At 48.7% G+C, this 121896-nt stretch overlaps 1 protein-coding gene across 2 annotated transcripts; it reads right to left on the bottom strand.

Annotated features, from left to right (window-relative positions):
• Nucleotides 1-251: 251 nt before the first annotated feature.
• nemp2 (nuclear envelope integral membrane protein 2) lies at nucleotides 252-87918 on the bottom strand. Of its 2 annotated transcripts, none has more exons than XM_038789148.1 (9): nucleotides 87734-87918; nucleotides 54819-54922; nucleotides 47281-47503; nucleotides 33323-33395; nucleotides 32798-32888; nucleotides 27451-27553; nucleotides 26526-26751; nucleotides 7819-7980; nucleotides 252-2126 (listed from the first exon to the last, which is right to left on the bottom strand). In XM_038789148.1, exons 1-9 carry the CDS (start codon nucleotides 87828-87830, stop codon nucleotides 1931-1933), a joined length of 1275 nt encoding a protein of 424 aa, XP_038645076.1. In that variant the 5' UTR covers nucleotides 87831-87918; the 3' UTR covers nucleotides 252-1930. The 2 variants fall into 2 exon arrangements, with proteins under 2 accessions (XP_038645076.1, XP_038645077.1); XM_038789149.1 differs by lacking the exon at nucleotides 87734-87918 and adding an exon at nucleotides 87339-87676.
• Between the last annotated feature and the right edge of the window lie 33978 nt (nucleotides 87919-121896).

Genomic DNA, 121896 nt, shown 5'->3' with positions numbered 1-121896 from the left:
GATCGACTAACTGTAGTCTTAGTTTGAAATATGAAAAACAATTGTGGTTTTTTTTAATAAACAGTATATCAATTGGGAGTGAAATCCTTAGATTCTAAGGATGGAGACAGCTGATTAAAATCTAAACTTAAAATGTGCTTGAAGGAACCCAACAGTGACTCAAATATTTGTTTCTCCCATATGTATCAACTTACTCATGAAATGACTTTCAAATGGTTTACATTTAGGTAATAATAACCTATATTTAGGAATGCAATCATGAGCTTTTATTTTACAGGATGAAAAATCAGGTGGAAGGTGAACTTCCCAAAGAGGGAATAAAATGGGCCAATTGTCAGCAGAGCATCTGCCCCAAATGGACTGCAATTTCCACTTTTAACTTTGCATTTGAGTTTAAGCTGATTTCTTGAGGAATTCCTGATCAAAAAGTACAAGATTATTTTTTTTGCTAGTTTCCACCCTTCCCACCAAAAAGAAAAGTTCAAACATGCTTAAATGCGCACAATCATAAAATAGTTTTCTATGCACAATTCTCCACTGCAGACATCCAGTCAACATAAGACAAGGTGCCTGTCCACAGGGGGAGGATCAAAAATGGGAAAGTAAGTTAGCTCTGCCTACAAGAAAGTACATTTAAAGAATATAATCCTGATTTAAGACTCGTAAAATGCCCTGTTTAGTACAATTTTATTCAGAGCACTGTGACCTAGACCAAGTCCCATCTCAAATTGATTTTCTTATAAATCTTCATAAAAACAGACCTTTTTACAAACCTGAGTTGGACATAGAATTAAACACAGTAACATTATACTGCTCAATTGAAATCTACTTCACTAAAATGTGCGCACTGAAATCAGTTACATGATTAATGCTGTATGTTTAAATACAATAATTATCTCACATATTAATCTAATCTGCTTTGTTTTCGCAATTTAAAAAATGTCTATCCTGGACAAAGAAACAATATTTATATTACAACGTCGCGTTCCCATAAATATCGCAATTAACCTAACCTGCAGTTTCCACCTCAGTTCCACAATACTTGCCTTCGAGATTTGTCATGTGGAGCTGCTTGCTACACAAACGGAGGACAGGATGGTCTGAACTGCTGATTATAACCAACCCATCAATACAGCCCTGCAATTAACTGGCTGGGGGTTGGCAATATCAACATCAAATGCCTAGTTTTCCTTGTTTCCTCATTTTCCAAGATTAAAAAGACAAAGTTCTCATTAAATGGAAGGAAGCCAACTGGGCATTGTAAAAAGACTACAATGTCTGAGACTTAAGTCTGCAGCCATCTATATTAAAGATGGTCGTCTTTGTGCTTGTGATGTAGATGGCCTCATTTTGTCTCAGCTGCAACTGAAAGTCTTTCAATAATCAATTGTAGTGCCGTCAAAGATTAAATTGCCCTGAATCAGATTTTTCATGTTAACATTCATCTATTCCTTTCAGCAAACCATCTAAAGAATAGGTCACTACTCCAGAATGTGGCTGGACTGAGATCTAGGTTTCTTACTTCTTTAGCTACTTTATCATAGACTCACAAATCACAATGAACTACTTAATCAGGAATAGGAACAAAAATCTCGGTACTAAAGCTTACAAAAATTGCTAAACCTAAACCTGGGAACAGCGCTAGAATTTTTGTTCTTCTAATCACTGGACAAGTCATCAACTAAAAATTACTCACTAGCATTATATTCATGTAGTGCAAACTTTGCTTTAAAAAAGTCAAAAGTCAAAGTGTCTGATGCATACATTATGCAGCACAATTCAATAGATCCTTGGTCTCCTTTTGTGCATCAGAGATAACCGGTCAGCAACACAGTACTCAGGCATTTCTGGCACTGTATTTTGTCACGTTAGTCAGTTCCTATTCATAACAACAGCTCAGAATATGCAGCGAGATGTGAGTGAGGCAAGATTAATTCATTATTGCATAAACTTCATGTTCTTCACCTGCAGCCATCACTTCACCATTCTCCAAGACTAAACCATTATTCTCCTCTGGGATGAAGAGTTGAGCTTCCAAAAAGGAACCTCCAATTCCATATTGTTGATCGTGGTTCTGCACTTCCTCTTGTGTAAGATGATTTGCTCCTAGGATGAAGTCTGCAAGTCTGCAAATTTGAATGAGAAGATTAACAGATTAACTGATCAGATACATAGCAGATTACTGCAAATTAGAATTTGAGGGCCGTAAATTTAAGCTCAGCTTTCACTCTGTACTACTTCTGTAGGCAACGGTAGCAAAGACGATAACAGCTATCTGGTTCCTCCAAATCCCCAGTGAACTATAGATCAATACTAGTAATTGATGTGGTGAATTTTGTGGCAGAAATGGCCCTTCCCTATGGATTGATTTTACCAGAGGCGAGAGGCAAGAGAAAGGCGGCCTGAAATTACAAAAATAAACAAAAATAACATGCAATATTTTGCATGATTTATCTCATTTTTTGTACCAATCATCAACATGCAGGGGCAGCACGGTAGCATTGTGGATAGCATAATCGCTTCACAGCTCCAGGGTCCCAGGTTCGATTCCGGCTTGGGTCACTGTCTGTGCGGAGTCTGCACATCCTCCCCGTGTGTGCGTGGGTTTCCTCCTGGTGCTCCGGTTTCCTCCCACAGTCCAAAGATGTGCTGGTTAGGTGGATTGGCCATGATAAATTGTCCTTAGTGTCCAAAATTGCCCTTAGTGTTGGGTGGGGTTACTGGGTTATGGGGATAGGGTGGGGGTGTTGACCTTGGGTAGGGTGCTCTTTCCAAGAGCTGGTGCAGACTCGATGGGCCGAATGGCCTCCTTCTGCACTGTAAATTCTATGAAACATACATAACAATTTTGCTTTTTACCAATTATTTTGTCATTGAAAACAATGTGTTCCATTCACACAGAAATGACACATTTTAGATAGAGGATCTGGATCGGCGCAGGCTTGGAGGGCTGAAGGGCCTGTTCCTGTGCTGTAATTTTTCTTTGTTCTTTGTTCTAGATACTGTAATTATCTTTAAGTTTCAAATAAATGGATAACTATTAGAACAGAACTGTGAGTTGCATTCAAATTCATGCCTTACAGTGAATCTGATGCCCATGTCCGGGGCAAAGAATAGCAAATGTGCATGCCTCGGCAAATATCTGGCTGCTCTGAATGTGCAAGTATTACCAGAACAATAAATCATCTTAAAGGATTGCTACCAGTTATACAAAATTACATCCTCAAGTTTAAAATCCTTTCAGAAACTATAATAAAAGAATTTGCATTTACTATGAAAACTCCTGCTTTTGTCATCAGCATAACTCAGTGTTTCACAGGTAAACAAATAGTTTTGATGTGTCGCCATATCTTTGTAGGTAAATGTGTACACAGTTAGCTTCTTACATACTCAAATTACATGAATGACCAGTTGGTCTGTTTTTTGTACTTTCGGCTGAGATATAAATGCTGACCAGAAGAATGCAATGCTTTTCTTTGGCAGAATGCCATGAAACCTTTTACAGCCACTTGAACGGACAAAACTCCAGTTTAATAATCATCCAAAAGAACATAGCACTCGCTCCCTTTTAACACCACGTTATTTTTTATCTTGTTTATCTTGTCCCTCTTGTGCTGAATACATCAGCTGCATGGAGAGCTCATTTCAACTGTACCAAACACCCTTTGGTATCTCAGCCATGTATGTGCCCATCCTTCAAGTATGAGCCCCAATGAAAGCTGACAAACTATTGAGAAACATGGGCCATCACAATCAAGCCCAATCTGTCTCCAGTAGATGCCTCAAAAGTAGCAATCTCTGGATTGCTTCCAGCGTCACATGCTAGCAATTATAGAAATAGGAAGTTAGTGCTGCTGAATGCATGGCCGGAAAGATGGTGCAGGACTTTCCTTGGATCAAATTTTGGGGAAGGTGGGACCTGCACAAATTGGACATATTGTACCTCAACAAATCCGGGACCAATATCTTGGTGGGGACATCTGTCAGTGCTGTTGGGGAGGGTTTGAAATAGTTTGGCAGGGGCTGGGAACCTGAGCATAGATTCAGAAGCGATACAAAACTGGATAATAGAAGGCAAAATATTAAGCAAGCAGAGAAAGTCGAGAGGACAAAGGTTGGAAAATAATAATAAAGTTGTTTGGTGATGTTTGTTATATACTGTAGTGCAAGGAGTCTGCTGAATAAGGCAGATGAACGGAGGACACAGATAGACACTTGGAAGTATAATATCATAACCACTACTAAAATGTGGCTTAAAGAAGGGTGAGAATGGCAGCTCAATGCTCCTGGTTGCAAAGATGGAATAGAGGGAAATCTAAAAATTAGGGGTGGGGGTGGTCACAGTATTGGTTCAAGAAACAATCACAGCTGCAAGGAGGGAGGATAAGTTAAAAGGAGCATCAAATGAAACTATTTGGGTTGAACTGAGAAACAAGAAAGCAGTGATCACTTTTAGCCACAGATACCAAGGGGAAAGAGTGCTAATGGCAGTCCCCAGAGAGAACAAAAGATGTGAAAGGTCAAACAGCAGGGAAACAGAGGGCAGCACGGTAGCATGGTGGTTAGCATAAATGCTTCACAGCTCCAGGGTCCCAGGTTCGATTCCCGGCTGGGTCACTGTCTGTGTGGAGTCTGCACGTCCTCCCCGTGTGTGCGTGGGTTTCCTCCGGGTGCTCCGGTTTCCTCCCACAGTCCAAAGATGTGCGGGTTAGGTAGATTGGCCGTGCTAAATTGCCCGTAGTGTCCTAAAAAGTAAGGTTAAGGGGGGGTTGTTGGGTTACGGGTATAGGGTGGATATGTGGGTTTGAGTAGGGTGATCATTGCTCTGCACAACATCGAGGGCTGAAGGGCCTGTTCTGTGCTGTACTGTTCTATTCTATGAAACTTCTGGAAATATACGATAGACCCTAAAACAATCATGTGGAATTAGAAGGGCAAATATGTCAATAGATTGCTGAGAAGTACAGAAACAAAAGGGCAGTCACAATAGGGTGGGATTATGAGCTTCTTAATATTAACTGATAATGTCAGTGTGAAAGGTATAGAGAGTACAGAATTCTTAAATATATTCCCGAGAACTTTTTTTTAGCCCGAATGTAACAAGGCCCAACAAAAAAAGGGTCAGTTCTGGACTTTGTTTTAGAGAATGAATATTAGGCAGGTGGGAGGGGTATCATTAGAGTATTTTTCAGCAGTGATCATAATTCAATTAAATTATAAAATTGTTATGGAAAATGATAAAGATAGACCAAGAGTAAAAGTTTTAAATTGGGGGAACGGTCAATATTTCTAACCGGAAATTTGATTTGGTAAAAGTGGATTACACTTGATTTCCTGGCGAAGGGGCAGAGGGTGGTCAGTCTCAGCAGCAACCTGGGGGGGGGGGTTCGGGGCTGGTTAAGGGGGCTTGTTTTTGCGACGGTGCGCTTGTTATTTTCTTCTTTCTTGTATTGTTGTTTGTTATTATTTATTATTCTGTTTGGGGGGGGGTTCTTTTCTTGTTTCGGTGTAGAACCACACCTTGTCTACTTTAACTGTGGGGAGAAAATTTGTTGTTGAAAAACTTGAATAAAAATTATTTTTTTTTAAAGTGGATTAGAAACAGTTACTTGATGTCGTCTACATAGAATTTAGCAAGGCTTTTGACAAGATCCCACATGATAGACTGATCAGAAAATTAAAAGCTCTTGGGATTCAAGGGAAAATGGTATGTTGGATCCCAAAATTAACTTGAGGCAGGAAGCAAAGATTTTAGTCAATGGTTGCTTTTGTGACTGACAGGCAGTTTTGCAGGATTCAGTATTGGGTCTCTTCCTATCCGTGGCATGTATCAATGTAGTGGGTATGATTAAAAATTTTGCAGATAATACAAAAATTGACTAGGTGATCGATAGTGAGAAGGAAAGCTGTAGATTGCAGGAAAGGTATGGAAAGGCTGGTCAGATGGGCTATAAAGTGGCAACTGAAATTCAATCCAGGGTAAGGAAGTCATTCATTTGGGAAAAACAAACAAGTGATGACAAGGGAATGCACAATAAATGGTAGGAATCTGAGACCCTTAAAATGTGTGTCTACATATTCCTGAAGATAAGGTGGTTAAGAATGCACATGAGATTCTGTTGTGCATTGGCACAGGGTTAGAACAGGAGATTATGCTACAACTGTAAAAAGCACGAGTTAGATGCTTGGATAAAGAGGGTTCTGGATGTCCTCGTATACAAATCACAGAAAGTCAGTATGTAGGTGCAGGAGGTAATAAAGGAAGGCAAATGGATTAGAATATAAAAGTAGGGAAGTACTGTTGCAACTGTATAGTGCATTGGTAAGACCGCATATGGAGTACTGTGCACAGTTTTGGCCCCCTTACTTGAGGGAGGATGTAAATGCATTAGAAGCGGTTCAGAGAATGTTCATTAGATTGATTCCAGGGATGAAAGACTTGTCTTAAGAAGAGATATTGGGCAATTTAAGTCTATGCACCCTGGAGTTTAGAAGAATGAGAGCAGATCTAATTGAGGTATCTAAGATCATAAAGGAATTGACAGGGTAGACTTGTTTCCTCTTGTTGGACATTCTAGAATGAGAGGTCATAGTTTTAGGTGAAGGGGTGGCAGGTTTTAAACAGAAATGAGGAATTACTTCACTCAATGGTTTTTGAATCTGTAGAATTCCCCACCCAAGAGTTCAGTGAACACCAGAACTTTAAGGAGAAGATAAGATAGGTTTTTAATTAGTACCGGGATGAAAGGTTATGGGGAGCAGGTAGGAAGGTGGAGATGAGGCTGAGATGAGGTCCTCCATGATTGCATTGAATGGCAGATCAGGCTTGAAGGGCTGAATTGGCTCCTCTTGCTCCTTGGTCTTATGTTCGACCACAGTTAGAGTACTGCTGGACACTGCATTCCAGGAAGAATGTGATCATACAAAGAGAGAGCACGGAAACAATTTGCAAGGATATTGCCAGCATTGGAGAATTTTAGTTAAGAGAAAAATTCAATAGACTGTTATCTTTGGAACTTGTGGAGGCTGAGGGGAGATTCAATTGAGACGTATAATTTTATGAGGTATCTAGATGGTGCACATTAAGGAAGGACACATTTCTCAACAAGGGAAAACATCCACTCCTAGTCAACCCTGTCAATCACCTTTAGCATCTTATATACCTTATATATCTCCTCTCATTCTTCCAAACTCCAGGGTGTATAGACCTAAACTGCCCAATGTCGCTTCATAAGACAAGTAATTCATCCCTGGAATCAATCTAGTGAACCTTCTCTGAACTGTCTCTCAGAGAGATTAATAACCAGAGGGCATATCTTTAAAGTAAATGGCAGAAGCATTAGAGGGGAGTTGTGGAGTACTTTTCCATCAGAGGGTGGTGCAGGTCGCAAACTTGCTGCCTATGGTAGAGGCAGAAACGGACCATATTTTAAAAAACATTTTGGATATGCATGTGACGTGTCATGACAAGCTGTTTGTCAGCTGACTGTCACACACACCCTTCCCCCCATCACTGGATAGTAACAGGGAACGAGAATCCTTCCCAACATTCCTTTCCTGATAGCCCCTTCCCCCACAAAGGTGTACTGAAGCCCATTCGAGCATGCCTGTAGCTTATTTAAGCAGCATACATCCAAAATCAAACTTGAGGTTTATTAGTCTGTATAGATTAGCTATTCACTCATTAATCAGCAGGGAGCTCCCTTTACAATTTTAGCAACGACCTGTGCAAGTGAATACCCATCTGACTGTAGATTAAAATGGATAACTAAGGAAACGGATTAGTTTATACAGGAACAGTGATATGGTACTACCTACTTCTTTGGAGAACTGACTTTTGAGACTATTTCCCATGTCGGAAAATCCTGACTCTTGCAGTATCTGCGCAGTTCCTCAAGAGACTTCATAGTTGCCATATCAGTTTGTTCCTTGTACTCATCTTCAGTAAGGAAGCGAACATGTGGCTTTTTAATCAATTTCCTGTATTAAAAAAAGCATTTTTAACGGCGAGAAGCATGACCCTTTTGCTCAGTAAACATCGACTGTAATGTACAGGAACAGAATGTATTTGATGGTTTCTTCCATTAAATTACCTCCTTATCCTCTTGCAATCTTGTTATGAACATTCCCTCTGACACACTGTAGCTCTATCCTCCTCTAAAGTTCACATCAGTGATAATGTGCAATTCTGGTGCTGGCTAATATGTAAGAAAATAGGTTGTACATCCTTCACCCATTTTTCCCAAAATAAGTTTTGCCCAGGATCCTGGCTAAAAATTCACAGAAATAATTCAGAGTTCCAGTATTAGGATTCAGATCTAGTGGCGCAGAGCTTCTAATATAGCTTTCACTGTTGAGCAAACAAAATGTTTTGCGTGTTTTCTTATTGCAATGTCACAACACACCATTTTATTTAATCACAAAGAATGCAAACATGTACTTGCAAAGGGAATTTCAAAATGGAACATAAGATTTAAATTTTTTTATTACTTTCTAAACATAGGAAATTTAGTTGCAGTATCAAAATATTTGACTGGGATGTTAAACAAATAAAAAATTCAATTTTTATGTACAGTTGTCACTTCAACGGAACCTGCAAAGGCAGATCTTACAAATTGTTCACTTGATTTTGCTGCTGTTCATTAGCAATGGGCCATATGAGAACTTTGAAGAGTCAGAGAGAATGTTCTGTGGACGGAATTTAGTCATCCCAACAAGTGTCCCAATGGTGGCCCAGGAAGGGGCACTCGCAGTGGTAACATCATGCAGGCTGGAATTACATCAATGGGAAAGAGCACCTCCCACTGTTCCTGGGTAACTGAGCGGAGGACGTGCAGGGCGACATCGCTGAACCATGGGGCCATGCATTATCTACACTAAACCATGTGGCTGAATCTGGGGCTCAGGGTGATGATCCTGTGGTTCCTATCAAACTCTTAAACACCATTGCTGCTGGCTTGTAGATACTGCAGGCATGTCTGGGTGCTACTTAAAAATGGCACCTAGACCTCCAATCCTGCCAGGTGATGGCATGTTTGGAGATTCTCGTGCTTGAACAAGGAGGCCTGGATGGAGTTTGCAGCAGAGGCTAGCTGCTGTAGGGTCCACAGGCACATCAATAGGGTCAGCAACTCTTCCAGCGTGAATATGTCATTGTTGTTAGAACAGTGTTGCTCCCAAAAGGGAAAGAAGCAATGTGTTGCAGTGTGGGGAGGGACTTAGGTAAGTGGGCAAACGAAGGGCAAGGCGCAGGAGCAGATGCATCCCAATGTTTGAATGCCTGTGGGCCAAAATTAGCAGGCTTATTCTTCCATCGTAGTACAAATGCTGCTCACCAATGTTTACAGATGCACCATAGAAAGCATCCTATCTGGCTGCATCGCAGCCTGGTATGGCAACTGCTTAGCCCAAGACGGTAAGAAACTACAGAGAGTTGTGAACACAGCCCAGTCCATCATGTGAACCCACCTCCCATCCATTGTCACTGTCTACACATCCCGCTGCCTTGGGAAAGCGGGCAGCATAATCAAAGACCCCTCCCACCTGGGTTACTCACTCTTCCAACTTCTTCCATCTGGCAGGAGATACAAAAGTCTAAGAACACGCACTAACAGGTTCAAAAACTTCTTCCCCACTGTTTACAGACTCCTGAATGAACCTCTATGGACTCTTCACACTCTCTACTGAGTAGTACTGAGGGCAGCACGGTGGCGCAGTGGGTAGCATTGCTGCCTCACGGCGCTGAGGTCCCAGGTTCGATCCCCGTTCGATGAGGTCCCAGGTTCGATGCACATTCTCCCTGTGTTTGTGTGGGTTTCCCCCCACAACTCAAAGATGTGCAGGCTAGGTGGATTGGCCATGCTAAATTGCCTCTTAATTGGAAAAAATGAATTGGGTACACTAAATTTTTTAAAAAGTGCTGCACTCCGTATACTTTACCCCGATGCCTGTCTATGTATTTACATTGTGTATTTATGATGTACTGTGTTTTTTTTTCTCATGTATGGAATGATCTGTCTGGACTGTACGCAGAACAATACTTTTCACTGTACCTTGGTACACTTGAGAATAAAACTAATCCAAATCAAAGTGCATTAGATTGGAAGTGTGGATGAGTTATTCAGGAGGCCTATTACCTGTCAAACAACTATATTCTGATGAGCAAGTCAGTTGTCCATTGAGTGGAGGCTCATTTTAACCTTCTGTCTGCTGGGAAAAATGGCACATAATACCAAATTATGTGCAAAAAGGGGTGGAGCAATGCATACATTGAGACATTTACATCTGTAAAGAGATGGCGCAATTGGCTGGAGTGTAGGGCAGCCAGGCACTTGTGAATCAGAGGTGCAGGGAAGAGTGAGGAGGCTTGAACTTGGTGTCTACCACTGAGCAGAAAGAGTCAAGCACTGGAGAGATGAGAAGGAGGATTGTGTTGTGAACACAATTCTTTGTGCTCTCACACAGGTCCTTCCAGCTCCATCATCTGTGATCCTGCAAATGACATCTAAGGAGGAGTGTCGAAGCCTGATGGTGTACTGTCACATCTTTAAGTTGCACCCTCTACCATGCAGATGCCATCACCTCAGTAGGTATGCGACTGTGGTCAAAATTCAGGTCACAAATCTGCTCAGCACACAGACATTTTACAGTAGTTAATGGAGGCAGTGTCAACTGAGGGACTTGGCAGTTTGAGGACATTTAGAGACCAGGCCTATGCTGAACCACAGGCTGATGACATGCCTCTCATGACAGCCAGACTGAACTTGCTGTAGATGCAGCGACAGGAAGGGGAACATCTGGCAGAGCTGCCAGAGGTACTCTTTAGACAGGCTGGGTGATGGCGGAGCTCATCTGGGTCACGGGTTCTGACATGTCTCAGGTGGACACGTGCTTGGCTACCTCCTTGGTTGGTGACTGCCATGGAGAGTCCAGGTTCAGCAACTATTCAGTGGCTGCCGATTATGTGGCCTGCAAGCCATCACTCTGACCATGGACTGTACACAGCAAGAGGGAGAATGAGATGCAGGGATTTGTCTCCAGGTGCCCCTGTTCCTCCATTGGTCCAGGAGGTGCCATTTCTGAACAAGAGGGAGGAGAAAAGTCAGCCTGCCTCTTTTGGGGACCCTCCAAAAGTGAGCAGTTGCTCCTCAGCCAGTGATCCCACGCCAAATAAAGATGCACCTGCACCTGTGCAGGAGCCACTCAGCATGCCGGGATCCCTTGGGTCTCGGCCAACCAAAGAATGTAGCCTCCATCCACCTCAGTTACAGGTGTCAATGTCACATCACGTTGTTGTAACAGTGAGCATAAAATAAGAGGATGTAGGTGAACAAGCGTTGACAGCTGTTCAAACTTTAGATTGCATCAATGTTCGGGTGTGATTAAATAGCTTTGTTCACTTTATTCGTGTGAAGTGGATGGTCTTGTTGTCGGGACCTGATTAACGGTACGATGCTTGCAGAATAAGTAGCAAATCTATATGGGTGAAGGCAATGGCAAGGATGGAGTGGCTTATTGAGAACAGTGTGCTGCTGCTTGCAGTTGGAGATACAAAGGTCCTCGAGCTGATGGTTTCTCAACATGCCTGATGGAATCTATTGAGAATGAGGGACTCACAATTATCTGTTGTGCAGCAGATAACTCTAATCCTGGAGAATTTGAGGCATTGAGTTCCGTGAGAGCAGTTCAGGTAGCGGAACCTCGTTTTTAATAGTCTGATGATTGTCTCTGTTGCCTCATGAAACCAGGGAATTCAATGTAACATCCCTTGGCTGGACTTCGCAGCTTCCTGACCAGTGTCATCAACTAAGTCATGAGGGGAAAGCCCTGTCACCAAAATATTATGCCTACAGTGGGCTGAAATACCTGTGGCATCTGGGAATAGCAAAGAATGCATGCACCATGAGAGCTCTCTGAGAACTGAGCACAGGCCTGGAGGTCTCCCGTGGTCTCACACCAATTCCACATTAATAGAGAAGAACCCTTTTTCAACTGGTAAAGGTTACAGGGACTCGGGGAGCTCTGGTTGCCCGAAATGCACAGTCAATAACCCCTGCCTCTACTGGAAGCTCCCAATGGCCCCAAAGCCTACAGATCTCTGGATCTGTTCTCAATCGTACATGGTTGGAAGGCTGGAGTACAACCTTTCCATCTGGTTGCAAATGGAGGCCTTTAAGTGGGCGGCACGGTGGCAAGCACTGCTGCTTCACAGCACCAGGGACACCGGTTCAATTCCTGCCTCGGCTGACTATTTGGAGTTTGAACTTTCTCCCAGTGTCTGCGTGGGTTCCCTCTGGGTGCTCCGGTTTCCTCCCACAATGAAAAGAAGTGTAGGTTAGGTGGATTAGCCATGATAAATTGCCCCTTGGTGTCCACGGATGTGCAAGTTAGGTTATGGGTTTAGGACAGGGGACTGGACATGGGTAGAGTTCTCATTAGGTGCAGACTCGATGGGCAGATTGTACCTCTGCACGGTAGGCATTCAATGATTCTAAGTGGGCAATTAATGTTCAACTTGGGGCTTCAACTTGCCACTGTTGGTATTAACCCAGGATGACCATGCTAGGAAGACAAGAAGCACACCTTGTCCTCGTTGCTTATGGGGTCTGGGGTAGCGGGGCGGAATCCTCTTTTAAAGGTGCAGTGCCTGATTTAGGGCCCAGGAGCTATACCACGGAGAGCCACGCCCCTACATTTGTTGCTAGCCCCCTGTGCAACCCCCCCCCCCCCCCCCAAAAAAACCATCACTCATCTGGGATACAGCGATGATCCTAAGCCTGGGGCCATACTGGTAGCAGGCACCACCTGCCCAGTAGCATTGCCATTCAATAGAGCTGTTTCTTCCATAAAAGAGACATTGCAGAGCTCTCGCTGGTGCTCCAGCCAGCAGCCAAGAACCCCATCACCTCCACAAGACGCTTCTTCACTTTTGCATTGTCAAGATTGTTTTTCTGCACACCTTCACACCAGAAGTGGCAAGTACAGAAGTAAAGTACTGCTTTTGCTGGAAATCTGAACTAAAAACAGAAAATGCTGGAAATATTTGTGAGGCTGGGCTGCATCTGTGGGTGGAGGAACAAAACTAACGTTTTGGGTCAATTATCTTCTAGCTCAGTACGCTAGACAGCTGGTTTGTGATGCAGAACAAGGCCAGCAGCGTGGGTTCAATTCCCGTACCAGCTGAGAATTCGGAAGTCTCCCTCTGTGTACCCGAACAGGCGCCGGAGTGTGGCGACTAGGGGATTTTCACAGTAACTTCATTGTAGTGTTAATGTAAGCCTACTTGTGACAATAAAAATATTATATCAGAATTGAAGAACACCAAACTGACCATTTGGGGAACAAGCATTGGTCACAATCAGCTGGAGAGTGCTAATTATTAAACTTTCTTAAGACAGCAGGGTAATGGATGGGGATGCAATTCAAGTGGGTATGTTTAAAACAGTAATGAAGTCAAACAATAAAAGGTAACCCAGATTAATGTGATTCATCCTAAACGGCATACAAGTGCCTGTCTGCAGTATATAATCAATCTCGACTGCATGAATCATAGACACGGTGCGTCTTCACTTTGCCAATCTTTCGACATTTAGTTGAAATCTCTGGAAGGCATCATCAGCTTTAAAGAGTTTATTTTTTCTCAGGCTGCCCAGACTTGCCATGAAGCACTGCTCATGTTAAATTTATTTCATTGGTGATCCTTCCCTCACTTTGGACTTGACTGCATCACTGCCCCATCTACAGGAAATCCCTCTTCATACCTCCTCACCAGTAACTTGAGGACATCACTCTAAATCAGGGTTTTTCAAACTCAGGGTCGCGACCCACGGGCAGGTGTCACGTGAGAGTACCTTTAAGAAATGGGTGTTTATAGATGGTATGTATATAAATATCTGTAGTGAGTGTACCTTTAAGAAATGAGTGTTTACTACTGCATTTCTGTCAGAGAGTGGGTGGAGCTGGGCTGTAGGTCAGCTTTTTACTTTCGCTTTAGGCCGCTTGCTGCAGCGTGTGTTTAGATTCGTTTTCAGTTTTGGAGCTGAAGCCTGTACTGTTGTTCTCTCTGCCATGAAAAGACTATTTCTTGATCATTTGGTGACTTCAGAATTATAAATGTTCTCAGTAGTGAATGTAAACCTAATGTGCTTCTGTTAAAAGGTGTTCCTTTGGTCTTCTCGATGTTGTTTGGGAAGTTATTAAGGATTACTTAGTGTTCTATTCTTTGGGGGTTGTATTTGAATTAATGGTTGCTAAGATGTTCACTGTATGTTTTAAAAAGGTTAATTTGAGTTCATAGAATAAACATAGTTTTGGTCAAAAAAATACTTTTCCATTTCTGCTGTACCACACCTGTAGAGTGGGCCATGTGCTCCCCATACCACAATCTATTAAAAGTTGTGGGTCAGGTGAACTCCATGATACACTTTGGGGTTCTCTAAACCCTGGCCCATAACACAGGTGTCGGGAATGTCACGGAGCGATCAGTTGTGACTTTCCCGATTGCAGGAAGACCCAATGGCCGCGACTGGCTTTTTAAGAATGTCAGCCAAGGATAGTCCCCGATTGGCTGTGGCGTTCGAGGGGGGCTGGGCGGCGCGAGGCTAGGCTATGTGCTGGTCACTGTGCATCGAGGAGTGTGGACAGAGGCTGATGGGCGTCCACGTGGGCACGCAATGCGAAAGGTGGTAGCCTCAGCTTGGAGTTCCACTCTGGTGCTCGTCCTCTGCGTGCTGCTCAGCTCATCCCCCGCCACCGATCTGCAGTATGCGACCTGGGGGTACGTGGTCAAGCTGTTCCAACGTCCGGCAAAACGGCTGCTTCCACTCCCATGACATGAAGTACTGATCAGGAAGTGGTCAGCAGTCTGTGACTGGGGTGGATGCTACTGGACAGCGAGAGGGAAGTCAAGCCAGGTTTGACTGCAAGGAATGCCAATCAAATGAGGCCAGTCAAGACGGCTGACACATGTCAATACTGGAAGAAACCTAGGCAGTTGTCACTCTCTGGAAACCAGGAAGTAAGTTCTTTTGGTGAGAATGGAGAAGGAAGTGACTTGGATAGTGCAATGCAGTGGAATCAGCAAGAAATATTGTGATATTGTATGTGTTTGACAAGTTACTTCATCTCGTCTAAAGTCATAGTTTGTAAAGTAAAAACAAGATTATAATTTTTTCTACACGTGTTTAAATTTCTAAAGGAATGGGAATATATTTAAAACAAAGTTTGTGTGTAAATGTTAGGTTACACATCATGTTCAAATGAAATTGTTTTAATTTTCAGTAGTAAATAGTCAAAAAAATTGGAAAAATCAAGTATTGGAAATAAAGTTTCACGGTTAAAAAAAAGTATGTACGTCTGTGCCTTGGGCGCAAAGTCATAGAGGGGAGATTCTTCCATTTTGTATCTGCCAGTAAGCAAGCAACAGGACTGTGTGAAGAACTGAAGATGGATTCTTTTGCAATAAGGAAGAGAGGGCCAGAGTCACAAACAGGCCAGGATCTTACAACTGAATTTGCTGGTGAGAGCTTCACAGGAGAGTCCACGGTAGGACAAAGCAGTGCTGCTGTGAGCTGTATATAGAGCCCAGGGCCCTGGTAAACAACTCATTAAGAAGAAACTTAAATTGGGAACAAAGCAGTGTAAAGATGGTTCCTTGAGGTATGGCTTTAATTGTGCCAATGTAAATCAGGATGCAAAGCCCATGTGTATTATATGCAGGGAAGTACTGACAAACAAAAGTTTAAAACCCTCAAATCTTCAAAGGCATTTGAAGACTTGGAGGACAAACCTCTTGATTTTTTTCAAAGGATGCAGCGAGAAAATCGTCAGCTGAAGTCCTTAGCAGAAATGTAACATTGAATATTGAAGCAAGTGAGACCGTGAGGACCAAGCAGGCTCACCTGTCCCATGAAAGGTAAGCAATAATAGTGTGTTGCAATCGTTGGCCAACGTGGGTCACTAAAGTCGGCTGACATGGGTCGTGATCTTGGGCCCTGAAGATCAGTCAGTTGGCAATAGTGGGTCCTTGGAAAAAAGTTCGGAAAACGCTGCTCTAAATTGTGTGTTTGCGCTGGAAGTCTCATGAAATTCATCTTATTGCTTGAAACATTCAAAAATAATGTGGACAGTGCAAAAATTGAATGAGCTTTAGACAGTTTAGTTCTGCAACATGAAATATTTGTGCAGAGGAGAACCATATATCAGCTTGCACCTCGTGACCACTGAGTATTGGCCCAGATTTCTTGGTCAGCAGTGATGCTAGGCTGATCAATGCTGACTGCAAAGATCTCTGTACCCGTACCATTTTGCATTCTTCCAGCTGGAACTACAGGTTCCCATTGCATCAGCAATGCTGCCATACATGGGGAACACTGGCAAGGGGTGCAGTGAAGAAAACTTGTTCCCCTTTTACAACATCAGCTGCTGTAGTCAGTGAAGTTTTCAAAGGTCTGAAAGATTTTCCAGTGGGCAATGAACGCCGGTGAGCAAGGAGCATGGCTGGTAGGGTCAGGTGGCTGACGTTCAGTTGACACGGAGTTGGGGTGGCGGGGACCAGTCGGCTCAGCGTGGGGGGGATGGGGGATGTGAGGGTGGAGGATGATAGTTGGGTTGGGGTGATTATTTGGTTTGGGGGCTGATTAGTTGGGTGGGGGATTGGGAGGGGTTATTAGTTGTGTCGGTTTCATTATTTGACATGGGGGGGGGGGGTGGGGGGGGAATTACTTGGGTCTTTGGGCTTGATGGGTTGAGTTCACCGAATGACCCCCATCGGAATTTTAACTTTCTGGACAATTACAGCTCATGTGCACACACCACAACTTTCTCAGGATTCCTAGACATAGGAAATAAGACCAGGAGGAGGTCACTCAGCCCTTCAAGCCCGTTCCGCCTTTCATTATGATCATGGCTGATCATCCACCTCAATAGCCTAATCCTGTTTCCCCCCACCCATATCCTTGATCACCTTTGCCCAAGTGCTATATCTAATTGTTTCTTGAAACCCTCACTACTTTCTGTGGTAATGAATTCCACAGGTTCACCACTCTCTGGGTGAAGAAATTTCTCCTCGCCCTCGCCTCTAGGCACAATAACGACGTCATTTCAGTGCCCCATAGAGGAGAAGGTGGTGTTGTGGTAATGTCACTGGACTAGTAATTCAGGGGCCCAGAATAATGTTCTGGGAGACATGGGTTCAAATTCCGACACAGCAGCCGATTTGTTGTAGCTGTACTGGAATTTTAAAAACGCTAGTCTTGGTGATGGTGTCCATGAAACCACTGTTGGTTGTCCCACAGACCAGTCACACCTGACGTAGTCATACTCACAGTATCATACTTTACAGACAATGCCCCAGACATGACCATCAGACAGGACAGCCAGCTAACGGATGAAATCGGATTAGTACTGATGCACGAGTGCTCCATGTTGAGAGCCACGTGGAAGAAGCACAGAGGAGGCAATAGCACAGAATATACTCTGGGTGGGGAATTTTAATATGCATCACAAAGAGTGGCTCGGCAGCTTCACTGGGACTTGTCCAACTCAGTCAGTAAAGATTATAGCTGCTAGATTGAGTTGGCAGCACTTGGTAAGGGAACTAGCAAGAGGGGAAAACCGAATGGTCTCATACTCAGCAATCTACCGGGTGTCACATATGCATTTGTCCACGATAGCATTGGTAAGAGTTCAAGACTTCCTGGAGACATCCACGATCAAAGCACTGGCACATGATTGAGTTTGTCATCATCCGATCTGGAGACCAAGAGGATGCCCTCATTACCAAAGCGATGACAAGTGCTGATGCCTGCTAGACAGATCACTGCCTCATTTGCTCCTCTACGTCTATCGAAGCAACGGAAGATGAAGAAACAGCTCTGAAAAAAGATCAATATCGAGCAACTTCTAGTGAAACATGCTAGTGAACTTCCAACAATATCTTCTCCATAATCCACAAAGTGTCCATTCTAATGGAGTGGAGGAAAACTGGAAAGAGCCAAGACCACCATCATCTCAAGCTGTGAAGAAACCATCACGATAAGTACACGAAACAACAAAACTGGTTTGACAGGAACAACCGCACCATCGAAGACTGCCTGGCAAAACAACATAACCAGCAATGCAAAGAGGAGAGCTCACCAACTAGTCATGGCGGATGTACAAAGAAGAGCTATAGAAATCAAGAACCAATGATGGACTGAGAAAGCTAAGGAGTTCCAACTCCTCGCTGAAAAGCATGATACCCAGGGCTTTTTCAGTGCCACCAAGGCAATATATGGACTCAATAACCTGGGCTAATGGTAAGATTCTTGGTAGTGTGGACGAGCAGAGAGATATCGGTGTCCATGTCCATAGATCCCTGAAAGTTGCCACCCAGGTTGAGAGGGTTGTTAAGAAGGCGTATGGTGTGTTAGCTTTTATTGGTAGAGGAATTGAGTTTCGGAGCCATGAGGTCTTGTTGCAGTTGTACAAAACACTCGTGCGGCCGCATTTGGAGTATTGTGCGCAGTTCTGGTCGCCACATTATAGGAAGGATGTGGAAGCATTGGAAAGGGTACAGAGGAGATTTACAAGAATGTTGCCTGGTATGGAGGGAAGATCTTATGAGGAAAGGCTGAAGGACTTGAGGCTGTTTTCGTTAGAGAGAAGAAGGTTAAGAGGTGACTTAATTGAGGCATACAAGATGATTCCTCGGATGGTGATGTCCAGCACGAGGGGACATAGCTTTAAATTGAGGGGAGATAGATATAGGACAGATGTCAGAGGTAGGTTCTTTACTCAGAGAGTAGTAAGGGCGTGGAATGCCCTGCCTGCAACAGTAGTGGACTCGCCAACACTAAACGCATTCAAATGGTCATTGGATAGGCATATGGACGATAAAGGAATAGTATAGAGGGACTTTAGAGGGGTTTCACAGGACGGCGCAACATCGTGGGCCGAAGGGCCTGTACTGCGCTGTAATGTTCTATGTTCTAGGCCTCAAACCAAGGCGGATGGAAGCCTCTTGATAGACAGAGACCAGATCAACCTTCGATGGAGAGAACACTTCAAAGAACTCTTAAACTGTTATACAACTATAGATGAGTGAGTGGGTGTTTGAGAAAATCCCCCAATTCCCCATCAAAGATGATCTTGGACTCACACAGAGCGTGGATGAAGTCGAAGCAACCATTAAACACATGAAGAACGGAAAAGCCGCGGAGGTGAATGTGATGCCAATGGAGTTTTCAAACATGGAGGAGAAGAGATCACCTACCATATTCATCCGCTGTTGCTGAAAATTTGGAACAGAGAAGCAATTTCTGCCAAACTCAGGGATGCCGTCATTGCCACCACCTTCAAGAAAGGAGGCAAAGCAGACTATGGGAACTACCAAGGAATCCTCGTTCTTTCCATTACCAGAAGATCATCGCTCGAATCCTTGCTGACCACCTTCTCCCCGTTTCTGAAGAAATCCTTGCAGAAAGCCAGCGTGACTTCCGACAAAACAGTGGAACAGCGGATATGATTTTCACTGCTCGGCAACTTCAAGAAGAAATACCAGTAGCACCATCAACCACTCAACAGGCCCTACATCGATCTGACCAAGGCTTTTGACTCAGTCAATCGGGAAAGTGCTATGGAATTCTCAGTCAAAGACTGGCTGTCCAGAGAAAATCCATCAACATCCTCCAACTCATAGATATCATAGAATTTACAGTGCAGAAGGAGGCCATTCGGCCCATCGAGTCTGCACCGGCTCTTGGAAAGAGCACCCTACCCAAGGTCAACACCCCCACCCTATCCCCATAACCCAGTAACCCCACCCAACACTAAGGGCAATTTTGGACACTAAGGGCAATTTATCATGGCCAATCCACCTAACCTGCACATCTTTGGACTATGGGAGGAAACCAGAGCACCCGGAGGAAACCCACGCACACACGGGGAGGATGTGCAGACTCCGCACAGACAGTGACCCAAGCCGGAATCAAACCTGGGACCCTGGAGCTGTGAAGCCATTGTGCTATCCACAATGCTACCGTGCTGCGCATGACATGGTGTCAGCGACAGGCCACACTGACAGAAATGAGACAGAAACTTTGGAGGTAAAGACTGGAGTCAAGCAGCGATGCGTCATCATCCCCAACCTTTTCCCCATCTTCACCACCATGCTTCATCTTGTCAAGAGCAAGTTTCCCCAGAGGTGTGGACATCGTCTACAGGATGGATGAAAAACTTTTCAACCTCAACTGGCTGAAATCCAAGAACAAAAGTGACACTGACATCACTTGTGGAACTTCAGTATGCTGATAACATCGCCATCTCCACTCTCTCAGGAGAAAATCACCAAGCCACACTGGACACCTTGGCAGAAGCGTATCGCACAATCGGTCTCAGTCTCACCTTCAAGAAGACTCAAGTCCCCTAACCCAGGGAAAGATCCGGGGCGTGATTTTCCGACCACCCGGCCGGGTGGGAGAATCATCGGGGGTCGGCGTGAATCCCGCCCCCGTGTCCTCCTAATTTTCCCGCCCCACAAACTGGCCTGGCGTGAGTCACACCGCCCGCCTCAGAGAATGGCAGGGTCCGGGGGGACTCGATGGGCGCCGGGGCTGCCCGAAATCTCCGACCCACGATGGGCCGAAGTCCCGCCCGTCTGTTGCCGGTCCCGCCGGCGTAAATTGGAGTAGGTCCTTTACCGGCGGGACCTGGCGGCGCGGGTGGGATCTGGCCCCGGGAGGTGCCCCACAGTGGCCTGGCCTGCGAACGGGGCCCACGGATCCGCGGGCGGGCCTGTGCCGTGAGGGCACTCTATCCTTCCACACCGGAGGGTGTGGTCCTCCGCCATTCCCGGTGCAGAAGCGAATCCCTCTGCGCATGCGCGGAGATGACACCAGCACGCACTGGCACTCCTGCGCATGCGCCGACTTGCGCCTGCTGGTGGAGGCCCTTCGGCGCCGGTTGGCGTGACGCCAAGCCCCTTTCCCGCCGGCCGGTGGGGCGCCAACCACTCGGGGGCGAGCCTAGCCCCTGAAGGTGCGGAGGATTCCGCACCTTTGAGACGGCCCGACGCCGGAGTGGTTCACGCCACTCCAAACCCCCAGGACCCCCCGCCCCGCCGGGTAGGGGTGAATCCCGCCCCCGGTCTCTCCCTCCATCAAGATCAATGGAGAAACCCTCCCACACGTGGAACATTTCCCATACTTAGGGAGCCACCTCTCCTTGAAGGCTACATCGATGTGGAGATCCAACATTCTATCCAATCCGCGAGCGCCTCCTTTGGAAGCCAAAGAGTATTTGACGACCATGGTATCCATGTTGACACCAAGACGTGTACAAGGTGGTTGTGCTCCCAACTCTTCTGTATGGCTCAGGAACCTGGACTAGATACAGACAACATCTCAAGGCCCCTGCGAGGTACCATCAACACTGTCCGAAGCGGATTTTATGCATCAACTGGAAGGGCAAGTGTACTAACAGTGTCCTTGAAGGTGACTAGAGCACAAGCATAGAGGCCACAATCATTCAAAACCAACTCCGTTTGGCCGGCCATATGCTTAGGATGTCAGTGTTCTGACTATCAAAGCAAATTTTCTTTTTCTTTTCCCAGCACAAGGACGACTTCTGGACAAGAGGACAAAGTGAGCACTTCAAAGATACCCTGAAGGCTTACCTCAAGAAATACAACGTAGGGCAGCAATGGCAGAAAGAGCGAGGGGATGAGTACAAGAACCCAGCACAGATTGGGTACAAATGGAGGATGCCTCCTGTAAAAGAACGACCTTCCGGCCCCGGCCACAGCAGCACTCACATCCCACTCTACAAAATACACAACAAGTCCAGTGGTAGCGGCCAGGCTGAGAATGTGGACGCAGCTGAGACAACACTTTGGGATAACTGAAATGTCCCCATCTGCGGCAATTACAGATTCGCCCCAGCCATGCTAGATACCACCTTTAAAAGATGGAGGTGGGACGGGGGCAAACTGACGGTCGGGTACTCCTCCGTAGGGCACAGACTGGCGACACTGGACAAACTGACGAGGATGTGGAAATTAGCAAAAGGACAGGAAATGAGACATCTCCAAATAAAACACTTCCTCCGCAAAGAGACAGTAGGGTACCCCTGTGGGCCCCAGAACCCACACTATTAGAGGACCTGATAGGCACAAGCAGCAAGAAGTGGGGAAGGGGGGGGGGGGGCTATGTGGGAAAATGACGAGACCAGACAAAAATGGGAGACCGAACTGGGGACAGAGGTAGGGTGGGGACTCTGGAGCGAAGCAATGAGTAGGGCTAACTCCATCTCCTCTTATGCAAGGCTAAGCCTAATGCAGCTCAAAGTGATGCACAGAGCGCACCTGACCAGAATCAGAATGAGCAGGTTCTTCCTGGAGGCGGAGGATAAATGTGAACGGTATTAGACCAACCACACCCACATGTTCTGGGCTTGTCCCAAATTTGCTGGGTTCTGGACAGCCTTCTCAGAGGCAATGTCCGAGGTTATGGGGGTGAGGGTGAAGCCATGCCCGATAGTGGCAATCTTAGGGGTATCGGAGCAGCCAGGACTACACATGGGGAAGGGGGCTAAGGCCCTTGCTTTCGCTTCCCTAATCGCACGCCGGGGAATCCTGCTCGGCTGGCGACCGGCAGCACCACTCACAGCTGCAGACTGGCTCGCTGACCTTTCGGAGTTTCTCCACTTGGATAATATTAAGTATGCCATACGAGGGTCGGACGAAGGCTTCTTGGATACTTGGGGGCAGTTTGTCGGCCTGTTCCAAAACCCGTTTTAAGGCCAGCAACGAGGAATAAGATAAGAACAAAAAACCAAGATAGATGAGGAACCAAAGGACTGCGCAACCCAGGGTGGGAGGGGGGTCTTTCTGTCCAATAAAGTACGCGGGTAAGAAAAATGTGATGTATATTTACAATTGTTTATAAATATGAGAAATGCTAATAAAAAGATTTCCAAAAAAATCTCAACGAGTTTTCTCCCAGGGATGGGAGGTCCCTGTTTTCCACTCCCAAAGCAAAAATTCAGCCCTTTCAGCATGAAAGCTCAGTTACAACAGTACCGAGCTCTGGTTAGACCCCACTTGCACTACTCAGTGATGGGCAGTGCACCTCAGGAAAGTTATATTGGCCTTGGAAGAGAAACGCAGATTCATCAGAATGTTTCCAATGCTAAGAAGATTAATTTGGAAGGACTGGTTGTATAGATGAGGCTGGGAGAAATCTTTCTGTGACACGTTTCCCAGCACCCACCCCCCCCAACCCGCAAAAATAGGTTAGAGCAATGGTGTTAAGGGTTAAGGAATCAAGGCTGGTAGATAGAGTCAAGATATATATCAGTCATAATCTAACTGAATGTGGAACTGAATCAATGAGTGGGATGACCCACTTTTGATTCTATGAAAGATGTCCTGCAATTGCACATTCTGGCCCATTATATTTTAAAACAATTCACTGTAAACAGTGACCCTTATTACGATGCTTTGACTAAATCTTCAGATTGCCTAATTCTTCAAGTCATTCACTGCAGGGTTTTGTGGAGGGTTTTAGCACAATTTTCATTTTGCCATTTAGGAATGCATCAACTGCAGCAATGAAATGGGAGTACAGCAGGGTCTCTTTTCACCTTAAATGGGAACAAATTTAAAAGTAAATATATTTGCACCCTCTCGTTATAAAGCGGGCGAGACATGCATTTGGCCTTGTGAAATATGCTGACTATGTACTCAAAAACGGCCACTTTTTACTCTGAACAACGAGATGAAAACCTCATTGTTGACAAGGAGGGAATTTGGTTTTCAGATGAGCAAATCAGAAAAGGGGTGAGGAGGTAAGTTATAAAATACTTCTGGAAATATTTTTTTTAAAAAGCTAATTTTGTAAAACACTTGTTTTTATTTTTCAATATTTTAAGTAATGTTCGATTTAATGATTAGAAACTTACCTTGGGGTATATTCATGCCATAAATTTAGCATTTGTACAGACTTGGTATATTGCAAATCTAGAATTCTAGCCAATATGGAACGTCTCTATGGCAAAATAGAATAAGATGCCCTCTTGCCTGGACTCACATTAGATTTTGGTTTTAGGAGGTGTCCATATATATTTTATTTGTGTAGTTTTTCCAGATGTAATGATTGGTGTTCCACAGGAGTCTATGTTGAGGCGGCTCTTATTTACCATAGATAAGGAAACAAGAACATTTACTGATAAAACCAAATTGGAGCATTTGGCAATTTATGACAAGAATTGTGAATGATGTGGAGATGCCGACATTGGACTGGGGTGAGCATGTGAATTGCGCTTTCACGTATCTGATCGTCAGTCCAGAAGTAAAACACTCGAACACGTCAGTAACGAATATTCGTTTATTTACGGCCGGGACAAATCTCTAAGCAGTCGGGTAACCACCTTCGAGAAGTGCCAAAATCCCAGAATAAGGACGGTATCTTTATACATCTTACAGCTTAGGGGTGGTCCCTTTAAATTCCTAGATACACCTATGATTTGGCAAGGATCCAGAACATGTACATATATGGAATTATCCTTCGAGGTCGGGAGGTTATTTTTGACATAATCATTAGCACAAGTCACTATCAATATTAATACAAAGGTTTTTGTATCCCATGGCCATATGGCTCAACTCACTCCAAAGACAGTCCCTCTTACATTTCAATGTTTATTTGTTCCAACTGGTCAAACGAGCTTAATTATGTTATCTCTGCAATAAAGTAACGGTTCCCATTCATTCCATTCTTTGCCTTTTTGACCTCTCTGCTTTTACAGATACGGGTCGGGTCAGAACATTAATTAGTACCAAAGTCACACTCCCTATATTCCATCCCATAACCTTCTGACATCTTTGCTTTTACAGATACCGGTCAGACACACTCCCTTTATTTCATCCCTTGACCTGTTGACATCTCTTTCACAGAGCTTTTCAGAACTGTTATATTAACCCTATCAGCGAAGTTCCAAATGAAATCCACTTCTACAAGCACAGTAAGAAGTCTTACACACCAGGTTAAAGTCCAACAGGTTTGTTTCAAACACTAGCTTTCTGAGCACTGCTCCTTCCTCGGGTGAATGAAGAGGTATGTTCCAGAAACATCTATATAGACAAAGTCAAAGATGCCAGACAATGCTTAGGATGAAAGCATTTGCAGGTAATTAAATCTTTACAGATGCAGAGTTAGGGGTAACCCCAGGTTAAATGGTGTGAATGGTCTCAAGCCAGGACAGTTGGTAGGATTTCACAAGCCCAGGCCAGATGGTGGGACATGAATGTAATGCGACATGAATCCCAGGTCCCGGTTGAGGCCGCACTCATGTGTGCGGAACTTGGCTATAAGTCTCTGCTCGGCAATTCTGCGTTGTCGCGCGTCCTGAATTGGGGAGCAGTTCAGAGCCCCGAATTGTCTCTTTTTGCTTCGGACTGCCACATTAAGTGCCACATAATAGGGCAGTGGTAAGTCTTCCCCAGGATCAAATACCTCGGGGATAGGGTCAAGTCTTACCTGGGATCAAAGACCTCGGGTGTAGAAGTCTGACCCACTGAGAACTGCCGGCAGCTCTTCATTGCTCAGCTGCACCACTGGGAGATGCTGACTACTGCCGGTACATTATCCGCCTGAAGGCTAGAATCTACAATGGACCCAGGCACAGGTGAGTGATGGAGGGATCGGAGATTGCGGGGGGGGGTGGGAGAGAAAGCGACCACAAGGGCAGGGGGTCGCTCTCAGAGGACTCCCTCTTCCCGATGTCAGGTCTTTCAATCATTTGCTGAGTGCCATTGAATGAAGGACCACCCACCCATATCCCCGCATCCCGGGATTCCAACCCTGACAGAGTTTGCTCGTCGGACTCCCCAAATGGCAAGCCCTTGCCTATTCTGGGTGAATACCAACAGTAGCAGGATGAGGTCCTTAAGTGGACATTAATTGCTCACTTAAGGACCTCAATTGGCAGTGGGGCAGGAAAGCTGTCCACAGGCCTTGCCACTATGGACTTATCAGTGGTGGAAAAACAGCAGGGCTCCCACCTGCCACCCTCCCAACTGATTAAATGCCCCTCTGCCACCAAATTCCACCCGTTGTCAGATTTGTGGTGGAGATATACGAATATAGAGTATTGCAATCAAAGTAATTGATGCAGTGCCTTCATGAGGACACCATTACGCTTGGTCTAGTTGCATGCTAGCACACACTGAAAAGGTTCACACGTGAATAATAGTTACTTGCGCAAGATACTGGATGAACCCTCCACCTGTACAATAATTCTTCATTTCAGTGTGGCAATGCCTTCAAGGAGGAGAAGGTAATATGTTGCAGGAAAGTAAAATAAGGGTTTCCTTTTTAAGTGCATCACATGAAAGTACCATTTGATGTGCAATTAAAAAAATAAAATGACAAAAAAATTCTTCAAGCATACTTTTACCATTTTATGTACAAACTATAGTACTCAGTAGTTTTTTTCCACATGTGCAATAAAAACAAGCCACTAAAAACATAAGACATTAAAATAATACTAACCTGAAAATGAATTGGATCAAATTAACTGGGTGGTGAAGTTTGTTTGCACATAACAGAATGGCAATAGCAGTATAAGCACACTGACTGCATGTAACACCACAGTATATCAACACCAACGCTGCCAACTGTAAGGTCCATGTGAGCAGATTTATACTACGTTCATTTGACAATGGCCCATGCCTATGGCAAATGGCATAACTAAGGCAACCAACCACAAAAAGGTAACCTGTTGGTAAAGACAAAATATTAGAAGCTGGAAGACCATCTAATCAGGTTTTACACTTCATGGGTGGGATTGTTCATCTTCCCAACCGCATGTTTTTCAGCAGCAGGAGGCGGCATGCCATTCGCTGTTGATGGGAATTCCCATTGAAGTCACCTCACGCTGCCGGAGAATTCTGGCTCACAGATGTATCAGCAAAGTGGTTGACTTTAAATGCCCTCTGCAATGGTCTAGCAAGCCACTCAGTTCAAGGGCAATTAGGGATGGGCAACAAATGCTGGCTCAGCCAACAATGCCCATGAATGAATAAATAAAAACGTTAGCACAACAAAGGAGTTAATAGAATATACTGCTGAAAAAGAGGCAGTCTGTTGAAACTTTTTAATCGGGGCAAAGGAAAGAATGTAAAATTTCACAGGGAGCAATAATTTATACTTCATGGAGAAAGGGTGCTGTTGGCTGGCAAGTTGAATCGATTGTCAACAGTATTGTCATGGCGAATGAACCAAGGAACTATTATACCGCACCCATCTATTTACTTTAATAAAGGAGTACGGCCTGGACATGTTCTTTTTGTTTAAAAGGGCCAGTTCCGATGTCTTTCCCCCCTCCGCCCCGCCCAAGTAATACTCCAGTTCTGTACTACCAAGTGCCTATTTAACAGAGGTTATATGATAATAAAAAAATTACAATTGTGCTTACCAATTAAATATTTCCTAACTTGGGATAGGTTGACAACACTTAAATATATCAGGAAGACGGAGGCCGACCAACTTGGAATCTGTAGCAACAAGAATGTTCTTTTCTACAAAAAAGCAACATTGTATTTTATATTATATAGACAATAAACGCCAATGTGTCGTTGTCCATTTCTGTATCTACCTCCCTCATACATTCTCTTTTATCTCAATCCCATACACAACACACAGCACAGAATGAAACAATTTCAAGATTAGAAATAAACAGGGCACTTATGGCATATTACCATATTTTACAGTTAATATTTTCTTTGCAAAATGGGAAAAAGTACCTGCTCCAGGAATTCCTTTTTAAAAGAAATAAATTTAGAGTACCCAATCCTCTTTTTTTCCATCAATTAAGGGACAATTTAGTATGGCCAACCCACCTATACTGCACATTTTCTTGGGTTGTGGAGGTCAAACCCATACAGACACGGGGTGAATGTGCAAACTCCACACAGACAGTGACCCGGATCGAGCCCGGGTCCTCGGCGTCATGAGGCAGCAGTGCTAACCACTGTGCAACTGCGCTGCCCTTGCTCCAGGAATTCCTAACCAGTTTTCTCAATATAAGAAAGTCAACACTCGTTCTTTATTGCCATCCCTCAGATTCTCTCCCCTCCATGCTATATTAAAGACCCTCCAGAATGCAGTGTGGCACTGAGATTCCAACTTTCACATCTCTGAAATTTTCCTCTATGTATTTTTTTAAAAATTGGTCTCTTTTCTATGTCTCTTAAAACTCTCGAACACCTTAACTAAAAGAAAACATGTACAAATAGAAAATCATTGCAGAAACGAATAACGTACAAGTATCAAATCACATGTCAGAGTTACTCCCATCTAGTTTTGAACTGTAGATTTGGGCAGCACGGCAGCATAGTGATGGGCAGCATGGTAGCATAGTGGTTAGCACAATTGCTTCACAGCTCCAGGGTCCCAAGTTCGATTTCCAGCTTGGGTCACTGTCTGTGCGGTGTCTGCACATTCTCTACGTGTGTGCGTGGGTTCCCTCCGGGTGCTCCGGTTTCCTCCCACAATCCAAAGATGTGCAGGTTAGGTGGTTTGGTCATGCTAAATTGCCCTTAGTGTCCATAATTGCCCTTAGTGTTGGGTGGGGTTACTGGGTTATGGGGATAGAGTGGGGGTGTGGCCTTGGGTCGGGTGCTCTTTCCAAGAGACTCGATGGGCCGAATGGCCACCTTCTGCACTGTAAATTCTATGATTACTCTGAATAATCGCTTAGTCTCTGATACATATTAAGGAAAATTCTGTTTGAATAAACCATTACTTTTCTAAAATTATGATAATCTCTTCAGAATATCAGCTTCAATTTGCAAAAAAAAAAGCAAGGAAGTGCAAGTGAAACCTCTGGCGGATTTCTTTCAACCAGTTCTGTGAGCACTTTTTTCAAACACTGCCTGATGATATTTTAATTTCATGAAGACAGCAGATTGGTCAAGCAGAAAACATCACATGAAAATAGCACCAGCAGTACGGTGATTGATAGGAAAATATTCAAAGCACGAGTCAAAACCCTAAACTGAAAACGCTTTTTGGTCGAGTGAAGAAACTAATTGGCACACTGTACAAGGTGTTTGTTTTAATAAAGCTGGCTTTAATTCATTAAAAGTTTGTGAATTTTTGCTTTTCTTGGAAATGCAATATCCAACCTATCGATCTTCAGCTAAATAGAGAATCAATAAAATGGGGTGGGTTAGGGAAGATGCAATTACTCCAATACTGATAGTTTAATTCATGGAGAACGCATGGAGAACGCTAACACGTCACAAAATTGTCTCAGAAATGTCTGTCCTCCTTCACAGTCTAGGAATTTCAGATATATGTGTATTAAAAAAATTGTTATGATCACATAAAAATGCAAATTTATTTCTGTAGCAGTGAGATAGCATGGGAACATAAAATGTGCTATCAGTTAATGTCACATGAGAGGAAACTCTCTGTCACCCACGATATAACCCCCATTTCAATGTACCAACACACAATTGTGCTTCCTTACATTAAACTTAAATGCATAGTAAGTGTGCTCATTTTGGGGGAGTCCAGATTAAGCGGCCATAACCTTAAATTAGAGACATGCAATTCAGGAGTGAAATCAGATAGCACATCTTCATAGAATCTTCAAATATTTACAGCACAGAAGGAGGCCATTCAGCCTTCCATATCTGTGTTGGCTCTGCAAGAGAGAAATCTGACACTCTTCCACCAGAAAACTGTTGATGCCAGGTCAATTGAAAAGTACAAAATTGTGATTGATAGATTTTTGGTTGTCAAGGGTACTTTTGGTTTATGGGGTAACGGCAGGCAGAGTTAAGAAACAGATCAGCTGACCAATTGAATGGGAAAACAGGATCGAGGGGCTGAACGTTTGATTGTTTTTTCCTGAGTCACCACGTCCTTCAGTCAGTGAGAGGTTATCAGGGCCACAGCACGCAGCAAGACCGGATCATGTGTTCTGGCACAGAAAGTGGATGTGTGACAGAAGTTGAACAGATGAGAAGATTGTATGATTTTGAGCTAAGATGCAATGGCCTGACATAGTGTTACAGCAGAAGATGCCTGTGTCCAAGTTGAAGATTGAGGTACAAAACAAGGATCGAAAAGAGAGGGAGTAAAAACAAAGAGATTTTAAGAAAATGGAATGGAAAATAATGAACCATTAACCGTGTTGGTAGTTTGAAAATCATTAGTGTTAGTGTGACTATCATTTTGCAGTTTTAATTTGTAGTTTGAATTAATATGTTCTTAGCTGAAACGGTTGGAAACCATTTTAATAAAAACTAAATAAATGTGACTGGAAGCCAGCCAGATTAGTTAAGTAGACAGCCTTAATTGTGAGATACGTAATTCATTAATAGATATGTTAGAAAGGTTGGAAATGTAATTTGGAACACAAACGCTTACGACTTCAGTAATTATAAGCATATTATTAACACTTGATGGTGAGGGAAAAGATTAATGTTTGTTTCTCAGGCCACAGAATAAAGAGATAATGAATGTTAATCATGACTAGGAGAAGAAATGAATAGGCCCCTGTCTAAGGGACTGCAACTGCAGAGGACAGACAGCTATATTGACCAATTATTGGTCGAGACCCAAGCCTGACTTGAGATAAGAAATATAGGGTGCGACCGAATGGCCTTGTTGTGCTCGACTTGGTGACACGAGGAGGCCGTTAAATCTCGCGAGAGGCCTGTCCTGAGATTTGTGATGCTCGGGGCACCTCACGAGATCTTGCTAGACGTCACAATCTGGATCTCATCCTCACTGGCCGAGATCCAGAATTACATATTTAAGAAGTGAGCAGATAAGCTCACTTGAATAAGTCACCGCCTAATGCTCTGGAGGCTCTGGAGCAAATGGCAGCACCTGGGAGACCTCACCATGGTGCCGTTTAGCACTGGTCCACACAAACGTGGACTGAGTACAAGGCACGTGGACTGAGTACAAGGCACCTGCGGAGGTCTCCCAGGCCATCAAAGGCCCCCAGGTGGTAGGGTTCTGGTTAGGGTGGTGCCCTGGCACTCCTGCTACCACCCGGACACCTGGCACTGCCAGTGTGGCACTCCGACACTGCCACCCTAGCACTACCAGGTTTGCAGGGGCACTTCCAGGCTGACAGGCCAGCAGTGCCAAGGTGCCTGGTATCAAGTGGGGGGGGGGGGGGGGAGGAGGAGAGAAGAAGTGGGTATCCTGCCCTTATGCGATGGGAGCTCAAGGTCCCCCTAGAAGTTGGAGCATTGAGGGGTTTCCAGAGACCACGGTGGAGAGTTCAAGGAAGGTTGAGAGAATCGGGACAGCATTTAAAAATGGTGAGAAAACGAGGTAAGCGTGGCCTCGGTGGGCCATTCCTTGCCCAGACCAAAAGAAAAAGTCCCATTTGATAGCAGGGTCATTCTCGCTGCCAAAACGGGACTCTTTCCCGTTAAATCAAGTCCAAATTTTGAGGAGTAAGGTGTTAAAACTGAGACGATGTGTATAATTCGCTAAAAGCCAATGTGCTAACTCTCATTTCATTATTGACAAGTTATAGACCAATTGTCTATTTTTCCCACATAAATTGGCTACGGTGGGCTTTCAATATTTTGAAAGGTTTTTAAAAAAGGGTTCCGAGAAGCCATTTCGGAGTAAGGATGGGCAGAAACTGAGGCAGAGAGATGTGAAGAGAATTTTAAAGAGAAAGATGTGAGTAGCGAGGGGGAGCATTGGTCTAAAGGGCGCCATGGTGAGGTCTCCTAGGAGTGGCCATTCGTTCCAGAGTCTCAGATACATTGGGCGGCAACATATTTGGGCTCACTTAGAATATGTGAATCTGGATCTCGCCCAGCGAGGATGAGATCCAGATCGCGACGTCTCACGCGATCCAATTAGATCTCACGAGGCATCCCGAGCATCACAAATCTCACGAGGCCTCTCGCAAGATTTAACGGCCTCGCCGTGTCACCGATTCGGGTGCGACAAGATCATTCAATTGCACCCTATATCTCTCATCTTGAAGTAGGCTTAGGTCTCGACCAATAATTGGTCATCCGTAGTTGTGGTCCCTTAGACCACTGGGAGAGAGAGATGTTCACGAGAGGCAGAGAAGAGGAGGTGGAGATGAAGAGATGTTTATAAACAGATGCTCAGAGCTGTTTTTGATGTTGACACTTTACGATCTGGTCTGAGATGTCTGCTCAATTGTTAAAGTTAAGCTCTGTCCTCTTACTGTCAATTACTGTTAAATGCTGTTGATTGATAGTTTGCTCTTTACCCGACTTGTTACCCTTTCACTGATTAATAAACTTTTTGAATTCATCATTTCAAGAATTCTTTCTTGCTATATGGTTAAATCACTAGAATCTGTTGTGATTTGTGATTGGAGGATTGTTGCAAACAAGTGAACCCCATAAATCTTACTTGCAACTAAATCCTACTTATAAATCGATATTTAGAAACATAGAAAAATAGGAGCAGGAGTAGGCCAATCAGCCCTTCGAGCCTGCTCCGCCATTCAGTATGACCATATAGCCGTGCTCTCCCCATACCTCTTGGCACCTTAAGAGTCTACCAATGTTTGGATATTAAGGGAACAGAGGAATATTGGGATAGAGCAGGAAAGTGGAGTTGATGAGGCGGATCAGCCATGATCATGTTGAATAATGGAGCAGGCTTGTGGCCTAGTCCTACTACTATTTCCTATTTATTCCAGTGAGAAAATAAGAGAGAATGACAAGAGGACAAACATTTAAGGAAATCAACTGATGTGGTTTAAATATGTGGTACTTAAAAATAAAAGTATTCCTTACTTGCAATAGCCTTCTACAGACCAAAAGGATAAGGACTAATATCGCAAAGATTCCCAGCGTAATTCCTGCACAATAATAAAATGTTTCACTCCTGCAAGAGGGAGATCACTTGTGATCATTATGAAAAGATATACAGAGATATGCAACCACAACAATTTGTAAAAAATAATCATTTCCCAAGAAACGTATTCAGCCACCTGACTACATATGCATCTACTACAATATTTCAGTGCTCAAAAATAACCAAATATTTGTATCCATCAAAACGCTAGGGGAGATATTGGTGAGCAATGTGACAAATTAAATCCCTAATTTAAAAAGACAGCGTTTCTATTGAGCTTCCTTTTCAGTCACTTTTTTGATATTTACAAAATGAGTAAGAACTTGTTGGTTTAGTCCTTAGGTGGATATTGATAGGGGGTCCATTTGATTAGAATAATTTAAAACCTAATGGCTCGATTAAACTATGTCGACCATACGATTACATGCAGATTACACACATATTGAGCAATTAGTGTACAGTACCTGCTAATGCGCCGTGCAAAAAGGAACAGGATAATTCCAGCCCCAAATAGAAAAATCAACTTTGGTTCAAATGCTGCAAGAAATACATATTTAATTAGATTTTAATTGTTTTTAAGTTTACACAGTTGAATTTCTCCCCTGAAACATCAATGCACCTGACTCCAGCACTCAATTGTTGTGGAGCTAGCAACATGATTTTCCTTCTTAAAAGTTGTGTTGCCCTTTTTTCCTTGAAGAATGTCTGAGGATTTTACAAGAGAGGGTAAGAAAGAATGGAGAGGGTCAAGTGGGAACCGAAGAGGTGGCCAAATGGAAAAATGCAGGTACACACTCAGTAACTGCAGCAGCAGAGCACTATTCAAATATTGTTGAATATTTGTTGTCCAGACATGGTGTGTGAAAATCACTCAAGTTATAAGTGGAAACAAAACTGAAAAGAATCCAGAGAAATCCATGTGTTTGTTGTAAAATAATCCACACTAGATACTTGGGCGCGATTTAACACGCCTGAAACAGAGTCCTGTTTTGGGCACATATAGCCAGGTGTTTCTCGGCACCTGCAGCACCAGGAAACATCGCACTAACGGGGCTTGGATATTTTTCTTTTAATCTCGGTTGGGAACTCCCCGCCAGGGCCACATTTACCTCATTCCCAGCACTGACAAGCTCAATTCGTCAGTGCAGGAAGACGACCAGCGGGTTGGGGGGGGGGGGGGGGGGTTAAATGCCGGCCCGATCGTTCGACTCCCCCTACCGCTTCTGATCCTCCACTGCAGCCTCTGGCCAACAACCCCCGCCCCACTGCAACCTATCTCTTAAGGGGTACTCGAGACTCCCTCACCCCACCTCTTAAGCGAAGGGCACCTCTGGGCCTGATCACCTGCACAGGCAACCTGGTACCTGGGCTTTGGCAGCCTGGCCCCACCTTGGCAGTGCCCCTGCCAGCCATGAAGGGTGGCACTGCCAGGGTGCCAGCTGGTGGTAGGAGTGCCAGGGTACCCTGTCCGGAGCCCGCCTACCCAAGTATCCCCAATGCTCTGGGAGACCCCCCAGATGCCCCACAGATGCCCACGTTTGTGTGGACCAGTGCTAAACAGTATTATAGAAACATAGGAAATAGAAGCAGGAGGAGACCATTCGGCCCTTTGAGCCTGCTTCACCATTCATCATGATCAGCACTGATCATCAAGTTCAATACCCTGATCCCACCTTCCTCCCTTATCACTTGACCCCTTGAGCCCCAAGAGCTATATATAATTCCTTCTTGAAATTACACGTTTTGGCCTTAACTACTTTCTGTGGTAGTGAATTCCAGATTCACCACACGGCAAAGAATTCTCTCCTCACTTCAGTCCTATAAGGTTTACCCCTGATCCTCAAACTATGACTCTTAGTTCTGGACTGCCCCACCATCAGAAACATTCTTTCTGAATCTACCGTATAAATCCTGTTAGAATTTTGTAAGTTTCTACTCTCACTCTTCTAAACTCCAATGAATATAATCTTCACCGACTTAGTTTTTCCTCATATGACAGACCCGCCATCCCAGGAATCAGCCTGGTAAACCTTCACTGCACTCCCTCCATTCCAAGAACATCCTTTCTCAGATAAGGACACCAAAATTGCACACAATACTCCAGTGTGGCCTCACCGATGCCCTATACAATTACAGTAAAACATCCTATACTCAAATCCCCTCGCTATGAAGGCCAATAGCATTTGCCTTCTTTACTGCCTGCTGTACCTGTGCGCTTACTTTCAGTAACTGATACACAAAGACATGAAGGTCTCGCTGAGTATCCACGTCTCTCAATTTATACCCATTCAAATAATGATCTTCCTTCCTATCTTTGCTACTGAAGCAGTTAACTTCACAATTATCCACATTATACTGCATCTGCCATGCACCTGCCCACTCACTCAGCCTGTCCAAATGCTGCTGAAGCAGCTCTGTATCCTCCTCACAGCTCACCCTTCCACCCAATTTTGTATCACGTGTAAATTTGGAGATAATACATTTAGTTCCCTCGTCCAAATCATTAGTATATAATGTGAACAGTTGGGGTCCTAGCACAGATCGCTGTGGTATCCCAATAGTCACTGCCTGCCAATCATTTGCCTGCCATTTATTCCAACGTTTTGCTTCCTGTTTGCTAACCAGCTTTCTATCCATCGCAAAACACTACCCGTAATCCCATGTACAATAACTTTACATATTAATGTGTTATGTGAGACCTTGTTGAAAGCCATCTGAAAGTCTTAATAAACCATATCCACCGGTTCTTCCTGGTCAACTCTATTAGTTACATCGTCAAAGAATTCTAGTAGATTTGTCAAGCATGATTTTCATTTCCTAAATCCACGCTGACTTTGTCTGATTGCACTATTTTCGAAATGCTGTGCTATGAAATCCTTGATAATGGACTCCAGCAACTTCCCTACTCCCGACATTAGGCTCTGTTATAACCTGCCTGCTTACCACTGGCTGGGAACTAATGGCAATCCCACAATCCTCTGGGAGTATGAGCTTCTTCAATGAGGGGGCGGAGAAACCCGTAGCAGATTCCCTGCATAAATAAAGCTGGCCAGTTTCCCGCTGGCCCAGGACCCCGGGAGGAGCCTGAGCAGATCCCGCCCATCGATGATCCCGGTGGTGGGATCAAGGCAGAACCCGGAGTTGGTTGGTGGGCCCGTGTTGCCTGCTGCACTCAGTGTGGTGGAGGATTCAGGCCCGGAGACTGACTGTCCAAAGGCTGTCAGCTGCCCAGTGTCGGGAACGCAGGGTGCACGAGATGCTCTAGCGGGGTGCGGGTCTCACTTGTGCCGAACACTATGTCGCCTCTCACCTCCTCTGAGGAACTCCCAAAATCAGGCACATCATAATTGAAGGTTCTTTTGTTTCTCTGCTTCTGTAGATAGTTCAGGCAGTGCCCTATTGGGCCCCCCCTTCACCAACACTCCGACTCCCTCCCCACCACCCTCCTTTCCCCTCTCTCCCTACCTCCCCCCTTCCTTTCCCTTCTGTTGGTAGAGGCGAGGGTATCTGGTCTCTCCAGCGCAAAGTTTAGTGCTTGTACCATTTGATTTTTGTAGAAACATGTTGTGAACTGTTTTGATAATCAGAGTATCCACCCCCCTCCTGAATATTGGTACTGAGGGGAGAATATCCTGCTTCTCCAACACAAAATATGAGTGTTTGTACGGTTTGGAGAGGACACCAGGAGAATCCCTTGCAGAGTTTCTATCCAGGCGATGCAGGATTGCGGAGTACCGTGACTATGGTGAGACCTTGTCAGAAATGTTACGCACCCATTTGGTTTGCAGTATTAACAATGCGGCCACCCAGAGAAAGTTGTTAGCCGAGCCAACATTGACTTTTCAACAGGCCATTCAAATAGTATTGTCCTGAAAGAGAGCAGAACAGGGAGTGCAGGAGCTACAGGGAATGGAGGTGCATGCCTTGGAGCACAACCCCTTCCGTCCAAAAGCGACTCCCCGCACCCCTGCGATACCTTGGGCAAGGTGACGTCCAGATCAATGCCAGTGGCGGTCGGACATTCCTCCCCGAAGGGGGCCTCCTCCAGAACCAATGGATGAGGAGCCGTGTCTGTGTCGGACTTGTAGGCGCCGACCCCGTCGCGGACGCTGGCCCTGGGGGCGCCAGAGGCACCGTTGTTCCAACAGAAACTGGGGCCAGCCCAGGGCCACACCTTCCACTTGGATGAACCTGCGGCGACTACTTCCGAGGACGTGGAGACGGAGGATGACTGCCTGCAGCTGCATTGTGTGGTAGCTCCCCGTGTGGCCCCCATTAAGGTGACAGTACGGGTCAATGGTCAACCGCTTGAGATGGAGTTGGACACTGGTGCAGCGGTCTCAGTGATCGCCCAGAGGACATTCGACCGCATCAAGCAGGGTATACAGACCCTTACATTAACCGACACACAGGCCAGGTTGGCGACCTACATGGGGGAACCATTGGACATTTCAGAAACTATGATGACCCCTGTTGTTGATGGACACCAGGAGGGGCGTTTCCCACTTATCGTGGTGCGCGGCTATGGGCCCAGCCTGTTGGGTCGGGGCTGGTTGCGCCATTTGTGGCTGCAGTGGCAGCACATCCTCCAAACAGTTTCTGGAGGGTTGACGGAGGTACTAGGACGATACCCAGATGTATTCCAGCCCGGTTTGGGAAAAATAAAAGGGGCCACAGCCTGTATCCAAGTCGAACCAGGAGCCACGCCGCGCTATTTCAGGGTGCACCCGGTGCCTTACCCTTGCTCGAAAAGGTAGAAGGGGAGCTCACTTGTTTGGAGACTTTGGGAATTATCAGGCCCGTCCGTTTCGCTGACCGGGCAGCACCAATTGTACCTGTAATGAAGCCAGATGCCACAGTTTGCTTTTGCGGCGACTATAAACTTACAGTGAATACGGCTTCCCGACTCGACAGATACCCAATGCCTCGCATAGAGGATCTCTACGCGAAGCTTGCAGGCGGACTCTCGTTCACGAAATTAGATACGAGTCACGCCTACCTACAGTTGGAGCTGGATCCTGCCTCCCGGCCATATGTAACTGTTAATACACACCGGGACCTGTATGAATATACACGGTTGCCATTTGGGGTATCCTCTGCCTGCACTATTTTTCAACGCTTCATGGAGGTCATCTTGAGGTTTACCGCGTGCCGCTGTCTACTTAGATGACGTTTTGATTACAGGGACGTCGGAGCAGGAACATTTGGATAATTTGGAGGCTGTCCTTAGACACTTTGAGGCTGGAGTCCGTTTATGTCGTACGAAGTGCGTTTTTCAGGCGAAGTAAGTCGTCTACCTGGGTCACCGGGTGGTCGCAGAGAAGGTGCGCGCAATTCAACAGGCCCCCGCCCCAACTGACACTTTGCAGCTTCGTTCTTTTCTCGACCTCATAGACTATCATGGGAAGTTCTTCCCCAATCTGCCACCTAATCTGTTGCACCTTCTGCTAAAGAAGAATCACACCTGGGTTCGGGGTCAGCCGCAAGAAACCGCTTTCCGGTGGGTAAAACAACAATTGTCGTTGTCTGGGTTACTAACCCACTATGACCCTGGAAAGCCTTTGCTCATCACATATGATGCATTCCCGTATGGTATTGGGGCCATCCTGTCCCACAAGATGAAGAACGGGGCCGAGCGGCCGATAGCTTTCGTCTCCTGCACATTGACTGCAGCGGAAAAGAAGTATGCGCAGATCGAGCAGGAGGGCCTGCCGGTGGTCTTTGCGGTGAAATGTTTCCACCAGTACGTGTCTGGTCACCACTTCACTATCATGACTGATCATAAGCCTCTGCTGGGACTTTTCCAAGAGGATAATCCAATACCACCCATTGCTTCCACACGGATCCAGCGCTGGGCTTTGTTGCTCGCTGTCTACGAGTATTCTCTGGAGCACAAACCAGGAACCCAGATAGCGAATGCCGACGCACTGAACCAATTGCCTTTATCGACCGACCCCATGTCGACCCCCAGGACCGGTGAGGTGTTTGCAACCCTAACTTTTATCGATTCCTTGCCTGTCACGGCATCACAGATCCGTGAGTGGAGCCCGTCCTGTCAACGGTTCGGCACATAGTCCTGTATGGTGGGCAGCATAGACAGCTCAGAATTTAGCATGGAAGATGGTATCCTCTTGAAAATGAAATGAAATGAAAATCGCTTGTCACAAGTAGGCTTCAAATGAAGTTACTGTGAAAAGCCCCTAATCGCCACATTCCGGCGCCTGTTCGGGGAGGCCGATACGGGAATTGAACCGTGCTGCTGGCCTGCCTTGGTCTGCTTTCAAAGCCAGCGATTTAGCCCTGTGCTCTTGTGGGGGACGCGTGTGATTGTCCTGGATAAAGGACAGGAGCTGATACTAAAGGGACTTGCACAATGGGCATCCGGGTGCGACCAAAATATAAAATGTTGGCCCAGAATTATGTCTGGTGGCCAGGCCTCGACACAGACATTGAGAAGGTGGCCCAAAACTGCTCCATTTGCCAGGAGCATCAGAAGCTTCTACCGGCCGCGCCCCTACATCACTGGGAATGGCCAGGGCGGCCTTGGGCGCGCTTGCATGCTGATTTCGCAGCCCTTTTTAAGGATCCATGTTCCTTCAGGTAATCGATGCCCAGTCTAAATGGTTAGAGGTGCATAAGATGGTAAGCACAACGTCCTGCGCAACAATCAAGAAGATACATTTGTCTTTCAGTACACATGGCACCGCCGACATGCTGGTCACGGACAACGGCACTTCATTCACAAGTGAGGAGTTTGCGACGTTCATGAAGATGAATGGCATCCGCACTGCTCCATACCACCCAGCTTCCAATGGGTTGGTGGAGCGCGCAGTGCAGACATTCAAACGAGGCCTAAAGAAGCAGTTTTCCGGGTCTATTGACACGAGACTGGCTCATTTTTTGTTTTCATATAGGACCACCTCCCATGCGGTGACTGGGGTAGCTCCTGCAGAACTTCTAATGGGCCGGAGACTTCGTACCTGCCTTAGTGTGGTTTGCCCAGACATTGGCGCAAAAGTTCACCGCACTCAAGAACGGCAGGGACATGATTTTCACGGCATCGGCCGATTCGGCAGTTTGCGCCCGGTGACCCAGTGTTTGTTCGAAATTTTGCTGGTGGTGCCCAGTGGGTCCCTGCCATTATCTTTCGCTGAACGGGCCCTATCTCTTACCAGGTGCAAGCGCAGGAGCGCCTCCAGTGCAAGCATGTAGACCACGTTCGGTCCAGAAGACCATCTCTTCCAAAGATTCCCCACCCCCGGAGCTCATTTCTGCAGCCACAGAGACCAGACACAGTGGAGAGTATTCCTCACAATCTTCCTCTGGTGCCGCACTCAGAGCCTGCACAGGTCATTGCAGAACCGCGTGGAGATAGAGACGCCGAGATGACGGAGGCAGCAGACGCCAACTCAGAGATGGAGACACAGGACGCCTCAGAGGGGGAGTCCTCAAGCCCACAGGCTGTGGACGTTCATCGTGGAAGTGCCATTCTCCGTCTCATTACACGCCGCCCGATCCAGCACCTTGTGCAAATGGTGTCCGACCTGCGGCAAAACGGGTCCAACGCCCTCCTTCGCCAGGGTCTTCGGTGGATTCCTTGGATTTTGTGGTGAGGAATGTTATAACCTGCCTGCTTACCACTGGCTGGGAACTAATGGCAATCCCACAATCCTTTGGGAGTATGAGCTTCCCTAATGAGGGGGTGCGGAGAAATCATTCGCAGATTCCCTGAATAAATAAAGCTGGCCAGTTTGGAAGCAGCTAGAGACGAGTGAGCAGCAAGGGAGTTGCTGCTGCTGTTGTATATATATGTTATTGCAAATAAATGTTATTTCTTTCTATCCTTCAACTCAAGCTGGATTCTTCGTGGCCTTCACAGGCTCACTATTCTATAGTTCCCCATTTTCTCTCTAACTACGTTTTTGAATGGCACGGTTACATTCGCTACCCTCCAATCTGTAGGAACCATTCCAGAGTCCAAAGAATTTTGGAAAATGACCACCAATAGATCTACTACTTCTAGGGCCACTTCCGTAAGTACTCTGGGATGAAGATAATCAGGTCCTGGAGATTTGTCCGCTTTCAATCCCATTAATTTCCCCAAAACAATTTCTTTACTAATACTAATTTCCTTCAGCTTCTCACTAAAACTTCTGTTTCTCAGAACCTCCAGTACATTATTCATGTCTTTCTTTGTGAAGACAGAAGCAAAGCACGAATTTAGTTCCTCAGCCATTTCTTTGTTCCCTGTTATGAATTCCCTCGCTTTTAACTGCAAGGGGCCTACATCGGTTTTCATCAATCTTTTTCTCTTAACATACCTATAGAAAATTTTATAGTCAGTTTTTATGTTTCCCCCCGCAGTTTACTTTCAAATTGTATTTTCCCAGGGCAGCACGTTGGCGCAGTGGTTAACACTGCGGCCACACGGTATCGAGGTCCCAGGTTCGATCCCGGCTCTGGGTCACTGTCTGTGTGGAGTTTGCACATTCTCCCCGTGTTTGTGTGGGTTTCTCCCCCACAACCCAAAAGATGTGCAGGGTAGGTGGATTGGCCACACTAAATTGCCCCTTAATTGGAAAAAAAAATAATTGGGTACTCTAAATTTATTTATTTATTTTTGTTAAAGTGTATTTCCCTCTTCTTAATCAATCCCTTGGTCTGCCTTTGCTGAATCACTGTTCCCAATCATCAGGTCAATTGCCTTTTCTAGCTAATTTGTGTGCCACTTCTTATGAATCTAATACTATCACAAATTTCCCTTGTGAGCCATGGTTTGGCCACAGTTCCCTTCCTATTCTTGTGCCAAATAGGAATAAATAATTTTTGGGGTTCACCTGTTCATCCCTTGAATGCCTGCATTGCCAGTCTGCTGTTCTTTCTTTCAGGAATGTTTCCCAGACTGACATAGCCAGCTCATGCCTCATACCATCATAGTTACCTTTATTGAGGTTCAGGACCCTGGTCTCAGAATCAACTACCTCACTATTCACCTTGATAAAAGAATTCTACCATATTATGGTCACTCATCCCCAAGGTCTCTCACAACTAGATTGCCAACTAATCCTGTCTCATTGCACAACACCCAGTCCGAGATGGCCTGTTCCCTTGTTGGTTCCTCAACATACTGGGCCAGAAAACCATCCCATATGCACTCCAGAAATTCCTCCTCTATTGTACTGTGACTAATTTGAGTCACCCAATCAGTCACCCATAATCACAGATGTTCTTTTATCACAAACATCTCTGATTTCCTGTCTAATGATATTCCAAACATTACCACTGCAGTTTGGTGGTCTGTATACCCCCCATGAATGTTTTTTGCCCCTTGATGTTTCTTAACTCCACCCAGACAGATTCCATAACATCTGTATAAATATCATTCCGCAATATTGTATCAATGTCTTCTTTAATCATCAATGCATCTCCACCACCTTTTCCTTTCGGTCTGTCCTTCCGCAAAACTGAAGAGCCCTCAAAGTTTAGTTGCCATCCTTGGTCACCCTGGAGCCATGTCTCCGTAATCCCAACTATATCATATTCCTTTACATCTATTTGTGCAGCTAATCCATCCATTTTATTTTGAATGCTCCACGTGTTAAAATACAAAACCTTAAGGCTTTTACCATTCCATGTTGCATCCCTACTATTTTTTAAAAGTAAATTTAAATACCCAATTATTTTCTTTCCCCTATTAAGGGGCAATTTAGGGTGACCAATCCACCTAACCTGCACATCTTTAGGTTGTGGGGGTGAAACATGGGGAGAATGTGCAAACTCCACACAGACAGTGACCCAGGGCCAGGATTCAAACCCAGGTCCTCAGCGCCGCAGTCCCAGTGCTGATCCTGTGCCACTGTGCTGCCCCTCCTATTTTTTAAAATAATAATAATAATCTTTATTAGTGTCACAAGTAGGCTTACATTAACACTGCAATGAAGTTACTGTGAAAAGCCCCCAGTCGCCAAACTATGGCACCTGTTCATGTTTGCTGAGGGAGAATTCAGAATGTCCAATTCACCCAACAAGCACGTCTTTCAGTTCTTGTGGAAACCGGAGCACCCGGAGGAAACCCACGCAGACATAGGGAGAACGTGCAGACTCCGCAGACAGTGACCCAAACCAGGAATTGAACCTTGGTCCCTGGTGCTGCGAAGCAACAATACTAACCACTGTGCTACAGTGCAGCCCAGTGTCATATCTGATACAGACCCTTGATTTCTCTGCCTATCACTTTTCATTCTTCTTTCTGTCTTTTTTTCTTGTTTTTGATTCCCCTGCTCTGAATCCTTGGCATTGGTACCGACGTGCACCACAACCACTGGTTGTTCACCTTCCCCCTCCAGAATGTCCCGCAACTGCTCCGAGACATCCTTGACCCTCGCATCAGGGAGGCAACATACCATCCTGGTGTCTCATTTGTTGCAGCAGAAATGCCTATCTATTCCCCTTACAACCTTTACATGCTATCCCATCTGTGACATCATTCAAAAGCACACTTATTAGTTTTCACATGTATGCTGATGACACCAAACTTTACCTCACCAGCACCTTTCCCAACTCCTCAGCTGTTGCTATGTCATCAGACACCTACCACAGGATGAGCAGAAATGTTCACCAATTAAATATTGAGACGCCTGTAAGCCTTTGGTCCCTGTTCAAACTCAGTTTCCTCGCTGACCCCCTCCCTCTCCCTGGTCTTCACCTTAAATTAAACCAAATAGTTTGCAACCATGGTATTATATCTGACCCAGAGATGATCTTCTGACCACATATTTGTGTCATCATTAAAACTGCCTATTTCTACCTCCATCGCATTGCCCAGCCTCGCTCCCTTCATTTGCTGTTGAAACTGTCTTAGTTCCATCCAAGCAGATACCATACATTGCTCTTCCAATTGGAGATCCTCCTTTACTGGTGCATTCATCCCTTATTATTAGCACAACTCCGCCTCATAGATCATAGAACAGTACAGCACAGAACAGGCCCTTCGGCCCTCGATATTGTGCCGAGCAACGATCACCCTACTCAAACCCACTTATCCACCCTATACCCGTAACCCAACAAACCCCCCTTAACCTTACTTTTAGGATACTACGGGCAATTTAGCATAGCCAATCCACCTAACCCGCACATCTTTGGACTGTGGGAGGAAACCGGAACACCCGGAGGAAACCCACGCACACACGGGGAGGACGTGCAGACTCCGCACAGACAGTGACCCAGCCGGGAATCGAACCTGGGACCCTGGAGCTGTGAAGCATTTATGCTAACCACCATGCTACCATGCTGCCCTCCTTTCCTTCCTTGTGTCCTTCCTGAAAATCCTAAAGCAGGGAGTTTTAAATGGGTTTGATGAAGATTTTGGGAGTTTTCTTTTGAAGATGTTACTAAAAGAAAATTCATAAAGTGTTGATGGACATAGTATATTCAGAAGCCTTTTGATAAAGTTTCCCACAGGAGGTTGATTAGCAGAATAAAAGAACATGGGATAGGAGGCAACATACTGTCATGGATTAAGGATTGGCTAACTGGCAGAAAACAGAGCAGGAATAAACGGGTCATTCTCATGTTGGCAGGCTGTGGCTTGAGGGGTACCACAAGGCTCAGTACTTAGGCCCAGCTGTTCACAATATATATCAATTGGTTTGGTGTGGGGACCAAATATATTTTGAAAGTTCACGGATGATGCAACACAGGCAGAAATGTGTGTTGTGAGGAAGATATAAAGCGGCTACAGGGGGATTTGGACAGACTTAGTGAGTGGGCAAGGACATGGCAGATGGAATATAATGTGGAAAATGTGAGGTAATCCACTTTGGTAAGAGGAACAGGTGTGCAGAGTGTAATGATATGTATATGGTTAGGTTAGTGAAGGGTTAATAATTACATCTCTGTGTAAATCAAACGTTACTAATTCTCTGCAATTAAGACAACCTTTCAGGGAATTCTGGGAGAAGTGGAGAAGAATAGCATGAGAAGAAGCATGGTGAAAGCACAAGAAGAAGCTTAGAGTAGATAAAGATAGCATGAGGTTAGATCATGGTGTAGTTAGTGACTAGATATAATATTGAGTAGTTTAAGACAGATTCAACATCATTTAATTATTATGTGTAGAGTGCCTGAACTTCATTTAATTAGTAGTGTAATAGTAAATTACTTTTGTTTCAATCTTTTGATTGGTATATTCTTTGTCAACACTACATCGGGTCATTCTGAAAGGACAAAGAATACAACATATTAACAATCATGGTAATATAACATGTTACCAGGCGTTGAAACATAAGAGTATTTCCTAAATGGTAAGAAATTAGAAAGTGTAGATGGATAAAGGGACCCAGGTGTCTTTGTCCATAAGTCACTCATGGAATCAAGTTTTTACATCATGGAAAGAGGCCCTTCATTGCATCGTGTCCGTGATGGCCATCAAGCAGCTATTCTAATCTAATTTTACAGCACTTGGCTCATAGCTTTGTATGTTATGCTATTTTAAATGCTCATCTAAATACTTCTTAAATAGTGTGAATGTTCTCACCTCTACCACCCTTTCAGGCAGTGAAATATTAGCCTTTATCACAAGAGGATTTGACTACAGGAGTAATGAGGTCTTGCTTCAATTCTGTAGGAGCTTGGTTAGTCCGTACCAGGAATACAATGTGCAGTTTTAATCTCCTTACTTCAGAAAGGATATTATTGCCATTTGAGGGAGTGCAATGAAGGTTCACCAAACTGGTTCTGGCGATGGTGGGACTGACTTATGAAGAGAGATTGGGGAAATTGGGCCTGTATTCGCCAGAGTTTTGAAGATTGAGAGGTGATCTCACTGAAACCAACAAAACACTTAAAGGAATAGACAAGGTAGATGAAGGTAAGGTGCTTCCCTTGGCTGAGTAGTCTAAAACCAGGGGCACAATTTCACTTCGGACCGAGATGAAAATAAATACCTTTATACAGAAGGTTATGAATGTTTGGAATTCTCTATCCCAGAGGGCTGTGGAAGCTCAGTCACTGAGTATGGTTAAGGTAGAGATTCATAGATTTCTGATTAACAATAACATGAAGGGTTATGGGGATAGTGTGTGTAAAAGGCATTGAAGTGTTCAATCAGCCATGGTCCTATTAAAATGGCGGAGCAGGTTCAACAGGCTCAATGGCCTACTCTTGTTCCTATGTTACCTTAGAATTGACCATTCCAATGCACTTTCGGGCTGGTCTCCCACATTCTACCCTCCGTAAAGCTGAGGTCATCCAAGTCTCTGCTGCCTATGTCTCAACTCGCACTAAGTCCCATTCACCTATCACCCTTGTGCTTGTGGACCCACATTTAAGCAACCACTTGGTTTTCAAATTCTCATCCTTGTTTTCATATCTCTTAATTGCTGCCTCCACCTCCCCATCTCTGCAGTTCCGTGGTTCCACAATCTTCTGGAATATTTGTGCTCCTCTACTTCCATCCACTTGAGCATCTCCAATTTTTTTTTTTTTTGTTTGAATTTTTAAAATGTATCCAAGTCAATTTTTCCAATCAAGAGGCAAATTAGCATGGCCAATCCACCTACCCTGTACATCTTTGGGTTGTGGGGGTGAAACCCACGCAGAGATCAGGAGGATGTGCAAACACCACACGGACAGTGACCCAGGGTCGGGATTGAACCTGGGGCCTTGGCGCCATGAGGCAGCAGTGCTAACCACTGTGCCACCGTGCTGCCTACACATGTCCAGTATTAGTGCCTATACCTTCAACTGCTCTGGAACCTTTCTACTTCACATTTGTTCTTTAAGACTATGCTTAAAATCTCTGACCAAGCGTTTTGGTCAACTGACCTAATATCTCCTTATGTGGCTGAGTGTCAATTTATTTTCCCTATGTATTCATGGGAAATCAAGCAGGAGAAAAAAGGCTCTCACCAGTGGTAGGGATAAAGATGAAGACAGAACAGTAAAAATGTTCAGAACTACAACCACTACCAAATTCAATGCAACAACAAGAAATGAAGAACCCTGCAATTTTAAATCATGGATACAGCTTTAAACAATATCACAAATCATAGAATCCCTGCAATGCAGAAGGAGGACATTCAGCCCATCAAGTCTGCACCGACCCTATCTCGGCCCAATCCCCTGCCTTATCTCTGTAACCCTGTAACCCCATCTAACCTTCAGACACTAAGGGGCAATTTAGCACGGCCAATTCCCTAAGTGCACATCTTTGCACTGTGGGAAGAAACCGGAGCATCCAGAGGAAATCCACGCAGTCACCCGAGATCAGAATCGAACCTGGGTCTCTGAGAGGCAGCAGTTCTAACCACTGTGTCACCGTATCGGCCCAGCAAATCCTAGAACAGAATCAATAACAACATAGAAGTCATGTATGCAACATTAAAAATAAAATGGTTAAGTAGCAAGCAACCTTCAAACTTACGCCGTTTTGTTACAGTAATCATGTACTCCGTATAAGGCACCACGGGTTTCACTTTGAAAAAGGTTTTACGATCATAGCACTCGATGCTTATGAAGAACTCAGAAGCTATTGATTTTGAAGGTGATCTAACTTGATGGTACAAGTGTATCACAGTTTGTCTATCAAAACGATTTTCTTCTGAAGGATAAGTAAGCTCCAATAACGCAGAACTGTTTATCTTCACCTAGAAGAAAAAAAATATTAGCTATAAAGACATACCTTGATTTTTATATTAACCGTCACAGGCTGAACAACCTTGTAATTCTTGCACAGTACAGACTGAAAAATAATCAAATATAACCAATACCATATGGTGTTCTAAGGTGAACAAAAAAAAAGTGATTAGCCATTTCCAGCCTTGACTTTTCAGAATTTAATTGCAGTTTTGACTAATTTCAAAGAAAAATAAGTTTTGCTTTTAGTCATTTCTATGTTTGAACCAAAATTAGCAATCAGAAAGAATGATGCAACTTGTATAGCACCTCTCACATCCTTAGAACTTCCCAGGGTTTAATACCCAACAATATACTTTTGAAGTGCAGGTCTTGCTGTTATATAGGAAACCAGAACACCGAACAGGTGCACAGGAATCAATAGCTAGTTAAACTATTTTGGCAAAGATGGCCAAGTGCAAATGTTAGTCTGGAGAACTCCTTTGTTCTTCTGATGGGAAGTTGCCTGTGCTAAGAGTCAAAAACTTCTTATAAAATGCAATGAACATAAGGAATACGCTGGCGAGTGACAGATGGTGGTTTGGGGAAAATCAGTTGAATAATTGAAGTAAAAGTTGAGGACGTGGTATTAAATTTTGTAAATGGCCAGATAATCTTTTCCATGTCATATGCTTGGCCACACTGCAAATTCAGGCAGTTTCGCTTTTTCCATTAGTGCATGTGAATCCTCTGCCTTTCAATTTGAGAATCTCAAATTCAAGGAAGACAGATTTTAATGAGCACCACTTTCAGAAATCTACATTACAGGCTGAAAAGTCCATTCTTTCCAAACATACATCATGGACCATAATCTGCCTCTCCATACCCACTTACCTGCACCAAATTTCTCTGTGCCTGTCTTGTCCAACCTTCCTGACTCAGGCCGGGCGAGATCCAGGCAGTTCAGCGAGTCCTGGGCTGGGCATCAAAGTCTAACAGAGTTGGAGTGAAGGAAGACATGCCCCCTTTTATACTCCACTGGACACTATAAAAAGAGGTACGTTTAAAAGGTCTGAATGAAAATGACAGGCGACAGGCTGGGGGTGGGGGGGGGGGGGGGGGGGGGGGGAAGAGTCTCTAAGTTGTCAACGAGTGTGGGGAGGGCGCAGGAGTATGGTGTTGAGATAGAGGATCAGCCATGATCATATTGAATGATTATATTAGCTCAAAGGCTGAATGGCTTAATCTTATCTTCCATGTTTCTATGAAACTGGATATGATTTGTGGGGCGGGAGGGGGCGGAAATCTGATGATGGAGGCATTCGGTTGGTGGCTTAGGACATGGGGGGGGGGTAGCGGTTTAGGATACTGGGAGCAAGGATAGGTCGGGTCTTGGGGCAGGGGTTTCAAGCCAATCAGGGGGCTGTGTGAAGCTCTGTGTGGGTGGGGAGAATTCCATGGGGTGGGTACAGAATAACAATAATCCTTATTAGTGTCACAAGTAGGCTGCCATTAACACTGCAATGAAATCACTGTGAAAAGCCCCTAGTTGCCACACTCCGGCGCCTGTTCGGGTACACTGAGGGAGAATTCAGAATGTCCAATTCACCTAACAGCATGTCTTTCGGGACTTGTGGGATGAAACTGGAGCACCCGGAGGAAACCCACACAGACACAGGGAGAATGTGCAGACTCCGCACAATGATCCAAGCCAGGAATCGAACCTGGGTCCCTGGCGCTGTGAAGCAACAGCACTAACCACTGTGCTACCATGAGTACAATGAATACCATGAGAGGATGGTCAGTAACGGGGTGGTGGAATTCCCTGAGGGAAGGGGGGAGTTTAGTGTGTGGGGAGAGCCCCTTGCAGGGTTTGGTCTGGGTATTTAAAATAATTACGCACAAGTTAGAAGAGGTTTTATTTCTTCCAATTCTTTTGTGTAACTATTAGTATACCCTAGCGGAACCATATGAAGTGAATGATTTTAGCTGTTTTTTTTGGATGGTTCCCAGCACAGTGCAATTGCCCTGGGGAAGTTAGCCCTTCAGTGCAACCGCCGTGTAAACGTTTACCTGGGTACCGCAGAGAGGAATTCCCCAGTGCATCTTTGCGATACCCCCAAATCCGACGCTGGGGAGCAACAACAACAAAACTTAGTCCTCAGAAATGAAGGCCAGGATTTTGAGCTACAGAAACAAAAATCAATGGAGGCATTGGGGTTTGTAAAACTACATGGGGTGGCATTGGGTCAGGCTCTCCAATGTCATCACTCTGTGTCCAAACTTTATGAGTGTTGGGTGGCAGATAACTTGGGGATGCTGCTCGAGATTTTGAAATAAGCAAATTAAAGATATTCAAGTTTATGAGGCAACAGGCCACGATTTTCTGGGCCCCTCAGTAAGCACATGAGGGGCATAGGGCATGGAGCCAGCCATAGTAGCTTTTAATGTTCAGCAAAAGCTGGCAGCTGTTGTTGTTGCAGCACTCGGCAGTCATCCAGCGAGGATTTTATCATTATTCCTTTGAAAGAGGTTGGGCAGCCATTTATTTCGAGCCAAAGCCTCCCCTTGGTGGGATCATGCTTCAGGCATGGGCCTCACTAGAGAGGGACACAAGGGTGATCTCTCTATCCCAGCCTTAAATAACAGATCAACAAACCTCTGGGGCTGCATGGTGGCACAGTGGTTAGCACTGCTGCCTCACAGCACCAGGGACCCAGGTTTGATTTCAACCTTGGGCAACTGTTCTGTGTGGAGTTTGCACGCTCTCCCAGTGTCTATGCGGGTTTCCTCCAGATGCTCTGGTTTTCCCCACAGTCCGGTTAGGTGGATTGGCCATGCTAAATTGCCCCTTAGTTTCCAAAGGTTAGGTGGGGTTACGGGGATAGGGCACGGGAATGGGCCTACGTAGGGCGCTCCTTTGGAGGGTCGCTGCAGCCTCGATGGGCCAAATCGGCCTCTTTCTTTACTGGAGGGATTTTATGATTTAAGAATTCCAAAGATTCACAACCCATTGAAGTAATTTCTCCTCATCTCAGTCCTAAAGGATTGGCCTCTTAGCTAGTCCAATTTACTCAGCCTCCCATCATAGGATAACCCCCTCATCCCAGGGGATGTCACTGTATCACCCCCAATGCAAGTATATCCTTTCTTAAATATGGAGACTAAAACTGCACAAAATATTCCAGATGTGGTCTTACCAAATCCCTGTACAACTGGAGCAGATCTTATTCTTGCACTTCCTTCCCCTCCTTTCACAATGCTAGATCACCCAATTTCTTTCACAAATCTAATGTTCTGGACTCAGCATTCTATTTAGTTTGTCAATTGCTATTCCACTCCACAGTGATATGACATGTTAAATACGAACATTAAATTCCAGCATTATTCACAGTACATGACCCAGTATTAGAAAGAGGAATTAAATAGTGATGTGGGTAAGCAATACTATCAAAAAATATTGATGTCTGCAAGATATATCCGAATGCTGTCACAACTACGTAAAAGGCATTTCCTCAAATAAACACCAACTTGCCATTTGTCTTCATAATTGCTTGTTGTACCTGCATTTATGCATTCCTCTATGAACACATCCAAGTCTCTCTGAACATCAACATTTACAAGTTTCACACCTTTTTTGAAATAATGGTTTTCTATTCTTATGACCAAAGAGAATAACCTCCCAGTTCCCTACATTATACCCTATCTGGTGTTGATCTATTCTTGCCACATCACTGTACCTCAAACAAAACCTCTTCAACTTGAATTTTATCAAAAGTATTTTGGCTCCATCAAAAAAACAGATCAAATGGTGTCATTCAGCCCATTCAACATCACTTTCCACAATGCCCTCCTTCCACATTGCTTGATCACCCAATTTCTTTCACAAATCTAATATTCTGGGCTCAGCATTCTATTTAGTTTGTCAATTGCTATTCTACTCTACAGTGACATGACATATTAAATACGAGCACACCAACACTCCCAAATCTCTCTTCCAGCACTATTCACAGTACATGACCCTATATTAGAAAGAGGAATTATTAAATAGTGATGTGGGTAAGCAATACTATCAAAAAATATTGATGTCTGCCAGTTATATCCGAATGCTGTCACAACCACGTAAAAGGCATTTCCTCAAAGTGGTCTGTGAATGAAGAAATGCGTTTGTCCGTAGCCCTTTTAATTTGCAAGTGATTCAATTTAAAAATAACCCAGCAGTCCAGCTTCATTCTTAATCAAGAAAGAGACTGTTTTAATACAAAACTGCTGCTGAAAGTTACTTTGTCACTGCTCTTTAAGTTATTGACTAAAATACAGATAAAGTTTAAAATACTGATAAAGATTAACGATACTTCTAAAGATGAGATTTCAAATCAGTTTCTGTAAGATATCATTGTGGGTCTGTGCAGTTGAAGGGTTGGTTCGCTGCAGTGACATGTCGTATTCAGCAGCTACAATGGCTTTTGTAGTCAATTAACTGGCCTTTGCCTTTTCAGGTGGTCCCAGCAAGTACAACGACTTTGGAGAGCAACGGATAGTCCCTTTTCTTTCCTGGTTCTGCCAGAATGACACCAGAAGGCTGTCGTCCAAATGATTTCAGAACAAAATCTCTATGACTCTAACTCCCTTTGGCTCCCAATGGCAAAGAGAACCCCTGCCCTGACATGCTGTTCACAGTTAGTTCAGCCGAGATCTGTGGGGCTTGAACCAAATTCCTGAGAGATTCTGGGTTCTCTGCACACCACCACACAAAATTACTCCTTACAGCCTCCTTTGTACAGTTCAAAAACACAAAAAATGCTGATGTTTATTTAGATGAGTAATAATAATCATTATTGTCGCAAGTAGGCTTACATTAACACTGCAATGAAGTTACAATGAAAAGCCCCTAGTCGCCACCCTCCGGCGTCTGTTCGGGTACACAGAGGGAGAATTCACAATGTCTAAATTACCTAACAGCATGTCTTTCGGGACTAGTGGGAGGAAACCAGAGCACCCGGAGGAAACCCACGTAGACACAGGGAGAACGTGCAGACTCCACACAGACAGTGACCCAGCTGTGAATCGGACCTGGGACCCTGGCGCTGTGAAGCCATTGTGCTACCCATTGTGCTACCATGCTGCCCGGTCATTATTCCATTAAGCAAATCAGTTATTTAAATTACAGTCCAGTCCTTCAAAGGAGCCCTGATTTTCCACACCATTGGAAGATTCAACTGTGTGGTCCAGGGCATTCTTAATTAACGTGATTCTCTTGGTGACTGCATCATAGGATTTACAGTGCAGGAGGAGGCCATTCGGCCCATCGAGTCTGCACCGGCCCCTCATATGTCCGGGACGAGGATGAGCAGGTTTTTGGGGGTGAGGACAGGTGCATCAGGTGTTCGGGGAGCCCAGCGAACCATGCCCATATGTTTTGGGCATGCCCAGCACTGGAGGAATTCTGGAAGGGGGTAGCAAGGACGGTGTCGAGGGTGGTAGGATCCATGGTCAAACCAGGCTGGGGACTCGCGATATTTGGGATTGGGGTGGAGCCGGGAGTGCAGGAGGCGAAAGAGGCCGGTGTTTTGGCCTTTGCGTCCCTAGTAGCCCGGCGGAGGATCTTGTTGCAATGGAAAGATGCGAGACCCCCAAGCGTGGAGACCTGGATCAATGACATGGCGGGATTCATTAAGCTGGAGAAGGTCAAATTCGCCCCGAGGGGGTCGGTACAGGGATTCTTTAGGCGGTGGCAGCCTTTCCTCGCCTTTCTGGCTCAACGATAAGGAACTAAGTCAGCAGCAGCAACCGGGGGGCGGGGGGGTGTTTATGTTAATTTAATTATTGTTAATTTATTTTGTTGTTTATTGGGTTTGGGGGGGTGGGGGGTTCGTTATATACGTTGTTACGGGTGCCGGAGGGTGTTTATTATTGTTATTATTATTATTGTTCAGTTGCAATACATTTTTCAAAAAATTTCAATAAAAATTATTATTATTTTTTTAAAAAAAAGAGTCTGCACCGGCCCATGGAAAGAGCACCCTACTTAAGCCCACACATCTCCATCCTATCTCCGTAACCCAGTAACCCCACCAAACCTTTTTGAACACCAAGGGCAATTTATCATGGCCAATCCACCTAACTTGCATGTCTTTGGACTGACTCCAAGATAACACAGCTCAACAATGTTTAAGCAAGCAACTGTGAAGGAAGACTGCTATGGCCTGCATCTGTTAAAACTTAACTTTTTTTTAAAAGCAGGAATACACTAAACAATTCCCCTTTTAAATCTATAATATCACAACTGCACGGTCAGAAAATTGCATCTGCCACTGAACAAGGGCTGGGGAGGGACTGAATGGATTTCAACAAAACAATAGGGTATGGCCCAAGGAAGAACTGATTTGTTTTTTGGCAAAGATGTGCATCCGGATCCTGGAATTTAAAAAAAAAAAATTTAGTGTACCCAATTCATTTTTTCCAATTAAGGGGCAATTTAATGTGCCCAATCCATCCTGCACATCTTTGGGTTGTGGGGGCGAAACCCACACAAACACGGGGAGAATGTGCAAACATCACATGGACAGTGACCCAGATCCGGGGTCGAACCTGGGACCTCGGCACAGTGAGGCAGCAATGCTAACCACTGCTCCACCTTGCTGCCCCTGGGATCCTGGATTTTAAAAAAATCATCTGTTAACATTGCAAAAAAGGGACTGGGATTCTCTGTTCGGGAGTCTGGGTGCACTATCCAGTGGAGAATAAGAACTTGTCTACATAGGCGCTATGAGCTCCCCCAACGCGCCATTATGGCACTTCGAAAAAAAATGTTTAACTAAATCAGATTTCCCGTGCCATTCCATGGCACGCCAGGATCCGCACTGCAACTGAGGCAAGCAGGATCGAATCTCTCAGACGGGTCCTGCAACTCATAGATCCGAGCGCCATTCTTAAAGGGAGCTCCAATCTCTAATAGCTGCTGCAGTTCCCCTACCCCGGATCGCAGGCAGGGGACCACCCTACCCTAATCACTGGCAAGACCCCACCCGCAGAACCCATTGCTGAAATGTCCAGCAAACTACTCGGTTGTTTTTGGAAAAGGTGGCTTTCTACCATCTTCTCAAGGGCATTTAGGGATGAGCAATAACTGTTTGCCTTGAAGAAAAGGAAAAAATTATGAGGAGAACTTTTAGAAATGCAGTCACTGTCTCCTAACTGTTGGTCTGCTTTTCTGGTGAATCTTTGTATGTTATTAATTCTAAAACTCACATAAACAAAAGATACAAAATTTTCCTTACCTCAAGATAAGACAATCACTGTTTTTTCATAATATAAAGCTTATGTGAATCATACACCATGTGTTACCTTGACTGCTGACCAATAGTCCACGAATTCAGGTTTTTGAGAGAATTGATAAATAAACAGTTTTGTTGTTGTTTCATGGTATACTTCTCCTTCATGTAACATTCCTGAAATAAACATTACAGAAGCTTCAAACAAGTGTTCAAAAAGAATCAAAAATGAGTGGCAGACTGTTTTTTTCTACAATAAAACCCATATAAAATCTAATATTAAAAGGATAAGAGAATTGAAGACAATCTCACCAATTAAGAGCGCAATTTAACAGCAAAGTTTCCAAGTGTAATTTCAGGTGGTTTTGACTGGGTGTTTCTCCCAAGCTCCGTCGCGAATTCCCCACCGCTATCTAACCGTAATGAAACCTTTTGGTTAGGTCGCACCCCATGTCTGGTAGTGAGCGGGGGCTGCAGGGTGTTTCCCAACAGCCAACCCAGCGAGGCCGCCACCGGTGTCTAACGTTAATTGGGGCACTTAATGATGCCTCATGCACTTCCTGCTGGAAAGGACCGTCCTGGCGGCTGATTCACCTGGACCAAACTCAGCAGCTCCCCACTAACAAGGGGGTGCAGCTCTTACACCAATCCCGCAGAGCAAATCCCCGAAAGCCATGCCACCGTGCAGACTGCCCCACATATCGGTGATGTCGACCTGGCCTGACTGTTGGGACGTTGTGGAGTCCAGGTGGATACCCTGTTCCCAAGGGAGTCAGAGGATCAGCTACAGGGCAGCAATGGCAGCAGCCATTAGCAGGTGGGCAAAGGTAGTGGACAGGCTTCCAGGGCACAATCTGGTGAACACCACACAGTTGCTGATCAGATGGAGGAACATTAGGACCCAGCTGGGTGCCAGTTGAATGTCAAGCTTCTGGACCAGGTTAATCCGGAGCTGATGTAGACGCTAAGGTACGGCCGTGAGAGTCAGAGGGGGATGTCAGCGACACTCCAGTAGGTCCATAGCCAATTGGAAGAGTCCCAGAGACTACAGGCACAAGAGATGGCGCCGACTATGCTTGGCACCAAGGCCAATATTGCGAGGGTGGCGACCGCGGAAAGCCTGGAGCACGACATCAGCAGCACAAGTGGTGGCATCCCTAGACGTTGCTCAGTCAGTGACGGACATAGTGGAGGGCCTCAACAGCATGTCTGGTCGCTGGGGAACGGGTCCCTGACGGAGATGGACCTTGCTGAGGCCCTATGGAGCATGTCCCAGTCTCAGGTGGACATTGCCAAGGTGCTCCAGACCATGTCCCAGTCGCTGGGGACTGTGTCCCAGTAACACGTGGACCTTGCTGGGTCACTGCTGAGCATGTCCCAGTCTCAGGTGGGCATTGCCGAGGCACTCCAGGGTATGCCCCAGTCACTGAGGAATGTGTCCCAGAAACAGGTGGACATTAGTGAGACACTGCAGAGCATGGCCAGTCACAGAGGGGCATCAACACCATGGTGCAGACAATGGGGAGCCACCAGGGCTGGCTGAGCCAGGTGATGCAGGGGCCTCTGGAGCTCAATCCAGCTGCACCTCTGTCCTAAGGTGACCTCCAGGGTCCCTCGGGCACCAGCCGTGTGGAGGGAGCGCTGGAGGCCTGCTCAGAGTCCTCCCACTCTCCTGTCACCGGCTTGGGGGGTCAGCTGGCACAGTGAGCCATATGCCACCGACAAGTCGGCTGGGTGCCTCTAGCCCCAGGACCGCCAATGGATGACCGCCAGGGGCAAAGGCCACAGGGTGTGGTAAGCAGCAGGCTGGAGCAGAGAAACCTCAGGGGCAACTTGATCAAGGCGTACAAGATTATGAAGGGCATGGACAGGAACAGCTGTTCCCTTCATTGAAGAGTCAGTTACAAGGGAAGACAAGTTCAGAGCGATGAACAGGAGGTTTAGAAAGGATTTGAAGGAAAACCTTATTATCCAGAAGAGGGCAACGGTCTGGAATGCACGGCCTGGGAAGGTGGTAGAGGTGGGTTGCCTCACATCCTTTAAAAAGTACCCGGATGAGCACTGGGCATGTCATAACATTCAAGGCTATGGGCCAAGTGCTGGTAGGCAGGTCAGGTTCTTTCATGCGCCGGTGCAGACCCAATGGGCCGAAGGGCCTATTCTACACTATTATTCTGTGATTCTGCTTCCACCTCTCCTGGGACACACCTCGACATACGGCAGAGCATGGAAGGCGAAGAAGATGGAGGATCACTGAGAGGGCACTGGGGCACGTTGGGAGGGCTGCACCATCGGTAGCTAAGGACAGTCACAAGGGCCATTAAAATATTACATTTAAACACATTACACCAGAGACATGTGAAGCCTCTGTCACATTATTCTGCAGTGCTGACATAGGCCCATCACCCTGAAGTGATGTAACACAGACCCTGGGAGAGTCAAACAAGGTGATTGGGGAGGGTAGAGCAGACAAAGAAGTTTGGGGGGAGTGGGGAGGAGGTGGTGCGAAATGAATGTTAAAGCTACGTCTTATGAGAAGTAAGCGAGGATGAGGACCTTCTTGGCCCTCCGTGCATGTCGGACCCTTGCTGTCGCTTGTCCCCTATCTTCCATCCGCTCCCGTGGGTCCTCCTGGGCTCATCCTTCAGCCCCTCCTGCTGCTATTCATCCTCCTCCTCTGATGAGGCCGCATGTTCCTACCCCTTCACCTCAGCACGTTGCCCAGTGATAGCAGGGGCCCCTAGGCACCAGATCCCCCAGATCTCTGCCGGGAACAGCACTCGGTCTTGCTCAGGTGTCCCCCCACCGACCGCCTGGCCGTGGATATATTCCCAGTGCTGCGGCCCAGCTCTCGAGTGTTTGATTGTTGGCTGTTACCCCTGCACTGTTGGTGCCTCCAGTGTTCAGGCACAGATTCCAGGCCTCAGAGTCTGATTGGGATGCTGGACAATACCACCCGCGTGTGACATGGCACGCCTACCCCCAGGAATCCACTTGAGAGCTGCTAAGTGCTCACATCACTAACATTGCCAATTCCCTATTAGCAAAACCCTTCAGTTGTGCGGCCAGAGGTCGCCACAGTCGGTGGCGGTTAAAGTGGCCTGCACCATATTATCACAGACGGGGCTCTGTCCTGGAGGTATTCAGTGGGACGGACAGGTAGAAGCTGAGGTTGGCCCGAGTATAGGTATACACAATCTGGGGGTTGGCATGTCAGAACCATGAGCACTGAACCTTTGTTCCCTTCAACCCATGCCGCCGCGACCCCCCAAACGTTAGTGCACACACACCCCCCCCCCCCAACCTCCCGGGGCTCCCACACCAGCTCCTCCTCCTCTCCCTCTTCCCCCCCCCCCCCCCCCCTCTCCCGCCCAAGCACTAGGACAGCAGTCTCAGCACCCCAGGGATGACTGCCTGTTTTCCAAGATGGCTACTCACCTCCTCCCATCTCCACAGCAGCCATTTCGCTTGCTACACATTTTTAAATAGGTGTGCTAAAGGTCGCCTGCATGACCACTCGCTGGGGAGCCAGTTAGATCATGGAAGGCTGTTAGATAGGTTCCAGTTAATGAGACGGAGATTGGCCTTAATTGTTGATTATTGGTTTCTCGCTATGCCGTGGTGGGATCCGGATCTCCCCAACAGGAGCGGGCTGCAATCGACGCCCTGCGCAGATCCCGATTTCAGCCCCATCCACCAAGTAACCGGCTTGCTCAGAATCTCACACGGCGCTGGGTGGCTGTTAAATCGCACCCAGAGTTATCTTTTTGGGCACTGGGAAGTTTTTCTCTGGGCTAACCCACATTTCAAATTTTCATCACTGGGGAGATGAACTCGCTGGCCAGTCTGGCTCCTCGGACCACCATTTTGAAAGGGCGCCTTTATCTCCAAGTGAGCTTGGGGGCACTCGCACCCATGGGCAATTTCACCCCCACACACATATTACCCCAAACCCCTCCAGTGATGACACCCTGCTATGGGTTTATTGAGGGCCCTCCATTTTCAGGCCTTCCCATGCCCCCTTTTGGGACCCCACTCGAAACGTCCGGGGCACCTTCATACCGGACCTTCAACCCCCACCCCACCCATTATACACCCTCTCATCCCTCTTTTCATGGGCATGGCTCCCTCAGGTCCTGATCCTTGGCAGTGCCACCCTGGCGCTGAGAGTTATGTGGATAGCCAGCCTGGCAGTGCCACCCAGAGACTTTGGCAGTGCCAAGAGCAGAGCCAAGGTGCCCAGGTGCCGGGGGGGGGAGCCGGTGTGCCACCCTGCCCTGACCCTGACCACCCGGGGGCCTCCAATGGCCTGGGAGACCCTCCAAGTGCCATTCCGCCTGATCCTCATTTGGACAGACCAGTGCTATAAGCCGCTGGGCTGGGGTTTCCTTGGGGAGGCTGATAGATGCCGGGAGCGGGTTAGATCTGGCATCAGCATGGCTAAGTGGGTTCTTAAACCCACTTAACTGTGCGAGACTGGATCGCGAAATGTCACGGATCTGGTTAGATCAAACGAGGCGTAATCGTTGTCGGGAATCCTGGGGTAGGTCTCTCCTGGCATTTACCGGCTGCATCTCGCTCCGATACTGTCGGGACGCGGCCAGTAGATTGACCCTAAATTTATGACAGGGCTGATCCTTTACTCGATATCTAATAATATGCATTGGATTACTTCAATTAAGCTATAAAAATATTTTTCTAAATTGCAATAGATTATCAAATACTGTACACTTTTTTCCCCAATTACTGCATCATTGTACTGTAATTTATATTCAGCAGGATCAATTTCCTCCCATTTCTATAAGGCCAATAAAGGCCATTTGGAAAAGGAAGACTGGTCTTCTGCACGTGTTTGAAAACAATTTGATTCGAGGCTCAGTTGGGAGTTCTCTCACTCGAGACTGACGAGGTTGTGGGTTCATGCCCCACCTCAAGACTTGAGCACACAACAACCTAGGCTGACACTCTGCTGTGAGACTGCTGCACTGTCAACCATGCCTCTTTGGATGAGATGTTAAACTGAAGCCAGGTTTGCAATAGCAGGTAGAAGTAAAAGATCCATGGCACAATTGGAGGAAGAACAGGGAGTTGTTCCCAGCGTCCTGGTCAATAATCATCTCTCAGCCTGCACACCACTGAGAAGCCAGCGATCCCACCAGTACCCAAAACAGAAAACCAATTCGCAAGTGGGATCACAGGGAACTCCAGCACCACCAATCAAGTTATTTTGGACTGCCTGGCAATCACCCATTTCCTTCATGCTCCTAACCTGCGGTGAGACCAACTCGCTGAACGTGCTACCATGTAGGTCTCAGCCATTCGAATGTGCCACAGTGACTCCAGGTGCCGCTTCCCACCTGTTGCAGGACATGCATTCCACACGTTGAAACTGCCCTGCCATGTCTTTTCTTCACTTCCTTTACATTAACTTTATTTTACTTTGGGGAGGCAGGATGGCACAGTGGTTAGCACTGCTGCATCACGGCACCAAGGGCCCAGGTTCGATCCTGGCCCCAGGTCATTGTCTGTGTGGAGTTTGCACATTCTCCCAGTGTCTGTGTGGGTCTCACCCCCACAATCCAAAGTTGTGCAGGGTAGGTGGATTGGCCACACTAAATTGGAAAAACAGAATTAGGTACTCTAAATTTAATTTAAAAGGACAAGTTTATTTTACTTTGCTTTACTTATATTACTTTACTTTATTGGCCCCATATTCCCCCCCCCCCCCCCCCCCCCCCCCCCCCGCTCCGCTTAGTGCTTTGTACTCAAATCCTTTACCTACTTCTTCAACGGAAATGCATTATGGTAGTCGCTCTGCAAAGTTCCAGGTTCAAGGACTAGATAGCCAAGAAGGCGTGTTCATAACGTGACCAAATAGGTTGAGTGTCAACCTGCAAATCCTTCCAACACATACCAATGGCAGACAACAAGAGCAGGAGAGATTATTGGGCAGTAATGGAATGGAATGGAGTATCTACCATCACCATTCATAGATCCAGACTACTTCATGCATGTAAAAATGCATGTTGCCAGAGCAACTCAGAGGATAACAGTTGTGAGATAACAGCCACTTGAAGTCCAGTCAGTTGAAGTTACGCAATCTTTATTATGAGCGCGCAAGGGAAAGATTCAAAGCTGCAAATTCTCCCAAAACAGCAGTTACAATAACACACATATACACACACTCCAGATTTAGCTGGTCATAGACTCAAGCATGTTTTGTCTCATGTGCTCCTCATAAACATGCACTATCATATTCTAGCAGACAAGCAGGCTAGAAAAACAGCTTGGGCTTATCAGCTGCAGTAACTTCATCTCTGTACACATACAGATAAGCAGCAGATGCTCAGGTCAAGGGTTGTTATGGGAAAATGCAGCAGCGAGACAGCTTTCATGAACATAACTCACTTTATAACATGTTAACCCTTTATTCCCCACATCACCAATCCCCCACCCAAAGGGAAAGAGCTTTCTTCCCACTTGTCTTTAAACTAGGAGTCCATAAACAGCACATTTAGATATAGAATCATAGTCATAACAGTACATAAGGAAGGCCATTCAACCCATGGAGTCCATGCCGGCCCTCTGCAGAACAATCCAATCATTCCCACTCCCCCACCCCCTTATCCCTGCAAGTTTATTTTCCTCACGCAACTATCCAATTTCCTTTTGAAATCAATCATCACTGCTTCATCACCCACACTGACAACATGTTCCACATCATTACTACTCTCTGTATAAAATAGTTCTTCCTCTTACACCCCCTGCAACGTTTTTCCAAAACATCACTTAATAAGAACAAATGTTGTCTACCTTATCTAAACTTGTAATAATCCTGCACATCTCGGTCAGTCCTACACTCAACTTCCTTTGCTCCAGGGCAGCAGGGTGGCGCAGTGGTTAGCACCGCTGCCTACGACGCTAAGGACCCAGGTTTGATTCCGGCCCCGGGTCACGGTGTGGAGTTTGCACATTCTCCCAGTGGGTCACCCCCACAACCCAAAGATATGCAGGTTAGGTGGATTGCCACACTAAATTGCCCCTTAAAGTTGGAAAAATTGGTTACTCTAAAAAAAATTTTAAAACATCCTTTGCTCCAAGGAGAACAATCCCAGCTTCCCCAAACTACCCTCACAACTAAAATGCCTAATCTCCGGAAACATTCTGATAATTCTCCTCTATCCCCACTCAAGGATCCTCACGTCCTTCATGAAATGCGGTGACCAGATGTACACATCTCCTGGCCTAGCTAGTGATACCCATATTCCGTGAAGGAATAAAAGAAACTCATACAATACCTACCTCTATTTATGTATCCCATAATCACAAATGCTTTGCTACCTTCCCTCTCCATATGCCCTGCCACATTTAAAAGCACTATGGACAAAAGGCCCCCGCCTCAATCTGAAGAAATTGGCAATAAAAGGGTGCAGTCGAGATTCAGCAGGGGTGGAGCCACCTTTTCAATATGGTGACTTGATCCATCGACCCAGTGCTCTCTGAGACACTCTCGGAGGTGCTGAAAATGATAACTGCCAACATTATCCGAGTAATAAATCAGGGACTCGGCTTGTTGACACAAAATCTAAATGTTCATGAGGCCAAAATGCAGAATACTAATAAAAGGCTTGATGAATCGGAGGAAAGAATCCTGAACATAGAAAATATTACTTCTTCGTATTCAATCCTTGGAAAACCAGCTTTGATCCTGCAAGATTTGGAGAACAGAGGTCAGAGGAAGAATATCCACGTTGCCGGTCTGCCAGAGGGAGTGGAGGGTAAGGCTCCTAATAATTTATTTGAGAACTGGCTGCCATGTTTTCTTAAGCTGGATGTGAAAGCTGGGCATTTCAAATTGGAAAAGGTGCACCACATCCTGTTTTTGAGGCCAAAGGACAATTAACGTTCTACGCCTATAATCATTCGCTTCCACGATTTAAAAGATCGACAAAAGGTCCTGGAGACGGCGAGGCGTGGAGGGGCCTGGCTCTATGAGGGAGTGAGGATTTCCTTTTTCTAGGACTTCCAGCAGCGACGCAGCTGAAGCATCGAGGCTTCAATGAAGTTCGACGCCAACTCAAGACAGCTGGAGTGGAGTATGTTATGCATTGTCCTGTGACTCTGAAAGTGATATCCGTCTTTCAATAATCCGATTGCTACCTTGGCCTTTTGTCAATCCATGAAGGGCAAGGAATTGGACTAAATCTGCAGCTCGGAAAATTAAAAAGTTTTAACCCGGACTTCCTCCCTATTATTGTGTTATTGCTCTGATTTTATTGTCATATACCCTGCTTAATGGGTGGTAATATTTAAGCACTGTAACTAATGTCTTCTTCTTATCGAGTGCTTTGGGCACTATTAATTAGTTATTCATAGTAGTTGTGCCATATGCTAATTATATAATAAGAGCTCTTATTATCCACATCCTAATCATGGCAGAACCAAGTGGCACCACTGCCGAGAGGTGGGTTGTGGGTACAGGTCTTCATGGGTAGGCCATTTGATACCCATTCCCTTGTCAGCGAGGTTGTATCAGATGTTAATGACAGTATGGTAGTAGGTTTAGTCATACCAGTCCTCACTTTTGCTGAGAAATGTCTCTTTAGAACCGAGGTCATGATTCATTTGCATTTTTGTTATAATGGGGTCTCTACGTTGTTGACTATTCTGCATTGGTAAAGAACGGTCTTTTATTCGTGAATGGAGCATGGTAGGGATATTCTGGTGTAAATTGGAGTTGGGGGAAGGATGTTATGTCGCACGGCTGAATGTGGCACGAGAATCCTATCCTACTTTTCTTCCGATGGTCTATGCAATGGCAGTAAACAATTTTAAACTTTGCTCATAGAATGTGTGGGGAATTAATCATCCTATTAAAAAGGAAAAATATTGTTTATTTTCTTCAAAAGGAGAAAGTGGACATAGCCTTGTTCCAGGAAACTCACTTGGATGACAAGGACCACTCATTTTGAGGCAGGAATGGGCAGGGGTAGGTACTTTTTGCTTGTTTTTCAGCAAGCAGCAAGGGCGTAGCAATCTTGGTCAACAAGGATGTCCCCTTGAAGGTGAAGAACTGTTAAGGATAATGGTGATTGCTAGAGGAGTAATACACAGAGTAAGTGTTTCAATAATCAATGTGTATGGCCTACCAATTGACTCTATTTTTGTCGTTAAGGCTTTTCTGGTCTTTGCAGGGTTGGTCTGGGCTAATTCTTTTGTGGGAGATGACTTTAATTGTCACCTGAAACCCTTGATGGACCAGCTCCTGGTCACTAGAAATCCCACTACCCTACAGGCTAGAGAACTGGCCTCGGCATATGAGGAAGTGGGACACTTGGATGTGTCGAGAACTCTGCATCCTAAGGATAGACATTTAGCTTTTTTCTCTGTCACTCATCAGCGTCAGACTAGAATTGGCAATTTGATTGTGTCTAGGACTATCCTACATCTAGTTTCCACTGTTCTATTGGTAGTATTGTGATCATGCTATCATTTTCACTGAATTTTTACTTGACAGCTTGCCTCCCCAGTGTCCGTCATGGGGGGTTGACGTCTCCTTTACTACATATTTTAAAAGGAGGAGTTTGAAGTTTTTTTACTCAGTTAATTCCCTTCCTTTTTAAAATATTTTTATTCTCCTCCTTTTTCAAGTTTTCATCCAAATATACACCACCAACAAACAATCAATGGTAACAAATACAGTTACAGTTGATGTGGTGTATATGGATTTCAGTAAAGCGTTTGATAAGGTTCCCCACAGTCGGCTATTGCAGAAAATACAGAGGCTGGGGATTGAGGGTGATTTAGAGATGTGGATCAGAAATTGGCTAGTTGAAAGAAGACAGAGGGTGGTAGTTGATGGGAAATGTTCAGAATGGAGTTCAGTTACGAGTGGCGTACCACAAGGATCTGTTCTGGGGCCGTTGCCGTTTGTCATTTTTATAAATGACCTAGAGGAGGGCGCAGAAGGATGGGTGAGTAAATTTGCAGACGACACTAAAGTCGGTGGAGTTGTAGACAGTGCGGAAGGATGTTGCAGGTTACAGAGGGACATAGATAAGCTGCAGAGCTGGGCTGAGAGGTGGCAAATGGAATTTAATGTGGAGAAGTGTGAGGTGATTCACTTTGGAAAGAATAACAGGAATGCGGAATATTTGGCTAATGGTAAAATTCTTGGTAGTGTGGATGAGCAGAGGGATCTCGGTGTCCATGTACATAGATCCCTGAAAGTTGCCACCCAGGTTGATAGGGTTGTGAAGAAGGCCTATGGTGTGTTGGCCTTTATTGGTAGAGGGATTGAGTTCCGGAGCCATGAGGTCATGTTGCAGCTGTACAAAACTCTGGTACGGCCGCATTTGGAGTATTGCGTACAGTTCTGGTCGCCTCATTATAGGAAGGACGTGGAAGCTTTGGAACGGGTGCAGAGGAGATTTACCAGGATGTTGCCTGGTATGGAGGGAAAATCTTATGAGGAAAGGCTGATGGACTTGAGGTTGTTTTCGTTAGAGAGAAGGTTAAGAGGTGACTTAATAGAGGCATACAAAATGATCAGAGGGTTAGATAGGGTGGACAGCGAGAGCCTTCTCCCGCGGATGGGGGTGGCTAGCACGAGGGGACATAGCCTTAAATTGAGGGGTAATAGATATAGGACAGAGGTCAGAGGTGGGTTTTTTACGCAAAGTGTGGTGAGGCCGTGGAATGCCCTACCTGCAACAGTAGTGAACTCGCCAACATTGAGGGCATTTATAAGTTTATTGGATAAGCATATGGATGATAAGGGCATAGTGTAGGTTAGATGGCCTTTAGTTTTTTTTTTCCATGTTGGTGCAACATCGAGGGCCGAAGGGCCTGTACTGCGCTGTATCGTTCTATGTTCTATGTTCTAAATACAATGTCAAGCCCCTGGCCAACATACCCTTCCTCTCATCAACCCCCAAACAACATTCAACATTTTAAATACAAATATCAAAGAAAAAGAATCAGGAACATAGTTAACCACAACATACACAGTCCAACCCCCCCCCCCCCACTCTCCATTCCCCCCACCCAACCCCCTCCCCCCTAATGTTCAATGTCATCCAATTCTTGAAAGTGCATAATAAACAAAGCCCATGAATTGTGGAACCCTTCCATCCTTCCTCTCAACTTAAACTTCACTTTCTCAAGTGTTAAGAACGCCAGCAGTTTCCCCCCAACGACATGGCACAGGGTGGAGAAGCTGATTTCCACCCCAACAGGACCTGCTTTCAGGCGATCAACGAGGCAAAGGCTAAGACGTCTGCCTCCACACCCACTTCCAACCCCGGCCGATCCAATACCCCTAATATGGCCTCCAGAGGACCCGACTCAAGTCTCACGTGTACCACTACCCCATCAGTTTTGGACAGGACCACAGCATATGAACGTGATTTGTGGGGCCTCCCACATAACGCTCACACACATCCTCTACCCCCTCAAACAGTTGGCTCATCCTTGTCTTTGTGAGGTGTGCCCTAGTGTGAGGTGTGTCCTATACACCACCTTCAGCTGTATCAGCCCCAACCTCGCACACAAAGTTGAAACATTCACCCTCCGGAGCACCTCACACCACACCCCTTCCTCCATGCTCTCCCCCAACTCTTCCTCCCACTTTGTCTTAACCCCCTCCAGCGCTACCTTCTCTTCTCCCAGATTCGCATCACAAATCGCCAACACCACCCCCCTCTCCACGCCTCCTATCGTCAGAACTTCCTCCAACAGTGTGGAGGCCAGCGCCACCGGAAAGCTCTGCATCTCCTTCCTAGCGAAATCTCAGACCTGTCTCTGCTGGTGAGGGCATATAATGAGGCGAAGGAAAAGGGAGAAACTCTCCCCAATATTAATCGCAGCCGTCCATATCCCTAATACTGAGGAAGGATAAAGATCAGGAGCTGTGTGGATCCTACTGCCGGATATCGTCATTAAATGTGGACGTTAAGTTGCTGGCAACGGTCCTGGCCTCGCATATCGAGGACTGTGTGCCGGAGGTTTTAGGGGAAGACCAGACGCGGTATTTTAAGGAAGGCAATTGTCGGCGAATGTTAGAGATTACTAAATTTGATAATGATGCCCCTGGAGGGACAGGTATAGCCACCTGGGGTGGCCACTGCCCAACACAAAATGGAAGATTACAAGGAATGCAGGGAAAAATGAACATGTTGCAAAAGCAAGCAGCTTGCAAAAGTGCTTGTGTATTCTGACTGCTACAGAAACCAGACAGCACGGTGAAAGAAACAAGTTAGCATACTAATGAGGTGATACCGGGCGATTCCCAGGTACAATGGAAACAAGTTAACTCAAATCGATACATTGAATGGAAGGCCAGACTTCTCAGCGCCAAAAGAAGTCCAAAACAATAAGTCCCAAGAACCGCCCAGTGATCGAGGGATTGCCCCGTTATTGGGGAATTCAAATCAATCGATTGGGAAGAGACCCAATCGATTGCGAGTGTATAGAGGGTCCGCCCAGGTGGGCGCGAGACCCGGAGAGAGGTATAAGACAGAGACCGCGACCCCAGTTCTCTCTCTCTCTGCCAGCCTCTCCTTGACCAGCCAGCTCTCCCAGCACAACACCATTGCAGCAGAAGAACCTTCAGAAGGAGAGGTCTGGACAGCAGCCGCCATCACGTAAGTGTCATACAACGCATGCTACAAGTGTAGACACTCCTGACCCCCTTTAGTCCATAACTACTGGAAGCCTGCAGACCCAGGACAAAGCTAGAGGCCGTTGTTCCCTGATCCGGCAGTCCCCTTATCCAGATAAGTATTTGGCCTATTAGTGGTAGGATTAGCCTAGTCTTATAGTTTTATATGCATGATTAGTAGATTACAGTATTATAATAAACGTGTCTTGTTTGAACTTACTAACTGGTGTGTGGAGTTATTGATTTGAACTTGAACTTGAAATTTGTGGCGGTATCTTAACGATACCTGGCGACTCCACAGCTAAGGAACGAAATAGAGCAAATTGAGTGTTAAGCATACTCACCCAGAACGAGCAACACAGGACTTAGAGGTGGCTGTGCCAATGGATGCAGAGAAGGCTTTTGATCGGGTAGAGTGGGAGTATTTGTGGGATGTGTTAGAATGGTGTGGATTCAAGCATGGGCTTGTGGACTGGGTCTGATTGTTGTTTAGGACACCGATAGCGAGCGTGCGGACGATTGGCGAGCGCGAGGTACTTCGGGCTACACCGTGGGACAAGGCAGGGGTGCCCACTCTCCCATTTGCTCTTTGACTTGGCAATAGAGTCACTGGCAATGGCACTTAGAGCGTTGAGGAGTTGGAGAGGGATTGTGTGGTGGGGGGTGCTGAGGACAAGGTCTAGCTGTATGCGGACGCCCTGCTGCTGTATATTTCTGACCCACTGGGAGGTATTGAAGGAACAGAATAATTATAATCTTTATTGTCACAAGTAGGCTTACATTTACACTGCAATGAAGTTACTGTGAAAAGCCCATAGTCGCCACATTCCGGCGCCTGTTTGGGTACATGGAGGGAGAATTCAGAATGTCCAAATTACCTAATAGCACTTCTTTCGCGACTTGTGGGAGGAAACCGGAGCACCCAGAGAAAACCCACGTAGACATAGGGAGAACGTGCAGACTCCGCACAGAGAGTGACCCAAACAGGGGATCGAACCTGGGACCCTGGCGCTGCGAAGCCATAGTGCTAAATGTTATGGGCCAGGGTTTAGAGAACCCCAAAGTGTATCATGGAGTTCACTTGACCCACAACTTTTAATAGATTGTGGTATGGGGAGCACACGGCCCACTCTGCAGGTGTGGTACAGCAGAAATGGAAAAGTTTTTTTAAAACAAAACAATGTTTATTCTGTGAACTCAAGTTAACTTTTTTGAAAACAGTGAACATCTTAGCAACTATTAATTGAAATATAACCCCCAAAGAATACAACATCAAGTAATCCTTTAAGCTTTCCTTTTAACATCCATAAGACTTAAAACACCTTTTACCAGAAGCACATCAGGTTAAAGTCACTACTGTTATTAGTTTTAAATAACCAGAATCGATTTACAATCTTTAGATTACAGAGCGACTCTAATATAGCTTCTGGCTGTGACTGCAGCATTCCAGCTCTGAAAATGAAACTAAAACACACCCTGCAGCAAACAGTCTAAAACAAAAGTAAAAAGCTGACAGACAGCCCAACTCCACCCGCTCTCTGATATCACTGCAGTAATAAACACCCACATACTCTCACATGACACTAACCACTATGTTAATGTGCTGCCATAAGTATTCTGGAGAGGTTTGGCTGGTTTTCCAGATATAAGTTAAACATGGGGAAGAGTGAAGTGTTCCCGATCGAGGCCTGGGAGAGGAGTTTTGGAGTGCTGCCTTTCAAGGTGGTGGGGGCAAGCTTTAGATATTTGAGCATCTAGGTGGCCTGGGGATGGGAGCTGCATAAATTGAACCTGGCTTAGTTGGTGGAACAGATAAAGGAGGATTTTAAGAGGTGGGATGTGTTGCCATAGTCGCTGGCAGGGTGGGTGCAGACAGTGAAAATCACGGTGCTGCCAAGGCTCTTATTGGTCTTTCAGAACCTCCTGATCTTCGTCCCAAAATCATTCTTTAAGGTGGTCAAAACTTTGATCTCGGGGTTTATGTGGGTGGGGAAAACCCGTGGGTTAAGAAGGTGCTGTTGGAGCTGGGAATGGGCTGTCCTTGCCAAATATAATGAAATATTATTGGGCAGCAGACATTGCTATGGTGAGGTAGTGGGGAGGCGTCAGCATTTTGTAGGGTATGAGTTTAGAGGCATTGTTGACAGCGCCTTTGCCGTTCTCGCCAGCAAAGTACTCCACGAGCCCTGTGGTGATGGTGGCAGCCCTGCGGATGTGGGGACAGTGGTGGCAGCATCTGAGATTGGAAGGTGTCTCGGTGTAGGCACTGATTTGTGACAAACACGGGTTTGCACCGTGGGAGTTGGGCGCAATGTTTCGGTGGTGGCTACAAGCAGGGATCGACCAGTTTGGGGACCTGTTTGTGGGGGTGGGGCAGTTTTGCAAGTTTAGACAACCATGAGCTGCTCAGCGGGAACAAATGGAGATACTTACAGGTTCGGGACTTTGTGAGGAAGCAGGTGCCATCCTTTCCCGGTTTGCCGCCCTCAGGATTGCAGGATAAGGTGCTATCGAGTGGGGGGTTAGGGTAAGGTGTCTGAGATTTATAAAGAAGCTAATGGACTGGGAGGGAGCCCTAATAGGGAAAGTCAAACGGAAGTGGAAGGAGGAACTGGGGCGAGACCGCAAACTATATCCACATGTTTTGGGCATGTCCGAAACTAAAGGGGTTCGCGAACGTCTGTTCGAGGGTGAAGGTGGTCCCGAGTCAGAAGTGGCAATATTTGGAGCGTCGGAAGACACGGGAATCCAGGGGCAAGAGAGGCCAATGTTCTGGCTTTTGCCTCCCGGTAGTCCAGAGACGGATTTTGTTGGAGTGGAGGGTCCCGGAGCCACCCAAACCGGCGTGTGGTGAGCGACCTGACGGAGTTCCTAAGGTTGGAGAAAAGGATCAGTTGATGGGTTTGCTCGGAGATGCAAGCTGTTTATCAAATTCTTCAAGGAGAACTGTGACGTCAGCGAGTGTGGGGGGTGGGGTGAAATAAAGGGGTTAAATTGGGGAGGGCAGGACGGGAGGAGGGGAATGACAAGGTGTTGGTTAGCTAGTTATTTATTTATTAGCTAGTTATTTATTTATTATGATGTTGCTGTTCTTGCTCTTGTTTTAGTTTGTATTTACTGTTTGTACAAATGCCTTAATAAAAATAGTTTTTAAAAAAATAAAAATTAAATAAATGTCTGGATCAGCGGTTCCCAATTTTAATTTAAGTCATGGCACTTAAGTCATGACACACCTTAGTACTATAAAAAAAATTGAGGCACACTTCCTATTTTCTCTAACTGCCCTCTCGCAATAAAACCTCCTAAAACATATCAAGCCACCATTTAATACAATTTTCATTGGTATAAGAATGTTAAAATGAAAGCCTTATTACCATTTGCATGTCAAATACAATACTGGAGCCTGTTTCTTTATTTTAAAAATATTTTTATTCTCCTCCTTTTTCACATTTTCTCCCAAATTTACACGCAGCAACAATAAACAATAATCAGTAATAAATATGTCAATCCCCAGATCAATAACAACAATCCCATCCTCCCACCAAACCCCAAACATTAGCCCGCATGTTCACATAAATAAATGACAAAAAGGAATCGGGAATCACCCACAGTCACCATTAATACATTGGTTCCTGTTTCTTACTTCTCTCTACTTCCGTTACTGTGAATTTTTTTTTTAAACTTCTCCTCGCCTTCTCTCTTTTTTTTTTAAACCCCTCTCCACCCCCCAGATTTCTATGCCTTTTTTGTGTTTTTGCTTTTTGCACAGGCGCACAGGGCCTTTATCTTCAACTCCCCACAAGTGTGTTGAAAAGTAAGATTCCGAAATGATTAAACGTTAATGTAAGTAAACTAATTAAATTTTCCTTTTCAGTTCCACAGTCACTACCTTCCAATTCCCAAAGAGCCAGGGATTTCCTGTGCATGTGCCAGTAATGTGCACTTCGGAATGTTATATGTTGGTAATCTGAACCGTGTATGCGCCAGTCAGGAAAGGGAAACACATTCTGATTTTTTTTTTTTTAAATCATCCGTTAGGCCCAGGGCAGCACTGTGGCTAGCACTGCTGCCTCATGGCGCCGAGGACCCGGGTTCGACCCCAGCCCCGGGTCACTGCCCGTGTGGAGTTTGCAGTCTCCCCGTGTCTGCGTGGGTCTCACCCCCACCACCCAAATATGTGCAGGGTAGGTGGATTGGCCACGCTAAATTGCCCCTTAATTGGAAAAAAAAGAATTGGTACTCTAAATTTATTTTTTAAAAGCATCCGTTAGGCCCATGTGCATGACCAATGTCAATAAATCTGGTTCGAACATACCAACATGAAATAATCTGAACCGGGCACATGCGGCCCATTCCCGGCCGGCACATGCGTGGGAGGCCCAAGGTTCATCGGGAAGTGGAGATGTCAATCAAGGAGATCAGATTTAATTTATTTACATTAATGTTTCATCATTTTGAATCTTATTTTGGATGCAGACTTATGGGGCTTACCAGTTGAGAACCTCTGGCTTAGATTGCTGTAGCCCCTAAAGATGTTGCCAATTTTGTTATCACCTAGAGTTTTAAAGGAGATAATGATCAGTTTATCTATTTTGAATAAGAAGAAGTCTTGTCTAAAGTTTCCCAGCTCCAGCTCTCGGGAGCTAGTGGGGTTTGGGTGTCCTGAATATTAGACAATACCAGCTGGCCTCTCTCCTTGGGTTGGGTTAGGAATCAGGATTAGGCTATTGAGTTGGATTATCAGCCATGATCATGATGAATGGCGAAGCAGGTTGGATGGGCCAAAAGGCCTCCTCCTGCTCTTATCTTCCGTGTATCTATGTACTTCCGTTTGGCTCCAAATTGAAGCACACCAGTCAGTTTACCCTCTGCAGGTTGTTATTTTATGGAGACTTTAATGCTTGTTCAGCTAAATGTGATAATCTTATTATTATTAATACTCTTGTGCGTGGAGATTGGTCCGCCAACTAGAAGGGAGATCCAAACTGACTTCTGCTCTTTCTCCCATCCAGAGCAGCCCAAACTTCCCGCTGGGTCTTATAGACCATGGATTCGACACATGGAGGGATGGAGGCATTTGTAGGCTGGGAGACAGGTTGTGATGCTTCCTCGTCATCCTTTCAGCAGCTATGCCAACAACTTGACATCCTGAGACACTTCTTTTTAAAATATTTTTTATTTTATCTTGCGTTATAGATCCTGTATTAGTACATTGGGTACTCTGTAGTCTTCAGAAAATGACCTGGCAGCCAATATTGATGAGATGACTAAGGGCAGTATATGGGATTATGCCCAATATTTCTGTTTGTAATAGAATGAAGGAGATACAGTTTAAGATACCGCCCCATTTACTTATCATGCCTAGTCTTAGACACAGGTTTGATCCTGCTTTATTGCTTATGTGCCTAATAGTCGAAGGTGATTATATACACAGTGTTTGGGCTTGTGACACGATTGAATCCTGGTCTGGTGTAGTCAGAGAGCTGGAGAAGATCTTTGCCAGAGCCTTAGAACTTTATCCTATGTTCCTAATTCTGGATGTTCCAGATGGGAGAATTACTAACACTACTGAAAAGAAACTGTACAATATCCTCACTCGCAGTTCGTAAGAATATCCTATGCTCCTGGATCAGCAACATGTATCCCCCAATTCAAAACTGGCATAAAATAGTAATGGAATATATTCCTATGGAATTCTGTTCCAAGTCCGATGTATTTCATGAAGTATGGGACCCCTATCTTAAATTTGTAAGCTCCACCTTATCTGACTTGCTCCTGTTAGGTTTTCTGTGCTGTGAGCCATATCTTGATCTCACAATACATAAAGGTATGCAGCCTGAGTTGCTATCCTTATTACTTTTGTTTGCACTGGAGAGCTGAGCTTGTGGCATTTGAGTGCTACAGTGAGAGTTTGGTGACTGAGGGAGTATAAGGGTTCATTTTTATTTAAAGTCTAGTATTTCTTTTATTTAGTTAATTAACTTAAAAGTTGCTGTTTGGTCTAGAAGAAGGTGAATTTTGAATCAGCTTTAAACAAGGTTCTACTTGTACTTACTTGCAGCTGGAGCTTGTTAATTAGTTAATTGCATTAGGCCAGTTTTCAGAGGCTAGAGTCACAGCATAAATAGGAGCTAGTTACAGTGCAGACTTTGTTTGCACTGGAGTTCTGAGCTTATGGCATTTGAGTGCTACAGTGAGAGTTTGGTGACTGAGGGAGTAGAAGGGTTCATTTTTATTTAAAGTCTAGTATTTCTTTTATTTAGTTAATTAACTTAAAAGTTGCTGTTTGGTCTATAAGAAGGTGAATTTTGAATCAGCTTTAAACAAGGTTCTACTTGTACTTACTTGCAGCTGGAGCTTGTTAATTAGTTAATTGTATTAGGCTAGAGTCACAGCATAAATAGGAGTTAGTTACAGTGCAGACTTTGTTTGCACTGGAGTGCTGAGCTTGTGGCATTTGAGTGCTACAGTGAGAGTTTGGTGACTGAGGGAGTGCTGAGCTTGTGGCATTTGAGTGCTACAGTGAGAGTTTGGTGACTGAGGGAGTGCTGAGCTTGTGGCATTTGAGTGCTACAGTGAGAGTTTGGTGACTGAGGGAGTGCTGAGCTTGTGGCATTTGAGTGCTACAGTGAGAGTTTGGTGACTGAGGGAGTTAGGTGAGGAGGGAGTAAGGTGCTCCTTACATTTCATTTCCTATATTTATCAAAGAGCGTGAAGGGAGCCAGGAGTTTAGAGTACAGCTGACTGGGAGCAGAGTCGGAGGGCGGAGGTCCAGTTGGTCCACGGGGCAGCTAATTCTGTAAAGTAAGAGGGGATGGAGGCAGGGCAGTTGCATGCTCCTCCTGTAGGATGTGGGTGGTGAGGGAAACCACTGGTGTCCCCGCTGACTATACCTGCGGGAAGTGCACCCAACTCCAGCTCCTCAGAGACCGTGTTAAGGTACTGGAGCTGGAGCTGGATGAACTTCAGATCATCTGGGAGGCAGAGGGGGTTATCGAGAAGAGTTACAGGGAGGTAGCCACGCCAAAGGTACTGGACAAGAGTAGCTGGGTTACAGTCAGGGGAAAGAAAACTAACAGGCAGACAGTGCAGGGATCCCTCGTGGCCGTTCCCCTTCAAAACAAGTATACCGTTTTGGGTGCTGTTGGGGGGGGATGACCTACCGGGGGAAGGCCCCAGCGGCCAGGTCTCTGGCACTGAGTCTGGCTCTGGGGCTCAGAAGGGAAGGGGGGAGCATAGAAAAGCAATAGTAATAGGAGATTCAATGGTTAGATAGATAGAATGGGAATAGATAGGAGATTCTGTGGTTGCGAGCGAGACTCCCGAAAGGTATGTTGCCTCCCGGGTGCCAGGGCCAGGGATGTCTCGGATTGTGTTTTCAGGATCCTGAAGGGGGAGGGTGAGCAGCCAGAAGTCGTGGTGCACATTGGTACCAACGACGTAGGTGGGAAAAAGAGTGTGGCGGTAATAAACAAGTTTAGGGAGTTAGGCTGGAAGTTAAAGGCCAGGACAGACAGAGTTGTCATCTCTGGTTTGTTGCCGGTGCCACGTGATAGCGAGGCTAGGAATAGGGAGAGAGTGCAGTTGAACACGTGGCTGCAGGAATGGTGTAGGAGGGAGGGCTTCAGGTATTTGGATAATTGGAGCGCATTCTGGGGAAGGTGGGGCCTGGACAAGCAGGACGGGTTGCATCTGAACCAGAGGGGTACCAATATCCTGGGGGGGAGGTTTTCTAGTACTCTTCGGGAGGGTTTAAACTAATTTGGCTGGGGAATGGGAACCGGATCTGTAGTCCAGTAACTAAGGAAGCCGATATTCAGGACGCCAAAGCATGTAGTGATGCAGTGGGGAAGGTAATACTGACAAAGGAGAGTACTTGCAGGCAAGGAGATGGGTTGAAGTGTGTATACTTTAATGCAAGAAGCATCAGGAATAAGGTGGGTGAACTTAAGGCATGGATCGGTACTTGGGACTACGATGTGGTGGCCATCACGGAAACTTGGATAGAAGAGGGGCAGAAATGGTTGTTGGAGGTCCCTGGCTATAGATGTTTCAACAAGATTAGGGAGGATGGTAAAAGAGGTGGGGAGGTGGCATTGTTAATTAGAGATAGTATAACAGCTGCAGAAAGGCAGTTCGAGGGGGATCTGCCGACTGAGGTAATATGGGTTGAAGTCAGAAATAGGAAAGGAGCAGTCACCTTGTTGGGAGTTTTCTATAGGCCCCCCAATAGCAGCAGAGATGTGGAAGAACAGATTGGGAAACAGATTTTGGAAAGGTGCAGAAGTCACAGGGAGTAGTCATGGGCGACTTCAACTTCCCAAACATTGAGTGGAAACTCTTTAGATCAAATAGTTTGGATGGGGTAGTGTTTGTGCAGTGTGTCCAGGAAGCTTTTCTAACACAGTATGTAGATTGTCTGACCAGAGGGGAGGCCATATTGGATTTAGTACTTGGTAATGAACCAGGGGCAGGTGATAGATTTGTTAGTGGGGGAGCATTTTGGAGGTAGTGACCACAATTCTGTGACTTTCACTTTAGTTATGGAGAGGGATAGGTGCGTGCAACAGGGCAAGGTTTATAATTGGGGGAAGGGTAAATACAATGCTGTCAGACAAGAATTGAAGTGCAGAAGTTGGGAACATAGGCTGTCAGGGAAGGACACAAGTGAAATGTGGAACTTGTTCAAGGAACAGGTACTGCGTGTCTTTGATATGTATGTCCCTGTCAGGCAGGGAAGAGATGGTCGAGTGAGGGAACCATGGTTGACAAGAGAGGTTGAATGTCTTGTTAAGAGGAAGAAGGAGACTTATGTAAGGCTGAAGAAACAAGGTTTAGACAGGGCGCTGGAGGGATACAAGATAGCCAGGAGGGAACTGAAGAAAGGGATTAGGAGAGCTAAGAGAGGGCATGAAAAATCTTTGGCAGGTAGGATCAAAGAAAACCCCAAGGCCTTTTACACATATGTGAGAAATATGAGAATGACTAGAGCGAGGGTAGGTCCGATCAAGGACAGTAGCGGGAGATTGTGTATTGAGTCTGAAGAGATAGGAGAGGTCTTGAACAAGTATTTTTCTTCAGTATTTACAAACGAGAGAGGCCATATTGTTGGAGAGGACAGTGTGAAACAGACTGATAAGCTCGAGGAGATACTTGTCAGGAAGATGTGTTGCGCGTTTTGAAAAACTTGAGGATAGACAAGTTCCCCGGGCCTGACGGGATATATCCAAGGATTCTATGGGAAGCAAGAAATGAAATTGCAGATCCGTTGGCAATGATCTTTTCATCCTCGCTGTCAACAGGGGTGGTACCAGAGGATTGGAGAGTGGCGAATGTCGTGCCCCTGTTCAAAAAAGGGAATAGGGATAACCCTGGGAATTACAAGCCTGTTAGTCTTACTTCGGTGGTAGGCAAAGTAATTGAAAGGGTACTGAGGGATAGGATTTCTGAGCATCTGGAAAGACACTGCTTGATTAGGGATAGTCAGCACGGATTTGTGAGGGGTAGGTCTTGCCTTACAAGTCTTATTGACTTCTCTGAGGAGGTGACCAAGCATGTGGATGAAGGTAAAGCAGTGGATGTAGTGTACATGGATTTTAGTAAGGCATTTGATAAGGTTCCCCATTGTAGGCTTGTGCAGAAAGTAAGGAGGCATGGGATAGTGGGAAATTTGGCCAGTTGGATAACAAACTGGCTAACCGATAGAAGACAGAGAGTGGTGGTGGATGGCAATTTTTTTTTTTACAGCACAGAACAGTCCCTTCGGCCCTCAATGTTGTGCCGAGCAATGATCACCCTACTCAAACCCACGTATCCACCCTATACCTGCAACCCAACAAACCCTCCCCCCCCCCCCCCCCCCCCCATAACTTTATATTTTATAGGACACTACGGGCAATTTAGCATGGCCAATCCACCTAACCCGCACATCTTTGGACAAATATTCAGCCTGGAGCCCAGTTATCAGTGGCGTATCGCAGGGATCAGTTCTGGGTCCTCTGCTGTTTGTGATTTTCATTAACGACTTGGATGAGGGAGTTGAAGGGTGGGTCAGTAAATTTGCAGATGATACGAAGATTGGTGGAGTTGTGGATAGTGAGGAGGGCTGTTGTCGGCTGCAAAGAGACATAGATAGAATGCAGAGCTGGGCTGAGAAGTGGCAGATGGAGTTTAACCCTGACAAGTGTGAGGTTGTCCATTTTGGAAGGACAAATATGAATGCGGAATACAGGGTTAACGGTAGGGTTCTTGGCAATGTGGAGGAGCAGAGAGATCTTGGGGTCTATGTTCATAGATCTTTGAAAGTTGCCACTCAAGTGGATAGAGCTGTGAAGAAGGCCTATGGTGTGCTCGGGTTCATTAGCAGAGGGATTGAATTTAAGAGCCATGAGGTGATGATGCAGCTGTACAAAACCTTGGTCAGGCCACATTTGGAGTACTGTGTGCAGTTCTGGTCACCTCATTTTAGGAAGGATGTGGAAGCTTTGGAAAAGGTGCAAAGGAGATTTACCAGGATGTTGCCTCGAATGGAGAGTAGGTCATACGAGGAAAGGTTGAGGGTGCTAGGCCTTTTCTCATTAGAACGGAGAAGGATGAGGGGCGACTTGATAGAGGTTTATAAGATGATTAGGGGAATAGATAGAGTAGACAGTCAGAGACTTTTTCCCCCGAGTGGAACACACCATTACAAGGGGACATAAATTTAAGATAAATGGTGGAAGATATAGAGGGGATGTCAGAGGTAGGTTCTTTACCCAGAGAGTAGTGGGGGCATGGAATGCACTGCCTGTGGAAGTAGTTGAGTCGGAAACGTTAGGGACCTTCAAGCGGCTATTGGATAGGTACATGGATTAGGGTAGAATAATGGAGTGTAGGTTAACTTCTTAAGGGCAGCACGGTAGCATTGTGGATAGCATAATTGCTTCACAGCTCCAGGATCCCAAGTTCGATTTCGACTTAGGTCACTGTCTGTGTGGAGTCTGCACATCCTCCCCGTGACTGCGTGGGTTTCCTCCGGGTACTCCGGTTTCCTCCCACAGTCCAAAGATGTGCAGGTTGGGTGGATTGGCCATGATAAATTGTCCAAAATTCTACAATTAACCTAGGACAAAAGTTTGGCGCAACATCGTGGACCGAAGGGCCTGTTCTGTGCTGTATTTCTCTATCTATCTACTTATAAGGCCTTATACTCTTTTCTCCTCTATCCTCTTTTCCCTATCTAATTTATTTTTGAATTGATCCCATACTAAAACTGGAGGCATTAATTTTTTAAGTGCATTGTTCCAAATACACCCTATCTTGCTTGTTCCTATATTTGCAATGGTTCTTCATTTGTACGATGCCGGTTTTGCATTGATAATGAATTTATTTTCTTAAGTTAATTATTTTTCAAAAGGACAAATCTAATTTTTAAAGAAGTATATATATTCTGTGCCTTGGCCTCCACAGCCTTCTGTGGTCGAGAATTCCACAGGTTCACCAGCCTCCGAGAGAAGAAATTTCTCCTCACCTTGGCCCCAAATGGTTTACACTGTATTCTGAGACTGTGACCCCTTGTTCTAGACATTCCCAGCCAGGGCAAACAACATCACTGCATCCAGCCAGTCTAGCCCTGTCAGAATTTTAAATGTTTCAATTATATCCCTCTCATTTTCTCAATTCCAGTCAATACAGGCCCAGTCAACCAAATTTCTCCTCATATGACAATCCTTCGCTGCATTCTTTTATGGCAAGTATATCCTTTCTTAGAACAGGAGACCAAAACTGCACACAATACTCCAGGTGTGATCTCAGCAAGGCCATATAAGCTGCAGTAAGAGACCCTTGCTCCTGTACTCAAGTCCTCTTGCAATGAAGGCCAACATACTATTTACCTTCATAATGCTTGTTGTACCTGCATGCTTGCTTTCAGTGACTAGTATACTAGAGCACTCAGGTCCCTTTGTACATTAACATTTCCCAATTTATCGCCATTTAAATAATATGGTCATTCTGTTTCTCCGAAGTGTATAACTTCACATTTACCCACATTATACTGCTTTTGCCACATGTTTGCCCACTCCCTCAACTTGTCCAATCAACTTGTCTTAACATTCTGTTCACCACTCATATTCCCACCAAGGAATTCATGTCTTCAGCAAACTTGGAAATATTACTTTTAGTCCCACATCCAATTCATTGCCGTATACAGTGAATAGCTGGGGCCCCACCAAGGATTTTTGCATGAGTACCCCTAGGCGCTGCCTGCCACTTTGAAAAAGATCTAATTATTCCTACTTTTTCTTCCTGTTTGCGAACCAATTCTCAATCCATGCCAATATATTACCTCCAATCCCATGCACATTATTTTTTCACACCAACCGCTCATCTGAGACTTTATCAAAAGTTTTCTGAAAATCCAAATACACCACAACCACTGGTTCACCCTCATCTATTCTTCTAGTCATGTCCTCAAAAAACTCCAGTAGATTTGTCAAACACCATTTCCCTTTCATAAATCCATGTTGACGTTGCCTAATTCCGTTGATATTTTCCAAGTGTCCTATTGTTGCATCCTTTATGATAGACTCTAACATTTTTCCTGTGCCTGATGTTAGGTTAACCCAGGCATATCCAAAGTACTGCATAGGGGCAGATTTGGCTGGCAAAACCCCTCTGTGCGGCCCCCGACACCAGTTTTCAAAATCCCTGTCAGAGAGCTGAGTTTCAGTGAAAGATCTGACCCGAGCCCCAACGAGTGCAAGTTCAAGTCGGGCCTGGCCCAGGCAGCCAAGGTCAAGTCAGGACGGGGAGGCCAAGGTCGAGTCTGGTCTATCCCGGGAGGCCAATGTTGAGTCGGATGCTAGGAAGGAGAGGCCTTGGCGAGCCTGGGGAACAGATGGTGCCGTGGTGAATATGTGGGTGGGAATGAGTTTTGGTGAGAGTGACTGTGGAAGTAAGCCAAGTGCAATTGTGTGTGGGGGTGGGAACGAGTGTTGTTGCAAAGAACAAAGAACAAATCAGCACAAGAACAGGCCCTTCGGCCCTGCAAGCCTGCACCGGTCATGATACCACTCTTGGCCAAAACCCTCAGCATTTCCTAGTGCTGTATCCCTCTATACCCATCCTTTCCATGTATTGATCAAGATGCCTTTTGAACATAGAACATAGAACAGTACAGTACAGAACAGGCCCTTCGGCCCTCGATGTTGTGCCGAGCAATGATCACCCTACTCAAACCCACGTATCCACCCTATACCCGTAACCCAACAACCCCCCCCTTAACCTTACTTTTTTAGGACACTATGGACAATTTGGGGCAGCGTGGTAGCATGGTGGTTAGCATCAATGCTTCACAGCTCCAGGGTCCCAGGTTCGATTCCCGGCTGGGGCACTGTCTGTGCAGAGTCTGCACGTCCTCCCCGTGTGTGCGTGGGTTTCCTCCGGGTGCTCCGGTTTCCTCCCACAGTCCAAAGATGTGCGGGTTAGGTGGATTGACCAGGCTAAATTGCCCTTAGTGTCCTAAAAAATAATGTTAATGGGGGTTGTTGGGTTACTGGTATAGGGTGGATACGTGGGCTTGAGTAGGGTGATCATTGCTCAGCACAACATTGAGGGCCGAAGGGCCTGTTCTGTGCTGTACTGTTCTAAAAATTTAGCATGACCAATCCACCTAACCCGCACATCTTTGGACTGTGGGAGGAAACCGGAGCACCCGGAGGAAACCCACGCACACACGGGGAGGACGTGCAGACTCCGCACAGACAGTGACCCAGCTGGGAATCGAACCTGGGACCCTGAAGCTGTGAAGCATTTATGCTAACCACCATGCTACCGTGCTGCCCTAACAGGACAGGACAGAACAGGACAGCAAGGTGGCGCAGAGGGTTAGCCCTGTTGCCTCACGGCGCCTAGATCCCAGGTTTGATCGCGGCTCTGGGCAATGTCCGTGTGGAGTTTGCACATTCTCCCCGTATTTGAGTGGGTTTCACCACACAACCCAAAGGTGTGCATGGTAGGTGGATTGACCATGCTACAATTGTCCCTTAATTGGAAAAAATGAATTGGGTACTCTGAATTTATTTTCAAAAATGCCTTTTGAACGCCATCAATGTATCTGCTTCCACATCCTCCCCTGGCAATGCGTTCCAGGCACTCACCACCCTTGTGTGAAATAAACCTGCTTCACACATCTCCTCTAAACTTTGCCCCACGGACCTTAAACCTATGCGCCCTAGTGACTGACCCCTCCACCCTGGGAAAGAGTGCCTGCCCATCCACTCTTTCCATGCCCCTCATAATCTTGGAGACCTCTGTACGGTCACCCTCAAAATCCGTTGTTCTAATGAAAACAGTCCGAATCAATTCGGCCTCTCTGCATATCTGACACCCTCCAGGCCAGACAAAATCCTGGTAAACCTCCTCTGCACCCTCTCCAAAGCCTCCACATCCTTCTGGTAGTATGGCAACCAGAATTGTGCTCAATATTCCAAGTGTAACCTTACCAATGTTCTATACAACTGCAGCATGACTTGCCAGTTTTTATGCTCGATGCCTCGTCCAATGAAGGCAAGCATTCCGTATGCTTTCTTGACTACCTTGTCCACTTGTGTTGCCACTTTCAAAGATCTGTGGATCTGCACGCCCAGATCTCTCTGACTTTCTATGTTCCTATTGTATGTGGGTGGAGTGAGGGAGTGGGTGTGTGTGTGTGGGTAGGTTGAGATCGAGTGTGATTGTGTATGGGTGAGAGCAAGGGTGTGTGTGGTGAGTGGAGGTGGGTGAGTGCGGGTGGGTGGGTGTGAGTGAGTGTGGGGGTGGCTGGATGCAAGTGGCTGAATGTGTGTGTGGTTTCGGGAAACAGAGGTAGGTTTAAGTGATCTCTATTTTGTATGTTGGATATTAAAAATAAGATATAGATTTAAGTGGGTTTAATTCTGTGTTCAATGTCGGAAAGGATATAACTTTAGTTTGATTCATGTTAAACAAAGGTTTTGCATGTATGGGGGAGTTGGTTTCAGTGCAAACTATGTTTCTATTGTGTTGAGAGTTGACAATATGCAATATGAGATTGGGGAAAAAAGATGCTGCTTTTTGAGTTTGATCCAGGCGGTTGGAGTTGGGAAGGCAGCAAACGAACAGTTCTCACTCTGCTGGAAGCTGGAAAGCCATACAATGGAATGATGTGCATGAAAGCAAGCTCCTGAGAAGCTGGAGTTAGTTCTAGATGCTAGTTCCCAGCAAGTTTGAAGTTAAGTAACAAAGAGGAATGGTTGTTGGAACAGGCACTGATCACTGAAGCTAAAGAGAGAGCTAATAGTGACGTTCTGGGTGAAATTGGCCAGAAAAAAGCCAGAGATCAAAACCAATTGTACGTTTGTTATCCATATTTCCAGCCAGTGGAAGCAATAGTATTCTGTTGGGGACTGAGTACCTTAGTTTTTATGTAGAAGTTTGGATGCTGTGACAATTCAAGACAAAGGAAATACTGAAACGAGAGTTGGAAAACCTGGAAGAGAATCCTTGCTAAAATAGTGGAGAGGAAGCCTTGTTTGAAAGGATAGTTAGAAACCTGGAGGTGAGGGGCAGCAAGGTGGCATAGCACTGCTGCCTCACGGCATCGAGGTCCCAGGTTCGATCCCGCTCTGGGTCACTGTCTGTTGGGGGTTTACTACAGGCCTCCCAACAGCCAGTTTGAGATAGAGGAGCAGATAGTTAGACAGATTTTGGAAAGGCGTGTTGTGATGGGAGACTTTAACTTCCCCAATATTAGCTGGGACTCACTTAGTGCTAGGGGCTTGGATGGGTGAGACTTTGTAAGGGGCATTCAGGAGGGCTTCTTAAAACAATATGTAGATAGTCCAACTAGGGAAGTGGCTGTATTGGACCTGGTATTGGGTAATGAGCCCGGCCAGGTGGTAGGAGTTTCAGTCGGGGAACATTTCGGAAACAGTGACCACAATTCAGTAAGTTTTAAAGTGCTGGTGGACAAGGATAAGAGTGGTCCGAGGGTGAATGTGCTAAATTGGGGGAAGGCTAATTATAATAATATTAGGCAGGAACTGAAGAACATAGATTGGGGGCGGATGTTCAAGGGTAGATCAACATCTGACATGTGGGAGGCTTTCAAATGTCAGTTGAAAGGAATTCAGGACCGGCATGTTCCTGTGAGGAAGGAGGATAAATATGGCAAATTTCAGGAACCCTGGATAACGAGAGATATTGTAGGACTCGTCAAAAAGAAAAAGGAGGCATTTGTCAGGACCAGAAGGCTGGGAACAGACGAAGCCTGAGTGGAATATAAGGAAAGTAGGAAGGAACTTAAGTAAGGAGTCAGGAGGGCTAAAAGGGGGTCACGAAAAGTCATTGGCAAATAGGGGTAAGGAAAATCCCAAGGCTTTTTACACGTACATAAAAAGCAAGAGGGTAGCCATGGAAAGGGTTGACCCACTGAAGGAAAGGGGAGGGAATCGATGTGTGAACCAGAGGAAATGGGCGAGATACTAAATGAGTACTTTGCATCAGTATTCACCAAAGGGAAGGAATTGGTGGATGTTGCGTCTGGAGAAGGGCGTATAAGACTGGGTCACATTGAGATCCAAAAAGACAAGGTGTTGAGCGTCTTGAAAAATATTAAGGTGGATAAGTCCCCAGAGCCTGATAGGGTCTACCCCAGAATATTGAAGGAGGGAAGAGAGGAAATTGCTGAGGCCTTGACAGAAATCTTTGGATCCTTACTCTCTTCAGGTGATGTCCCGGAGAGCTGGAGAATAGCCAGTGTTGTTCCTTTGTTCAAGAAGGGTAACAAGGATAATCCACGGAACTATAAGGCGGTGAGCCTTACATCAGTGGTAGGGAAACTACTGGAGAGAATTCTTCGAGAATTCCCATTTGGAAGCAACTGGACGTATTAGCAAGAGGCAGCATGGTTTTGTGAAGGGGAGGTCGTGTCTCACTAACTTGATAGAGTTTTTCGAGGAGGTCACAAAGATGATTGATGCAGGTAGGGCAGTGAACGTTGTCTATATAGACTTCGGTACGGCCTTTGACAAGGTCCCTCATGGTAGACTGGTACAAAAGGTGAAGTCACACAGGATCAGAGATGAGCTGGCAAGATGGATACAGAACTGGCTAGGTCATAGAAGGCAGAGAGTATCAATGGAAGGGTGCTTTTCCGATTGGAGGGCTGTGACTAGTGGCGTTCCTCGGGGATCAGTGCTGGGACCTTTGCTGTATATATAAATGATTTGGAGGAAAATGTAACTGGTCTCATTAGTAAGTTTGCGGACAACATAAAGGTTGGTGGAATTGCGGATGGCAGGATTTAGATCATTTGGAGACTTGGGCGGAGAGATGACAGAAAAATATGAGGCAAGGCATTTTGGAAGGTCTAATACAGGTAGGGAATATACAGTGAATGGTAGAACCCTCAAGAGGATTGACAGTCAGAGAGATCTAGGTGTGCAGGTCCACAGGTCAACGAAAGGGGCAACACAGGTGGAGAAGGTAGTCAAGAAGGCATACAGCATGCTTGCCTTCATTGTCCGGGGCACTGAGTATAAAAATTGGCAAGTCATGTTGCAGCTGTATAGAACCTTAGTTAGGCCACACTTGGGAGTATAGTGTTCAATTCTGGTCGCCACAGTACCAGAAGGAGGTGGAGGCTTTGGAGAGGGTGCAGAAGAGATTTACCAGGATGTTGCCTGGTATGGAGGGAATTTGCTATAATGAGGTTGAATAAACTCGGTTTGTTCTCACTGGAACGTCAGAGGTTGAGGGGCGACTTCATAGAGGTCTACAAAATTATGAGGGGCATAGACAGAGTGGATAGTCAGAGGCATTTTCCCAGGGTCGAGGGGTCAATTACTAGGGGAATAGGTTTAATGTGTGAGGGGCAAGGTTTAGAGGAGATGTACGAGGCAAGTTTTTAAAAAAACCACAGAGGATAGTGCGTGCCTGGAACTCGCTGGCGGAGGGGCTGGTGGAAACAGGGACGATAGTGACATTTAAGGGGCATCTTGACAAATACATGAATAGGATGGGAATAGAGGGATATGGACTCCGAAAGTGCAGAAGGTTTTAGTTCAGATGGGCCTCATGGTCGACGCAGGCTTGGAGGGCCGAAGGGCCTGTTCCTGTGCTGTACTTGTCTTTGTTCTTAGAGTTTGCACATTCTCCCAGTGTTTGCGTCGGTTTCACCCCCACAACCAAAAGATGTGCAGGGTAGGTGGATTGGCCACACTAAATTGCCCCTTCATTGGTAAAATGAATTGGGCACTCTAAATTTATAAAACAAAAAACCAGGAGGTGGATCCTTGATGAAAATAGCCGATGGAAGTAAAAATTACGATCGTTCAAGCCAGGATGTCATTCTGGGATCTTCCTATCCACCAACTGGAATTGTCAAGTGACTGTGTGGGGGGTGAAGTGAGTGGCTGTGTGTGTGCGTTGGGGGGGGGGGGGTGTGAGGAGCGAGTGGTTTTGCGCGTGTGTGTGTGGTGGGGGCGGGGGCAAGTGGCTATGTGTGGCTGAGGGAGCAATTGGCTGAATGGGTGCCTGTGGGTGGGGGGAGCAAGTGGCTGAGTTTGTGTGTGTGGGGGTGAGGGGAGCAAGTGGCTGTGTGCGTTTGTGTGTATGGGGGGGAGCGAGTGGCTGAGCATGTGTGCGTGGGGGTGGGGGAGCGAGTGGCTGTGTGTGTGTGTGTGTGGGTGAGCGAGTGGCCGAGTGAGTGAGTGTGTATGTGTGGTGGGGGGGGGGGGGGGGGGGGGGGGGGGGAGAGCGAGTAGCTGAGTGTGTTGGGGGGTGAGCGAGTGGCCAAGTGAGTGAGTGTGTGTGTGTGTGTGTGTGTGGATGGGGGGAGCGAGTGGCTGAATGGGTGTGTGTGGGTGCGGGGTGTGTGTGGGTGTGGGAAGCGAGTGGCTGAATGGGTGTGTGTGGGTGGGGGGAGCGAGTGGCTGAATGGGTGTGTGGGGGTGGGGAGCGAGTGGCTGAGTGTGTGTGTGGGGAGCAAGTGGTTGAATGGGTGTGTGTGGGTGGGGAGGGAGAGCGAGTGGCTGTGTGTGTGTGTGCAGGGGACAGCGAGTGGCTGAGTGTGTGTGTGGGTCGGGGGAGTGAGTGGCTGTGTGTGGGGGAGCGATTAGTGGAGTGTGTATGTGTGGGGGGAGCGAGTGGCTGTGTGTGGGTGGGTGGGGGGAGTGAGTGGCTGTGTGTGGGTGGGTGCGGGGGAGCGAGTGGCTGCATGCGAGTGTTTGTGTGGGTGGGGGGAGCGAGTAGCTGAGTCTGCATGTGGGTGAGGGGGGGGGGAGAGCAAGTGGCTGCATGTGAGTGTTTATGTGGGTGGGGGGAGCGAGTAGCTGAGTCTGCATGTGGGTGGGGGGGGGAGAGCAAGTGGCTGAATGTGTGGGGGTGGGGGGGGGAGAGCAAGTGGCTGAGTGTGTGTGGGTGGGGGAAGAGTGTGTGGGGGTGGGGGAGAGTAAGTGGCTGAGGTGTGTGTGTGTGTGTGGAGAGAGGGAGTGAGTGACTGACTTACTCCCGATCTCAGGTTTCTCACTCACATACCACCTCATACACACGCACCCACCTCTCACACACTGGTTATTTTTATTACATATTTTCAAAACCTAATAATTTATTAGTATGGTAGTGCTGTACTTTTGCTTAGCAATCGCTGCTTTCCTTAAAACCTCAAACCTTTTTGAAATTCAGTTCACTTGTGTCAAACCTTATATCTTTCTGAAATTTGCTCATCAGCCCCTTGTGAAAAATATGCAAATGTGGCCTGTATATATATAAATACATATCAAAAAGGGTGTAAGTAGAAGTTGACAGATAGGTAGGTGAGCACAAGACACAGTCAGAGGTGGCTGTCAGAATGAAAGGGGTAAAGTCCAGCCAAATTTCCATTCCCTGCAGGTCTCTTACTATTTTCAAAGTTACCCTTTTTTAAATATTTACCTTAAAATCAAGCCTCATGGCGGTCACATAAGCAGATGGTTAAAATATTTCAGGATTACTTTCCTAAAGCAATAACTATTGTTGAAGATCTTATTGTCTTAAAGAGGCCTCCACTTCACCGACTGTCTAAGATGGCTAAGAGCAGCCGTCGCCTGTCTGAACCGGAGGTGGAGTTTGGTGAGGGGACAAACTGCTGTTCTCCTCAGACCCATCTAGCTGGAAACAGTCGGCGCTTAGGGTGTTGGCGAGTGCGGACTGCCCGGCTCCTCCTGCTTTCAGGGTTGAAGAGTTCGGGCACGATTCACCTCCTTGCAACTTTGAACGAATACGTGTTATGACGCACGGGTGCGGCTTTTAATTCGCTGTTTTAAAATGAAGAGGGCCGAGTGAATTACCTGAGGGGGTTCCCGCTGCTCCTCTCACAGGAACCTGCAGCTGAGCCACCGACGCGCAGAGGAAGGCGGCCAGAGCGCCGCTTTGTTGCAGCCACATTTTCACCTCACTTTCCCCGTACGAAGCGCCGGCTTCCGAGTGAACGGGCGGCCAAATTCTCTCACTTCCCGCTCTCTCACTTCATTCACTTTCGTTTTCTCGCCGCTCCCGAGCCGCATGCGCCTGTTTATTTATTGCAGAAACCTGAGCCAGTCCCATTTCCCTTTGCAGAAAGCGCCAATCCTCCCAACTGGCTAGTGCATATTACCCTACCAGTTTTTTTTTGTTTGTGTGTGCTCTTTATATATATTTTTTATTCTGTGTACATAACGGTAAATATACTTTGTTCAAAAACCCAATTAAAACATTTGTAAAAAATCAATTCCTGCCAACTGGTCACGCCAGGGAAATTGTGGTCACATTACTGCTTCATTAGGAGTCTCTTGGAATTCAGGTTGAAACCAGGGGCTTTTAAAATATATTTTCTTTGGACACCTACTTTTCCTAATCATTAAACATATTGAACTGCGGGGGAGATAGTCCGGATAAGAGTCCTCGGCTCGAGATTATGTGATCAAACCTCTAGCAATATGGTGATATAAAGTTGGCAACCCAATGTTCTCTCATCAAGTTGCTGTGACAAATTACTGTTGGTAAGAGGCAATTGGGTTCCAACATGTTCTCTTTGGTCCGTGCAAGCCAGGCATATCTCTCACGGGTGTATTTATTTTATTATCATTTTGATTGGCAAACTGAACCTGGTGGAGTGCCACAGGGAGCAGTTCTGGGGACCTCTCCCATTTACGATCTATAGTAATGACTTGGATGAAGAGACTGACTGAATTGTGGCCAAATCTGCTGGCCATAGGAAGATGGGTAGGAAAGCAAGTTGGAAGGAGCATACAAAAAGTCTGCAAACGGATATGAGCAGGTTAAGTGAGTGGGCACAAATTTGGCAGATTGTGTATAATGTAGAAAATTTGAGGCTGTCCACTCGGCAAGAAGAATAGAAAAGCAGAACATTATTTAGATGGTGGGTTACTGCTACAGTACAGAGGGACCTGGATACATGAATCTTTAAAAAATAGTTTTACTAATTGTTTTTAATAAATACAAAACCATAAAACAAAACAAAAAACCAAACACAGCAGCATCAATCTCCCCCTTAACAGCCGACGGTGACTAGCTCTTTAAAGAACACAATAAAGGCTGCCATCTTTTGTAGAACTCCTCAATTGCACCACTTGCCGTGTAAACTTTCTCAAGATGCGAAAACACCATGAGATCCCCCAGCACATCGAGGCACTGGGTGGTGAAACTAACCTCCGTTCTAACAGAACCTGCCTGATTCTTTGAGGGGGTGGAGGATGTATGTGAGCGCTGTGGGAGGAGCCCCGCAAACCATGTTCACATGTTTTGGTCCTGCCCGAAACTGGAGGGGTATTGGAGGGAGTTTTTTTTTAATGTACTTTATTACAAACATGTATCAAAACAAGTTACAGCGAATAAACACCCCGGGAAACATACTTCCCAGCAATCAACAATACAGTCTGTACAGATTTCCCCCTTTCCCCCCCCCCCTCCCCCACCGTGATGAACAGCCCCTCAAACACGATCACAAACATCCCCCAGCTTTTCTCAACTCTCCCCTGCTGAGCCCCTTAACTCATACTTTATCTTCTCTAACCGTAGGAAGACGTAAAGGTCACCCAACCAAACCGCTACCCCCGGTGATGATGCCGACCGCCACTCCAGCAAATTTGCCGCCGTGCAATCAGAGAGGCGAAGGCCACGACATCGACCTTCCTCCTCTCCATGAGCTCGAGCTTCTCTGAAACCCCAAATATCACCACCAAAGGTCCGCGTCCACCTCCTCCTCCACTCTATCCTGGCTAACACCGCGAACACTCCTGTCCAGAATCTTCCCAATTTTTCACAACCCCAAAACATGTGTGCGTGATTCGCTGGCCCCCACACATGCCTCTCACACTCATCTGCTACCCCCTGAAAGAACCCACTCATACTCACCAAAGTCATATGCACCTTGTGCACCACCTTAAACTGTATGAAGCTCATCATTGCACGAGAAGAGTTCCCGTTTACCCTACACAGTGTCTCACTCCAGACTCCCCAATTGCTCCCTCTTCCCAACACCGCTTCCCATTATTGGAGGGAGGTTTTTTTTATCTATAAACATTTTATTGAGTTATTTATGATTTTATAACAATAACAGAAGAAACAGTGGACATACAAATATAAACAGTGCAAAGGCCATCTTCCTCCCGTACAGGTCCCACCTTTCTTACACACTAATCTAAGCTCAACTAAACCCCAACTGCACCCCCCCCCCCCCCCCCCCCCTCTGCTGATGGTTAATTTTCCCCAAAGATATCGACGAACGGCTGCCACCTCCGGACGAACCCTAACATTGATCCTCTCAGGGCGAACTTGATTTTCTCCAGACAGAGAAAGCCAGCCATGTCCGTAAGCCAGTTCTCTGACTTCGGGGGCTTTGAGTCCCTCCAAGCTAATAGTATCCGTCTCCGGGCTACCAGGGAGGCAAAGGCCAGAACGTCTGCCTCTTTCCCCTCCTGGATTCCTGGATCTTCCGAAACTCCGAAAATCCCCACCTCTGGACTCGGTGCCACCCTTGTTTTTAACACCTTGGACATGACATCTGCAAACCCCTGCCAGAATCCCCTAAGCTTCGGGCATGCCCAGAAAATATGAACATGGTTTGCTGGTCCTCCCGCACACCTTGGCCACCTATCTTCTACCCCAAAGAACCTGCTCGTCCGGGCCACTGTCACGTGAGCCCAGTGAACGACCTTAAACTGTATCAGGCTAAGCCTAGCACGTGTTGTGGACGCGTTGACTCTACTCAACCCATCCGCTGAGAGACCATCCTCTATCTCTCCTCCTAACTCCTCTTCCCATTTGTGTTTCAGCTCCTCGGTCTGCGTCTCCTCTGACCCCATGAGTTCTTTATAAATGTCCGAAACCCTCCCTTCTCCCACCCACATTCTGGAAACCACCCTGTCCTGTATCCCCCTTGGTGGTAGGAACGGGAAGGTTGAGACCTGCCTCCGTAGGAAATTTCCCGCCTGCATGTATCAAAGCTCATTTCGACCCATCAATTCAAATATCTTCTCCAACTCCCTCAGGCTGGGAAAGCTCCCCTCTGTAAACAGATCTCCCATCCTCTCGATCCCTGCTCTTTGCCATCTCCGAAACCCTCCATCCAGCCTCCCCCGGGGCAAACCGATGGTTATTGCAGATTGGAGACCGGACTGGTGCTCCCTCTGCTCTGCTCCCACATGTTTCCTCCACTTACGAGCACCACCAACAGCCCTTCCAGCTTCCCACTAACCATGATGTAATGGCCTCCCACATCCGCAACTGTTCTTCCCACCTCGAATGACACTCGCTTTTGAATCAGGATCGCGACCCCTCTATTCTTAGAGTCCAGCCTCGAGTGAAACACCTGTCCGACCCATCCCTCCCTTAATCTAATCTGATCGGTTACCCTAAGGTGCGTCTCCTGTAACATTGCCACGTCCACTTTCAATCCCCTCAAATACGCGAACATGCGTGCCCTCTTAACTGGTCCATTTAGCCCTCTAACGTTCCATGTGATCAGCCTGGTTGGGGGGGCTTCTCGCCCCCACTCCGCCAATCAGCCATCACCTGTCTTAGGCCAGCCCCAGCTCACGCCCCGTGCATCCGTAGGCCCGCCCTCAGGCAGCCTCCGTCTCCAACCACCCTTTTGTCCCCCAGCAAAAGTCCCTGCCCCATCAGCAGAACAGTTCTTCCCCCCTCCCCCTAATAACAGCACTATGACACTATGCAAACCGCCCCTTTCAACATGCATAACATCTGCTCGTCCCTTACTGCGCTTCCGTGAGCCAGCCTGCCTAGCTAGCTTGGTAGCCCCCGCCCATGGCACCAGACATTTTCCCACCTATTGTTCTCCCCCTTCCCCTCTCGGCCACACATATGCTGAAGAAAACAATCCCAGCTCAGTTGACCGAAAGAAACAAAGAAAAGCAAAAACCCCACCTCGAAAATTCACACCTCCATCCCCCATCAGTATAAATGCAAACTTTAACTCACACAAATATGCGGCTGCCCCAGGATCAATACAGAAGGCATTACACATATAGTCCAAAACAAAAGGTTTTTTAACATGAATGCTGCAGCAAAGTTCAAATAACTCAGTCCAGTCCAAGCCCTTTCCTTCTGGCGAAGTCCATCGCTTCCTCGGGCGACTCAAAGTAGAAATGTTGCTCCTCATAAGTGATCCAAAGACGGGCCAGATACAGCAGTCCAAATTTCACCTTCTTCTTGAAAAGGGTCGACTTTATTTGATTGAACCCTGCTCTTTTCCTGGCTACATCCGCACTCAGATCTTGGTATATACGCAGGATGCTGTTCTCCCACTTACAGCTCAGTGTCTGCCTGGCCCACCGTAAAATACACTCCTTGTCCATGTATCTGTGGAATCTCACCACCATCGCCCTTGGGGGATCCCCTACACGCGGCTTCCTCGCTAGCATTCTGTGAGCCCTGTCCACCCCCAAGGGGCGGGTGAACGTCCCCTACCCTATTAGCTTCTCGAACATGCCCGCTATATATGCCCCTGCGTCCGCTCCTTCGGACCCCTCCGGGAGACCAACAATTCTCAAGTTCTGCTGGCGGGACCTATACTCTAGATCCTCCACCTTCTCCTGGAGCCTTTTCTGCTGGTCTCTCAGCATCCCCACCTCCACCTCCATTGCTTGTTTGGTGTTCCTCATGCTCAGTCAGTGCCTTCTCCACTTTCTGGATTGCCCGATCATGAGCATCCAGTCTATATTCCAGCCGAACGATCGATTCCTTAATTGGGTCCAAGCATTCCTATTTCTGCTTGGCGAAGCCCTCTCGTACGAATTGCATCAACTGCTCCGTCGACCACTGGGTCGCCGAGCCAGGACTCTGGTCCTCCGCCATGCTTTGTATCGCTGCAGCTTCAACCCAGGCCTTCTCTGTTTGCCTATTCCTTCCTTTGCGAGCACTCCTGGTCCGCCTCTCAATGCACTGATGTAGGATTCCTCCTCAAAATTACGTCCACCATCAATTTTCCGAATAAAGTCTGAGAACAAAAATCGGGGAAAAGGTCCAAAGGTCCGACCCAAGCGGGGCCACCAAATGTGCAACCTATTCCTTCATGGCCGCCACCGGAAGTCTGGAGGGAGGTTTTTAAGGTAATCTCGGGGTGGTACATGTGAGTTTGGAGCCAGGGCCTTATAAGCCATTTTCAGAAAGTTGGACCGGCCCGGGCGGACGCGGGGGCAGATGTTTTAGCCTTCACTTTGCTTATTCCCAGGGTCCTGCTGGGGTGGAGGTCAGCTTCTCCGCCCTGTGCCTCGGCTTGGTGGGAGAACCTGCTGGAATTTTTGACGCTCAAGAAGGTGAAGTTTGAGCTGAGGGTGAGGATGGAAGGGTTCTAGAATTGTTTATCTTGCACTTTCAAGAAGTGGATGCCATCGAACATTAAGGGGGAGGGGGGCTATTGGGGGTGTTGAGTACATTGTTTACTTTGTATGGGTTGGCCGTTGATTCTCTTTTGGTCTTTTTTGTTTACTTGTATTTGGAATGTATGGGTGATGTTTGGGTTTGTACATTGAAGCAGATGCCGGTTGGGGGATTGTATTTGTTATTGTTGGTTATCTTTTGTCGTGTATTTGATGAAAATGTGGAAAATTAGGAGAATTAAAAAAAAAACATTTTTTTTAATAAGGCGAAGGCTAAGACAGCCACCCTCACATCCGTCTGCAACTCCGACAGGTCCGATACCCCAAATATGGCCTCTAGGAGACTGGGCTCCAAATCCATCTGTAAAATCTCCGACATGATGCGGAAGAAGGAGACTCAAAAGCTCACCAGCTCAGTACACACCGCGAACATATGCACATGATTTGTCGGGCCCCTCCCACAGTGTTCACAATTGTCTTCTACCACCTCAAACAGCCAACTCAACCTAGCCCTAGTTAAATGTGCCACCTTCAACTCTATCAACCCCAGTCTCACACACAACAAAGTGATGTTCACCCTATGCAAGGCCTCACACCATGCCCCCTCTTCTAATACCACCCCCAACTCCTCCTCCGGCTTGGCCTTAATCCCCACCAGGGATGCAGTATTCTCCACCTTTATCCTCCCGTATATTCCCAAGGTACTCTCCTCTTTCAGCCCCGCGAGCGTCAAAGCCTTTTCCAAAAGTGAGAATGGCGGCGCTACCTGAAACAATGGGAAACCTGTCGTATGAGGAACAGTTGAGGACTCAGGGTCGGTACTCGGAGTTTAGAAGGATGAGGGGGGATCGTATTGAAACTTACAGGATACTGCGAGCCCTGCATAGAGTGGACATGGAGAGGATGTTTCCACTTGTAGGAAAAACTAGAACCAGAGGACACCATCTCAGACTGAAGGAACGATCCTTTAAAACAGAGATGAGGAGGAATTTCTTCAGCCAGAGGGTGGTGAATCTGTGGAACTCTTTGCCGCAGAAGGCTGTGGAGGCCAATTCACTGAGTGTCTTTAAGACAGAGATAGATAGGTTCTTGATTAATAAGGGGATCAGGGGTTATGGGGAGAAGACAGGAGAATGGGGATGAGAAAAATATCAGCCATGATTGAATGGCAGAGCAGACTCGATAGGCCGAGTGGCCCAATTCTGCTCCAATGTCTTATGGTCTTATGGAAAACCTTCCTCACAAAGTCCCTCACCTGCAGATATCTGAAGCTTTCGGCCTGCGAAAACCCACTGATCACTCCAGCCGAAACCAAAAGCGAATGAACTGCAAGAGCTGTAATTGCCTGCATTTACAATTATCAGATAAAGGAAAAGGTGAGGAGGTAGGTGAAGCTGAAGTGGGAGGGGAAGTGGGACGGTAACAGTATACATATATACCAGGACCTTACGCCAGCTGGTGAGCAGACGGTCGGCCTTCATTCGGGCTAAGGCAGTGTTGTCTCCACGCAACCTGCAGTTTGGTGTGGTCTACTCGGCGAAGCTGAAGTTCACACAAAACGGCAGGAACTACAACTTCGAGATGGCGGCAGAGGTGGAGGCATTTGTGAAGGCAGAGGGCCTGGCACTGGACTGAGTTTGGACTTTGACGGTTTTTGTTCTGGTTTTTCCTTTATGTTGGCCTGTCCCTTTATGGCTGTTTATCTTTAATAGTTTTTGATAAGAGGTGTTTGGGCTGGGGAATTTGGGGATGATAGCCAGGATGTGTTGTTATTTGGGTTTGCCGGCTTGTCGTGTTGCAGGGTGTTGGGAGTTTGGAAGGGTTGGGTATGGGGACGGTTTTGTGTTTTTCCGATGTGAGGGAGGGGGCTCTGGCAGGGGCCGCCACACTAGCAAACGCAATGTTGACTGGTGAACGGGTGCGAGTGGGGGAGGGGCCACAGTCATTGGAACCTGTATGGGCAGATTTCAATGGGCCTGGAAGGTGTAAATGATGGGAGCATGCAGACGGTATGGGTGAGGTGTTTTCAAAAGGAAGTGGTTGGGGGGGGGCTCTGGGAAAGGGGGAGGGCTAGGGCTGGGTATCGTTAGCTAGGCGGAGCCTAGGGGGCTGATCATGATGGATAGGAAGGGCAAGGGGGTGAGGGACTCCCAGTAAGAAAGGTGACGTAGAATGTGCAAGGGTTGGGGGGACCGGTGAAGAGACTGCAGGTTTTCTTGCATTTGAAGAGCCTGAAAGCGGACCTGATACTGTTGCACGAGACCCATCTGATCGTGAAGGACTAGACAAGGCTGAGGAAGGGGTGGGTGAGCCATATGTTTCATTTGGGCTTTGACAGCAGGGCCTGGGAGTGGCTATACTGGTGAGAATATGGAGTGAGGCTCCAGGTGGAGAACAGTAAGAAGTCTTACAACACTAGGTTAAAGTCCAATAGGACTGTTCGGAATCACCAGCTTTAGGAGCACAGTTCCTTCATCAGGTGATGAAGGAGCTGTGCTCCAAAAGCTAATGATTCCAAACAAACCAGTTGGACTTTAACCTGGTGTTGTAAGACATGTTGTTGTGCTCACCGAAGAAGGCAGAGTATTCAGTGATTGTGATATTGGACCATGCTCCATACTGGGTGGAACTGGTTTTGGAGAAGGGACCAGCCCACAGGCCGGCGTGGAGGCTAGATGTGGGTTTAATGGCAGACCCAAATTTTTGTACTAAAATGGAGAAGGTGATTGAGGAGGGGGGTTTAACCGAAATTGGGAGGTTTCACCATTAGTCTCTGGCAGGCTTAGAAGGTGGCAGTGAGAGGTGAGGTCATTTCATTCAAGGCAAAGGTGGATAGGGAGGCACGGTAGGAGCATCAGCGGTTGATAGATGAGTGGCCTGCAGGAGCAGGTGAATAAGATGTTTGAAGACTTTTATAGGGATTGTATAAGACGGAGCTTCCGGAGGATACATTAGAGGTGAATGAGTTCCTGGAGCAACTGGAGTTTCCGGAGGTGGGGAGGAAGAAAGGGTGGGACTGGGGGAACCAATGGGGGTGGGAGATGTGCAGGCAGCAATAGGGAAGATGCAGTCGGGTAAGGCACCGGGGCTGGATGGGTTTCTGGTGGAACTTTTTTAAAAATGATACCTTGACACCGCTGATGGTAGAAATGCTTGAGAATGCAAAGGGTAGGGGAGTATTGGCAGAGATGGTGAGCCAGGCATCCGCCTCACCAGTACTTAAAAAGGAGAAGGATCTGGTAGACTGTGGGATGTACATTTCTCTGCTGAATGTGGATGCTAAGATATTGGCATAAGTGTTGGCGTTGAATGTGGCGCTTTCTCTGACAGAAGGAAGGGAGTTGAAGGTGGTGCCGGCATTAGATGTGGAAAAGGCATTTGACAGGGTAGAGTGGAGCTTTCTGTTTACAGTGTTGGAGCAATTTGGAAGTTTGTGGCACGGATGAAATTGCTGTACAAGGATCCAACAGCATGTGTACGATATGAACAAATGATATGAATTCGGGGTACTTTCCACTATTTCAGGGAACGAGGCGGGGTGCCCAATGTCGCCCGTTCTGTTTGCACTGGCGATAGAGCCCTTGGCCATTGTGCTGAGGGGTTCAGATTTATGGAAGGAGATAGTGAGGGGGGTGGTGGAGCATAGGGTGTCTCTGTATGCGGACAATCTGCTATTGTACATCTCGGACCCGCGCTCTTTGGTAAGGGATTTAATGGGATTGCAAAGGAGATTCGGGCGTTTTCATGGTATAAATTGAATTTAGGGAAAAGCAAGTATTGTGGCGTCTTCGCCAGGGATGGTAGTGGCTGGGGTTGCCATTCTGGATGGCACAACCTATTTTAGGTATCTGGATGTGAAGTTTGCATGGGATTAGGCACAGCTTCGTAAACTCAATTTCACGAACTTGCTTGAGAGGGTGAAGGAGGACTTGTTGTGATGCAACAGTCTCCCCTGGTCGTTGGCAGGCCAAGGGCAGGCAGTGAAGATAAACATTCTGTCGCATTTTTTGTTTCCATTTCAATGTCTGCCGGTCTTTTTACTGAAGTCATTTTTAAGGGGGTGGATAGGCTGGTTTTGTCGTTTGTGTGAGCAGGGAAGGTGGTTAGGGTAAGGGAAGCGGTACTCCAAAGGGAGTGTCAGTTGGGGGGGGTTGGCCCAACCGAACTTGCCATATTATTATTGGGCAGCAATGCGGAGAAGGTGGCTGGAGTAAGGAGATGGAGGCCATATGGGTGCGGATGGAGGTGGTTTCCTGTAAGGGGTCGGTGTTGCAGCCGCTGGCAACGGCACTGCTACCGTTTGCCCCAGGGAAGTATTCAAGGAATATTCAGAGAGTATAGTGGTGGTAGCCACACTGAAGATTTGGAGGCAATTCCGGCAGCACTTTAAGTCAAGGGTGATGTCGATACGAGGGAATCATGGGTCTGAGCCAGGCAGGATGGATATGAGGTTCCAGGCATAGAAAGGGAGAGGGGTGAAGGAGCTGAAGAATTTATTTTTAGAGGAGTGGTTCGCCAGTTTGGAGGAGTTTGGGGTGAGGTTTGGGCTCGAACGTGAGGAGGTCTTCAGATACATACAGGTGCGGAACTTGGCGAGAAAGGTCTGTCCAAACTTTCTAGTGGTCCCGGCCTCTTCTCTGCTGGAGGAGGTGCTGTCAATAATGGGGCTGGAGGGAGGGGTCATTTCAGCAATTTATGGTAGGATCATGGAGGAGCATAAGGAGTCCATGGAAGGATGAAGACCAAGTTTTGTGTCAACCTCAATCTTTGAAAATGTCCCTTGCACAACAAGACCTAGATGATTAATATATATCAGGAAAATACCGACCCCAGGGGAACGCCACTGCAAACCTTCCTCCAGCTGAAAAAATATCAGTTACCATTACTCTCTGCTTCATATTATTCAGCTAATTTTGTATCCAAGCAATTAGAAAGACAAATGGAACATTGGCCTTTACTGGAAATGGGATGGAGTATAAACTACAACTGTATTGGGCATTGGTGACACTACGCCAAGAGGAGATTTTATGGAGCCTACATTAGCAGGAAATATAGCATGCAGGTTAATTCCCCCCCCCCCCTGCCCCTGGACCACTTGCAAATCTATCCAGTGCAGCGTGTGGTTGGAGACCACAGTCGGCGAATACTCCAAGTCTACCACCCCCGCCAGCAATGCCATACCCACCACACAAAAGTCAATCCGGGAGCACACCTGGTGCACATGGGAAAAATATGAAAATTCCTTCACCCTCGATATCCCAAACCTCCACGGGTCCACCCCTCCCTTACGCTCCATAAACCCCTTCAGTTTGTTCGCCACTGCCGACACCTTCCTCGACCTCAGGCTCAACTGGTCCAAGTTTGGCTGTACAACCATATTAAAATCCCGTCCCCATGATCAGCCAGTGCAAGTTGTCCAAGTCAGGAATCTTCCCCAGCACCCACCTCATGGAATCCAAATCATCCCAATTTGGGGCAGACCAGGACCACAGGCATCCCCTCCAGCTTCCCATTAACCATCATGAAACTGTCCCCCCTCCCCTGAGCTGACCACAATGTTTCCTATCTCAAATGCCACCCGCTTATTCACCAACACCGCCATCCCCATCGCCTTCATGTCCAGTCCCAAGAGCCAAGAGGAACACCAGCCCCACCCACTCTTTCCTCAACCTCTTCTGATCCCCTATCTTTAAATGCATCTCTTGCAAAAAGTCCATGTCCGCCTTCTGACTCCTCAGGTGCATGAACACGCGTGAGTATTTGACCGGCTCATTCAAGCCCCTCACATTCCACATGACCGGCCTGGTCAGAGGGCTCCCCAAAACCTCCCGCTGATCAATCACATCCTCTTTTGGTCACGCGACTCTCCTGGCCCACCCTCGGATGTCCACCGTCATCACTCCTTTTCCCGCTGCGCCACAGCAGCCACACCCTTGTCAGCATCTCAACCCCTCCCCCAAACAAACAACAACCCCATCCCCCTCCCGACACCTACCTCCTGACACCTCCCCCCTATTACACACTGCACTCCCGTTAACTAGCCCGCCCATCTAGCATGGCAGTCCCATCCAAGGCCTCTAAATCCGTTACGCCCCAATCCCCCCCCCCCCCCGAGGAAAAACAGAAAAGGTGCATTCACCCTTGATATTCCCCCTACAGAGGGACCTACCCTCCAAACCACCCCCCCCCCCCCGTCTTCAAAACCAATAGAACTTTTCAAGGGGAAAGGTTTCCCAAAAACAAAGAAACCTCCTCACAAACACCTCCAAAGTTCAATGTCCTCCTTCCTCTGCCAGTCTATTGTCTCTCAGAAACTCCATCACCTCCTCTGACATACCAAAATAATATTCACGCTTCTGGAAAGTCACCCAGAGACGGGCGGTTCAGCACCCCGAACTTCACCCCCTTCTGGAAGAGACAGCCTTGACCCGATTAAACCCGGCTCTCCTCTTCGCCAGTTCTGCACCCAAGCCCTGATACACGCGTTCCCTTCCCAGGTGCACTTCTCCGTCTGCCTCGCCCACCGAAGAATCTTCTCTTTATCCAGAAAGCAGTGCAACCGCACTGCCATCTCTCTTGGCAACTCACCCGCTTGCGGCCTCCGCATCAGTGCCCCGTGCCTTTGGGCACCCCCACAATCTTCAAATTTTGCCCTCTGGAGCGGTTCTCCAGATCCTCCATCTTCTCATTCGGCCTCTTCTGGGGCTCTGGCATCACTCCCACCTCGGCCACCAACGAGGCCAGCTGCTCCTTGTGCTCCCCCCATTGCATCCTCCAATTTCAGGATCGTCCGGCCCTGGGCTCCAACCTCTTCTCCACTCTCTTAATATTTGCTTTAACCATCTCCACCACATTCACCAGGTCCTTCAAGGCCTCCTTCCTCTGCTGGCTGAACTTAGCATTCAGAAATTCCATCAACTGCTCCGTTGACCACTGGGCAATCAGAACAGCCCTTTACCCTTCACCATCTTATCCTGTGGCGCACCACAAAGATTTTCCTGCTCCATCAACTCCTTCCTTCTCGAACTCCCAGTTCATGGATCCATCCGCCAGCCACATCAGAGGAGTTACACCTTTCCTGGTACTCCCCCACCTCTTTCTGTCCAAATCTCGGTCCCTCAGACGGAGAAAGGACCAAAACATACAACTTTGAGTGGGAGCTACCAAATGTGCGACCGTTCACTCCATGGCCACCACTAGAAATCTCCTTGAAATACATTTACAAGCCATGATTACTTGACATGTTAGCACAGTAGGTTAGCACTGTTGCTTCACAGCGCCAGGGATCCGCGCTCAAGTCCTGGCTTGGGTTACTGTCTGTGCGGAGCCTGTACGTTCTTCCCATGTCTGTGTGGGTTTCCTCCGGGCTCCAGTTTCCTCTCTCAATTTCCGAAAGACGTGCTTGTTAGGTGAATTGGACATTCTGAATTTTCCCTCTGTGTACCCGAACAGGCGCCGGAATGTGCCGACTAGGGGCTTTTCACACTAACTTCATTGCAATGTTAATGTAAGCCTACTTGTGTCAATAATAAGACCATAAGACATAAAATAGCAGAATTAGATCACTCAGCCCATCGAATCTGCTCCGCTATTCAATAATGGCTGATATTTTTCTCATCCCCATTCTCCTGCCTTCTCCCCATAACCTCTGATCCACTTATTAATCAGGAAATCTAATAAAGATTGTTAGATTATTAGACTTCTGGTGGTGGCATGTAGGTGGAGGTCGCACGTTGAGTATCTCCTACTCGAGGGCTGGTTTTTGGACTTTAATGCCCGGTTGCACAGGCAGTTTTTGGATAAGCTGGTGCAGGGAGACCTAAGGAAAGTGGGGAATGTCTGAACCCAGAAAAAAGCCTCTGGGAAGAATGAATCAAGCAAAATTTGGGTCAGCCCGGCAGCAGGAACGAAGGCGGAGGCTGGATCGCTGGGTGGGGCCACGCCCTTCACAGTGGAGACTCTGACTGAGGTGATGGCTGGAGAGTTTGAGGGACAGTTCGCCAAGCACATGGGAATGATGCAAAAGGAGATGATGACTGTGACAAAGAGGTTGGTGGAGGAGACAATGGATATCCAAGGGTAAGCAGTATTTCGGAAAGATAGGGTGAAAGGAAAAGGAGGTGACGTAGTCCTGCTGGTGAGGGAAGGGATCAGTGCTGTAATGAGAAATGACATAAGCACTGAAGATCAAGATGTTGAATCAGTCTGAGCAGAAATAAGAAATAACAAAGAGAAGAAGTCCTTGGTAGGAGTAATCAATAAGTCCCCAACAGTAGTTCTACAGTGGGGCACAGTATAAACAAAGAAATACTGGGGCTTGCAAGATAGTTACGGCAATAATAATGGATGATTTTAATATACACATAGACTGGAGGAATCAAATTGGCAAGGGTTGCCTGGAGACAGAGTTCATTGACTGTATTAGAGATTGTTTCCTGGAACAGTATGTTGGGGAACCAACCAGAGAGGAGGCTACTCACGATTTGGTATTTTGTATTGAGGATGGATTAATTAATGACCTCATAGTTAAGGATCCACTGGGGAGTTTTGACCGTAGCGTAGTGAAATCCAAGATTCAGTTTGAGGTTGAGAAAGTGGAGTCCCACACTAGTGTTCTGGAATTAAACAAAGGAAATTACATAGAGTTGAGGACAGATTTGACCCGTATAGACTGGGCAGGAAGGGTAAAAGGTAGGATAGCTGATGAGAAATGGCAGTTGTTTAAGGAGATACTCAATTCCACACAACTAAAATATATCCCAGTGAGGAAGAGCACCTTAGGGTGCTCCTATGCAGAGGCATCTGGATGTCCTCATGTATGAGTCAGAGATGGCAGTATGGTGGCGCAGTGGTAGCACTGCAGTCTCACGGTGCCGAGATCCTTGGGGGGGGGGGGGGGCTGGGAAACTTTAACTAACTTGGCATCCACAGGAACAGAGAAAAAGGAGAATACAGGCGGAAGACGGGAGGGCCGGCTGAAGCGGTAGTGAGCACGAGACAACAGCAGCGAAATCCATCCCGGAGAAGCAAGGGGCAACACCAGCACCAGACCCATTCGAGGATTACCCTCTGGAATTGTCTCTCCGGCACCCAAATGTATATCTACCCCTCCCCCCACAAACAGATGCCTACTTATGTGTGTAAATAATTTTGCCAAGTGTACAGAGTTGCTGCGGCTGGGCGGCTGCATTCTACCCTACCAGTTATATTATTTGATTTTGTACTTCTCTCGTGTTGTTACTGTTTTTTTTCTTTTCTCCTCTCCCTTTGTGATTTGTGTGTGTGTGCCCTTCTGTATCATACCTTGTGTACATAACGGCAAATATACTTTGTTCAAAAATCCAATAAAAAACATTTATAAAAAAAGATGTGCAAGGTAGGTGGATTGAACACACTAAATTGCCCCTTAATTGGAAAAAATGAATTGGGTACTCTAAATTTTAAAAAAGTGTATGAGTCACAGAAAACGAGCATGCAGGTGCAGCAGATAATAAGGAAGGCAAATGGAATATTGGCATTTGTACCAAAAGGAATTGAGTATAACGATAAGGAAGTGTTGTTGCAACTTTACAAGGCATTGGTAAGACCATACCTGGAGTATTGTGCACAGTTTTGGTTCCCTTATTTGTAGAAAGATGTAATGGCATTGGAGGCAGTTCAGAGCAGGTTCACTAGATTGATTACAGAGATGAGGGGGAGGAGAGAGTGAACAGTTTAGGCTGATACTCTCAAGAGTTTAGAAGAATGAGGGGAGATCAAATCGAGGTATGCAAGATATGGATAAAGTAGATGTGGAGCCGATGCTTCCTCTTGTGGGACCTTCTAAAATGGGAGGTCATAATCTTAGAATAAGAGGTAGCAAATTTAAAACAGATTTGAGGAAAAACTACTTCTCCCAAAGGATTGTGAATCTGTGGAATTCGCTATCCCAGAGTGTGGTGGATGCAAGGACAGTGAGTAAATTTAAGGAGAGTTAGACAGATTTTTTAATTGGTAAGGAGTCGAAGGGTAATGGAGAACGTACAGGATGGTGGAGTTGAGGCCAGGATAGGATTAGCCATGAAAGTGTTCACATTGAGGGTGTTAGGCTGGGGAGGCTAAATTGCCTATTCCTGCTCCTGGGTCATGTGTTCTCGGGAGGAGATGCTCTGTCTGATTTTGCAATCCTGCTCTTGATCTATAGCATTGTAGGTAACAGATGAGGAATATATCAGTCATGATAGAATGGCAGGGGCTGGTATAGCACAGGGCTAAATCGCTGGCTTTGAAAGCAGACCACGGCAGGCCAGCAGCACCGGTTCAATTCCTGTACCAACCTCCCCGAACAGGCGCTGGAATGTGGCAACTAGGGGCTTTTCACAGTAACTTCATTTGAAGCCTACTTGTGACAATAAGCGATTTTTATTTCATTCATTCAGAGCAGACTCGATGGGATAAATGGCCTAATTCTGTTCCTATGTCTTATGAACTTATGAACCCTCCCGGTATGAGCTGGACAGGGCTCATTGGTCGCTCAGGCTAAAGCTGAAGGCAAATGAGCCGCGAAGGGCGGTCATAATTAGTTTCCACAAGCTCCATGTTGAGGAGAAGGTCCTGAGTTGGGCAAAGGAAAGGCATTGTTGCTCTTTTATAACCACAGTGTGATTAACCCGTATATGATGGACAAATGAGTTTGATTAGTACAGCAATAGTTTATTTGACATACACAAGATTGTTTACTGAAATAATCACATGCTCATACACATTGGACTATTACTAACACACTTAAATGACCTTAACTTAACTTCCAGGTGACCGGCAGATACCGAGAATAAATGGCCTTATTTGGTCCTAGTAGTCTGGCGGAGGCTGTAGTTCTTGTCGATAGTCTGTTATCTGTTGCCGTCCTTCAGTGGATGGCGTGGGCACTTGGTCTTGGCTGATGTTGGTAGCTGTTGATGCTGCAGTCGAAAGAGAGCGAGTGATGGCCTGCGCAGTTCCTTTTATCCTCCTATCTTTCGCGCCCTTTTGAGCGGTCCCAGGTGAAGGTCCAATGAATCGATAGGGTCTCGATCACCCTGATCTTCCCCAGTTTCTGCGGAGATTTCCCGAGTGGATCTTCCGTGTGGGCGGCATGGTAGGGCAGTGGTTAGCACTGTTGCTTCACAGCGTCAAGGTCTCAGGTTCGATTCCCGGCTTGGATCACTGTCTGTGTGGAGTCTGCACGTTCTTCCTGTGTCTGCGTGGGTTTCCTCCGGGTGCTCCGGTTTCCACCCACAAGTCCTGAAAGACGAGAGGCGGGATTCTCCAACCCTCCCCACCGGAATCGCGCCTGGCGTGGGGCGGAGAATAGCAGTTCACGCCGGAAAGCCAGCGCGATGGTGCTTCCGCGATTCTCCGTGGACCTGCCAGTCCCGCGGTGATTCTCCCCAGTCGAGCGGCCGAACTCCCGCTGGCATGGTTTACATCTGGGACCACCCGGCAAGAGCTCGGACCTGTGGCTGTGGTGGCAGTCCTGGTGGGGGGGCGAGGGGTATCTGACTCCGAGGGAGGGGGGGGGGGGGGCTCAGCAGTGGCCAAGCCCGCGATCGGGGGCCAGCGATCGGTGGGCCATTGCGATCTGTGGGGGACCTACTTTACTCCGCGCAGGCCTGCTGTGTGGCTCCGCCATGTCGGTGCCGCCCGTGCAGAAGAGTGCCGGCACGCGCATGAGCGGACCCACTTGCGGCTGCCGTGTGCATGCACCGCCGCGCGGCCTGGACAGCAGGGCCCCACCGGCAGCCAGAGCTGCGGGACGCACACCAGGGCCCTGCTAGCCCCCTGGAAAACGGAGAATCAACACGGAGTTTTGTGGAAAAAGTACGCAGTGATTCTCGCCCGTCTTCCGGCAGGCGTGTGGACTTAGTCCCTGTGGTGAATGTACTTCATGTAATTCACACTGTATAGTATTATGTCCTTGTGGGCTCTGTGAGCCGTTGCGCGGCTCTGCCCACAGGGGAGATGAGGAGCTTGTACAGGGCTCCACCCTCGGCTCCGCCCATGGCTCCGCCCATGGCCTCTCCCACTACTGGAAGTATAAAGTGCTGCAGCCTTGTGAGCCTGCCCTCAGTTCTTCTGGTCACAGGCAGGCTCAGTTGTAAGTCTATTAAAACCACAGTTTACTTCCTATCGTGTCTTGAGTGAATTGATGGTCACATCAATTTAATAGACTTAAGAAAACTACTATGGAATCAGCCCTCAAACCTGATCGACTAGAACTCGACCCGCAGGCTGCAGAGGCGAAGGAAATCTTTCTACACTGGCTTTGGTGTTTCAAGGCCTACCTGGCTGCATCAGCCACCTCCGAGACTACAGAGGAGCAGAAACTCAGCCTACTGCACGCACGGGTGAGCCATCGCATCTCTACGCAACTCAACTGTACCGACTCCTATACTGAGGCCCTCGCTATGCTCGACCGATTATATGTGCGGCCGGTAAGCGAGGTCTATGCGCGGCACTTTTTCACTACCCGCCACCAGCGCCCCACAGAGTCGCTAAAGGACTTCCTGCGCGACTTAAAAGCCCTTGCTCGGGAATGTAACTTTCAGGCTGTAACTGCCTCCCAGCATATGGAACTCCCTGTCCGTGATGTGTACGTTACGGGGGTCTGGTCTAACTATGTACGCCAGCGACTACTCGAAAAAGGGGCCCAGAACTTGGAGGACACGGTAGCGCTAGCAACCACTATGGAGGTCGCGTTTCAAAGTCTCAACACATTCCCCGCAGACCAAGCGACCCCATCGTGGACGCCTGACCAGCGACTGCCCCAGACCTGCGCCGCGCGGCCACCCACCCACTATGGAACACCAGCGTGCCATTTTTGTGGCCAGTCCCAACACCCACGGCAGCACTGCCCGGCCCGCAATGCGACCTGCAGCAGCTGCGGTCAAAAAGGACATTATGCCAAAGTATGCCTGGCGAGATCAAAACCCTCTAACTCCCCCGCAGTCCAGAGCAATCGCTCCCCCAACTCGCAGGCCCGCGGACCCCGCAATGCTGCAGCGTGTCTGCTGACTCCGCCCCCACCCAACATGTGCGACTCATGGGGGCCGCCATCTTGGCAATCCTCCCCCACGCGGCCGGCCATGTGCCAGTCATGGGGGCCGCCATCTTGGACGCCATCTTCCTCGCCGTCTGCCACGTGCGACCCACGGGGCGGCCATCTTGGGCACCATCTTCTTCATCGCCCGCCACGTGCGATCAACGGGGGCCGCCATCTTGGCCATCACCCGATGTTCACCTCCACGACTACGACCTCCGCGGACAGTCGTCACAGGGCCACTCCAGCACTGCTGATCGAGCCACCGACTACCCGCAACTCAACGCAGTCACTTCGGACCAGTCGCGTCCGAAGCACCTCAGGAACGCGACGATGTCCGTTCAAGTCAACGGATACAAGACACCGTGCCTCTTCGACTCCGGGAGCACCAAGAGCTTCGTACATCCTGACCTGGTAAGACGCTGTTCGCTCCCCATCTTCCCTGCACGTCAAACTATCTCCCTCGCCTCGGGTTCGCACTCGGTCCAAATACAAGGGCGCACCGTTGCGACCCTAACGGTTCAGGCCGCCAACTACTCTAATTTCCAGCTGTACGTACTCCCCAACCTCTGCGCCCCACTCTTACTCGGGCGCGACTTTCAATATAACCTCAAGAGCCTCACACTCAGCTTCGGCGGACCCCTACCTCCTCTCACTGTATACAGCTTAGCGACTCTAAAAATCGACCCCCCTCCACTCTTCGCTAACCTAACGGCTAACTGTAAACCAGTAGCCACCCGCAGCAGGCGGTACAGCCTGCAGGATAGAGCCGAAGTCCAGCGGCTCCTACGTGAGGGAGTCATAGAGGCCAGTAACAGCCCCTGGAGAGCTCAGGTGGTGGTCGTCAAGACCGGGGAAAAGTTTGGGATGGTGATTGATTACAGCCAAACCATTAACCAGTTCACGCACCTCGATGCGTACCCCCTCCCCAGAATTGAAGACATGGTCAACCAGATCGCCCAGTACCCGCATCTTCTCCACAATGGATCAGACGTCTGCTTACCACCAGCTCCAAATCCGCCCGGAGGACCGCCACTACACGGCGTTCGAGGCAGATGGCCGACTCTTCCATTTCCTCCGGGTCCCCTTTGGCGTCACGAATGGGGTCTCGGTGTTCCAACGAGCAATGGACCGAATGGTGGACCAGTACAGGCTGCGGGCCACGTTTCCGTACCTGGATAACGTCACCATCTGCGGCCATGACCAGCAGGACCATGATGCCAACCTCCACCGATTTCTCCAACCCACCCAGAAACTCAATCTCACCTACATTAAGGAGAAATGCGTTTTCCGCACAACCAGACTACCCATCCTCAGCTATGTTGTGGAAAACGGAGTCCTGGGCCCCGACCCGGACCATATGCGCCTCTTACAACTCCCTCTCCCTTATTATCCCAGGGCCCTCAAGAGGTGCCTGGGATTCTTCTCTTATCACGCCCAGTGGGTCCCCCAGTATGCGGACAAAGCCCGCCCACTTTTCCCACTGTCAGCAGAGGCCCGCCAGGCCTTCAACTGCGTCAAGGAGGACATCGCCAAAGCCGCCATGTGGGCGGTGGATGAATCCGTCCCCTTTCAAGTGGAGAGCGAAGCCTCAGAGGTCACTCTCGCCGGCACTCTGAATCAGGCAGGGAGACCAGTAGCCTTCTTCTCCCGAAACCTCTCCGCTTCGGAACTTCGACACTCCTCAGTCGAAAAAGAAGCTCAAGCCATTGTGGAAGCCGTACGGCACTGGAGGCACTACCTCGCAGGTAGGAGGTTACCCTCATCACCGACCAGAGATCGGTTGCCTTTATGTTCGACAACTCGCAAAGGGGCAAAATAAAAAACTATCAAATCTTGAGGTGGAGGATCGAACTCTCCACCTATAATTATGACATCATATATTGGCCGGGGAAGCTCAACGAGCCCCCAGATGCCCTGTCCCGCGGCACATGCGCCAGCGCGCAAGACAACCGCATAAAGGCTATCCACAACAACCTCTGCCACCGGGGGGTCACCCGGCTCGCCCACTACGTCAAAGCCCGAAATCTGCCTTTCTCCACCGAGGAGGTAAAAGCCATCACCAGGGACTGCCCGATCTGCGCGGAGTGCAAACCGCACTTCTATAGACCAGACAAGGCTCACCTGGTAAAGGCATCCCGGCCCTTTGAACGCCTGAGCATCGATTTCAAAGGGCCCCTCCCCTCGACCAACCGAAATGTGTACTTTCTCAACGTCATAGACGAATTCTCCCGCTTCCCCTTTGCCATCCCGTGCCCCGATATGACCTCCCACACAGTCATCAGAGCCCTGCACAGCGTCTTCACACTGTTCGGCTTCCCCAGCTACGTACACAGCGACAGGGGTTCGTCCTTCATGAGTGACGCGCTGCAGGGCCGGCTCAAGGTACCGGCAACTCGGGCAGTCGCCCGTGGCGCCATGTGCTAGAGGGCGCCATCAAGGAGTGCGGGTCCCGCGCATGCGCAGTTGGGCTGGTGCCAACCAGCGCATGCGCGGTGGCCGCCCTCCCTCAGGCCGCCCCGCACAAACATGGCGGATGGATCCAGGCTCGCCGGTGGTCACGCCGGCCCCCCCCCCTCGGGGCCCCCCTCCCCGCCGCCCCCCCCCCCCCCCCCCCGGCATCCCCCCCTCCGGCCCCCCGCCCCCCCCCCCAGCACAGCCCCCGGCCCCCCCCCCCCCCCCCCCGCCCCGCTTCCCCCCCCCCCCCCCCCCCCCCCCGAAGGGCGCCGAAGTTCAGCTTGCCCGGGGCGCCAGCAACCCTAGGGCCGGCGCTGACGAGCTGCGTCAGTACCTGCTCGACAAGGGCATCGCCTCGAGCAGGACTACCAGCTATAACCCCAGGGGGAATGGGCAGGTGGAGAGGGAGAACGCGACGATCTGGAAGACTGTCCTACTGACCCTCCAGTCCAGGAATCTCCCGACCTCCCACTGGCAGGAGGTCCTCCCCGACGCGCTCCATGCAATTAGGTCCCTCCTATGCACCGCCACCAACCAGACCCCTCACGAGCGATTATTTGTTTTCCCTAGGCGCACTATCATGAGGGCTTCGCTCCCACCTTGGTTGAGGACACCGGGCCCGGTTCTCCTCCGGAAGCAGGTCCGGACACATAAAACAGATCCACTAGTAGAGAGGGTACTACTGCTACACTCAAACCCACACTACGCCTTTATAGAACACCCCGACGGCCGGCAGTACACCGTTTCCCTCCGGGACCTGGCGCCTGCAGGATCCGCCACTACCACCACCACCGCCGAGGTACCCCTCACACTACACCCCACCCGACACACCATGTCCTGCGCCCCCACACCTATAGGTTTCCTGCGTCCCCCTTCGCCCGTCGCACTGGTCAGGAACGGAGCTCGGACCGAAACACCTCCGGAGTCCACCCTCATATCCACACTGCCCGTTACCACCCAGCCACCCGAAGGGGCTGCAACCCCGGTGCTCCGCCGATCCCAAAGGATGACTCGGCCACCAGGCTCAACCTGTAGACCCATCAGCTCCACCGGACTTGATTTTTTTACAGGGGGTGAATGTGATGAATGTACTTCATGTAATTCACACTGTATAGTATTGTGTCCTTGTGGGCTCTCTCTGTGAGCCGTTGCGCAGCTCTGCCCACAGGAGGAGATGAGGAGCTTGTACAGGGCTCCACCCTCGGCTCTGCCCATGGCCCCTCCCACTACCGGAAGTATAAAGTGCTGCAGCCTTGTGAGCCTGCCCTCAGTTCTTCTGGTCGCAGGCAGGCTCAGTTGTAAGTCTATTAAAACCACAGTTTACTTCCGATCGTGTCTCGAGTGAATTGATGGTCCCATCAGTCCTCAAAAGGGAGAATCCCGCCCATGCTGTTAGGTAATTTAGACATTCTGCATTCTCCCTCAGCATACCCGAACAGGCACTGGAATGTGGCAACTAGGGGCTTTTCACAATAACTTCATTGCAGTGTTAATGTAAGCCTGCTTGTGACAATAATAAAGATTATTATTATTTTGTGTGTGCTGTGGTTTGTGAAGCACGGACACATGTGACCTTATGTGGGCAGCCTCTGAGCACATCTGATCCCCACCCCCCCAATACAGCAACCACCAGGGACTTAACCAATAATATGTCCTCTCCCTGTGACATTTGGCTATTGCCACTCGGTGATCACCAAGCTGCCTCAAAAATGAACCTTCAGGAGGAGGGGAAGGAACATGTGATTCTGCATGAATGCAGATGATATATATCACTGCCTGTCCCTCACTTTTAAAGGTGTTAATGAGGTGAATGGGCAATGATGTTATCTGTAGAATTGAGAGAAACAAATTATCTCCCCATTCATCACCATGAAAAGCACCTCCATTTCTGTGCTGTGAAAATCAATATGGACAGACTTTAATCTCGGTGGGCTGTCGTGACAAAGGGCTTCAAAGTCTCCACAGGAGGCTGCTGTGGTCCTCGTGTTGCAACAGAAAGCAAGGCAAAAGTTCATCTTATCTGAGCTGTTAACAGTAAGATATCTGTGGCATGTAACATCAGCATTGCTGCTCCATAAACAAACACATTCCTCCCCGTGAAGCTGGTGAAAATTTGATTTTTAAGTCTGCAGTTTTGCCTCACCTAAAGGCCTTGATTAATCACAGAAACCTCTTCAATCATCCACTGGAGGGCTGCCTTCCCTACCTCCAGCTCCTGCTGGAGGGCTGCCCTCTCTGCCTGCAGCACCTACTGGAGGGCTGCCCTCTCTGCCTCCAGCTCCTACTGGAGGGCTGCCCTCTCTGCCTCCAGCTCCTGCTGGAGGGCTGCCCTCTGTGCCTCCAGCTCCTGCTGGAGGGCTGCCCTCTCTGCCTCCAGCTCCTGCTGGAGGGCTGCCCTCTCTGCCTCCAGCTCCTGCTGGAGGGCTGCTCTCTCTGCCTCCAGCTCCTGCTGGAGGGCTGCCCTCTCTGCCTCGAGCTCCTGCTGGAGGGCTGCCCTCTCTGCCTGCAGCTCCTGCTGGAGGGCTGCCCTCTCTGCCTCAAGCTCCTGCTGGAGGGCTGCTCTCTCTGCCTGCACGTCCTGCTGGAGGGCTGCCCTCTCTGCCTCCAGCTCCTGCTGGAGGGCTGCCTTCTCTGCCTGCAGCTTCTGCTGGAGGGCTGCCTTCCCTACCCGTAGCTCCTGCTGGAGGGCTGCTCTCTCTGCCTGCAGCTCCTGATGGAGGGCTGCCCCGTCTGCCTCCAGCTCCTGCTGGAGGGCTGCCCTCTCTGCCTGCAGCTCCTGCTGGAGGGCTGCTCTCTCTGCCTGCAGCTCCTGCTGGAGGGCTGCCTTCTCTAACTCCAGCTCCTGCTGGAGGGCTGCCCTCTCTGCCTGCAGCTCCTGCTGGAGGGCTGCCTTCTCTGCCTGAAGCTCCTGCTGGAGGGCTGCCCTCTCTGCCTGCAGCTCCTGCTGGAGGGCTGCCTTCTCTGTCTGCAGCTCCTGCTGGAGGGCTGCCTTCCCCACCTTCAGCTCCTGCTGGAGGGCTGCCCTCTCTGCCTGCAGCTCCTGCTGGAGGGCTGCCGTCGCTGCCTGCAGCTCCTGCTGGAGGGCTGCCTTCCCTACATCCAGCTCCTGCTGGAGGGCTGCCCTCTCTGCCTGCAACTTCTGCTGGAGTGCTGCTCTCTCTACCCCCAGCTTCTGCTGGAGAGCTGCTCTCTCTGCCTCCAGCTCCTGCTGGAGGGCTGCTCTCTCTACCCCCAGCTTCTGCTGGAGAGCTGCTCTCTCTACCCCCAGCTTCTGCTGGAGAGCTGCCCTCTCTGCCTGCAGCTTCTGCTGGAGGACTGCCCTCTCTGCCTGCAGCTCCTGCTGGAGGGCTGCCTTCTCTGCCTGCAGATCCTGCTGGAGGGCTGCCTTCTCTGCCTGCAGCTCCTGCTGGAGGGCTGCCTTCTCTGCCTGCAGCTCCTGCTGGAGGGCTGCCGTCGCTGCCTGCAGCTCCTGCTGGAGGGCGGCCTTCCCTACATCCAGCTCCTGCTGGAGGGCTGCCCTCTCTGCCTGCAGCTTCTGCTGGAGTGCTGCTCTCTCGACCCCCAGCTTCTGCTGGAGAGCTGCTCTCTCTGCCTCCAGCTCCTGCTGGAGGGCTGCTCTCTCTACCCCCAACTTCTGCTGGAGAGCTGCTCTCTCTACCCCCAGCTTCTGCTGGAGAGCTGCCCTCTCGGCCTGCAGCTTCTGCTGGAGGGCTGCCCTCTCTACATCCAGCTCCTGCTGGAGGGCTGCCTTCTCTACCCCCAGCTTCTGCTGGAGGGCTGCTCTCTCTGCCTGCAGCTTCTGCTGGAGGGCTGCCCTCTCTGCCTGCAGCTCCTGCTGGAGGGCTGCCCTCTCTGCCTGCAGCTCCTGCTGGAGGGCTGCCCTCTCTGCCTGCAGCTTCTGCTGGAGGGCTGCCCTCTCTGCCTGCAGCTCCTGCTGGAGGGCTGCCCTCTCTGCCTGCAGCTCCTGCTGGAGGGCTGCCTTCCCTACCTCCAGCTCCTGCTGGAGGGCTGCCCTCTCTGCCTGCAGCTCCTGCTGGAGGGCTGCCCTCTCTGCCTGCAGCTCCTGCTGGAGGGCTGCCTTCCCTACCTCCAGCTCCTGCTGGAGGGCTGCCCTTTCTGCCTGCAGGTCCTGCTGGAGGGCTGCCCTCTCTGCCTGCAGCTCCTGCTGGAGGGCTGCCCTCTCTGCCTGCAGCTCCTGCTGGAGGGCTGCTCTCTCTGCCTCCAGCTCCTGCTGGAGGGCTGCTCTCTCTGCCTGCAGCTCCTGCTGGAGGGCTGCCCTCTCTGCCTGCAGCTCCTGCTGGAGGGCTGCCTTCCCTACCTCCAGCTCCTGCTGGAGGGCTGCCCTCTCTGCCTGCAGCTCCTGCTGGAGGGCTGCCCTCTCTGCCTGCAGCTCCTGCTGGAGGGCTGCCTTCCCTACCTCCAGCTCCTGCTGGAGGGCTGCCCTCTCTGCCTGCAGGTCCTGCTGGAGGGCTGCCCTCTCTGCCTGCAGCTCCTGCTGGAGGGCTGCCCTCTCTGCCTGCAGCTCCTGCTGGAGGGCTGCCCTCTCTGCCTGCAGCTCCTGCTGGAGGGCTGCTCTCTCTGCCTCCAGCTCCTGCTGGAGGGCTGCTCTCTCTGCCTGCAGCTCCTGCTGGAGGGCTGCTCTCTCTGCCTGCAGCTCCTGCTGGAGGGCTGCCCTCTCTGCCTGCAGGTCCTGCTGGAGGGCTGCCCTCTCTGCCTGCAGGTCCTGCTGGAGGGCTGCCCTTTCTGCCTGCAGGTCCTGCTGGAGGGCTGCCCTCTCTGCCTGCAGCTCCTGCTGGAGGGCTGCCCTCTCTGCCTGCAGCTCCTGCTGGAGGGCTGCTCTCTCTGCCTCCAGCTCCTGCTGGAGGGCTGCTCTCTCTGCCTGCAGCTCCTGCTGGAGGGCTGCCCTCTCTGCCTGCAGCTCCTGCTGGAGGGCTGCCTTCCCTACCTCCAGCTCCTGCTGGAGGGCTGCCCTCTCTGCCTGCAGCTCCTGCTGGAGGGCTGCCCTCTCTGCCTGCAGCTCCTGCTGGAGGGCTGCCCTCTCTGCCTGCAGCTCCTGTTGGAGGGCTGCCCTCTCTGCCTGCAGCTTCTGCTGGAGGGCTGCCTTCCCTACCCGTAGCTCCTGCTGGAGGGCTGCCCTCTCTGCCTGCAGCTCCTGCTGGAGGGATGCCCCGTCTGCCTCCAGCTCCTGCTGGAGGGCTGCCTTCTCTGCCTGCAGCTCCTGCTGGAGGGCTGCTCTCTCTGCCTGCAGCTCCTGCTGGAGGGCTGCTCTCTCTGCCTGCAGCCCCTGCTGGAGGGCTGCCTTCTCTAACTCCAGCTCCTGCTGGAGGGCTGCCCTCTCTGCCTGCAGCTCCTGCTGGAGGGCTGCCCGCTCTGCCTGCAGCTCCTGCTGGAGGGCTGCCCTCTCTGCCTGCAGCTCCTGCTGGAGGGCCGCCCTCTCCTCCTCCAGCTCCTGCTGGAGGGCTGCCGTCGCTGCCTGCAGCTCCTGCTGGAGGGCTGCCTTCCCTATATCCAGCTCCTGTTGGAGGGCTGCCCTCTCTGCCTGCAGCTTCTGCTGGAGTGCTGCTCTCTCTACCCCCAGCTTCTGCTGGAGAGCTGCTCTCTCTGCCTCCAGCTCCTGCTGGAGGGCTGCCCTCTCTACCCCCAGCTTCTGCTGGAGAGCTGCCCTCTCTGCCTGCAGCTCCTGCTGGAGGGCTGCCTTCTCTACCCCCAGCTTCTGCTGGAGGGCTGCCCTCTCTGCCTGCAGCTTCTGCTGGAGTGCTGCTCTCTCTACCCCCAGCTTCTGCTGGAGAGCTGCTCTCTCTGCCTCCAGCTCCTGCTGGAGGGCTGCCTTCTCTGCCTGCAGCTCCTGCTGGAGGGCTGCCCTCCCTGCCTGCAGCTCCTGCTGGAGGGCTGCCTTCTCTGCCTGCAGCTCCTGCTGGAGGGCTGCCTTCTCTGCCTGCAGCTCCTGCTGGAGGGCTGCCCTCTCTGCCTGCAGCTCCTGCTTGAGGGCTGCCCTCTCTGCCTGCAGCTCCTGCTGGAGGGCTGCCCTCTCTGCCTGCAGCTTCTGCTGGAGGGCTGCCTTCCCTACCCGTAGCTCCTGCTGGAGGGCTGCCCTCTCTGCCTGCAGCTCCTGCTGGAGGGCTGCCTTCTCTGCCTGCAGCTCCTGCTGGAGGGCTGCTCTCTCTGCCTGCAGCTCCTGCTGGAGGGCTGCCCTCTCTGCCTGCAGCTCCTGCTGGAGGGCTGCCCTCTCTGCCTGCAGCTTCTGCTGGAGGGCTGCCTTTTCTACCCGTAGCTCCTGCTGGAGGGCTGCCCTCTCTGCCTGCAGCTCCTGCTGGAGGGCTGCCCTCTCTGCCTGCAGCTCCTGCTGGAGGGCTGCCCTCTCTGCCTGTCCTCCTGCTGGAGGGCTGCCTTCTCTGCCTGCAGCTCCTGCTGGAGGGCTGCTCTCTCTGCCTGCAGCTACTGCTGGAGGGCTGCCCTCTCTGCCTGCAGCTCCTGCTGGAGGGCTGCTCTCTCTGCCTGCAGCTACTGCTGGAGGGCTGCCCTCTCTGCCTGCAGCTCCTGCTGGAGGGCTGCCGTCGCTGCCTGCAGGTCCTGCTGGAGGGCTGCCTTCTCTGCCTGCAGCTCCTGCTGGAGGGCTGCCCTCTCTGCCTGCAGGTCCTGCTGGAGGGCTGCCCTCTCTGCCTGCAGGTCCTGCTGGAGGGCTGCCTTTCCTACATCCAGCTCCTGCCGGAGGGCTGCCTTCTCTACCCCCAGCTTCTGCTGGAGGGCTGCCCTCTCTGCCTGCAGCTCCTGCTGGAGGGCTGCACTCTCTGCCTGCAGCTCCTGCTGGAGGGCTGCCGTTGCTGCCTGCAGGTCCTGCTGGAGGGCTGCCCCCTCTGCCTGCAGCTCCTGCTGGAGGGCTGCCGTTGCTGCCTGCAGGTCCTGCTGGAGGGCTGCCCCCTCTGCCTGCAGCTCCAGCTGGAGGGCTGCCTTCTCTGCCTGGAGGTCCTGCTGGAGGGCTGCCTTCTCTGCCTGCAGCTCCTGCTGGAGGGCTGCCCTCTCTGCCTGCAGCTCCTGCTGGAGGGCTGCTCTCTCTACCCTAAGCTTCTGCTGGAGGGCTGCCTTCTCTAACTCCAGCTTCTGCTGGAGGGTTGCTCTCTCTGCCTGCAGGTCCTGCTGGAGGGCTGCCTTCTCTGCCTGCAGCTCCTGCTGGAGGGCTGCCCTCTCTGCTTGCAGCTCCTGCTGGAGGGCTGCTTTCTCTGCCTGCAGCTCCTGCTGGAGGGCTGCCCTCTCTGCTTGCAGCTCCTGCTGGAGGGCGGCCTTCTCTGCCTGCAGCTCCTGCTGGAGGGCTGCCCCCTCTGCCTGCAGCTCCAGCTGGAGGGCTGCCTTCTCTGCCTGGAGGTCCTGCTGGAGGGCTGCCTTCTCTGCCTGCAGCTCCTGCTGGAGGGCTGCTCTCTCTGCCTGCAGCTCCTGCTGGAGGGCTGCCCTCTCTGCCTGCAGGTCCTGCTGGAGGGCTGCCCTCTCTGCCTTCAGGTCCTGCTGGAGGGCTGCCCTCTCTGCCTGCAGCTCCTGCTGGAGGGCTGCCCTCTCTGCCTGCAGCTCCTGCTGGAGGGCTGCCCTCTCTGCCTGCAGCTCCTGTTGGAGGGCTGCCCTCTCTGCCTGCAGCTTCTGCTGGAGGGCTGCCTTCCCTACCCGTAGCTCCTGCTGGAGGGCTGCCCTCTCTGCCTGCAGCTCCTGCTGGAGGGATGCCCCGTCTGCCTCCAGCTCCTGCTGGAGGGCTGCCTTCTCTGCCTGCAGCTCCTGCTGGAGGGCTGCTCTCTCTGCCTGCAGCTCCTGCTGGAGGGCTGCTCTCTCTGCCTGCAGCTCCTGCTGGAGGGCTGCCTTCTCTCACTCCAGCTCCTGCTGGAGGGCTGCCCTCTCTGCCTGCAGCTCCTGCTGGAGGGCTGCCCGCTCTGCCTGCAGCTCCTGCTGGAGGGCTGCCCTCTCTGCCTGCAGCTCCTGCTGGAGGGCTGCCCTCTCTGCCTCCAGCTCCTGCTGGAGGGCTGCCGTCGCTGCCTGCAGCTCCTGCTGGAGGGCTGCCTTCCCTACATCCAGCTCCTGTTGGAGGGCTGCCCTTTCTGCCTGCAGCTTCTGCTGGAGTGCTGCTCTCTCTACCCCCAGCTTCTGCTGGAGAGCTGCTCTCTCTGCCTCCAGCTCCTGCTGGAGGGCTGCCCTCTCTACCCCCAGCTCCTGCTGGAGGGCTGCCCTCTCTGCCTGCAGCTCCTGCTGGAGGGCTGCCTTCTCTACCCCCAGCTTCTGCTGGAGGGCTGCCCTCTCTGCCTGCAGCTTCTGCTGGAGTGCTGCTCTCTCTACCCCCAGCTTCTGCTGGAGAGCTGCTCTCTCTGCCTCCAGCTCCTGCTGGAGGGCTGCCTTCTCTGCCTGCAGCTCCTGCTGGAGGGCTGCCCTCCCTGCCTGCAGCTCCTGCTGGAGGGCTGCCTTCTCTGCCTGCAGCTCCTGCTGGAGGGCTGCCTTCTCTGCCTGCAGCTCCTGCTGGAGGGCTGCTCTCTCTGCCTGCAGCTCCTGCTGGAGGGCTGCCCTCTCTGCCTGCAGCTCCTGCTGGAGGGCTGCCCTCTCTGCCTGCAGCTTCTGCTGGAGGGCTGCCTTCCCTGCCCGTAGCTCCTGCTGGAGGGCTGCCCTCTCTGCCTGCAGCTCCTGCTGGAGGGCTGCCTTCTCTGCCTGCAGCTCCTGCTGGAGGGCTGCTCTCTCTGCCTGCAGCTCCTGCTGGAGGGCTGCCCTCTCTGCCTGCAGCTCCTGCTGGAGGGCTGCCCTCTCTGCCTGCAGCTCCTGCTGGAGGGCTGCCTTCCCTACCCGTAGCTCCTGCTGGAGGGCTGCCCTCTCTGCCTGCAGCTCCTGCTGGAGGGCTGCCCTCTCTGCCTGCAGCTCCTGCTGGAGGGCTGCCCTCTCTGCCTGCAGCTCCTGCTGGAGGGCTGCCGTCGCTGCCTGCAGGTCCTGCTGGAGGGCTGCCTTCTCTGCCTGCAGCTCCTGCTGGAGGGCTGCCCTCTCTGCCTGCAGGTCCTGCTGGAGGGCTGCCCTCTCTGCCTGCAGGTCCTGCTGGAGGGCTGCCTTTCCTACATCCAGCTCCTGCCGGAGGGCTGCCTTCTCTACCCCCAGCTTCTGCTGGAGGGCTGCCCTCTCTGCCTGCAGCTCCTGCTGGAGGGCTGCAGTCTCTGCCTGCAGCTCCTGCTGGAGGGCTGCCGTTGCTGCCTGCAGGTCCTGCTGGAGGGCTGCCCCCTCTGCCTGCAGCTCCTGCTGGAGGGCTGCCGTTGCTGCCTGCAGGTCCTGCTGGAGGGCTGCCCCCTCTGCCTGCAGCTCCTGCTGGAGGGCTGCTCTCTCTACCCTAAGCTTCTGCTGGAGGGCTGCCTTCTCTAACTCCAGCTTCTGCTGGAGGGCTGCTCTCTCTGCCTGCAGCTCCTGCTGGAGGGCTGCCCTCTCTGCTTGCAGCTCCTGCTGGAGGGCTGCCCTCTCTGCCTGCAGCTCCTGCTGGAGGGCTGCCCCCTCTGCCTGCAGCTCCTGCTGGAGGGCTGCCTTCTCTGCCTGGAGGTCCTGCTGGAGGGCTGCCTTCTCTGCCTGCAGCTCCTGCTGGAGGGCTGCCCTCTCTGCCTGCAACTCCTGCTGGAGGGCTGCTCTCTCTACCCTAAGCTTCTGCTTTAGGGCTGCCTTCTCTAACTCCAGCTTCTGCTGGAGGGTTGCTCTCTCTGCCTGCAGGTCCTGCTGGAGGGCTGCCTTCTCTGCCTGCAGCTCCTGCTGGAGGGCTGCCCTCTCTGCTTGCAGCTCCTGCTGGAGGGCTGCCTTCTCTGCCTGCAGCTCCTGCTGGAGGGCTGCCCTCTCTGCTTGCAGCTCCTGCTGGAGGGCGGCCTTCTCTGCCTGCAGCTCCTGCTGGAGGGCGGCCTTCTCTGCCTCCAGCTCCTGCTGGAGGGCTGCTCTCTCTGCCTGCAGCTCCTGCTGGAGGGCTGCCCTCTCTGCTTGCAGCTCCTGCTGGAGGGCTGCCTTCTCTGCCTGCAGCTCCTGCTGGAGGGCTGCCCTCTCTGCTTGCAGCTCCTGCTGGAGGGCGGCCTTCTCTGCCTGCAGCTCCTGCTGGAGGGCTGCTCTCTCTACCCTAAGCTTCTGCTGGAGGGCTGCCTTCTCTAACTCCAGCTTCTGCTGGAGGGTTGCTCTCTCTGCCTGCAGGTCCTGCTGGAGGGCTGCCTTCTCTGCCTGCAGCTCCTGCTGGAGGGCTGCCCTCTCTGCTTGCAGCTCCTGCTGGAGGGCTGCCTTCTCTGCCTGCAGCTCCTGCTGGAGGGCTGCCCTCTCTGCTTGCAGCTCCTGCTGGAGGGCGGCCTTCTCTGCCTGCAGCTCCTGCTGGAGGGCTGCCTTCTCTGCCTGCAGCTCCTGCTGGAGGGCTGCCCTCTCTGCTTGCAGCTCCTGCTGGAGGGCGGCCTTCTCTGCCTGCAGCTCCTGCTGGAGGGCTGCCTTCTCTGCCTGCAGCTCCTGCTGGAGGGCTGCTCTCTCTACCCTAAGCTTCTGCTGGAGGGCTGCCTTCTCTAACTCCAGCTTCTGCTGGAGGGCTGCTCTCTCTGCCTGCAGCTCCTGCTGGAGGGCTGCCCTCTCTGCCTGCAGCTCCTGCTGGAGGGCTGCCCTCTCTGCCTGCAGCTCCTGCTGGAGGGCTGCCCCCTCTGCCTGCAGCTCCAGCTGGAGGGCTGCCTTCTCTGCCTGGAGGTCCTGCTGGAGGGCTGCCTTCTCTGCCTGCAGCTCCTGCTGGAGGGCTGCCCTCTCTGCCTGCAGCTCCTGCTGGAGGGCTGCTCTCTCTACCCTAAGCTTCTGCTGGAGGGCTGCCTTCTCTAACTCCAGCTCCTGCTGGAGGGTTGCTCTCTCTGCCTGCAGGTCCTGCTGGAGGGCTGCCTTCTCTGCCTGCAGCTCCTGCTGGAGGGCTGCCCTCTCTGCTTGCAGCTCCTGCTGGAGGGCTGCCTTCTCTGCCTGCAGCTCCTGCTGGAGGGCTGCCCTCTCTGCTTGCAGCTCCTGCTGGAGGGCGGCCTTCTCTGCCTGCAGCTCCTGCTGGAGGGCGGCCTTCTCTGCCTCCAGCTCCTGCTGGAGGGCTGCTCTCTCTGCCTGCAGCTCTTGCTGGAGGGCTGCCCTCTCTGCTTGCAGCTCCTGCTGGAGGGCTGCCTTCTCTGCCTGCAGCTCCTGCTGGAGGGCTGCCCTCTCTGCTTGCAGCTCCTGCTGGAGGGCGGCCTTCTCTGCCTGCAGCTCCTGCTGGAGGGCTGCTCTCTCTACCCTAAGCTTCTGCTGGAGGGCTGCCTTCTCTAACTCCAGCTTCTGCTGGAGGGCTGCTCTCTCTGCCTGCAGGTCCTGCTGGAGGGCTGCCTTCTCTGCCTGCAGCTCCTGCTGGAGGGCTGCCCTCTCTGCTTGCAGCTCCTGCTGGAGGGCTGCCTTCTCTGCCTGCAGCTCCTGCTGGAGGGCTGCCCTCTCTGCTTGCAGCTCCTGCTGGAGGGCGGCCTTCTCTGCCTGCAGCTCCTGCTGGAGGGCTGCCTTCTCTGCCTGCAGCTCCTGCTGGAGGGCTGCCCTCTCTGCTTGCAGCTCCTGCTGGAGGGCGGCCTTCTCTGCCTGCAGCTCCTGCTGGAGGGCGGCCTTCTCTGCCTGCAGCTCCTGCTGGAGGGCTGCCTTCTCTGGGGGGGGGGGGGGGGGGGGGGGGGGGGGTTTGGGTTACGGGTATAGGGTGGATACGTGGGTTTGAGTAGGGTGATCATTGCTCGGCACAACATCGAGGGCCGAAGGGCCTGTTCTGTGCTGTACTGTTCTATGTTCTATGTTCTATGGTCTTTGTGAATGACCTGCGGTACACAATCCTCAATTCTCGAGGCTAAGACCTTCGCCAGCACCTTAGCATCCACATTTAACAGCGAAATCGGCCTGTAAGACCCACACCTCAGGGGGTCCTTGTCCCGCTTCAGGATCAGGGAAATAAGTGCCCCGGACATCGTCGGGGGCAAAGCCCCACCCTCCCTTGCCTCATTGAAGATCCTAACCAACAACGGGCCCAGCAAATCCACATACGTTTTGTAAAATTCTGCCAGGAAACCATCCGGCCCTGGTGCCTTCCCGCCCTGTATCCTCCCTACCCCTTTGGCCAGCTCCTCCAGCCCAATCGGAGCCCCCCAAACCCACCACCAGTCCCTCCTCCACCTTCGGGAACCTCAGTTGGTCCAGAAAGCGGCCCATTCCTCCCTCCTCCTGTAGGGGCTCGGACCGATACAGTCCCTCATAAACGTCCCATGAAAACCCCATTGATGTCAACCCCACTTCGGCCCACACTCCCCCTCCTGTCCTTAACTCCTCCAATCTCCCTAGCTGCATCCCGCTTCCAAAGCTGATGCGCCAGCATCGGCTTGCCTTTTCCCCATACTCCTAGATCGCCCCCTGGGCCTTCCTCCACTGCGCCTCCGCCTTCCTGGTGGTCAACAGGTCGAATTCGGCCTGGAGGCTACGCCTCTCCCTCAACAGTCCCTCCTCCGGCTCCTCCGCGTACCTCCTGTCCACCCTCACCATCTCCCCCACCAGCCTCTCCGTCTCCCTCTGCTCTCTCCTCTCCTTATGGGCCCTAATGGAGATTAGCTCTCCCCTGACCACCGCCTTCAGCGCCTCCCAGGCCGTCCCCACTCGAACCTCCCCGTTGTCGTTAGCCTCCAGGTATCTCTCTATGCTGCCGCGAACCCGCTCGCTCACCTCCTCATCTGCCATCAGTCCCACATCCAAGCGTCACAGCGGGCGCTGGTCTCTCTCCTCCCCCAGCTCCAAGTCTACCCAATGCAGGGCATGATCTGAAATGGCTATCGCCGAGTACTCGGTATCCCCTACCCTCGTGATCAGCGCCCGACTCATAACGAAGAAATCAATCCGGGAATAGGCCTTATGAACATGTGAGAAGAATGAGAATTCCCTAGCCCTCGGCCTTGCAAATCTACATGGATCTACCCCTCCCATCTGATCCATAAACCCCCTCAGTACTCTAGCCGCCGCCGGCCTCCTGCCCGTCCTGGATCTGGAGCGATCCAGTGTCGGATCCAACACTGTGTTGAAGTCTAGCCCCCTTTTTTAGGCCCCCCACTTCCAGGTCCGGGATTCGGCC

This window comes from Scyliorhinus canicula, chromosome 2, assembly GCF_902713615.1.
Source record: "Scyliorhinus canicula chromosome 2, sScyCan1.1, whole genome shotgun sequence".
Lineage (NCBI taxonomy): Eukaryota > Metazoa > Chordata > Chondrichthyes > Carcharhiniformes > Scyliorhinidae > Scyliorhinus > Scyliorhinus canicula.
The sequence above is the reverse complement of the archived record's forward strand: the minus strand, read 5'-3'. Positions and strand labels throughout refer to the sequence as shown.

Coding starts and splice junctions, on each gene's coding strand:
- nemp2 (XM_038789148.1), bottom strand. CDS start 87,830: ATGTGGCTGCAACAAAGCGGCGCTCTGGCCGCCTTCCTCTGCGCGTCG. Junction 27,554..32,797: donor TCTGTAGAAGGCTATTGCAA/GTAAGGAATACT, acceptor GCTTTTTTGTAG/AAAAGAACATTCTTGTTGCT. Junction 7,981..26,525: donor TTGATCCAATTCATTTTCAG/GTTAGTATTATT, acceptor TTTTTAATACAG/GAAATTGATTAAAAAGCCAC.